Source organism: Thalassophryne amazonica, chromosome 5 (assembly GCF_902500255.1).
Source record: "Thalassophryne amazonica chromosome 5, fThaAma1.1, whole genome shotgun sequence".
In the NCBI taxonomy this organism is placed as follows: Eukaryota; Metazoa; Chordata; class Actinopteri; order Batrachoidiformes; family Batrachoididae; genus Thalassophryne; species Thalassophryne amazonica.
The window spans coordinates 126659786-126803964 of record NC_047107.1 but is presented as its reverse complement, the minus strand read 5'-3'; the positions used below and the strand labels follow the sequence as shown (position 1 = coordinate 126803964).

Below are 144179 nucleotides of genomic sequence, written 5' to 3'. Positions count from 1 at the left end.
TTGAAATTAGGGAACCAACCTAATGAAATCAGATGTTTCTCACCTGTCCATCATATATAACAGTTGCCATCCCGTCCCTGTCCTCTTCCCCAAACAGAAAGACCATCGCTCCCCCCGGAGCTGTCAGCTGACCGGGGCTCCGACCCATATAGGGAGCGCGCAGGCGCATGTACCGAGAATCTCTAACACACACAACAACAACAACAACAACAACAACAAGGAGTCACAGTGTGATGAGCCTCCTTTAACTATAATGTCATGTTATATGAATATTACTTACTGAGCTCCGTCCACTTTGGGCTCATAGAAACCAGGTTTCTGTCGTGTTGAGAAGAAGACGGAGTGATTATCTGCAGCTTCTTTACAGCACCATCAGAGCGTGTTCAGTCATCAGTCCTACCTGAAGCCTCAGTGGTTCAAAACCTCCAAAATCATCGTTGGGAATCACAGAGGAAATGACCTGGAAGGAGAGCATCATGGGTAAATGTGTTACTGAATCCACAATAACAATTTTGTATCTCTCTCTCTCTCTCTCTCTCTCTCTCTCTCTCTCTCTCTCTCTCTCTCTCTCTCTCTCTCTTGTGTTTTTCTCTTCATTCCATTGAAGAACGTCAGGGAGCACGTGTTCGATAAACTGATGCTCACATCCTCTGATCTTTAAGGTATAAATGTAATGTACCGTACGTGTATGATTCAGCCCTCAAACTACACACTTTACCTTGGGTTTTCCCAGGAAGTCTCTTTCCTGAAGCTGCTCCACATCTTCTTTTCTGGGACGGAACACAACACCTTCAGGTACGACCAGCGGACACAGGACCTCCTCTTTCTGGAAAAGTCAGATACTGTCTTTTAAATACAAATGACAGTACTTTAAACTTTGCAGAGGTACATTTTCTGGTCCTCTGTGCAGAAGGTGGCCGCTCTGAGTCCCAGTTGGGATCGACTAGCGCCTGAGGCCTCCCTCCCATCTGAAGGAGCTGCCCAGATGACCTTGTGGTGCCATGGCCTGACACATATACTCCTCTATCAGGAGCATCTCTGATGCTCGGAGTCAAGTCTGGGACTCACCTACTCTGGAAAGAGTACATATGGAGTCAGTATAAACTCTGTCATAGTGTAAATTACAACACATGGTCACTCCCAAGTGGTCACATTTTGACACAAAAGGTCCATTCTGACTGAACGTTGGGCAGCTCCTTCTGAGTCCCTGTGTGACAGGCGGGGAAACACCAGCTTTAATGACCACGATCACAACCCAAACATAGATTAATGCTCCCTGACGACAGTTCTGTCTGTTATCAGAAAGAAAAGACGCTGCTGTGAAAAAATCATCCACGTGCTGTCATTGGTCACCTTTAGCATGCTGTGACCCTGTTTTCTGCTGGTTTTCATTTGCTATTTGTAAATCCAGGCATGAGAATTGGACATCTTGAAAAATCCTGAAACTCTGCAGGAGGTCTGGGGCCTGCTGTTGGAGCTCCTCAGTTTTAGGCCAAATTAGACCCATTTGAAGGCTTATTTTGGCCACCAAGCAGAGGCTTGAAAACAGTCAGGAATAATTCTTGCAGATTGTCCTAGAAAAAAAATCCGGAATTTAGGAAAAATCCTGAAAATTCTCATGCCTGTAAATCCCATTTCATTCATTAAATTTCTCACGGTTCCATTACAAATGTTGACTCCTGCATCCACATTCACATTCTGAGGAACATCGTCTACATGTTTCTGTGGGCTCAAACCTCGAGATACTCACGGTTCTAAAACTAAACTTGAGTTTAGTTTTAGAACTGTTCTTAATGAGCACAGACAAACCAGACGCTACTTAGTTTGGAGATTTGAGTCTCATGACTTTGGAGAACATGTTTCTAAGGTCAAATCGGTGCACTAAGGAGCACAGGACGTTCTGACACTCACCATGATGCTGTCCAAAGCCATTTCAAAGTTGCCTCCTCGACCTGCTCCTTTCTCCTGGATGGCTGATACCAGGACCTCCCTTGCTCGCTCCCACTGGCCCATCCGACAGTAAACAGCTGCTGCGTTGTATAACACCTACCAGGCATCACAGAAACACACATTTATGTCACATTCATTATTTTTAGTTTTGTAAACCTCTTCTGCTGCCTATATGTTCATTACACAATGGAGGAGAGTACGAGCCTGTGCACACGATACAAAATGACATCACCGCTCAATAACTGCAGGATGTCTACGTTGAGAAGTAGACTGTGTAATTCTTATGAACAAATACCTTAAAAAGAGTGTATTGAAAATACAAGGTCCCAAAGATGAATCAGGGGGTAGATACAAGAACATGTGTGATTGACTGTCTCTTGGTTCTCATTTAAAATCAGTGCTTGTTGATTCAAAACATTATTAAGCTGCAGACCAACTTTAAAATCACAGATTTATCATGAAAGGCATCAGAGGGCTGCAAACTGGGATAGATCCAAACCCCATTCATGTTCATGTTACCAATCAATCACAAATATGTTACTGATGAATATAAAAATTACATCATCTCTCTGGCCCTATTGGTTGCAGAGATACAGAAGAAATTATGTTTTTCACCCCATGTCTTTGTTAACCTTGACCTTTGTCCAATCCTTTCAAAAAGTTAATTATCCTGAGACACCTTCCCAAGTAATATTCCCACCATGTTTGACGAAAATCTGTTAAGCTGTTTTTTAGTTATCTTGTTCAGACACACACACACACACACAGGACTGATTATAATCCCCTGCTTTGCTGCTTTGCCAGTGCACAACATAATAATAAGCAAATAAGCAAAGCAGACAAGTGAGGGAAGGTTCCAAGACTTCAGTTCCTATAATTGGGAATGTACTGTTCCTCAAGTGTCTTCTGCAGATTAGAGATATTTATAATCTTTTGGAAAATGCTGCCTTTACCACAGCACGATGTTCTGTTTGCTCTACAGCCTGAGTGTTGTGTGATCAAAGAGCCTTTTGTCTGCAGGGACAATAAAACTCAGACGCGTTAATGCAATAATGACTCTTAATTGTTTCAGACTCTGGGAATGTAAATTTCCAGCACAGATTATGGGGACGAGGACAGGATGTCTCCACTGATCATCTGGGCAGACGCACCGAATGACGGTGGGCCGCCTTGGCAAACTCTCTAACCTCAGTGACATCTGAATTAGACGGAGGGCTGGTCACACGTCTCCACAGATTGTCAATACAGAAATTTAATTGGGCTGATTTGGTGAGTTTGGTGAGTGTAATTAATAAGAATATAGAAGATAAGGTGAATAAGAAGTCTGCGGGTCACAGAGCTTTCTCTTATCATGCCCCTGTTCTGTGGAATGATCTCCCCGCGTCAATAAAACAGTCAGATTCTGTGGAGAATTTCAAGTCAACTTAAGACGCACTTCTTTTCCCTTTCATATGGCTAGCATACTGGTACAGTTTTGTTTTACACTTTTACTCTTTTAATTCATTTATTAGTCATTGGAGCGGGCCGCGGCCTCCACTTTACCTAAATTCTGGGTCTTTTAGTGAAGTTTAGGGCTAGCGGCCGGTGATCACCTTAGTATTTCTTCTGTTTTTGTTGTTGATTAATGCTGACAAATTACAGTGTATTTCTTGTCTTTCTGATGCCTGATTCTGTTTGAACTCTTCCTGTCATCCACAGTTGGTCCTTTAGGTGTTGAAGTCCGAGTGTAAACACAAAGCAAACGTTGGGGTGGTCTCAACTGTACCAGGGGGATGTTTTTGACAGTTAGTGAGGACTGAGAGTTTTTCAAGGTTACCGTTAAACATTCAGTCAGGACTGTTGTCTAAGAATCTGAACTGGGGTTTTGTTCACATTGTACCTAAATGTTTTGGTTTTTGAAAATTCAGAAGAAACTGCAAAGGGCATATTTAATCTGGATTAATTTTCTTCATATAATGGCAAAAGTCTATAAAAAGTAAAAGTTGGAATTTATTTTGTTGCATTACTTGTTTGTTTTTTTTTAATCATTGCTCCAGTTATGAAAATACATTTCTTAAATTTGTCACTTTTATACACGATTGGATAGTTTACATTAGAAGAAGAAAAAAGTTTAGTAAAAAATTTTAAAAAAATCAAGTTTCGCCTGATGAAGATGGGATGCTTTGGTCTACAGTTCAACTGGAGAGAGAGAGAGAGAGAGAGAGAGAGAGAGAGAGAACTTGCCAGGAGACTAATGTTCTTGCCGGCCCCTGCTTTAGGGCATAATGCGAAAGTAAAATTGAGACCTTTTTGATACTATATGGGAGACATTCATACGTAGGAGTGGGACCTGTAGCCAAGCAAAGAACTTGGAAGCACTTTATAATAACTACACTCTATGAAGCATTTGTGAGCCATGAGTTCAGACTTTGTTCATCACTTGTAAACCATTGTTCATACATTAATTCTCTTTCCCCTATGTATTGTTCTCTGCTGTGGGGTCCCCATTCATGCTAAAACCTTTACATGTAGAGCTGCTTCAGAGTTGTATGGGTGTCATGGTCGCTTCCCTAACTCGTCTCCTTGCATGTTCTTTCACTTTTTGTTGACTGCCTACTCCAGTCAGAATGACCATATGGTACCTTACTGTTGGGTGGCACAGTGGATTAGTGGTTAGTGCTCACAGCAAGAAGGTCGTGGGATCGCTTCCTGCCCTATCTGTGAGGAGTTTGCATGTTCTCCCTGTGTCTGTGTGGGTTTCCTCCCACAATCATAAACATGCTTATTTAGGGTCTGCTCCTTTCTCTGCCCCTGACAAAGGCAGCATCTCTACATCTAGACTTGGTCCCCGGACGCCGGACTGTGGCTGTCCACTGCTCCCAGTGGTTGGATTGTGTCTAACTGTACTTATGATGGGTTAAATGTAGAGGACAAACTTTGTTGTATGTCTGTAAGTACAATGACATTAAAGGCCCTTCTTTCTTTGTTTTTGTATTACTGGCATAACAAGTGACTTGAATTTTATTCTATCACCCTTTGGCTTGTGTAAAGACAAAATTGCTGTAAAAGTGATTTCGATGTGTTATATTAAAGGGTATACATACTTGAGTTGACTTTTGCTGCACTGAGTTAGTACTTTGGGGTCTGTATTTTCAACATAGCTTTTTTAAGTACTTTTTTTTTTGGTTGTCTCGAAGATGAAATGACCTTCTTGTCAACTTAGAGCAAATGCAGTTATTTGAAGGTGAAATAATTTTGACCATAAAAAGTGAGTATGTGTCAGTAATTACTTCCCGGAATGTAACTGTTCCATGAACAGGTGCTTCAGTACACTAAAGTGTCAGGATGTGAGTTTTTTCTGCTGTTATTTCTCCACTGTGGTTTGTTTTTGTCTGTTTGGTTGCTGCCTGGTTTGTTTGTTTTTTTCTCTTGTTGGGTTTTTGCCTGCTTGGGTTTTTCTGTCTCTTTCTCTCTTGTCTGTCTCTCTTGGAGCTTGGTGGTGGGTGGGTCTCTCTCTCTCTCTCTCTCTCTCTCTGGCCACACCCTCGTTCTGGTGCTTTCCAAGCTCACCTGTTCTCAGTTTTCATCACCTGACTGTATTTATCCTGCTCTTTTTGCTCTGCTCCTTTGCCAGATCGATGCTCCTCGTGCCGTCCTTCCAGCTCTGTATTTTGTATTCTCGTCCTGCCTGCTTCTTGTGTTTTTCGACTACCTGCCTGTACCCACAACCACACCTTTTGCCTGATGTTCCTGGTTTTGTTACTCTTGTTGGACTGCCTTACTGTGTACCGAACCCCGTTTACTGTTCCAGTAAACTGCTTTACATACAGATCCATGTGTCTGAGTCCTGCATTTGCGTCCTGCGCAAACCATCACCCAGACCTAATATAAAGGATGACGTCCTCAGCAGCCTTATCACTGGGTTCGTCACCAGCTTGATAAAGATGTATCTTAAGACGTCTTTTGAATCTGAGCTTTAAATATCCAGACACGTATCTAGTTTTGCCTTCATGATGAGACAAATATTCTGAGAAATTTCTGAACACACAAAATACTGCACAAACATTTTATCATTTTCATTCAAATATAGTGTTTAACTGTTTTCCCTCATTCATTCATTCATCATTGAACTGCTTATCCATGTCCTGGTCACTGTGGCAGCAGAGCAAGCAGCTCATCCCACACTTCCCTATCCTCAGTTAAGTCCTGTAACTCCTGGGGGATCCCAAGGCATTCCCAAGACAGGTGGGAAATATAATCTCTCCTGTGTGTCCTTCCCAGGGGCCTCCTCCCAATTGGAGGTGTCTGGAAGACCTCCATAAGGAGATGACCAGGGGGCATCCTCACCAGGTACCTGAACCACCTCAACTGGCTTCATTCGATGGGAAGAAGCAGCGGCTCTACTTAGAGTCCCTCCCGGATATTCGAGCTTCTCTCCCTGTCCAGGAGTGTAAGCCCAGATACCCCACAGATGAATCCCATTTCCACCGCTTTCTTTCATTTATTACAAAAGGTTGACTGGTAAATTGAGAGCCTCACCTTCCAGCTCAGTTCCTTCTTCACCATGATGGTCCAGTACAGTTCCCGAAAGATTTCAGATGCTGCCCCAATTGGTCTATCGATGTCACACTCCAGCTTCCTTGATTAATATTTTCTTTATTACTGGGCCAATAGAAAACTACATTTGAAATATCTAAATATTGTTGTTTGCTGCAGCTCAGGATGTAAACAAAGGTTGAGAATCCCTCCTCAGCCACTCCTCCTCAAACCTCCACTCTCCACACTGAGCATGATGAATGACAGTTGGAGCCTTTTAACAGGATTAACAGCTCTCTATATGGGAAATTTCTGGAAAGTGACTCCCATCTACAATCTGGGAACATAAATAAATAAAACTTCAACAGCTGTGTGGTGAGTAGTTAGTACTGCTGCCTTTTTAGAAATGGGGGGGGGGGGCAGTGAACTCACTCACTCATCTTCAATCGCTTTTTCGGGTTTGGGTCGCGGGGCCAACAGCTCCAGCAGGGGACCCCAGATTTCCTATTCCCGTGCCACATTGACCACCTCTGACTGGGGGATCCAGAGGCGTTCCCAGGCCAGTGTGGAGATATAATCTCTCCACCTAGTCCTGGGTCTTCCCCGGGGTCTCCTCCCAGATGAACGTGTCTGGAACACCTCCCTTGGGAGGCGCCCAGGAGGCATCCTTACCAGATGTCTGACCACCTCAGCTGACTCCTTTCAACGCGAAGGAGCAGCAACTATACTCCGAGCTCCACACGGATGACTGAACTTCTTATCCTATCTCTAAGGGAGACAACAGCCACCCTCTTGAAGAAGCCCATTTTGGCCACTTGTACCCGCGATCTAGTTCTTTCGGTCATGACCCAACACTCCTCATGACCATAGGTGAGAGTAGGAATGAAGATCGACCAGTAGATCGAGAGCTTTGCCTTTTGGGTCAGCTCCATTTTCATCCCAACAGTACGGTAGAGCGAGTCCAATACCGCCCCTGCTGAGCCGATTCTCTGGCCAATCTCATGCTCTATCATCCCCTCACTCATGAACAAGACCCCGAGGTACTTGAACTCCTTCATTTGGGGCAAGGCCGTATTCCCGTAGGCAATCCATCGGTTTCCTGCTGAGAACCATGGCCTCAGATTTAGAGGTGGTGATCCTCATCCCAGTTGCTGAAGCCAACAGGACCATATCATCTGCACAAAGCAGTGATGAGACCTTGAGCCCACCAAACCAGAAACCCCCCAACTACGCCTCGTTATCCTGTCCATGAATATCACAAACAGGATTGGTGACAAGGCGCAGTCCTGGCGGAGGCCAACCTCCACCGGAAATAAGTACAACTTACTGTCGAGCACCCGAACACAGCTCTCACTTTGCAGGTACAGAGGTTGGATGGCCCTGAGAAGGAACCCCCTCACTACATACTCCTGCAGCACCTCCCACAGTATATCTCAGGGTACCCGATCATACGCCTTCTCCATTCCACAAAACACATGTAGACTGGGTGGGCATACTCCCAGGCACCCTCCAGGATCCTTGTGAGAGTAAAGAGCTGGTCGGTTGTTCCACGACCAGGACGGAACCCGCATTGTTCCTCGTCAATCAGAGTTTCAACTATTGGCTGAACCCTCCTTTCCTGCACCCTGGAGTAGACTTTACCAGGGAGGCTGAGTAGTGTGATGCCCCTGTGGTTGGCACACACTCTCTGGTCCCCCTTTTTAAATATGGGGACCACCACCCCAGTTTGCCACTCCTTAGGTACTGTCCCAGACCTCAAAGCAATGTTGAAGAGACGTCTCATCCAAGACAATCCCTCCACACCCAGAGCCTTCAGCTTTTCTGGACGGATCTCATCAACCCCCGGGGCCTTGCTACTGTGGAGTTGTTTGACTACCTCAGTGACTTCCACCAGGGAAATTGATGAAAATCCTCCATTAACTTCCAGCTCTGCTCCTACTATAGAGGGCGCTCCGGTCTGATGCAGGAATTCCTCAAAGTGTTCCTTCCAGTGCCGGATTACATCCTCAGTTGAGGTCAACAGAGTCCCATCCTTACTGTAGACTGCTTGGATGGTTCCCCATTTTCCCCTCCCGAGGTGCTTCACGGTCCGTCAGAAGCACCTTGGTGCCGACCAAAAGTCCTTATGCATGGTTGGTCCAAACTCTTCCCACCCGCTGCTTTGCCTCCCCCACAGCAGAGGCTGCTGCCCTTCGGGCCTGTCGGTACCTTGCAACTGCCTCTGGAGTCCTCTGAGATAACATATCCCGGAAGGACTCCTTCTTCAGTTAAACGGCTTCCCCAACCACCGGTGTCCACCATGTTGTTCGAGGGTTGCCACCCCTTGAGGCACCTAAGACCCTCAGGCCACAGCTCCCCACTGCAGCTTCAGCAAGGCAAGCTTTGAGCATCGCCCATTCTGGTTCAGTGCCCCCAACCTCCACAGAGATGCTAGAGAAGCTCTTCCGGAGGTGTGAGTTGAAGATCTGTCAGACAGGGGCTCCTTCAGACATTCCCAGTTCACCCGCACGATCCGTTTGGGCTTACCAGGTCTGTCCAAAGTCCTCCCCCACCCTCTGATCCAACTCAGCACCAGATGATGATCAGTTGACAGCTCTGCCCCTCTCTTCACCTGAGTGTCCAGAACATGCGACCTCAAATCAGATGATACAATCATAAAATCGATCATCGATCTTCGGCCTAGGGTGCTCTGCTACCATGTACACTTATGAGCATCCTTATGTTCGAACATGGTGTTCGTTATGGACAGTCCATGACTAGCACAGAAGTCCAATAACAAACGACCATTCGGGTTTAGATCAGGGAGGCCGTTCCTCCCAATCACGCCTCTCCAGGTGTCTCTGTCATTGCCCATGTGTACGTTGAAGTCCCCCAGCAGAACAATGGAGTCCCCCACCGGAGCCCCATACAGGACTCCATTTGGGGACTCCAAGAAGGCCGAATACTCCAAAATGCTGTTCGGTGCATACGCACAAACAACAGTCAGATGCAGGGAGGCAACCCTCTAGTCTACTGGAGTAAACTCCAACGTAGCGGCACTCAGCCAGGGACTCGTATGTATCCCCACACCCACCCGGCGCCTCACCCCCTGGGCAACGCCAGAGAAGAATAAGGTCCAACCCCTATCAAGGAGAGTGGTTCTGGAGCAAAGGCTGTGCGTGGAGGCAAGGCCCACCAGATCTAACTGGTATCGCTCCACCTTCCACACAAGCTCCGGCTCCTTCCCCCACAGCGAGGTAACGTTCCACACCCCCAGAGCTAGCCCCTGCAGTCTGCGTCTGGTCCGTCGTGGCCCTCGACTTTCACTGCCACCCAAAGAACAGCGCACCCAACACCAACAGTTCCCCCTGCGGGTGGTGAGCCCACAGGGTGAAGATGGAAGGTCCATGTTGCTTTTTCAGGCTGTGCCTGACTGGGCTCCGTGGCAAGCCCAGCCACCAGGCGCTTGCTGACGGGCCCTACATCCAGGCCTGGCTCCAGATGAGGGCCCCAGGCTTCCTCCGGACCGGGTCACATTTCCTCTACCTCGTTCTATCATGGTGTCTTATGAACCATTCTTAGTCTGGCCTCTCGCCTGAGACCAATTTGCCATGGGACACCCTACCAGGACCACAAAGGCTCCAGACAACACAGCTCTCAAGTTCATAGCGGCACACAAACCTCTCCACCACGATAAGGTGATGGTTCCCGGAGAGGGGGGCAACAGTGATGTGATGTGGAAATCTCATACACTCAATGTGCATATGATGCCGGAATATGATCAGGAACAGAAAAGCTCAGAGGATAAAAGGAGTGTTGCTTCATTCTCTGCATCTTTAAGCTACTAAATCTTCACATAGACAATAGTTGTTGGCTGCTATATTCATGTAAAATGTCATTCATAACACTTTTAAAGCTCCAAAGCAAATGGTATTCCATAATCAGTTCAGCTCACAACCTTCCTGAGACAATAAGGTGGCCAACTGGAACTGGAACCGGTCTGATTTGATTTGTGTATCGCTGATGGTCAGCCTGCAGTATGATTTATGAGACCTGACTCTCAGCCTGGAAACACCTTCTCCAAAAACACACCATTGTTTCAGCTGCACTGTGAGAAATATGCAGCATTCCCGTCTTTCACAATCTCCATCAATGAAGCTTTGTTCTTGTGCACCAGGTGTACCGTTTTATCCACATCGTAGGAGGTGATGGCACACTGTTCATTCTCACTGGCTCTGACAGACATCCCGCACTTGCCTTTCTGTCTGTCTGGTGTGGTATTGCCCTGTAGTGGCTGGATCTTTTACGGTAATCAAAGTGTGACATGAAAGAGGTTCAGACCTGCCAGCTGTGCAGTTTAAAGCGCAGTCCGAGCTGTTTGTAGTCGATGACCATGTTTCCTCGCATATGCTTCTGAGCCCAGATACAATCTGACAGAGCCTCCTCCAACCTGGACAGTCAGGCAAAAAACACAGAGAAGGAGAACGCTAATCAGGACCCTCTAGATGAATACAGCCAGGAAGCAGTTATGTATGTGAGTTCAAAGCCTTTGACGATCCTTAAACTGCAGATGGAAGTGGAACAAACTGCTGCTGCTTACCTGTCAATCTGCATCATCATGGCCGCTCGCTGGAAAAAGGCAACAGCAAGACGTTCATCCTTTGCAATGGTGATGTCTAAAGCCTGTTCACAACACAGAGCAAAGAAATCAAATCAGCACGGATGCTCTGTATCCGTGTTTATCAGGCTGGAGGGGAAGAGGAAAGTTGTAATCTGCATGTCTGTCTGTGGTGATATATTCAAAAGACACAGAGCAATTTCAATCATACTGGGTGGATGAACTCGGTGGACCAGACTCTCGCAACACGTCATATCAAGTTCAAAGGTCAAGTCAGACATCATCATTTAAAATACACGAATGACTGCAGGAGACACTTTGGAATGTGAAAATACTCTGCAGATCATCCATACCTTTAACACAGGACATGAGGTTTAATTTATTTGCATATAAAAGCAACAGGTTGGTTGATGTTGGCCGAGTCCCACAGCAGCCTATCCTCAAGGTTCTTGAAATGCAGCAATATCTCCACCTGCTGCACATTTATCATTAATGCAGGTATAATTGAGTTTCATGAAGAGCTCAAGTATACACATGTATAACATATGTATGTATGTTTATATATATATATATATATATATATATATATATACATACATATGTTGTGTGGGCCGCTGAAGAGGAGGTACTGCTGGCCCATCACAACCAGAGGGCGCCCTGTCTGGAGTGCGGGCTCCAGGCACCAGAGGGCGCTGCCGCCTCACAGGAGCAGCCGGGGTGACAGCTGTCACTTATCGCCTACGACAGCTGTCACCAATCATCTGATCAGCAGTGGTATATCAGCAGGACGACATCTCCACCTCTTTGCCGAGATATCGCTCTACCAAGGAGGTAACGTTCTCAGCTGACTGTGTTGACTTCCTGACAGGAATATCTGTTGCTTGTGTGTGTTGGACAGCAGATATTCTGTTTCTTTTTCCGACGAGAGGTGGAGGTGGTTTTCCCACCATACGTGTTGCTGGTGCACACGCACCCACATCTAACTGTTTTTGTTCCTCGCCAGCAGTACCAGATCCGACAAGCGGAGGCAGTGGCCACCTGGGTGTTCGGGACTTGGCGGCTCCAGTATTCCCGGGGTTCGGTGGCGGAGGAAATCGTGTGGTTCCGGTTCTGCTTTGGACGGACGTCTCTTATCTTCGAGCCTGCCCACGTGACACATTTTTTGTAAATTGACTACTTGTCTACAATTGTAATTCGCTGTATTGGTTGTGCTTCTTCACAACAGTAAAGTGTTGTTATTTGACTTCCTCCATTGTCCGTTCATTTGCGCCCCCTGTTGTGGGTCCGTGTTCCTACACTTTCACAACAGGATATCTCGGCCAACGTCATGGACCCCGAGGGGCGTCAACCGGCTGTTGAACAGCCAGTGGAAGAACAGGGCGCACAGGCGTCTGCAGGAGGAATGATCGGTGAGTTGCAGCGAATCCTCACCGCCTTTACGGCTCGGTTGGATCTAATGACCGAGCAGAACGTCCTCCTTAACCGCAGGGTGGAGGCTCTCGCCGCTCAGGTGGAAGCGCGCCCTCAGGGCGCTGCTGTGGCTCTCCCTCCTGTCGATCCTGTGCGCAACAGTGACATTCCACAGGTCGTTCAACGACCCCTCCCACCTTCCCCTGAAGCATACATAAGCCCTCCAGAGCCATACGGGGGTTGTGTGGAAACGTGCGCGGACTTTCTTATGCAGTGTTCGCTTGTCTTCGCACAACGTCCCGTCATGTACGCGACTGATGCTAGCAAGATAGCTTATGTTATAACTCTGCTTCGCGGTGAGGCACGCGCTTGGGCTACAGCGCTCTGGGAGCAAAATTCACGGCTCCTTCAGACATATGATGGGTTTGTGAGGGAGTTCAGAACAGTGTTCGATTACCCAAATAGAGGAGAGACCGCTTCAGCCGTGCTGCTGTCAATGAGACAGGGGCGTCGGAGGGCAGCTGCTTATGCAGTCGACTTCCGCATCGCGGCTGCGAGGTCCGGCTGGAATAGCACTGCCCTCCATGCCGCCTTCGTAAACGGACTGTCGTTGGTCCTGAAGGAGCACCTGGTGGCTAAGGACGAACCGCGGGATTTAGACGGGCTTATTGATCTGGTTATACGATTAGACAATCGGTTAGAAGAACGCCGTCGGGAACGAGACGAAGGCCGTGGCCGGGCACGCGCCGTCCCTCTCCCTTCCGGTTCCAACCGAGCTCCGCCCTCCCCACGCTCCACGGCCTCTACGCTCCGTGTGGTTACAGCTCCCCCTGCTGATGAAGCTATGGACACGAGCAGGGCCACATTTAGGATAGACAGAGGAGGCTGGTCCGCGGAGCGTGCTTTGTTTGTGGCTCGATAGAGCATCAAGTGAGGGACTGCCCCGAGCGGTTAAACACCAACGCCCGCCCCTAGAGACTGGGCTAGGGGTGGGCCAAGACATTCACGTGGGACACACCCATATTGCCACACGACTCCCAGTTACAATCCTTTATGAGGATTTAACCCTTCAGGCCCCAGCACTGGTGGACACGGGCTCTGAAGGGAATTTGCTAGACAGCAAATGGGCCAGGGAGGCAGGGCTCCCTCTGGTGGCACTTACTTCACCTGTGCGAGTACGGGCACTAGATGGCTCCCTTCTCCCTTTAATCACACATAAGACACCTCCAGTAACTCTGGTGGTGTCAGGAAACCACCGGGAGGAGATCGAGAATTTTGTGACTCCTGCCACCTCCCGTGTGATCCTTGGGTTCCCCTGGATGTTGAAACACAATCCCCGGATCGATTGGCCATCCGGGGTAGTGGTACAGTGGAGCGAGACCTGCCATCGGGTATGTTTAGGTTCCTCGGTTCCTCCCGGTTCCCAAGCTAGGGAGGAGGTCAGAGTCCCGCCCAATCTTGGGACGGTGCCGGTGGAGTACCATGACCTTGTGGATGTGTTCCATAAGGATCTGGCACTCACCCTTCCCCCGCACCGCCCGTACGATTGTGCCATTGATTTGGTTCCGGGCGTTGAGTTCCCGTCCAGCAGGCTGTACAACCTCTCACGACCGGAGCGCGAATCAATGGAGACCTACATCCGGGACTCTTTAGCTGCCGGGTTGATCCGGAATTCCACCTCCCCGATGGGTGCAGGTTTCTTTTTTGTGGGGAAGAAAGATGGCGGACTTCGTCCATGCATTGATTACAGGGGGCTGAACGAAATCACGGTTCGTAACCGATACCCATTGCCCTTGTTAGATTCAGTGTTCACGCCCCTGCATGGAGCCCAAATATTCACTAAGCTAGATCTTAGAAATGCGTATCACCTGGTTCGGATGCGGAAGGGAGACGAGTGGAAGACGGCATTTAACACCCCCTTAGGTCACTTTGAGTACCTGGTCATGCCGTTCGGTCTTACAAACGCCCCCGCGACGTTCCAAGCATTGGTTAATGATGTCTTGCGGGACTTCCTGCACCGATTCGTCTTCGTATATCTGGACGATATACTCATCTTTTCTCCGGATCCTGAGACCCATGTCCGGCATGTACGTCAGGTCCTGCAGCGGTTGTTGGAGAACTGGCTGTTTGTGAAGGGCGAGAAGTGTGAGTTTCACCGCACTTCTTTGTCCTTCCTGGGGTTTATCATCTCCCCTAACTCCGTCGCCCCTGATCCGGCCAAGGTTGCGGCGGTGAGAGATTGGCCCCAACCAACTAGCCGTAGGAAGCTGCAACAGTTCCTCGGCTTTGCAAATTTCTACAGGAGGTTCATTAAGGGCTACAGTCAGGTAGTTAGCCCCCTGACAGCCCTGACCTCTCCAAAAGTCCCCTTCACCTGGTCGGATCGGTGCGATGCCGCGTTCAAGGAGTTGAAACGGCGCTTCTCCTCCCCACCTGTTCTGGTGCAGCCCGATCCTAGTCGCCAGTTTGTGGTTGAAGTGGACGCCTCTGACTCAGGGATAGGAGCCGTGCTATCCCAGAGCGGAAAGGCCGATAAGGTCCTTCACCCATGTGCCTATTTTTCCCGCAGGTTGACCCCGGCCGAACGGAACTATGACGTCGGCAATCGAGAACTCCTTGCGGTGAAAGAGGCTCTTGAAGAGTGGAGACATCTGTTGGAGGGAACGTCCGTGCCATTCACGGTTTTCACTGACCACCGGAACCTGGAGTATATCAGGACCGCCAAGCGGCTGAACCCCAGGCAAGCCCGCTGGTCACTGTTCTTCGGCCGTTTTGACTTCCGGATCACCTACCGTCCCGGGACCAAAAACCAGAGATCGGATGCCTTGTCCCGGGTGCATGAAGACGAAGTCAAAACGGAGTTGTCGGATCCACCGGAACCTATCATCCCGGAGTCCGCTATCGTGGCCACCCTCACCTGGGACGTAGAGAAAACCGTCCGGGAGGCCCTGGCACGGAGCCCAGATCCCGGAACTGGGCCGAAGAACAAACTTTACGTCCCACCAGAGGCCAGGGCTGCAGTCCTGGACTTCTGTCACGGCTCCAAGTTCTCCTGTCATCCAGGGGTGCGTAGGACCGTGGCAGTTGTCCGGCAGCGCTTCTGGTGGGCGTCCCTGGAGGCCGACGTCCGGGATTATATCCAGGCCTGCACCACCTGCGCCAGGGGCAAGGCTGACCACCGCAGGGCATCGGGACTGCTCCAGCCACTGCCTGTGCCTCATCGCCCCTGGTCCCACATCGGCCTGGATTTTGTCACGGGCCTCCCACCGTCCCAGGGCAACACCACCATCCTCACGATAGTGGACCGATTCTCCAAGGCGGCCCACTTCGTGGCCCTCCCGAAGCTCCCGACTGCCCAGGAGACAGCGGACCTCCTGGTCCACCACGTCGTCCGGCTGCATGGGATTCCAACAGACATCGTCTCTGATCGCGGTCCCCAGTTCTCCTCGCAAGTCTGGAGGAGCTTCTGCCGGGAACTGGGGGCCACGGTGAGTCTCTCGTCCGGGTATCATCCTCAGACCAACGGGCAAGCAGAACGGGTCAATCAGGAGGTGGAACAGGCCCTGCGCTGCGTGACGGCCGCGCACCCGGCGGCCTGGTGTACCCATTTGGCCTGGATCGAGTATGCCCATAACAGCCAGGTGTCTTCAGCCACCGGCCTCTCCCCTTTTGAGGTGTGTCTGGGGTATCAGCCCCCGTTGTTTCCGGTGGTTGAGGGAGAGGTCGGTGTGCCCTCGGTCCAGGCCCACCTGCGGAAGTGCCGTCGGGTGTGGCGCGCCGCCCGTTCTGCTTTGCTAAAGGCCCGGACGAGGGCAAAAGCCCATGCAGACCGTCGGCGGACCCCGGCCCCTGCGTATCGGCCAGGGCAGGAGGTGTGGTTGTCCACCAAGGACATTCCCCTGAAAGTGGACTCCCCCAAACTACAGGACCGTTACATCGGTCCCTTCAGGATCCTTAAGGTCATCAGTCCAGCCGCAGTGAGGCTTCAGCTTCCGGCCTCACTGCGGATCCATCCTGTTTTCCATGTGTCCCGGATAAAGCCGCATCACACCTCACCCCTCTGTGCTCCGGGTCCGGCGTCGCCTCCTGCCCGGATCATCGATGGCGAGCCGGCTTGGACTGTGCGCCAGCTCTTGGATGTCCGTAGGATGGGCCGGGGCTTCCAGTATTTGGTGGACTGGGAGGGGTACGGACCTGAAGAACGCTCCTGGGTGAAGAGGAGCTTCATCCTGGACCCGGCCCTCCTGGCCGATTTCTACTGCCGCCACCCGGACAAGCCTGGTCGGGCGCCAGGAGGTGCCCGTTGAGGGGGGGGGTCCTGTTGTGTGGGCCGCTGAAGAGGAGGTACTGCTGGCCCATCACAACCAGAGGGCGCCCTGTCTGGAGTGCGGGCTCCAGGCACCAGAGGGCGCTGCCGCCTCACAGGAGCAGCTGGGGTGACAGCTGTCACTTATCGCCTACGACAGCTGTCACCAATCATCTGATCAGCAGTGGTATATCAGCAGGACGACATCTCCACCTCTTTGCCGAGATATCGCTCTACCAAGGAGGTAACGTTCTCAGCTGACTGTGTTGACTTCCTGACAGGAATATCTGTTGCTTGTGTGTGTTGGACAGCAGATATTCTGTTTCTTTTTCCGACGAGAGGTGGAGGTGGTTTTCCCACCATACGTGTTGCTGGTGCACACGCACCCACATCTAACTGTTTTTGTTCCTTGCCAGCAGTACCAGATCCGACAAGCGGAGGCAGTGGCCACCTGGGTGTTCGGGACTTGGCGGCTCCAGTATTCCCAGGGTTCGGTGGCGGAGGAAATCGTGTGGTTCCGGTTCTGCTTTGGACGGACGTCTCTTATCTTCGAGCCTGCCCACGTGACACATTTTTTGTAAATTGACTACTTGTCTACAATTGTAATTCGCCGTATTGGTTGTGCTTCTTCACAACAGTAAAGTGTTGTTATTTGACTTCCTCCATTGTCCATTCATTTGCGCCCCCTGTTGTGGGTCCGTGTTCCTACACTTTCACAACAACATACATACAATGTTGAACTTTAAAACACCAGAAAGAAATGTTTCTGTGAAGGCTCTCAGTTGTCCAGGTGGTTTCCATAGTAGAGAACCTTGACTCTTCGACTCGACTGTGGTTGCTTGACGCGAGGATGTTTTGCTTCAAATTGCAGAAGCTTCCTCAGCTAAAATTCTTGCTCTGGTTAGGATTAGGGTTAGCTGAGGAAGCTTCTGCGATTTGAAGCAAAAAGTCCTCATGTCAAGCAGCCACAGTCCAGTCAAAGATTCAAGCTTCTCTACCAGAAAAAAATAGCTAGCAAGTAGCATGCTAGCTAGCTAGTATTTTGCAGCCAGTGGCAAGACAAGATTGAATAGTACTAATATTTTCTATTCCAGCAATAAACTTATTCAGGTAAAGACCAATCAAGCTAGTGAGCTAGCCAAGTGCAGTTAATCCAATCAACACAAAAACAGGTGATAAAGTTCTTTGTGTGCATATTTGTGTTTCAGATATCAGACACTTCTAATGATATATTTACTTATTTAGTGGTGACAAGAATCATTTTACTTTTACTTTCATTTTTAGAGCTGTTTAGCCCATGACTGTGTTTGCACGTTACTGTACTGTACCCAAACTGGCTCCTGTTATTTAAACTGCCAAACATCCCAGTTAACTGCCTCTTGTACAGCTTCAACACCATGATGTTCTCCTTTATCTTGTGACAATCATGGTAGTTTCTTATTGGATGCCATGCTAGGAAAAGGAATACTGCACTGTATCAATATCCACTTCATTAAAATAAGGCCCAGGTTGAAAAATTCTAGGGCTGTACTCATCAGATAGAAAAGTGAGAGATTTTTTCCAGCCAGTTGCAATGCGTCAAAGTAAGTGAGAGAGGAGAGTGGCCACCAAAGGACCCTGAGGTGAAACAGTGACACAATAAAAGTGTCAGTCTGAGGCTGACAGGGTTTATAGTGACCCTGTTTCACATCCAGTCAAAGCATGCATTCACACACACACACACACACACACACACACACACACACACACACACACACACACACACACAGAGAGAGCGAGAGAGAGAGAGAGAGAGAGAGAGAGAGAGAGAGAGAGAGAGAGAGAGAGAGAGAGACAGAACCTTTTGTGCCTCTTCCAGCTCTCCCAGGGCCAGATGAGCTGAGGCGGAGACAAACAGGGTGCGAGACGTGGGTTCGGTGATCTGTTCAAGTTTAGCCAGAGCTCCTATCCAGTCCTTGGCATCCACAGCACGCACCGCCTCATCCCACAACCTCAGCAAGTCTGTGTAAAGCATTCTGCAGGCAGGACACGCATGCACTGTAAATGCGAACATACAAATTAATTAAGTATGATAAGTGAACTAAACTCAGTTTTCATCAACCTGTTGTGAACACTCATTTCAAATAAGTAAGTAGTAATTTGAGATTGGAAGACATGCTTTACTTGATGTATCCCATTTAACCCAAATTTAAAAAATACGTTTTTGTACCCAGTGTCCTTTGGGTGTTCTTTCAGACATGCGCTGATCTACCTCATTTACTTTGTGCATTCTCGCCCGCACACGTCCACGATGAGCACATGTTTCAACAACAGGTGCTCTCGTCAATCTGTTTTCCACTCATTGTCAGCGCTGTGGGAGTATTTGTGGTTGCCACCCTGATTTAGTAAGTAAATATTTTATTATTTGGTAGACTGCATAGAACACTGCCATCTACTAGGTGGGAGTGTGAATAGTGTCCAACACACGGTCGCTACTCATTGCGCTGAATCACACTTAAACAGAATTTTCAGTTTTGCAAATGCTTTTTTTTTTACAAATAACAAAATGACATATTTATAAATACACATTTATTTGCAAAAACCAACACATATGTTACAGTAACTTGTGTGTTAGATTTTACAAAAAAAAAAATCAACCAGGGATGAGTGGAGGCTCATTTTCCCATAATGCCTTTTGGCATCTGTGTTAAGGCTCAAACATTAAGAATTAGCACATTACTTTAAAACTAAAAAGGGTGCAATATTTTTTACTTTGTAAAAATGACAGCGTTGACGTTAATTCGATAGACTGTCCGGAATTAGTTGGGTTATAAATCAAAACCATAACTCAAAACTGCTTTTCTTTTAATGTCTTCTGCGACACATCTATACTGTTCCATGTTAAAAGTAAATGACTCTTTCTTACAGCAGTGGGCAGGGTGCTCAAATTTCAAATTTTTTTCCAATTTATTTTCATTTATATAGCACCAAATCACAAAGTTGCCTCAAGGCACTTCACAAATCAAATCAAATCAATTTTATTTATATAGCGCCAAATCACAACAAACAGTTGCCCCAAAGTTGCCTCAAGGCACTTCACAAATCAAATCAAATCAATTTTATTTATATAGCGCCAAATCACAATAAACAGTTGCCCCAAGGCGCTTTATATTGTAAGGAAAAAGCCATACAATAATTACAGAAAAACCCTAACAGTCAAAACGACCCTCTGTGAGCAAGCACTTGGCGACAGTGGGAAGGAAAAACTCCCTTTTAACAGGAAGAAACCTCCAGCAGAACCAGGCTCAGGGAGGGGCAGTCTTCTGCTGGGACTGGTTGGGGCTGAGGGGAGAGAATCAGGAACCGTAGCACCGTAGCATGTGGTCTACCAAACACTGCTGCATATTTAAATACAAAGTACCAGACACGTGCTCATGAGACAGGATGATGTCAGAGATGACCTGTGAGTCACTGGGATCTGCACACATCTGCACACACAAGTAAGGTCTAACCTTACCAACCCCCAGAGCAAGAACACAGGCAACAGTGGTAAGGCAAAACTCCCTCTGAGGAAGAAACCTCAAGCACACCAGACTCAAAGGGGTGGACCACTGCTTGGGCCATGCCACCGGCAGAAATTACTAAACAATTCGCAAAATGAATATACAGGAAATGTTGCTGGCACACAGGACAGGAGGGTTTTAGGAACAGATACCACACCCATTTCTGGATGGAGCTGCACCTCAAACAAAGAGAAAAAAACAGAATTAGGTGCCAGAAAGACAACAAATACAGTATAATTTTTCAGAATTAAACAACAAGAAAAACAAAAGAAATACTAAGGTGTTCTGCGGCCACTAGCCCTAAGCTTCACTAAGAGATCATTCCACAGAACAGGAACACGATAAGAGAAAGCTCTGTGACCCGCAGACTTCTTATTCACCCTAGGGACACAAAGTAGTCCTGCACCCTGAGAACGCAAAGCCGGGCTGGTACGTAGGGTTTAATTAGGTCAGCTAGGTAGGGAGGAGCCAGTCCATGAATAATTTTATAGACTAGTAGCAGAACCTTAAAATCTGATCTCACTGTGACAGGAAGCCAGTAAAGAGACGCCAAAATGGGTGTAATGTGGTCAAACTTTCTGCTTCGTTTCAAAAGTCTGGCAGCAGCATTTTGAACCAATTGGAGAGCCCTAATGCTAGACTGCGGTAAACCAGAAAATAGAACATTGCAGTAGTCCAATCTAGAAGAGACAAACACATGGATCAGGGTCTCAGCATCAGCCATAGACAGGATGGGACAAATCTTCGCTATATTTCACAGGTGGAAGAAAGCAGTCCTCATAATATCTCTAATGTGGAGGTCAAAGGACAACCTAGGATCAAAAATTACCCCAAGTTTCCTCACTTTGTCAGTGTGATGTATGACACATGAGCCTTGGCTAAGGGTTAACTGGTCAAATTGATGTTGATGTCTCACTGGACCAAGAACCATCATTTCAGTCTTATCAGAAGTTTCTAGACTTCCAGCTTCTCACTGCTGCAAGGCAATCTTCTAAGGATTTTATGTGGATGAGATTACCAGCAGTTATTGGCATGTATAACTGAGTGTCATCAGTATTGAAAGGTAATCTGTGATCATGTGATCAAAGACAGAAGCTCTGACTTGTTTGTGTTATGTTTGTGATCGCCTTTGTTTGTACTCAGAAGCGTTGGTGGTGGTTACAATTCTTTTACGTCAAGAAAATTAAGTTGACCTGAATATGATGGATGAGCAAAACTAAAGCAAATTAAGCTGTCACTTGAGTACTGGATGCTCACAGTAAATAAATTACTGTAATCTCATTTATTTGAGTACTGCAACCTCAAAATAAACAAGTTACTATAATCTAGTTATTTAAGTTTGCGTACTGTGAAATCAAAATGAACAAGTTACTATAATCCAATTGTTGAAATTAATTTGAGTACTGCACACTCACAATAATTAAGTTAATCAAATCTGATTCATTAAAGTCAACATAAATTACTTTTTAAGGCAGCAAGTTTGTATTTTTTTTTTTTGTAAAGTCAACTTATTATATTTTACAGTGCACGTGAAACACAAATCCTCTCTGACAAACTTCTAATACATTTGAATATTGATTTGTATCCATTTACAAAAGAACAGGTGGAAAACATTCCAGAGGAATTCCACTACCTTTTAATTTCTACTCAAATAAATTGTTCATCTTAATTCAGTTAAATAATAATCATAATAATTTCCAGGAATTCTGCTGTACCTGTTGCTCTGGGATGAGATTCCAGTGAGTGTGGCTCCAGATCAGTCGGCTGCGTGTCAACAGGGAAGTGACACCAGCTGAACCAGACCTCCACGGGAGACTCCACCCTGTTGCAACCAGGAACTCCTCCGTCCACATTCCTCAGGTAGGATGCCGACAGGCCCAACCGGTGGAATTCAACTGACAACTTTCAACACAGCCCCCCCCCCACCACCACCACTTTACGAAACATCATCAGCATGAAGGTGCTTTTTAACAGTATTTCCGGCACTGTGTGGAAATACTCCGCCTAGCCGACTACAGACTGACACACACACACATGTGTTCAGGTGAAAATCTCAGTGTTTGTGTATCAGGTGTGGAGGCCTATTGAATTTCTGTCATTAACTGACTGGGAAATTTTGAAAGAAATCAAATCACACTGACCTTTGACCTGATTTTACAAGGATGTTTTCAGAGAAGGAAGTAAAAAAAAAAACAACAAGGTGCACCACAGAGTTTACAGCATAACATCACATAACACAGTTAGTAAGTAGTAATATAGTAATAGTTATTCATAAATATTCAGCATGACATGGGGTCAGAGTTTAATTTTCACCATAAAAACAGAACCGACGGGCTCACAGGCTGCATCTATACCACGGCCACGGTGGTGTGGAGACATTTAGACATGCTCAGAAAAAAACTTTTAAAAGGTACTTTTGACAGAACAACTTTGGAGTGGAGTCTGGTGACCACCTGCCCTGCATGTTTTAGATGTTTATCTGCTGCAAACACACCTGAATAGTCAGGTCTCATGTTTCCCAGTGATTGATTGGCTGAGCTCACTTGACTCTGTTAATGAGCAGTGGGTGGAGTTACAAAATATGCAGGAGTAAGGTTTGTGGCCGCTGTACTAATACATTAATACATCACTTATGAAAATACATCCACTCTCTTGTACGGTGCATCCAGAAAGTTTTCACAGCACTGAACTTTTATCACATTGTGTTATGTTACAGCTTTATTCCATAATATATGAAATTCATCGTTTTGCTCAAAATTCTTTACACAATACCCCATAATAACAATGGCAAGTTTTTATGAGACTTTTGCAAATTTATGCAAAACTAGAGCACCAACTATGACCTTGAAAATTGAATTAGTTCTTGCCTATGATGATTTGAATCCTCTATAAAAATTTCATACAGATATATGAAAAACTGTGAGTTCCAGGCTGTTCAAAAACAAACAAATAGGGGTGAAAACATTAGCTTCGTCCAACTTTATTGGCAGAAGTAATAAAAAACAAAACAAAAAAAAAAATCACATGTACATAAATATTCACAGCCTTTTCCATGAAGCTCAAAATTGAGCTCAGGTGTCTCCTGTTCCCACTCATCATCCTTGAGATGTTTCTACAGCTTATTTGGAGTTCACCTGCGGTCAGTTCAGTTGATTGGACATGATTTGGAAAGACACACACCTGTCTACATATAAGGTCCCACAGTTGACAGTCAGAGCACAAACCAAGCATGAAGTCAAAGAAATTATCATCTCTACTGGTGTTTGGCTCTCACTGCGGTATTGTATCACTTCCTGTTCCGGAGCACAGCGGTGTTTTTCTGTATCTGTTAGCTGTTTAATCTGCGCAGTTAGATTGATCTAGTTATCTAGATTTCGATTTGTTTCCCAGTGTAATCTTTACGTGCCTTAACTAAAGCACTCCTTCTGCTGAATCACCTCTAAATTATTTACACATTATTCACTTTGCGTGTTTTTAGGAATCCGCTAGCTTAGCGTAGCTACTAGCTCTTAGCCGATTTAGCATGGCGGCTTCTCCTGTCTCTCCCGCACTTTTCTGCTCTGGGTGTGAAATGTTTAGTTATTCCTCGGCCTCCTTTAGCAGTAATGGTACTTGTAATAAGTGTAGCTTATTCGTAGCTTTGGAGGCCAGGCTGGGCGAATTGGAGACTCGGCTCCGCACCGTGGAAAATTCTACAGCTAGCCAGGCCCCTGTAGTCGGTGCGGACCAAGGTAGCTTAGCCGCCGTTAGTTCCCCCCTGGCAGATCCCGAGCAGCCGGGAAAGCAGGCTGACTGGGTGACTGTGAGGAGGAAGCATAGCCCTAAACAGAAGCCCCGTGTACACCGCCAACCCGTTCACATTTCTAACCGTTTTTCCCCACTCGACGACACACCCACCGAGGATCAAACTCTGGTTATTGGCGACTCTGTTTTGAGAAATGTGAAGTTAGCGACACCAGCAACCATAGTCAATTGTCTTCCGGGGGCCAGAGCAGGCGACATTGAAGGAAATTTGAAACTGCTGGTTAAGGCTAAGCGTAAATTTGGTAAGATTGTAATTCACGTCGGCAGTAATGACACCCGGTTACGCCAATCGGAGGTCACTAAAATTAACATTAAATCGGTGTGTAACTTTGCAAAAACAATGTCGGACTCTGTAGTTTTCTCTGGGCCCCTCCCCAATCAGACCGGGAGTGACATGTTTAGCCGCATGTTCTCCTTGAATTGCTGGCTGTCTGAGTGGTGTCCAAAAAATGAGGTGGGCTTCATAGATAATTGGCAAAGCTTCTGGGGAAAACCTGGTCTTGTTAGGAGAGACGGCATCCATCCCACTTTGGATGGAGCAGCTCTCATTTCTAGAAATCTGGCTAATTTTCTTAAATCCTCCAAACCGTGACTATCCAGGGTTGGGACCAGGAAGCAGAGTTGTAGTCTTACACACCTCTCTGCAGCTTCACTCCCCCTGCCATCCCCTCATTACCCCATCCCCGTAGAGACGGTGCCTGCTCCCAGACTACCAATAACCAGCAAAAATCTATTTAAGCATAAAAATTCAAAAAGAAAAAATAATATAGCACCTTCAACTGCACCACAGACTAAAACAGTTAAATGTGGTCTATTAAACATTAGGTCTCTCTCTTCTAAGTCCCTGTTGGTAAATGATATAATAATTGATCAACATATTGATTTATTCTGCCTAACAGAAACCTGGTTACAGCAGGATGAATATGTTAGTTTAAATGAGTCAACACCCCCGAGTCACACTAACTGTCAGAATGCTCGTAGCACGGGCCGGGGCGGTGGATTAGCAGCAATCTTCCATTCCAGCTTATTAATTAATCAAAAACCCAGACAGAGCTTTAATTCATTTGAAAGCTTGTCTCTTAGTCTTGTCCATCCAAATTGGAAGTCCCAAAAACCAGTTTTATTTGTTATTATCTATCGTCCACCTGGTCGTTACTGTGAGTTTCTCTGTGAATTTTCAGACCTTTTGTCTGACTTAGTGCTTAGCTCAGATAAGATAATTATAGTGGGCGATTTTAACATCCACACAGATGCTGAGAATGACAGCCTCAACACTGCATTTAATCTATTATTAGACTCTATTGGCTTTGCTCAAAAAGTAAATGAGTCCACCCACCACTTTAATCATATCTTAGATCTTGTTCTGACTTATGGTATGGAAATAGAAGACTTAACAGTATTCCCTGAAAACTCCCTTCTGTCTGATCATTTTTTAATAACATTTACATTTACTCTGATGGACTACCCAGCAGTAGGGAATAAGTTTCATTACACTAGAAGTCTTTCAGAAAGCGCTGTAACTAGGTTTAAGGATATGATTCCTTCTTTATGTTCTCTAATGCCATATAACAACACAGTGCAGAATAGCTACCTAAACTCTGTAAGGGAGATAGAGTATCTCGTCAATAGTTTTACATCCTCATTGAAGACAGCTTTGGATGCTGTAGCTCCTCTGAAAAAGAGAGCTTTAAATCAGAAGTGTCTGACTCCATGGTATAACTCTCAAACTCGTAGCTTAAAGCAGATAACCCGTAAGTTGGAGAGGAAATGGCGTCTCACTAATTTAGAAGATCTTCACTTAGCCTGGAAAAAGAGTCTGTTGCTCTATAAAAAAGCCCTCCGTAAAGCTAGGACATCTTTCTACTCATCACTAATTGAAGAAAATAAGAACAACCCCAGGTTTCTTTTCAGCACTGTAGCCAGGCTGACAAAGAGTCAGAGCTCTATTGAGCTGAGTATTCCATTAACTTTAACTAGTAATGAGTTCATGACTTTCTTTGCTAACAAAATTTTAACTATTAGAGAAAAAATTACTCATAACCATCCCAAAGACGTATCGTTATCTTTGGCTGCTTTCAGTGATGCCGGTATTTGGTTAGACTCTTTCTCTCCGATTGTTCTGTCTGAGTTATTTTCATTAGTTACTTCATCCAAACCATCAACATGTTTATTAGACCCCATTCCTACCAGGCTGCTCAAGGAAGCCCTACCATTATTTAATGCTTCGATCTTAAATATGATCAGTCTATCTTTGTTAGTTGGCTATGTACCACAGGCTTTTAAGGTGGCAGTAATTAAACCATTACTTAAAAAGCCATCACTTGACCCAGCTATCTTAGCTAATTATAGGCCAATCTCCAACCTTCCTTTTCTCTCAAAAATTCTTGAAAGGGTAGTTGTAAAACAGCTAACTGATCATCTGCAGAGGAATGGTCTATTTGAAGAGTTTCAGTCAGGTTTTAGAATTCATCATAGTACAGAAACAGCATTAGTGAAGGTTACAAATGATCTTCTTATGGCCTCGGACAGTGGACTCATCTCTGTGCTTGTTCTGTTAGACCTCAGTGCTGCTTTTGATACTGTTGACCATAAAATTTTATTACAGAGATTAGAGCATGCCATAGGTATTAAAGGCACTGCGCTGCGGTGGTTTGAATCATATTTGTCTAATAGATTACAATTTGTTCATGTAAATGGGGAATCTTCTTCACAGACTAAAGTTAATTATGGAGTTCCACAAGGTTCTGTGCTAGGACCAATTTTATTCACTTTATATATGCTTCCCTTAGGCAGTATTATTAGACGGTATTGCTTAAATTTTCATTGTTACGCAGATGATACCCAGCTTTATCTATCCATGAAGCCAGACGACACACACCAATTAGCTAAACTGCAGGATTGTCTTACAGACATAAAGACATGGATGACCTCTAATTTCCTGCTTTTAAACTCAGATAAAACTGAAGTTATTGTACTTGGCCCCACAAATCTTAGAAACATGGTGTCTAACCAGATCCTTACTCTGGATGGCATTACCCTGACCTCTAGTAATACTGTGAGAAATCTTGGAGTCATTTTTGATCAGGATATGTCATTCAAAGCGCATATTAAACAAATATGTAGGACTGCTTTTTTGCATTTACGCAATATCTCTAAAATCAGAAAGGTCTTGTCTCAGAGTGATGCTGAAAAACTAATTCCTGCATTTATTTCCTCTAGGCTGGACTATTGTAATTCATTATTATCAGGTTGTCCTAAAAGTTCCCTAAAAAGCCTTCAGTTAATTCAAAATGCTGCAGCTAGAGTGCTGACGGGGACTAGAAGGAGAGAGCATATCTCACCCATATTGGCCTCTCTTCATTGGCTTCCTGTTAATTCTAGAATAGAATTTAAAATTCTTCTTCTTACTTATAAGGTTTTGAATAATCAGGTCCCATCTTATCTTAGGGACCTCGTAGTACCATATCACCCCAATAGAGCGCTTCGCTCTCAGACTGCAGGCTTACTTGTAGTTCCTAGGGTTTGTAAGAGTAGAATGGGAGGCAGAGCCTTCAGCTTTCAGGCTCCTCTCCTGTGGAACCAGCTCCCAATTCAGATCAGGGAGACAGACACCCTCTCTACTTTTAAGATTAGGCTTAAAACTTTCCTTTTTGCTAAAGCTTATAGTTAGGGCTGGATCAGGTGACCCTGAACCATCCCTTAGTTATGCTGCTATAGACGTAGACTGCTGGGGGGTTCCCATGATGCACTGTTTCTTTCTCTTTTTGCTCTGTATGCACCACTCTGCATTTAATCATTAGTGATCGATCTCTGCTCCCCTCCACAGCATGTCTTTTTCCTGGTTCTCTCCCTCAGCCCCAACCAGTCCCAGCAGAAGACTGCCCCTCCCTGAGCCTGGTTCTGCTGGAGGTTTCTTCCTGTTAAAAGGGAGTTTTTCCTTCCCACTGTAGCCAAGTGCTTGCTCACAGGGGGTCGTTTTGACCGTTGGGGTTTTACATAATTATTGTATGGCCTTGCCTTACAATATAAAGCGCCTTGGGGCAACTGTTTGTTGTGATTTGGCGCTATATAAAAAAAAAATTGATTGATTGATTGATCTATAGACCTCTGAGACAGGACTGTCTGGAGGCACAAATCTGGGGAAGGGAACAGAAACATTTCTGCTGCTTTGAAGGTCCCAATGAGCACAGTGGCCTCCATCATCTGTAAATGGAAGAAGTTCAGATCCACCAGGACTCTCGCTGGTCGCCCGTCTAAAGTGAGTGATCGGGGGAGAAGGACCTTAGTCAGGGAGGTGACCAAGAACCCGATGGTCACTCTGTCAGAGCTCCAGCATTCCTCTGTGGAGAGAGGAGAACCTTCCAGAAGGACAACCATCTCTGCAGCAATCCATTAATCAGGGCTGTATGGTAGTGTCCAGATGGAAGCCACTCATTAGTAAAAGGCAGATGGTGTTGTGAGTAGAATTTACTCCATTTTGGAATAAGCCTGTAACATTAAAAAGCAGGATACTGTTATTTCTACCTGGTTCTTTTTATGTAAAATTCTGCCCCTTACCAAAAACCAAACCATTGTATTCCTCATTATGAGTTTATTCAAGGTCACGTTAGAAACCAGGCCTGGGACCCCCACAGACAGTGTCCATCTTGTGAAAGGCCCCTAAAATGAGTCATACAACACTTTTTACACCTTGTGGGTGTTAACATGGGTGTGGTTTAGTCTCATATTTCTAATGTTACTGGCTCTCACCAACAGGGGGAGCTCTCCCTGTATCTGAAACTTGGACAGATGATAGAGTACAATTTAACATATTTCTCAGAACTTCTAAACAAATAACACAAATACTTAATAGCTAACATAAAACAAAGAATTAGCACAGATATTATCTAACAATATCTAAAAAAACGTCTGATCTGATTTTGATTAAACTTCACAGGTACACAGGGCCTGTGGTTGGGTGGAAGTGGGTTGATTTTGTTTAGGATCAGTCAACAATCAACTTAAGAGGACAAGGTCAAATTTCTAGTCCCATATGTGTGCTGGTAAGCTGTAGAGTAGGTAGCTCGGTGGGGGGGTAAGGAGTTGGGCTACCAATAGGGTGACTTGGTTTTAAATCCTGGTCACAGGACAGGTACTTTCCATGTATTGCCCCAGTCCACATGTGTACAGGTGTGTGGGCCTTGGCTGGCAAGGTAACGTGCGATGTTCACGTTATGGAATCTAAGGATAAGCACCAACGAGTCTCAGAGACTTCTTACACTTTTTCACCTCCATTCTTACATTTCTAGAAACAGCAGCATTCACATTTTTTTGTGGGGCGGAAGTTTTGTTTGTTTTGCTTCCTTTTTACCGGCTCACTCGCTCTTCCTCACAGTACCCTAGTTCACATACGGCACGTGAACGCAGCACCGACCACAACATTCGTCATGTGACGAGTCCGCCTCGCGCACGCGCAGTGCACTCAGACAAAGTCCGCCGCCGTCGCTGCTTTTAACTTTGGTTTCTTTGTCTTTTAGTTGCTCTCACGATGATTAAAACATTTGTTTTCACCCTGACGGTTCTGTTCTGTGCTGAGCTGCTGAACGGCCTCCGCCACAGTTATTTTAAGGTAATTATCTTTTAAAAATGTGACGCAATTTCCTTTTTGAATCATCTCATCGTTTAGTGTAAATAATACAAACCTGCCCCCCCACCACACCCTTCAGATACAGTTGGATTTTATCACAGAAATTGTTAGTGCACAGCGAAAAGATCACAAAGATTTCATTGCTGTCCAAATATTTATGGACCTGGGTGTGTATCCCCAAGTGCTGACTTTCTCTTCATAAAAAAAAAATCTTGTATTGTTAACTCTAGTCAAGATATTTAAACATTTTACTTTCTTCACTGATTTTGGTGTTTTGTGGATAGTTGTGCTGCATTTATGTTTAATAACTTTTTTATTGTTAGTATTTTTGCCATAAAAAAAGTCAAGAACTGTGAAACTCTTAAAATCATCATTTTTCTACATTACAAAATTAAATCATGCATTTGTGACATTTGTAAATACCTCTTTTTGCTGAATTTTGGGTATCAAGTAAGAAATATATCAGAAGCCCTAAAATGCTCACATTGCCCATTAGAGGGCGACAAAAGCTGCTCAAATGTGTGGCAAAGTTTCAACTGTTTATTCATTTGAGAAGTTACAAAACAGTAGTGAGACCAGCTATGTTGTATGGTTTAGAGACAGTGGCACTAACAAAGACAGGAGGCAGAGCTGAAGATGTTGAGATTCTCTTTGGGAGTGACAAGAATGGACAAGATTAGGAATGAACATATCAGAGGGACAGCTCAGGTGGGACGGTTTGGAGACAAAGTCAGAGAGGCGAGATTGAGATGGTTTGGACATGTGCAGAGGAGGGACCCAGGGTATATAGGGAGAAGGATGCTGAGGATGGAGCCACCAGGCAGGAGGAGAAGAGGGAGACCAAAGAGAAGGTTCATGGATGTGCTGAGAGAGGACATGCAGGTGGTTGGTGTGACAGAGGAAGATACAGAGGACAGGGTGAGATGGAAACGATTGATCTGCTGTGGTGACCCCTAACGGGAACAGCCGAAAGACAAAGAAGATTCATTTGAGAAGTTAACTTTTGTCAAAACTAAGATGGGCTGACAGCCCAAAAAAATCATCTTACAGTTGTGTCCCTTTATGGGCAATTTACTTGTGAAATTATGAGTCAGTTTTATTTATTTATTGTTTTTTATGTTAATGTACATGCCTTTTTACCATCTGTTTCTTCAAGGACCACAACATAAATAAACATCCTACTTTTGCAAGTTTTCTTGTTTTATCCATGGCAGTAGATTTTATGCTTTTTTGTCATTTTAATGACTAAATAAAAGTCAGTCAATTAAATATTAGCTTTTTTAATGACGTGTACTAACTTTTTCAGTCTAGAGATCATCGCCGTTTAAAAGAGGATCATGAACCCGTATTTACAGAGAAGTACTTCAGTCAGGTGATGGACCACTTCAACTTTAACAGCATGGGGAATGGAACCTTCAGCCAGCGATATCTGATCACAGGTGAACACACGGACGGGGGGGGGGGGGCTGAAATCTGCAGGTACCACAGATGGAGAACCGTGACCGAGCTGTGGTTTTACTCTCACTTTAGACAAGTACTGGAAGAAAGGCTACGGTCCCATTTTTTTCTACACGGGCAACGAGGCAGACATCTGGGATTTTGCCCTAAACTCTGGATTCATCATGGAGTTAGCAGCTCAGCAACAAGCTTTGGTCATATTCGCAGAACACGTAAGAAAACACTGAACACACTTTGTTCTGTGGCACCTAAAGCAGCCTTTCTGTTCATCTGCCTCATCACATGCTCAGCATCCTCCTCCGTCAGACTTAGTGGTTAGCACTGTTGCCGCACAGCAAGAAGGTCATGGGATCGATTCCCACATGTGGCCTTTCTGTGTGGAGTTTGCATGTTTGCGCCGGTTTCCTCCCACATTTAAAGACATGCAGGTTTGGTGAACTGGAAACTTTATAATACTGTCCAGGTCTCGATCTCAGTGGGTCCAACCTGGTTAAATTAAATTAAAATTCACTTTCCTTTTTGGTAAGATGGACGATTTGTGCAGTTAAACAATGAAATCATGATTTATAAGTTTCACTGATCGCTGACTTGTGTGTGTTGCAGGGTTTCTGCTTTTCAAATAAGCTTACTGTAAATTTATTTTAAATAAGAATTGTTTGTATGTTTTTAAGAATCAGTTCCTTTAAATTAATATAACAGATTTAGGGTGGCGTTTTATTTAAACACATTGTGTGCTGGAGGGAAATGATGTGTGAACAGTTAAAGTGTGACTCATACAGTCACCTGATTTCTCCCAGAATGTCATCCTGGAAACAAAATCAGCAGACTGAGTTTATACCATCTCCCATGTGAGCTTTGAAAATGGTCACTGTTGAGCAAAAAAAGACAGCTGATGAAACTAAAACCTCTGCTCAGCTCTATGTTTGATCTGTTTAAAGTCTTTATTATTATTATTATTGTTATTATTCTGTTTATTAGTAATAACAAAATGGTGTCTAATTGGTTCCAGAAAGCGTGCAGCAGGTTTTCACTCCTACCACCAACATCGGCTGCTGGTTTCACTGATTAACTTCCAAATCTGAGTGGGTTTAGAGGTCAGAGAACTTGCCCTTTGGAGTCACGAGCAGTGAAAATGGGGCCGGCCAGCAGCCAGTTTGTGCAAGAAAGCCATGTCTCATTTGTGCACCAAATACGTATGATGTCACTGACTGACTACAACCCCTGGCTGACTAAAGTCATTTCAAATGGCAACTTTCTGGCTTTAAGCAACATTAAGAAATCAAGAAAAAAATTGTGGCAGTCAGTAACGGTTACTTTTTTAGACCAAGCAGAGGGAAAAACTATGGAATCACTCAATTCTGTAAATTTTCATCCCCAAAACTAACACCTGCATCAAATCAGATCTGCTCGTTAGTCTGCATCTAAAAAGGAGTGAACACACCTTGGAGAGCTGTTGCACCAAGTGGACTGACATGAATCATGGCTCCAACACGAGAGATGTCAATTGAAACAAAGGAGAGGATTATCAAACTCTTAAAAGAGGGTAAATCATCACGCAGTGTTGCAAAAGATGTTGGTTGTTCACAGTCAGCTGTGTCTAAACTCTGGACCAAATACAAACAACATGGGAAGGTTGTTAAAGGCAAACATACTGGTAGACCAAGGAAGACATCAAAGCGTCAAGACAGAAAACTTAAAGCAATATGTCTCAAAAATCGAAAATGCACAACAAAACAAATGAGGAACGAATGGGAGGAAACTGGAGTCAACGTCTGTGACCGAACTGTAAGAAACCGCCTAAAGGAAATGGGATTTACATACAGAAAAGCTAAACGAAAGCCATCATTAACACCTAAACAGAAAAAAACAAGGTTACAATGGGCTAAGGAAAAGCAATCGTGGACTGTGGATGACTGGATGAAAGTCATATTCAGTGATGAATCTCGAATCTGCATTGGGTAAGGTGATGATGCTGGAACTTTTGTTTGGTGCCGTTCCAATGAGATTTATAAAGATGACTGCCTGAAGAGAACATGTAAATTTCCACAGTCATTGATGATATGGGGCTGCATGTCAGGTAAAGGCACTGGGGAGATGGCTGTCATTACATCATCAATAAATGCACAAGTTTACGTTGATATTTTGGACACTTTTCTTATCCCATCAATTGAAAGGATGTTTGGGGATGATGAAATCATTTTTCAAGATGATAATGCATCTTGCCATAGAGCAAAAACTGCGAAAACATTCCCTGCAAAAAGACACATAGGGTCAATGTCATGGCCTGCAAATTGTCCGGATCTTAATCCAATTGAAAATCTTTGGTGGAAGTTGAAGAAAATGGTCCATGACAAGGCTCCAACCTGCAAAGCTGATCTGGCAACAGCAATCAGAGAAAGTTGGAGCCGGATTGATGAAGAGTACTGTTTGTCACTCATTAAGTCCATGCCTCAGAGACTGCAAGCTGTTATAAAAGCCAGAGGTGGTGCAACAAAATACTAGTGATGTGTTGAAGCGTTCTTTTGTTTTTCATGATTCCATAATTTTTTCCTCAGAATTGAGTGAGTCCATATTTTTTTCCCTCTGCTTGGTCTAAACAAGTAACCGTTACTGACTGCCACAATTTTTTTCCTGATTTCTCATAGTGTTTCTTAAAGCCAGAAAGTTGCCATTTGAAATGACTTTAGTTTTGTGTCATGTCTGTGATCTGCTTTTTTTCTACAAAATTAAACAACTGAATGAACATCCTCCGAAGCCGGTGATTCCATAATTATTGCCAGGGGTTGTAGATGTTGGCAGGTGGATGTTTGAGTCTGACATTAGTTCAACACCAAATCATCTGTTCACAGAGGAGAGGATGAGGAACTGGGACAGGGGCTGGAAGATCAGCTGCATTATTGTGCCTGTGCATATATTTATTTATTTTCCCTGTCAGGTGCATTTTATCTGGCACATTCAAACACACATATCAAGTGTTCAGATCAATATCAGGTCAGAGTATCAGGAATGTAGAGAAAACCTTACATCAGCTTTTAAACAATCAAATTCACTCACAATAAATTGCCTGAACTAATTTCCATAAAATGAGCCATTTTCCTATATATTAGCAGGGGCCCAGGAATTTGGAATTGACCTTTGACCTTGATTATTGACTGATTGTATCCTAAATCAAATCATTTCTTCCTATCCATCAGCCCAGTATGTCTGCCAGTTTTTTTTTAAATCAGATATGGAATTCTTTCATAATCTTGGTCAATTACACTCATAAACAAGCGAGTTTGCCAACAACAACGTTGCAGTTTTAATATTTAGTCAAAACGGTCATTCCTGCTTCCCCATCGGGGGGCAGTTGCGTCACACCACCTGAGGTGCAACTGTGCTGCTTTTAGCATTCAGAATCTTTCAATCAAATGATTTTTCAGTTGTTCATCTTCAATTTTTTGGCTTCGTCTTTTCCCTAAATATCATGAATTGTTGGGTAAATGGCCATCTGGTATTTGTCACCTTTTGTGTCTGATTGGTGCTGCGTAATTAATTTTTAATTTGGTGGTTCTTAACAGAGGTACTATGGTACGTCCCTCCCATTTGGGCAAGAGTCCTTCACCATCCACAAGATCGGCCTGCTGACGGTGGAGCAGGCGCTCGCTGACTACGCTGTCATGCTAACGGAGCTGAGGCAGCAGCTAGCAGCCACAGCGTGTCCTGTGATCGTGTTTGGCGGGAGGTAAACGCTGTTGTTCTCAGCGGTTACTTATGAAGCTTTTCAGATATGTCAAATCAGCTTCTTCTGATACTCTCAAAAACACTTAAATGTGTAAATGCTCCTGCTTTGTTTTGTGTGTTTGTCACATTGTCTCTGTGCAACTGTCACATGTCGTCCTTGTAGTTATGGCGGAATGCTCTCCGTCTACATGAGACTCAAGTATCCAAACCTGGTGGCCGGTGCGCTGGCTGCTGGCGCCCCTGTACTGTCAGCTGCTGGGATCGGAGACGCCAGGCAGTTTTTCCGAGACATTACAGCCGTAAGTTACCGTTCTTCTCGTTATTGTGACCTCAGCGGTAAATAAAAGAAGCATTTGAACAAAACGAAAAACCAAATCAACCACTTCGTATCCCTCAGTCTCCTGAGTTACTTCTACTAAAACAGTTAAAGGAGTTCTTGGAACTTGCAAAATGCTTAATTTTGCCATATGGAATCGATTTTGTTTTTCCTGCAAGGATTTTGAGAACTACGCCCCAGAATGCAGAGATGCTGTGAGAGCAGCTTTCCAACAACTACAGGAACTTGCAGAACAACAAGGTAAAATATGACTGACTCCGTATTCTTTGGATTTACGATATTCCAAGTTTGACGAACGCAAATCCGGTGTTTTCTTCAACACCTTTTGGTTCTTTTGGTTTACCAGATTACAGTCGGATCCAGTCAGAGTTTGCCCTGTGCGAGTGTCCGTCGTCTGCTGAGGACGTCCATCAGCTGCACGGCCTGTTGAGGAACGCCTTCACTGTCATCGCCATGTTGGATTATCCGTACAGCACTCAGTTCATAGGCAAGCTACCAGCCAATCCTGTTAAGGTACACAAAGTCTGACAGGAGATTTAGAGACATGTCATGTCACATTTACGTGGCTAGCCGGCTCCAGTTTTGATAGTTTGTAGAAGAGAAAATGTGCAGCGAAGAAAATGTATCAGGCAGTTTAAACTACGCAGGTGCAACAAATCAGAACAAATCTTTGAACAGGGCGGAAGAACATTGATACATTTAATATTTTCAGGTGGTTTGCAACACGATGCTGAGTGGATCGGACCTGCTGGCCAACCTCAGGAACTCTGCAGGTAACCGGAATCAAGTTAGCACAAAACCACACACGTGTTACAACATTAGACACATCTCATGTTTTAGACTGGATTCATGAGGGCCGATAAAATTCCGTCTCCTACACAATTATTTCAATAACAAGCAAGATACTCAGATGAATCACGTTTTTCCACATAGTCACCTTCCCTTTCCACACACACTTACACCAATATTGGACAAGTTTTCACATCCCTTCTCTCTGCACCAGCAGCGTACAGCTGGTTGCACCTTGGCATCATTAGAATATAAGTATCTCATCGGGTGTTCTTTCAATTTAGTGTGACTGTAGGACCTTTGTGGCCGGTATGGCGGTGGGATCGAACCCCGGACTGCTCGAACTAAAGACCAGAACTCTACCAGGTCAGGCAAAGGTGAATTCCCCATTAGCCAAGCTAGCGGGAACATCTTTTCATTCCGGACTTCATCCTGCTACATTAGGAAAAGGGGAAAAAGCAAAAAGTCAGAGATCTGGACTGTGCGGAGGGTGTGGTAACATTTGCACCTCTGCAATGCATCCTGTGTTTGTCGAGTCGCGCATGGATGAGAATTGTCATGCTGAAGAACTGTGTATTTTCCAGGACTGACTCGCTTCAAGCATTCGCACAGCTTTTACAAAGTGTCCACATATTGGTGGGAGCTCGTCCGCCCGCACTTGATGCTGTGTATCTGTGGGTTGTTATGGCGTATCCTCTATGGGCATGGTCACACAGACCCGTCATTTATGGATTTTTGTCCTTCAAACTCCTTGTTGCCCTCCTGCCTGTTCTGACTGTGTGGGTGTTGACACTCATTCGTTGATTAATGCTCACGGGTGCACAACCTGTGAGGAACTAAATGTCAGCACGTTGTTTCAAACACGTCCAGTTTTTAATGGACTACTGTGTGCATGTGATAGGTCGAAGGCGATTCTGCGCATGCCTGAAATTGCAGGCAAAAACTCTTTGGTATAATGATGGTCACCAAGTAAAGGCTTATCTCATTCATTTCACTTCAGTATCTTGCTTGTTATTAAGATGATCGCATTGGAGGCAGAACTTTTCAGCCGACCCTTGTAGTGTATAAGAAAATAAGAGTGTAAGAGAGGGGGGGGGTTTTCCCACCGTAGATAGAAATCACCCAGGCCACCTGCCCAGGAGTCAAAAAGTGCAGCTTCTTCTAAACAGTTTGGTGGGTTTCAGTGAAATTTTACACAGTGGTAGTACAACATGTGAAGATCTGTATGAAGGAAAAATATTTCTGGTGTGATATCTTCAAGGAGAGATAATTGGACTTATGTTGGAAATGTCTTGGTATCATGCATGTCATTGGTACCAGATCTCTTTGGATGATCCTTGGATACCGCAGATAAGATCTTTATATCTAACGTTACATTACTCATGAGGAATATCACATTGTACAACATCAGTTATGATATTTTGGCCATGTGACTCAGTTCTTTGGGCATTATCAAGCACAAGGGTAGCTGACTGTTCAAGACCTCAGGGGTTGGAGAAGACCAAAGGGACGCCCATATTTCAGCTCTCTGTAGCAGATACATGATTATTTTTGAGAGGATGGACCTGGTGCCTGAGTGGTTACCAACCAGGACCTGAGGTTCCCAGACTTAATTTGCTCCTTTGTCATACAGTTCCACAAAACACACACACAAAAAAATAAGATCTTACCATCACACGGCTTCCGTGCGGATCCAGTTTGAACATCGGAATATACAACTGAGTGCATGCACATACATGCATGTTACAAGTAAAATTACGTTACTGTTGGGAAGCTTAATGGACATTTTCTTTCCAGTTTAACTCTCAACCATTCCTGACACAAAGTGAAACCTAAGTCAACTCTCTAAGTTCACATCTTGTGTGGCATCCATCAGTTCTCTGACTGCACACAGAAGTACTCACTGAACCATGAGGCTGGTCACACCTGTTAACCTGTTCTGATCGTTTTATCCTGCAGGAATTCTGTACAACGGCACGGGGCAGCTGAGCTGCTTTGATCTGTACCGCCTGTACGTGGCATGTGCTGATCCCACCGGCTGTGGACTCGGGAATGATGGCTTGGCCTGGGACTACCAGGTAGTCCACCTGTTCATGTCATGTTTACATAACTCACTGTGCTGTACACAGACCATTGAATCAACCTGAACTATCACAAATTGTGTGAGTATGATCCAGGATTCAAGTCAAGGTAGAAATTCTGTGACAGGTGTTGGTCATGTGCTCAACTACACCCCCTACAGGTGTCTGGGAGCAGTAGAACAGACTGCAGCTGTACTTGTGCCCCATTTCGTCTTTTTATCAGGACTGATTTAGGAAACTGAGCAGAAATATTTGATTTTGTTGCGTCACATGTCGTAGGTTCATGGTGCAGATAAAATAGGAGCCAGAAGCTAATTTTGACTGTGCTGAAAGTAACAGTCAACAAGTTCTACGCCTGTTGGATACTTAAAACCTGATTAGCTCAAAAAATTTGCATCACTTTATACCAGAATTGGAGCAACTTGAACTTTTGACTTGTAGAACCTGAAATTGGGTTTTATCATCATCATTTTTTTAACCCCATAATATTCACTCATGGATAAATCCAAAATATACTTTTTGGAGTTTTTGTGATCAGACGACTAATATGGTAAAGGCTTAAATATGATTGGAGCTTCTTTGTTTTTAAATGTTGACCCTTGTGCAATCCTTCATTGACCGTTTGGCTCCAGGTGCCACCCGGAGATGGTCACCTAACATTTTGTGTATGTCACAGTATGCTGAGGCTGGATTGTAGGTGTTGTTTAATCCCTTTAAATGATTCCAAAAAACCTGCTAAGATGGACTAGTATACAACAAAACTGCTCAAATCCAGGCTCAGGTCTCTCAGGGGCTTTCTGGGAAAACTGTAGGTGAAATTTCACGTCTCCTCTGTTCCACCATGAAGCTGTAAAACTGGTGATCCAACACACAAAAGCTGCAGTATAACCATTTTGTTTCATTTCTGAACAGTTAATGTGATATTTGTGTAAAACCCTGTGAATTTGAGCTGAAAGTTGACGTTACAAGCGCACCTTTAATAGTTTCATCTTATACCCATTTACAGGGACAGAATTAGAAAAGCTCACTGTCCAAATATTTATGGGTCTGATGACCTTTAAACTACGCGTCCAACTCATGCACTTTCCACTTGTGCAGGCGTGCACAGAGATCAATCTTTGCTATGAGAGCAACAACGTGACAGACATGTTCCCCCCAATGGCATTCACCGAGAGAGATCGTGAGCTTTACTGTGCCAAACGTTGGGCTGTGATCCCAAGACCAGATTGGCTCAAAACCCAGTACTGGGGAGACGGTGAGTTCTCCGTCTTACTGTACAAGAATATGTGATGTGGATGTTGGAACAGTCTGTTTCTTCATCTAATTTATTTATGCACTTTTCTTCAGCGCTCTCCACAACCAGCAACATTATCTTCTCCAACGGAGATCTGGACCCGTGGGCGAACGGAGGGGTAAGAGATTAAAGTGAGCGATGAGACAACGAGTCGCTTGTTTGGCATAATCGCTAATGAGATCTTTGTTGCTCAGGTGCGGAGGTCCTTGAGTTCATCGCTGATAGCGGTAAACATTGCTGGAGCAGCTCACCACCTCGATTTGAGGTAAAGAACGTGTCACGTTAGCTCCGTTTATGGCTCATAGTAAATCTGACGTGGCTGTTTTTTCTTATATGCAGAGGAGCTAATGCTGCTGATCCAAAGTCAGTCATAATTGCCAGGAAGACAGAAGCAGATCTCATTGCACAGTGGGTGAAGATGGAGAGGATGAAATTACAGCCTTAAAGTTCCAGAACTGGAATGGAAACAAAGTCTGTTGTGGTTTTTATGCACTCACAACTTTCAAGAACATGGTTCTGGTGGGCGGTCAGAAAAAGCTGAGCTGTTAGCAGAAATGGCTCTGGGTACTTCTGAAAGAACAAATTCATAAACCACAGTGGGGAAACATTTTGCTGACCCAGCAAGTTTACAAAGTCTGCATTTGATGATTTGTTTTAATTTTTGTTTATGGCTTGTGTTCAGCTCTTAAAACTGTATTTTCCAAATATTAGTGCAGAGAACATCTAGACCACAGCTCAAGTCTAAGAAAAAACTGAAGTTAACATACATATAAACACAGTTCAAATCTCGTCCAGCGTTTGATACATTCACGGGTGCAAAACGCCCGTTTATATACAGATTTCCACCAAAATGCCTTTCCCTTGTTCCGTTTATTCAGTCATGTAAAAGCACAGGGTTCTCTCCAGACAATGGCACGTGGCTGCTGAATGGCATCATCTTGCAACATTTTAGCGTGACACTTGGTGGGAATCTGGCCGTGCGCAAACTTTTTGCAGGGTAAATTCACGCAAACAACTTCAGCTTTTAATTTATTCAGTTTCCATCCAGATGACACAAACCATGACAAAATGCAAGCGTTACACAAAGCCCGATGATTAGAGGACGATCTCTGCATTTTTTGTTTCGTCTTGGTGGCGACCACAGCCCGTGTAGCCGCTGAGGATTTTTGAGGCTAACAACAAAGCTGCAGCCACTGAAAATTCTTCAGGTACAGAGACACACTTTTATTCTTTGAAGTTTTGCTGCATTGTTTGCATTCTTCTATGTTTTAAAGGACGTGTCATACTGAAGTCATAACATTTCTGAGTGTTTCCGACAGCGTTTCTTTGAGGAAAACGTCCCAGCACGCTTGAATAGCACGTAGCTGCTAAAGAAACAGAGCCGCAGATTAATTACAAAGTTTCTATAAGTGTGATGTTGTGTTATGACTACTCATTTTAAGTGATAACTGTGAGCAAACGTGGTAGCGTGCACGTCCATTAATCATGAACGCAGCGTGATAAAAACAAAGTTTGCTCGAGGCTCAGCTTTGTGCACACTTATAAGTGTTATCGATATAACTGTGAAAAATCTAAAATATATGTGTGATCTCACAGCCTGCAAAACAGCTGAGAGGTCCGTGTGTACAGAACGTGAGCAAATTGTAAATCATGCGGTGGGGAATGATATGTAAAAAATGTCTGGAATCTCTGCTGGGCTCTCTCAAACTGTTCTCTGTCTTACTGTTCTAGAATATGTGAGATGGATGTTCCTGGATGCTGGACCAGTCAATTTCTTCATCTAATCTCTGGCTGGGCCACTCAAGGACATTCATATAGTTGTCCTGAAGCCACTCCTTTGATATCTTGGCTGTGTGTTTAGGGTCATTGTCCTGCTGAAAGATGAACCGTCACCCCAGTCTAAGGTCAAGAGCGCTCTGGAGCAGGTTTTCATCCAGGATGTCTCTGTACATTGCTACATTCATCTTTCCCTCAATCCTGACTAATCTCCCAGTTCCTGCTGCTGAAAAACATCCCCAAGGCATGATGCTGCCACCACCATGCTTCACTGTAGGCAGTGGTGGGCACAGCTAACCAAAAAGTTAGCTTCAGTAACAGTTAATCCACTAACTTAGAGCACGCTTGTAAGTTCACTTCCGGTTTCAATGCGGGAGGGGAAAAAAGGTGGATATTTTCTTGCCGGCTGCGGGAGGGTTCGCAGCCCGCGGAGGAGCTGTGATCTAAAGCGGTTCTGTTTGGCTCATCACACCCAGGGAACTGTGTCAAACTAACACCATCTTACAGTCAACAAGCAGCATTTTATTCAAAAACTGTTTCGTCGTCGTTAACAGGCTTCCATTCAAAATGCTTATGAAGTTTGTCTGCTTTCATCCATTGCGGTGTTTTCGCAGTAATTAAAGATGGCGGTGTTAAATGTGTCAAACATACGGCGCAATAGAACCTTAAAAAGTGGTGTAAAAAACGTAGTTTAGATGCACAAAACGGGTCAAATACACGTTCACTGTTGGGCGAATAAAATAAGAGATTGTATTTATCTGCCCAACAGTTGGGCAAATAGCCTTTGCCTTAATTTAATGTCATGTCTGGGTTTTATAAAGTGAAAATATCAGCTATATGTTTTAGTTTTAAAGTAATGCACTAATTTTGAAAGTTTTAGTGTTTGGACACATATGCTGCAGTGCATTATGGGTAAAAGTTTCACGACAGGACAAACGCAGAGATGCTCTGATGAGGCTGCACTTTAACCGATGCACACGGATAACAGTATTAAACTCTTTGTACATTGTGCCTAACACTGCCCCCTACTGGCCAGTAGAGACCCTGAAACCTTGTAATAAAGTTGAGCTTCTGGCATGTTTACATAAAACAAACAATAACAACGTCTATAAACCCAGAGAATATATTCATGTGCGCAGCAGGAGCCGGTGCTGACCAAGTCCTCAGGACGACAATCTGTCATCTGATTAACAAAAAGAAAAAACAAATTGTCCTGTGATCGTTTGTCTGCAAAACGGAGCGAGAGATGGTGTGCGTACGAGCGACGTGCGCACTCATCACATTTAGGAGCGCGTCTTAAAGAGCTTCCGTCTTCATTCACGTTCACTGCGCTGCTCTGAACTTGTTGAACACTGATAAAGCATCAGAGGGTACAATGAGGACTGTCAGGATGCAAATGTAAGTTTTTGTTTTTTTCCCTTTTACTTTTCAAGTTGACTTTTGAACTTTCGATGCTCTGAGCTGTGACGTAGCTTCGCGCTGTCCAATAGGAACGACGCGTTGGGCCAAAACACAGAAAACTAGTGGCAGAAACCACTGATCTGTACAAATGGTAAATGGACTGCATTTATAAAGCGCTTTTCCATCTCCATCAGACACTCAAAGCGCTTTACAATTATGCCTCACATTCACCCCGATGTCAGGGTGCTGCCATACAAGGCGCTCATTACACACCGGGAGCAACTAGGGGATTAAAGACCTTGCCCAAGGGCCCTTAATTATTTTCCAGTCAGGCTGGGATTTGAACCACAGATCAGTGCAGAATCCACATCTGAAGAAAAATCCTTGGAAATGTTTTTTTGTTGTTTTTGTTCCCTCAAAATTTCTGATTACTGTTTAAAAAAGTTTAGAACACTTGTAATTAAAATAGCTAAATCAATAAATGGTTCTTTAGAAAGCTTTCATCTCTAAGTTAAAACCACCTGTTATTTCATATTAGATAATTTTTTGTTTAACATAAGGAACCTTTGACATTTATTTTTAGACAAAAAAATAACATGGAAATTTGTACATTTTTTAAGTCTGGTAGATTATTACTTGATTGTTCAAGCTACCTCAAGGAGAAGTGCACTGTTAAGTGATAAATAATAAAATAAGGTGATTAAAATGAAATTATTATACGTATATTTAGCATTTGTTCATTGTTCATTCAGTTTTTTTAAAGTATCGGATCGGAACTCGGTATCGGCAGATACTCAAAATCAGATGGCTCGGAATCGGATCGGGGCCAAAAAAACCTGATCGGGACATCCCTAGTGTTCATGGCAGTATTGGCCATATCCCATAATCCTTTGCGCGCCAGAGAGTTGCTGCAGCCTCTTATTAATGTGATGTAAAGCATAAAAATGTACATTTTGGTTGTATAATGTTCATTTACAATTGTAGTCATGTGGATTCTCTGTGCTGTTTAGACTGCAGCAACTGGCCAGTAGATGGCAGTACTGAACTGATTTTATTTTATTATTATTTTATTTTTTTCTTTTGGATTTTTGCAAATTTAAAAAAACGAAAAACAACCCAAAAACTAAGAAATTACATGTACATAAGTATTCACAGCCTTTGCAATAAAGCTCAGAACTGAGCTCAGGTGCCTCCTGTTTCCACTGATCATCTGTAGACGTTTGAGGGAAAAAAAATGAATTTTCTCTCTGTCTTCATACTGTCAACACGTGACTGGTGTAAAGAGCAAATAAAACACTTCATGACATCACACAGTCCACTATGGGCAGTGGAACCACTGAACTGGAAGATCTGAAACAGCCCATCAAAGTTACCGGTGTGGAGTTCAGGCCGCACCAAACACAAAGTGGAACTACTAATTCCAGTACTTGACATTTATAGCTGGATAGCTATGTATGTATGTATGTATGTATGGAGAATAGCTGAATAAAAGAATTAGGTTAAAAATGTAAATTACTGATTCAGTCAGGACATCAACGCCACATCTCTCCTCAACAAATTCTTTAATCTCTCCAGTTTATACAGAATGAATATCGATCCAGCTTTTGACACAAATCAGCTCACATCAACGATATGAAAAATAAAACTGTATTAATCTTGAAAAGCAATGAACAAATCCGCTGCCCAAACTACGAACAAAAACATTCCTATCACAGACCTGACCAGAGGATGGCGCTGTTTTCCTGCACCTGGTTGTGTTGCCTGTTAATTTGTTATTGGACAGATGATTTTCCTGGATTCCTCGTTTCTTTTTGTGTGTGTTTGTTTTTTTTCTTCTTCATTTTTCTTTAAATGTTTGCCATATGGCTTAATCTTTAGGTTAAGAGCAAGAAATGTCAGTTTTTAAAGTGTCTCACATGTTTATGTTGACAGTACCAGTAAATATGATATGTGAAATGTAGGCAACCCTACAGGCAAATCATAGGGTTAACTAACTAATTAACAGGAACCCCACAGGCCTGAAAGCATTTTTTTCCTTTTTGGCCGTAGTTAGCCATTACATAGGTTTCTTTGCCTTTTAGTCACATGATTCCAGAATAATCACTAAGGTTAATGTTGTGTGTCCTGCTGCAGCTTGTGCAGAAAGTAGTGACTGGAAACATGACCTCCACCAACAAAAAAAACATCAAAATTATGTCACATTTCCAGTCTAGAGCAGAGACTAACACACCACCTTTTTTGGACCAGCGGTTAGGCCAACAAATGTCAGAATTGACTTATTTGGTGACCCAAAAGCAAGTTTCACAATGTTGCCACAGTCATGTTTTAGCCATCAACACACACAGTAGTGTTCAGAATAATAGTAGTGCTATGTGACTAAAAAGATATATTTCTTATTGTTACATGGGAAACAAGGTACCAGTAGATTCAGTAGATTCTCACAAATCCAACAAGACCAAGCATTCATGATATGCACACTCTTAAGGCTATGAAATTGGGCTATTAGTAAAACAAAGTAGAAAAGGGGGTGTTCACAATAATAGTAGCATCTGCTGTTGACGCTACAAACTCAAAACTATTATGTTCAAACTGCTTTTTTAGCAATCCTGTGAATCACTAAACTGGTATTTAGTTGTGTAACCACAGTTTTTCATGATTTCTTCACATCTACGGGGCATTAATTTTGTTGGTCTGGAACCAATATTTTGCTCGTTTACTAGTGTGCTTGGGGTCATTGTCTTGTTGAAACACCCATTTCAAGGGCATGTCCTCTTCGGCATAAGGCAACATGACCTCTTAAAGCATTTTGACATATCCAAACTGATCCATGATACCTGGTATGTGATATATAGGCCCAACACCATAGTAGGAGAAACATGCCCATATCATGATGCTTGCACCACCATGCTTCACTGTCTTCACTGTGAACTGTGGCTTGAATTCAGAGTTTGGGGGTCGTCTCACAAACTGCCTGCGGCCCTTGGACCCAAAAAGAACAATTTTACTCTCATCAGTCCACAAAATATTCCTCCATTTCTCTTTAGGCCAGTTGATGTGTTCTTTGGCAAATTGTAACCTCTTCTGCACGTCTTTTATTTAACAGAGGGACTTTGCGGGGGATTCTTGCTAATAAATTAGTTTCACACAGGCATCTTCTAACTGTCACAGCACTTACAGGTAACTCCAGACTGTCTTTGATCATCCTGGAGCTGATCAATGGGTGAGCCTTTGCCATTCTGGTTATTCTTCTATCCATTTTGATGGTTGTTTTCCATTTTCTTCCACGCGTCTCTGGTTTTTATGTCCATTTTAAAGCATTGGAGATCATTGTAGATGAACAGCCTATAATTTTTTGCACCTGTGTATAAGTTTTCCCCTCTCCAATCAACTTTTTAATCAAACTACACTGTTCTTCTGAACAATGTCTTGAACATCCCATTTTCCTCAGGCTTTCAAAGAGAAAAGCATGTTCAACAGGTGCTGGCTTCATCCTTAAATAGGGGACACCTGATTCACACCTGTTTGTTCCACAAAATTGACGAACTCACTGACTGAAACTGATCATCTGCAGAGGAATGGTCTATTTGAAGAGTTTCAGTATTCATCATTGTACAGAAACAGCATTAGTGAAGGTTACAAATGATCTTCTTATGGCCTCAGTGGACTCATCTCTGTGCTTGTTCTGTTACACCTCAGTGCTGCTTTTGATACTGTTGACCATAAAATTTTATTACAGAGATTAGAGCATGCCATAGGTATTAAAGGCACTGCGCTGCGGTGGTTTGAATCATATTTATCTAATAGATTACAATTTGTTCATGTAAATGGGGAATATTCTTCACAGACTAAAGTTAATTATGGAGTTCCACAAGGTTCTGTGCTAGGACCAATTTTATTCACTTTATACATGCTTCCCTTAGGCAGTATTATTAGACGGTATTGCTTAAATTTTCATTGTTACGCAGATGATACCCAGCTTTATCTATCCATGAAGCCAGAGGACACACACCAATTAGCTAAACTGCAGGATTGTCTTACAGACATAAAGACATGGATGACCTCTAATTTCCTGCTTTTAAACTCAGATAAAACTGAAGTTATTGTACTTGGCCCCACAAATCTTAGAAACATGGTGTCTAACCAGATCCTTACTCTGGATGGCATTACCCTGACCTCTAGTAATACTGTGAGAAATCTTGGAGTCATTTTTGATCAGGATATGTCATTCAAAGCGCATATTAAACAAATATGTAGGACTGCTTTTTTGCATTTACGCAATATCTCTAAAATTAGAAAGGTCTTGTCTCAGAGTGATGCTGAAAAACTAATTCATGCATTTATTTCCTCTAGGCTGGACTATTGTAATTCATTATTATCAGGTTGTCCTAAAAGTTCCCTGAAAAGCCTTCAGTTAATTCAAAATGCTGCAGCTAGAGTACTGACAGGGACTAGAAGGAGAGAGCATATCTCACCCATATTGGCCTCTCTTCATTGGCTTCCTGTTAATTCTAGAATATAATTTAAAATTCTTCTTCTTACTTATAAGGTTTTGAATAATCAGGTCCCATCTTATCTTAGGGACCTCATACTACCATATCACCCCAATAGAGCGCTTCGCTCTCAGACTGCAGGCTTACTTGTAGTTCCTAGGGTTTTTAAGAGTAGAATGGGAGGCAGAGCCTTCAGCTTTCAGGCTCCTCTCCTGTGGAACCAGCTCCCAATTCAGATCAGGGAGACAGACACCCTCTCTACTTTTAAGATTAGGCTTAAAACTTTCCTTTTTGCTAAAGCTTATAGTTAGAGCTGGATCAGGTGACCCTGAACCATCCCTTAGTTATGCTGCTATAGACTTAGACTGCTGGGGGGTTCCCATGATGCTCTGTTTCTTTCTCTTTTTGCTCTGTATGCACCACTCTGCATTTAATCATTAGTGATTGATCTCTGCTCCCCTCCACAGCATGTCTTTTTCCTGGTTCTCTCCCTCAGCCCCAACCAGTCCCAGCAGAAGACTGCCCCTCCCTGAGCCTGGTTCTGCTGGAGGTTTCTTCCTGTTAAAAGGGAGTTTTTCCTTCCCACTGTCGCCAAGTGCTTGCTCACAGGGGGTCGTTTTGACCGTTGGGGTTTTTACGTAATTATTGTATGGCCTTGCCTTACAATATAAAGCGCCTTGGGGCAACTGTTTGTTGTGATTTGGCACTATATAAATAAAACTGATTGATTGATTGACTGATTCAAAATAGAAATTCCAGGTACACAGTTAAGTCAAAGTTCGATCAAAATATACATTATTTTTATAAAATAATTGCTTGTGAGCCATGTTTACTAACTTGATATTAAAAAGTGGAGCTTTGTTATTTTTTTCCAGTTTTATTTGATGAAAGTAATAAATATTTTCAAAATTTGGCACATACTTTGTGGTGGTTTGAATAATTTGGGAAATATAAAAGGTCAAAAATTGACCAGAGGCTAATTTTCACCATCATGTTGACGTAATGGACAGACATTTACATTCAAGCCTGACTCAGCAGGAATAATAATAACAATAATACACAGCTTTAACTTTTTTGCTGTAGTTCTAGGTCTTTGGTAATAGAAAAGATGATTTAATACTACTAAGGTTTTCTTTAAAAATGCTCAGAAAAACTGATGTTGACGTAATGGACAGACACTGGGTCATCCACCTTTGGATGCATGGCTTTGCAAAACTTTCAATTTTTCTCCATTTTTTTTAATGTAGTATATTTCAAAACTAGTACTAAACTTATTTTTTGCAGCAAAATTGATAAAAATAAAGACAAATTTGCATATTTACCAGGCTTTTGAAGCAGCATCTACTGCAAAATCCAAAAAGTGGTTACAAAACAGCAAGTTTCAAGCCACAATGGCTGCTCCAAGGGCATGCTGGGAAGTCTGTAGTGGTCAGTTCAGGAAGACTAGCAAACAACAGCTGCCATCTGGCAGCTGTCTGACTTATTATTACCATCATGGCAATCAACCAATTTTGTCATAAGAGCAAAAGGGCCACTGGTTACATGATAAAATGGACCAAATATGCTACATTCAGAGAGCCGTAATTTTCTTATTATTTGTAGTAGAACTCTAAAAGTTTCACAGATTACAGAATATGATCAGTGCATTATATTTAATCAATTAGAATGAGAATACAACCCCTGGCAAAAATTATGGAATCACAGGCCTCGGAGGATGTTCATTCAGTTGTTTAATTTTGTAGAAAAAAGCAGATCACAGACATGACACAAAACTAAAGTCATTTCAAATGGCAACTTTCTGGCTTTAAGAAACACTATAAGAAATCAGGAAAAAAAAATTGTGGCAGTCAGTAACGGTTACTTTTTTAGACCAAGCAGAGGAAAAAAATATGGACTCACTCAATTCTGAGGAAAAAATTATGGAATCATGAAAAACAAAAGGACGCTCCAACACATCACTAGTATTTTGTTGCACCACCTCTGACTTTTATAACAGCTTGCAGTCTCTGAGGCATGCACTTAATGAGTGACAAACAGTACTCTTCATCAATCTGGCTCCAACTTTCTCTGATTGCTGTTGCCAGATCAGCTTTGCAGGTTGGAGCCTTGTCATGGACCATTTTCTTCAACTTCCACCAAAGATTTTCAATTGGATTAAGATCCGGACTATTTGCAGGCCATGACATTGACCCTATGTGTCTTTTTGCAAGGAATGTTTTCACAGTTTTTGCTCTATGGCAAGATGCATTATCATCTTGAAAAATGATTTCATCATCCCCAAACATCCTTTCAATTGATGGGATAAGAAAAGTGTCCAAAATATCAACGTAAACTTGTGCATTTATTGATGATGTAATGACAGGCATCTCCCCAGTGCCTTTACCTGACATGCAGCCCCATATCATCAATGACTGTGGAAATTTACATGTTCTCTTCAGGCAGTCATCTTTATAAATCTCATTGGAACGGCACCAAACAAAGGTTCCAGCATCATCACCTTGCCCAATGCAGATTCGAGATTCATCACTGAATATGATTTTCATCCAGTCATCCACAGTCAAATCAAATCAAAATCAAATCAATTTTATTTATATAGCGCCAAATCACAACAAACAGTTGCCCCAAGGCGCCTTATATTGTAAGGCAAAGCCATACAATAATTACGGAAAAACCCCAACGGTCAAAACGACCCTCTGTGAGCAAGCACTTGGCGACAGTGGGAAGGAAAAACTCCCTTTTCACAGGAAGAAACCTCCAGCAGAACCAGGCTCAGGGAGGGGCAGTCTTCTGCTGGGACTGGTTGGGGCTGAGGGAGAGAACCAGGAAAAAGACATGCTGTGGAGGGGAGCAGAGATCAATCACTAATGATTAAATGCAGAGTGGTGCATACAGAGCAAAAAGAGAAAGAAACACTCAGTGCATCATGGGAACCCCCCAGGCAGTCTAAGTCTATAGCAGCATAAATAAGGGATGGTTCAGGGTCACCTGATCCAGCCCTAACTATAAGCTTTAGCAAAAAGGAAAGTTTTAAGCCTAATCTTAAAAGTAGAGAGGGTGTCTGTCTCCCTGATCCGAATTGGGAGCTGGTTCCACAGGAGAGGAGCCTGAAAGCTGAAGGCTCTGCCTCCCATTCTACTCTTATAAACCCTAGGAACTACAAGTAAGCCTGCAGTCTGAGAGCGAAGCGCTCTATTGGGGTGATATGGTACAATGAGGTCCCTAAGATAAGATGGGACCTGATTATTCAAAACCTTATAAGTAAGAAGAAGAATTTTAAATTCTATTCTAGAATTAACAGGAAGCCAATGAAGAGAGGCCAATATGGGTGAGATATGCTCTCTCCTTCTAGTCCCCGTTAGTACTCTAGCTGCAGCATTTTGAATTAACTGAAGGCTTTTTAGGGAACTTTTAGGACAACCTGATAATAGTGAATTACAATAGTCCAGCCTAGAGGAAATAAATGCATGAATTAGTTTTTCAGCATCACTCTGAGACAAGACCTTTCTAATTTTAGAGATATTGCGCAAATGCAAAAAAGCAGTCCTACATATTTGTTTAATATGCGCATTGAATGACATATCCTGATCAAAAATGACTCCAAGATTTCTCACAGTATTACTAGAGGTCAGGGTAATGCCATCCAGAGTAAGGATCTGGTTAGACACCATGTTTCTAAGATTTGTGGGGCCAAGTACAATAACTTCAATTTTATCTGAGTTTAAAAGCAGGAAATTAGAGGTCATCCATGTCTTTATATCTGTAAGACAATCCTGCAGTTTAGATAATTGGTGTGTCCCCTCTGGCTTTATGGATAGATAAAGCTGGGTATCATCTGCGTAACAATGAAAATTTAAGCAATGCTGTCTAATAATACTGCCTAAGGGAAGCATGTATAAAGTGAATAAAATTGGTCCTAGCGCAGAACCTTGTGGAACTCCATAATTAACCTTAGTCTGTGAAGAAGATTCCCCATTTACATGAACAAATTGTAATCTATTAGATAAATATGATTCAAACCACCGCAGCGCAGTGCCTTTAATACCTATGGCATGCTCTAATCTCTGTAATAAAATTTTATGGTCAGCAGTATCAAAAGCAGCACTGAGGTCTAACAGAACAAGCACAGAGATGAGTCCACTGTCTGAGGCCATAAGAAGATCATTTGTAACCTTCACTAATGCTGTTTCTGTACTATGATGAATTCTAAACCCTGACTGAAACTCTTCAAATAGACCATTCCTCTGCAGATGATCAGTTAGCTGTTTTACAACTACCCTTTCAAGAATTTTTGAGAGAAAAGGAAAGTTGGAGATTGGCCTATAATTAGCTAAGATAGCTGGGTCAAGTGATGGCTTTTTAAGTAATGGTTTAATTACTGCCACCTTAAAAGCCTGTGGTACATAGCCAACTAATAAAGATAGATTGATCATATTTAAGATCGAAGCATTAATTAATGGTAGGGCTTCCTTGAGCAGCCTGGTTGGAATGGGGTCTAATAGACATGTTGATGGTTTGGATGAAGTAACTAATGAAAATAACTCAGAACAATCGGAGAGAGAGTCTAACCAAATACCGGCATCACTGAAAGCAGCCAAAGATAACGATATGTCTTTGGGATGGTTATGAGTCATTTTTTCTCTAATAGTTAAAATTTTATTAGCAAAGAAAGTCATGAAGTCATTACTAGTTAAAGTTAAAGGAATACTCGGCTCAATAGAGCTCTGACTCTGTCAGCCTGGTTACAGTGCTGAAAAGAAACCTGGGGTTGTTCTTATTTTCTTCAATTAGTGATGAGTAGTAAGATGTCCTAGCTTTACGGAGGGCTTTTTTATAGAGCAACAGACTCTTTTTCCAGGCTAAGATCTTCTAAATTAGTGAGACGCCATTTCCTCTCCAACTTATGGGTTATCTGCTTTAAGCTGCGAGTTTGTGAGTTATACCACGGAGTCAGGCACTTCTGATTTAAGGCTCTCTTTTTCAGAGGAGCTACGGCATCCAAAGTTGTCCTCAATGAGGATATAAAACTACTGACGAGATAATCTCTCTCACTCACAGAATTTAGGTAGCTACTCTGCCCTGTGTTGGTATATGGCATTGGAGAACATAAAGAAGGAATCATATCCTTAAACCTAGTTACAGCGCTTTCTGAAAGACTTCTACTGTAATCAAACCTATTCCCCACTGCTGGGTAGTCCATCAGAGTAAATGTAAATGTTATTAAGAAATGATCAGACAGAAGGGGGTTTTCAGGGAATACTGTTAAGTCTTCTATTTCCATACCATAAGTCAGAACAAGATCTAAGGTATGATTAAAGTGGTGGGTGGACTCATTTACATTTTGAGCAAAGCCAATCGAGTTTAACAACAGATTAAATGCAGTGTTGAGGCTGTCATTCTCAGCATCTGTGTGGATGTTAAAATCGCCCACTATAATTATCTTATCTGAGCTAAGCACTAAGTCAGACAAAAGGTCGAAAATTCACAGAGAAACTCACAGTAACGACCAGGTGGACGATAGATAACAAATAAAACTGGTTTTTGGGACTTCCAATTTGGATGGACAAGACTAAGAGTCAAGCTTTCAAATGAATTAAAGCTCTGTCTGGGTTTTTGATTAATTAATAAGCTGGAGTGGAAGATTGCAGCTAATCCTCCGCCTCGGCCCGTGCTACGAGTGTTCTGGCAGTTAGTGTGACTCGGGGGTGTTGACTCATTTAAACTAACATATTCATCCTGCTGTAACCAGGTTTCTGTAAGGCAGAACAAATCAATATGTTGATCAATTATTATATCATTTACTAACAGGGACTTAGAAGAGAGAGATCTAATGTTTAATAGACCACATTTAACTGTTTTAGTCTGTGGTGCAGTTGAAGGTGCTATATTATTTTTTCTTTTTGAATTTTTATGCTTAAATAGATTTTCGCTGGTTATTGGTGGTCTGGGAGCAGGCACCCACTCTACGGGGATGGGGTAATGAGGGGATGGCAGGGGGAGAGAAGCTGCAGAGAGATGTGTAAGACTACAACTCTGCTTCCTGGTCCCAACCCTGGATAGTCACGGTTTGGAGGATTTATGAAAATTGGCCAGATTTCTAGAAATGAGAGCTGCTCCATCCAAAGTGGGATGGATGCCGTCTCTCCTAACAAGACCAGGTTTTCCCCAGAAGCTTTGCCAATTATCTATGAAGCCCACCTCATTTTTTGGACACCACTCAGACAGCCAGCAATTCAAGGAGAACATGTGGCTAAACATGTCACTCCCGGTCCGATTGGGGAGGGGCCCAGAGAAAACTACAGAGTCCAACATTGTTTTTGCAAAGTTACACACCAATTCAATGTTAATTTTAGTGACCTCCGATTGGCGTAACCGGGTGTCATTACTGCCGACGTGAATTACAATCTTACCAAATTTACGCTTAGCCTTAGCCAGCAGTTTCAAATTTCCTTCAATGTCGCCTGCTCTGGCCCCCGGAAGACAATTGACTATGGTTGCTGGTGTCGCTAACTTCACATTTCTCAAAACAGAGTCGCCAATAACCAGAGTTTGTTCCTCGGCGGGTGTGTCGCCGAGTGGGGAAAAACGGTTAGAGACGTGAACGGGTTGGCGGTGTACACGGGGCTTCTGTTTAGGACTACGCTTCCTCCTCACAGTCACCCAGTCGGCCTGCTATCCCGGCTGCTCGGGATCTGCCGGAGGGAAACTAACGGCGGCTAAGCTACCTTGGTCCGACGACTACAGTGAGAGCCAACCACCAGTAGAGGCCTAGCAGTCCACGATTGCTTTTCCTTAGCCCATTGTAACCTTGTTTTTTTCTGTTTAGGTGTTAATGATGGCTTTCGTTTAGCTTTTCTGTATGTAAATCCCATTTCCTTTAGGCGGTTTCTTACAGTTCGGTCACAGACGTTGACTCCAGTTTCCTCCCATTCGTTCCTCATTTGTTTTGTTGTGCATTTTCGATTTTTGAGACATATTGCTTTAGGTTTTCTGTCTTGATGCTTTGATGTCTTCCTTGGTCTACCAATATGTTTGCCTTTAACAACCTTCCCATGTTGTTTGTATTTGGTCCAGAGTTTAGACAGCTGACTGTGAACACCCAACATCTTTTGCAACATTGCATGATGATTTACCCTCTTTTAAGAGTTTGATAATCCTCTCCTTTGTTTCAATTGACATCTCTCGTGTTGGAGCCATGATTCATGTCAGTCCACTTGGTGCAACAGCTCTCCAAGGTGTAATCACTCCTTTTTAGATGCAGACTAACGAGCAGATCTGATTTGATGCAGGTGTTAGTTTTGGGGATGAAAATTTACAGAGTGATTCCATAATTTATTCCTCAGAATTGAGCGAGTCCATAGTTTTTTCCCTCTGCTTGGTCTAAAAAACTAACCATTACTGACTGCCACAATTATTTTTTCCTGATTTCTTATAGTGTTTCTTAAAGCCAGAAAGTTGCCATTTGAAATGACTTTAGTTTTGTGTCATGTCTGTGATCTGCTTTTTTTCTACAAAATTAAACAACTGAATGAACATCCTCCGAGGCCGGTGATTCCATAATTATTGCCAGGGGTTATATATACCTCCATAAGTAAATGCAAAGGGCTTAAATTTACTTTCACCCTTCAAAAATCAATTGGGGCGTTCACTGTGCTTTCACCCTGAATCAATCTCACAACTTCTAAAAATAAAGTTCAGGCTGTAAAATGTCAAACTTCCCTTTTAATGTTTGTCAAACCCCCAAACATACATATAAAACTGCACAAGCATCAAACCAAAGATTGATTTGACCCTAACATGGTGGACTCAAAAATGTATGATCAATGTGTGAATATGTTGTTTCAGAAAGCACAAAAGTAAGTTGAGTACATTTTATATGATGGTCTAAATGTAGGTTTGACGGGGGGGGGGTACGGTGGATGGGGATTGTCACAAGTTTCTATCTACACTGAAATGTTTTTGCTGTCTGCCTGTTTACAGCTTCCTGTTGGTACAACTACAGTAAATAGACATGAGTCAGTTCTTCAGTCTAAAACTATTCATTTTCAAACAGGGTATTGCTCAAAGGCTCTGAAAATATCCTCCGTGTTATTCTGAGCTTTGAAGAAATGGCTTTTCAAAGTTAAAAGCAGCTCAAACAAAAGAATCCCTCAACGGCAACTTTTTTTTTCCAGCTCAGAAATTCTACTTAACAATAAACCAAGAGAGCAAAGAGCCCTTGTAGTTAAAATGCACAATGTCGTCGTCGTCGTCTAAACCAAATTTCTGCTGTAAAAATGTCAACATATTAGCAGATATAAACAGCAAGTCCACAGCTTGAATGGACAGAAGTGGATTCTGACAGTAAACAAGTGGAATGTTGTGTGGAACAACATTAAAAGGCACATTTTTTAAATTACATACATATCTGGGATTTTGGTTTCAACATAAATTCATCAACACCAACACCTTCAAATAAGATTCATTATTAAGGAGTTGTATTTACAGGAATGAATACAAGTTACTTTGTAGCCACGACTATAAAAAACATCCACAACGGCCCTGGCAAAGCTGTAATTAATAAATATACAGTTTAAGGAAAAATACCATTTAACCATCCCATAAAAAACACAGAACATTCAGTAACAGCTGCTGAGCAAAAAAAAAAACAAAACCCCAAAAAGGTCCTTACGCTCATCAAACTCCATAAAGCTTCACAGTACAGAAATTAACCTTGCTGGTCCACAACTGGATTAAGACCACAAACGTCCAAGTCAGGCGCCCTCCGTGCTGCATGCAGGTCATACGGGAATTCTCAGAAACATAAAAATAATCACATCTGAATGATTGTAATTATGGTGTGACACCCCCCTCCCCCCCCCCGGTATCACTGACTCTAAGACCACTACACCTGCTCCTAATTTCCACAATTGTATGATGTTTTGATAACATTACATACACATCCAGCAGGTGGCAGACAGGTCTATGGCATATTAGATAAGATATTGATTTGTTGCATCAAAGTTAACCAATGTTTAAATTGGTTCATCCTCATTATAAGCCCTTTTAATTTGCTGATTTATAAGATCGTAGTATTTATTGTTTTGGAGTTTCAGTGGAAATTATTAAATTGTTGGGGATGTCTCATTTATCAATTCACTCAAATTGTATAAGGTACATGCCTCGATCTACGTAATCAAAATACATTTTCTCTTGATGTTCAAACCAATTCAAAAGTAGTGTTTCTACACCGCCATAGACCCAGAAGGAGGTCAGCATCTACCCACAAATCTGTCTTCATACTGTCAACATGTGACTGGTGTAAGTCCAGATATTTTCCTGACAGCTGGGACAGGTAAGATCTGGTGGCTGGTTTCCACAAAGGAACAGTTAACAGTAACTTTGTATCTCACAGACCATTACACTTGATGTTGCATTTATTTCTGTGGATACTACCCTACTGGCATCAGGAATCTGCTTGTGACAAATGTCAGAATTGATAATATGTGTGATTTAAGTAATTTTAAAAATAGCTCCATCCATCCATCCATGGATGGATAATTTTAAAAACAGCTCTATACTGTAAATTTCCACATGAAGTCATAGTACAAAACTGACCAGTCGTTTCCCCCAAATGGCGTGAATGCAGCACGGGAACACAGAGCTGAGAGTGCATTTGTGATGTTGGGAAGTTTCATACTGCAGAGGATGTTAGAATGTTGAAACCAGAGGACTAAATGACTACTACACACAGTGTCATGAAGAATCATCTTTTCCTCACATTCCTGCATATGATTAGCAGAGATGGAGGAAGAACAGACGAGGTTAATTGTAGACAGGTGAGCTGCTTGTCGGGGATTAGACAAGCTTTGGTACAGTGTTAGAACAGGTACTATTATAAAAGGCATCTGCCTCCACTTCTGAAATGGTACAGTTTGATGTGGACATACTGGTTATTATGAGGTTGATTAACACGTCAGAAGAAACATTTCTATTAAGATCAAGTTAATGATTTTGTTGTAGTTAAATACCATATTGTTCTGAATAAAAGATGGTTGGTGTGTGTGTGTGTGTGTGTGTGCGTGCACGCAAGCGCGCCTTGGCAACTTCTGAAAAATGTTTTAAAATCAGGGTCTAGAACATTACATGTCAAACACATCTGCAACAGTAGGTGACACCATATGCCAGTGAAATGAGTGTGCTCCCCCTTTTCCCCCCAAGATTGAAGCAACCCACTCCTCTAACTAGCTTAGAGTTGAGTGCAACAGAGAGACAGAGATTGTCCCAGAAACAGTGTGGCCCAAAAGGCTGGCAAGTTAGCCAGCAACTAAGGAGCAGTTATGAGGAAATATTTTAGCTCATGGTGACAAATACAGCAGTAATGAAGCAACTCTCAAGCAGCCAAGAAATACATTGAGCATAATGTTATGAGAATGGAAGCCAAAGAAATAATCTTAAAAATAATGTCAGTAAAGCTTCCAGTGGATTCTAAAAGCAGCAGTTAAGCACATGACTGAAAAACTAATAAGAGACTATCCATAGAATGTGCTTTTATTAGCATTATTTTCAAATAAAAGCATTTTCTTTATAAGAAAGAAGTTTTGGTCTTTGGAAAGTAATTTGCCAAAAATAGAAAATACCTATTTTTATTATCACCATTAGTGTCATCTTACTCAGAATCGAATTCCCATACCGGATCGGTCGCGGCCCGGGTTAAGAACATCCGCCACCGGTGCTATTGCCCAACAGGGTGCCGGTGGAAATTGGGCTACTGCTGGGCGAAGACGACGAAGAAGAGGAGGAAAACATTGCCACGACCAGCGGGAGAAGAAGAAAACTAGAAGGGTGGAAATGAGAGTGGGGACTTTGAATGTTGGTAGTATGACTGGTAAAGGGAGAGAGCTGGCTGATATGATGGAGAGGAGAAAGGTAGACATATTGTGTGTGCAAGAGACCAAGTGGAAGGGAAATAAGAGCAGGAGCATCGGCGGTGGGTACAAGTTGTTGTACCATGGTGAGGACAGGAAGAGAAATGGTGTTGGGGTCATTTTAAAGGAAGAGTATGTTAAAAGTGTGTTGGAGGTTAAGCGAGTGTCTGACAGGGTGATGAGTGTGAAGTTGGAAATTGAAGGGGTGATGATGAATATCATCAGTGCATATGCCCAACAGGTAGGTTGTGAGATGAAGGAGAAAGAAGATTTCTGGAGTGTGTTAGATGAGGTGGTGGAGAGTGTGCCCAAGCATGAAAGAGTGGTGATAGGAGCAGACTTCAATGGGCATGTTGGTGAAGGGAACAGAGGTGATGAGGAAGTAATGGGTAGATATGGTATCAAGGACAGGAATGGGGAAGGACAGATGGTAGTTGATTTTGCAAAAAGGATGGAAATGGCTGTGGTGAATACCTACTTTAAGAAAAGGGAGGAGCACAGGGTAACATATAAGAGTGGAGGAAGGTGCACACAGGTGGACTACATTCTTTATAGGAGATGCAAGCTAAAAGAAATCACAGACTGTAAGGTGGTAGCAGGAGAGAGTGTCACTAGACAGCATAGGATGGTTGTTTGTAGGATGACTTTAGAGGTAAAGAAGAAGAAGAGAGTGAGAGCTCAACAAAGGATCAGATGGTGGAAGCTGAAGGAGGAAGACTGTTGTGTGAAATTTAGCGAGCAGGTGAGAGAAGCACTAGTTGGAGAGGAAGCAGTTTTGGACAACTGGAAAAGTACTGCAGATGTGGTGAGGGAGACTGCTAGGGCAGTACTGGGTATGACATCTGGACAGTGGAAGGAAGACAAGGAGACTTGGTGGTGGAATGAAGAGGTCCAGGAAAGCATAAGGAGAAAGAGGTTGGCGAAAAAGTTTTGGGATAGTCAGAGAGATGAAGAAAGTAGACAGGAGTACAAGGAGATGCGGCATAAGGCAAGAAGAGAAGTGGCAAAAGCAAAGGAAAAGGCATATTGCGAGCTGTACAAGAAGTTGAATAGTAAGGAAGGAGAAAAGGACTTGTACCGATTGGCCAGACAAAGAGACAGAGCTGGAAAGGATGTGCAGCAGGTTAGGGTGGTAAAAGATGCACAGGGTAATGTGCTGACAAGTGAGGAGTGTGTGCTGAGAAGGTGGAGGGAATATTTTGAAGAGTTGATGAATAAAGAAAATGAGCGAGAGAAAAGGCTGGATGATGTGGTGAGAGTAAATCAGGAAGTAAAAGAGATTAGCAAGGAAGAAGTGAGGGCTGCTATGAAGAGGATGAAGAGTGGAAAAGCAGTTGGTCCAGATGACATTCCAATGGAGGCATGGAAATGTCTAGGAGACATGGCAGTAGAGTTTCTAACCAGACTGTTTAATAAAATCTTGGAAAGTGAGAGGATGCCTGAGGAGTGGAGACGAAGTGTGCTGGTTCCTATTTTCAAGAACAAGGGTGATGTGCAGAGCTGCAGCAACTACAGAGGCATAAAGCTGATCAGCCACAGCATGAAGTTACGGGAAAGAGTAGTAGAAGCTAGGCTTAGAAAACAGGTTAAGATCTGTGAGCAGCAATATGGTTTCATGCCGAGAAAGAGCACTACAGATGCAATGTTTGCTCTGAGAATACTGTTGGAAAAGTACAGAGAAGGACAGAAAGAGTTACATTGTGTGTTTGTGGACTTAGAAAAAGCTTATGATAGGGTGCCAAGAGAAGAGTTGTGGCATTGTATGAGGAAGTCTGGAGTGGCAGAGAAGTATGTTAGGGTAGTGCAGGACATGTACAAAAATAGTGTGACAGCGGTGAGATGCACAGTCGGAATGACAGACTCATTCAAGGTGGATGTGGAATTACACCAAGGATCAGCTCTGAGTCCTTTCTTGTTTGCAGTGGTGATGGACAGGTTGACAGATGAGATCAGACAGGAGTCCCCATGGACTATGATGTTTGCAGATGACATTGTGATCTGTAGTGAGAGTAGAGAGCAAGTTGAGTTTAGTCTGGAGAAGTGGAGATATGCTTTGGAGAGAAGGGGAATGAAAGTCAGTAGAACCAAGACTGAGTACATGTGTGTGAATGAGAGGGAGCCCAGTGGAATAGTGCAGTTACAAGGAGTAGAAGTGGTGAAAGTAGATGAGTTTAAATATTTGGGGTCAACTGTTCAAAGTAATGGAGAGTGTGGTAGAGAGGTGAAGAAGAGAGTGCAGGCAGGGTGGAGTGGGTGGAGAAAGGTGGCAGGAGTGATTTGTGACCGAAGAATATCAGCAAGAATGAAGGGGAAAGTTTACAAAACAGTAGTGAGACCAGCTATGTTGTATGGTTTAGAGACAGTGGCACTAACAAAAAGACAGGAGGCAGAGCTGGAGGTGGCAGAGCTGAAGATGTTGAGATTCTCTTTGGGAGTGACAAGAATGGACAAGATTAGGAATGAACATATCAGAGGGACAGCTCAGGTGGGACAGTTTGGAGACAAAGTCAGAGAGGCGAGATTGAGATGGTTTGGACATGTGCAGAGGAGGGACCCAGGGTATATAGGGAAAAGGATGCTGAGGATGGAGCCACCAGGCAGGAGGAGAAGAGGGAGACCAAAGAGGAGGTTCATGGATGTGCTGAGAGAGGACATGCAGGTGGTTGGTGTGACAGAGGAAGATACAGAGGACAGGGTGAGATGGAAACGACTGATCTTCTGTGGCGACCCCTAACGGGAACAGCCGAAAGACAAAGAAGAAGAAGTGTCATCTTACATTCAGAACAATACGGTACAAGTTTGCATATTTAAGAATTTGATGGTGTTTCAGTAGCTTGTAAAGGGGTAGTTCACAAAATGTAATAATGGATGAAAACTTTTAAAAATATAGATTTTTTATTTTTTTCACCGACTGGGCAATATTTATTTCAGCTACTTGCTGCTTTATAAAAATATCACTATCAACTTAAAAACAAAAACAAAAAAAACGTTTCTTGGAAAAACCTCACTTGTGTCATCATTCACATGAATAAGATGGCTTAGATTCAAGTCACAGTCAGGTTTGTATTATCAGGGCAGACATTCGGTTGTTTCTTCAGTCCACAAAACTGGTCCAGTCTTAAATCATCGAGGCTTCACAACAATCACAGCATGAATCATCATGTTTTGAGCGGCTTGTTCCATTGAGGGATTTTTGTTGTTGAGAGTAAGAAGGAATTATCATGTACGAAGATGGTCGGCAAACCCTGAGACGCTTGCTGCGGTTGCATGTGCACGTGCACGTGTCACTTAAGAGGCGGGCCATATTGGCAGAGGATGAGCTTCAGTGTTGAACACATACTGGTCAAGGCTGATGAGGTCGGGGTCATCAGAGAAAAGCAGGAACAAGTATTTCAGGGTCTCCCCCAGGAAAAAACTCTCCATCTTGTCTCTGGGGCTTGGGTAGTCGGGATCACGCACATTGTTGATGGATGTGTATCCTCCCGTGGAAACCTGGGGGCAAACACAGTTACTGAGCTGGGTTAACTCTTCATTAGTTTTTAGCAACACTGCAAGTTGGAACATCAGCGACAAAATGTAATGTACCAAGACAAAATTTTAATTATGAATGAGGGTCATCAAAACAGATCAAAAGATTCATTCTCAGGAAATCTGTTGATTATGGAAAAATCCATTTTGTAGATACGATGATCTTCACCGATCCCCTTCAGGATCCAAGCTACAGTGGCCTTGATGGTCGCCGGACCTAGACTTTGGACATGGAGGGGGAAAACTTTATAAACAAGCCTGTTAGGTGGCATGGCAAATTTTTTTGGATGGTGGGTGATCGTATTAGAACGCTACCCTGTGGCATAAGGGTGTAACTTCAAAAGAGAGAGAAAGGGAGTGAAATAATAAATATAACGTAGGTCTACAGGCATACAAAATTCATGTGACCATGTTATTCAAGCTTTAGAACATAATAAGAAAATTGATTTCTCTAACTTAATACATTTCTGTGTGGAAACCATTTGTCTGTCACTGACCCCATACCTTACTCAAACACCTTTGCTTTCTCTCTCATGGGTAAATTCATACAAAATCCTTCCTGCAGGAATGTGTGGAGTCATGGCCATGCATTTGAGCTTTAGAACATAATTTGTGAAACAATCAGAAAGCAATTTTGGTTCTCTAATTTAGTACATTTCTTTGCAAAAACTGTCTCTCTAAGCCCACCACAGAAAGTCATGGAACATTTTGGGCGGCACCTTTACATGTCTCTTTACAGCAAGGACCACCCCTGAAAGATAATATGGGGGGCTTTTCCCGGGATGAGGCAAGTCCTTGTTCCAGTGTAGATACTTCTGAGCGGCCCTGATACAACGTGTGACTGGGTTCAACACTCACTGGATGGATGGATGGATGGATGAGATTTATTGTCATTGTCACTACAAGTTCAACAACAATGAGATTACGTCCACACTCACATTTCCACAGACAAACAGCAATTTATCCACAATTATTACTTGTTTACCATAATAATGGCACACATCAGAATTAAGACAACACATATACATTTGACATCGTTTATGTGCACTAAACTTGAAACAGTCCGTTATTCAAATTGAGGTGATGTGAGAGTGTGGTAGCCACTGCAACTGGAGTCGCGCCGCCGCCAGCTCGGGGGGAACGGGGACCTGTCGCAGCTAAAACCGTGTAGCCACTACAGGGGACAGGGGTGGCGTGAGCGGTGGCCGGGATCGGGTGTATGATGGGGGACTGGAGGTGAGGTAAAAGGGAAAAGTGGAGCATGCTTCAGTCTTGTCCATGTGTGAGTCTATCTGTCCATGTGTACTGGAGTAAGAAAGATAAGGAGGCAGCCAATCTTCCCAAGGCCGTAGAGATTCTTCTGGAGGATAAACAATGGGCATTTTATCCTTGACAGGCTGATAAGACTGTCGTGTTTGTGGTTGAGCAGTGAAAACACTTTTCTAGCTTCACATGAACAAACCAAAACCAATTATGAAAAATTCCCCGGCCTCTGAAATCTTCTCCTGCAAGGCATGCATTTGCTCCGAGATGTTGTCCAATTTGCGTCTGAGTTCAAGGGTTAATGCAGTCTGAGAATGCATCGCCTTGCCCCATTCATTAATTCATGACGAACAAGTGAGGGGTCGTGGTTTTGGCGGCAGCTGTTTTGCCAATCTTCCGGTAGGTCACAGCAGCACATAAGCCAATAAGTACCAGCCCTCCTACTATGAATCCAAATCTGAATAAATCCTCGACGTCCTCCACAGAGAAAGGCGGAAAGCATGTGACCTGCCAAGTCTCCCAGGCATCCAGAACATAGCCCGCAGGGTAAGTTCCATCCGGGCATGCAGGGTCCCCCGGCCCTGATCATCTTGTTAAAAAAAAAAAAAAAAAAAAAAAAAAAAAAATGGTGTCAATAGCGTTCAGAGACCAACTGATCAATTCCATGATTAATCCAATGTAGTTTGAAGAATTCACAGCCTGGTGAAGTAGGGACTTTGAAGGTTGGAGCAGAGATAGAGGAGAGAGGAGGAGATGTGACTGCCCTCGTAGGAGTCCCAAGCTGACTTCACTGAGAGGTGAAGACAACACTGCTTTCAGGTGTGAATGGAATTTACACTGAACAAAAATATAAACACACTTGTTTTTGCTCCCATTTTTCATGAGTTGAACTCAAAAATCTAAAACTTTTACTATATACACAAAAGACCCATTTCTCTCAAATACTGTTCACAAATCTGTGTTAGTGAGCACTTCTTTGCCGAGATAATCCATCCATACTCACAGGTGTGGCACATCAAGATGCTGATTAGACAGCATGATTATTGCACAGGTGTGCCTTAGGCTGGCCACAATAAAAGGCCGCTCTGAAATGTTCAGTTTTATCACACAGCACAACACCACAGATGTTGGAAGTTTTGAGGGAGTTGGCATGCTGACTGCAGGAATGTCCACCAGAGCTGTTGCTCATGCATTAAATGTTAATTTCTCTACCATAAACCATCTCCACAGGTGTTTCAGAGAATTTTTCAGTACATCCAACCAGCCTCCCAACCGCAGACCATGTATAACCACCAGCCCAGGACCTCCACATCCAGCATGTTCACCTCCAAGATGGTCTGAGACCAGCTTCCCGGACAGCTGCTGCAACAATCGGTTTGCAGAACCAAAGAATCTCTGCACAAACTGTCAGAAACCGTCTCAGGGATGGTCATCTGCACACCCTTCGTCCTCATCAGGGTCTCGACTTGACTGCAGTAACTGACTTGAGTGGTCACACGATACTGACTGGTTTTCTGACCCCCCCACCCCAACCAATAAAGCATAAGTGCATTTTCAGAGCGGCCTTTTATTGTGGCCAGCCTAAGGCACACCTGTGCACTAATCATGCTGTCTAATCAGCATCCTGATGTGCCACACCTGTGAGGGGGGATGGAGTATCTCGCCAAAGGAGTGCTCACAAACACAGATTTAGACAGATCTGTGAGCATATTTGAGAGAAATAGGTATTTTCTGTATATAGAAAATGTTTTAGATCTTTGAGTTTAGCTCATGAGAAATGGGAGCAAAAGTGTTGCGTTTAAGCTTTTTTTTTTTTCCCAGTGTACTGGCCGTCAAGTATCTTCAAATTATTACATCACTGCATATGGAGCTGCATGATCTCAATGGTTCTTGGAGACACAATGGCTGAAAAGGATCAATTTCAGAGCTGTTCCTGGACACGTTCCCAATGTGTGGGAAGCAGGTAGAGCTCCAGGGGTGAAAATGCACCTTCTGTCACTGACAACCACACCTGCTCCTAATATTTTATAATCCAACTAGTATCTGCTAACCATGCAGCAGGTTTAGTCTTCAGCGGGTAACAGACACATTTATGGGTTACTACATAAGAAAAGGTTCTTATTTCGATTCACCTAATGCAACACAGATCACCATTTTTATGTTATTTTAACAAATTTGTGAGAAAAATGTTAGGAACAAAACTGCATAAAAAGTCTTGAATCTTTTATTCATAAAAATTAGGAGTAAAAAACCCAAAGTGCTGCATGTGTGTTTTTGTTAAGTTGTGACACTTCAGAAAGACCAACTGCACAGTCTAATTCGATCAACACAAACAGCCGAAGTTTCCACTCTGCATTGATCAACATCGTTTTCATTGCTTGAAAACACTGTGTTGTGCTCTTATTAGACACGGTGAGCAGAAAATGTATTTCTTGCATGCTAACAAAAAGACTGACCACTTAATCTGCTTAATCTTGGGGCACCAACATCATAATTTTGAGAACCAAGTAATAAGGTATTTTGTCATGCACACTGCAGTCCAGACACAATCCAGATAGATCTTTGTAGGGATCCACAATTTACTAACCTTGGTGTACTTGTTAAAGTTCTGGAGAATCTCCCAGCCCCAGTCACGGTACTTCTGGTCCTTGGTAAACCTGTACAGGTAGAAGAGGCTCTCCACAGTCTCTGGTCGGAGGAGGTTGTGCCTGTCTGCAAGCTACCACAAGAAATAGCAGGAAGTTACAAACCATCAGCGATGACGTTTTGATGGTGACCTGTTAAGAGGTCCTAAAGGTCACAGAGCACAAAAGGTTAAAGTCTTTAAGGTACCGTTACTTCCAGTCTTACTGTATGGTTGTGAAACCTGAATGCCAACCAGTGAACTAACACAATGTCTAGAAGTCTCTGGCACTCCGTCTCTTCAGAGGATCGTTGGAGTACCATTGGAATGGCTTTATGTCAAACAGTTACTCTGAGAGACTCAAATGAGGAGCACTAACTGCATCATGAGGAAACGGCAGCTAATGCAGATCATTGTGATTTAGGGGGAGGTGACCGCGTAGTGGTTGAAGAGGTGGGATGGAGACGGATGATCCTCAATTCAATTTCAATTTCAATTTAATAGATAGATTGCTCATAACCAATTCCATGGTATGGAGCACAAACAAAAACAAATTCATACTTTGGCAAAAGGAAAACACTAGAAATCAAAATTCAATACAAATCCAGAACCCCTTTCAAATAGGCACCAAGTTTACAAATTATTTTCCTGTTTTCAGATTGAAACAGTAACACAAACATGTTTAGACGGACACACTCTATAAAAAGCAGGAATACATTTTTCTCTTAGTCTCTTGACCTCATGATGTGTACAAACAAACAAGACATGGAATTCATCTCCCACAGAACCGCTATTACAAAGGTTACAAGTCCTCAGTAATCTGTCCAGGCCTTTGTATCTGCCAGTGACCTTGGGGATCCTAGTGTTATTAGTTCTCAGGTTACAAATGGCATGCCTATATTTGAGGTTTTCACACAATAGGTACTTTTCTAATTTGAATTATTTTTTTAGTTCAACGTAAACGTCACACGATGTCATTTCCCGTAATTGGCTTTTCCATTTTTGTACATACTGGTCCTTTAAAATCCGTTCCAGTTAACTTAAGCCACTGAACACTACTAAAAGACTGTGAGGACCACACGTAGGACAGACCACATTCATCCAGGGTGTTCTTAACCTCCTGCAGCCACGGGGACATAAAAACACCCTCACAGAACTGTTGGTACAAATATTGATACATATGTTGCACTAGTTTGTTGTCATTATTTACTATCAATCTCCCCCAATACCCAATAATTCTCTTTTTTACAGCTATGTGGATGGGGAATCTGCCGAGTTCACCATAAACCAAGTTGTTGCATGAAGATATTCTAACTTTCAGAATGTATTTAAGAAATCGAATGTGCATTTTTTCTAAAATATCAAATTTTCCATAACCCCAAACTTCACATGCGTATAACTGGCATTACTAACTTGTCAAATAAATCAAGGTTGACATCTAGTGGCAATTTGAGGTTTCTACATTTCGTAAGCAAAGCAAACATTGCCCTTGAGGCAGTGTCAGTCAAATCACATCAGACCGGAAAAATCCGTAAGCTGCTCGCGGTGTTCAGTTGAGCCCCTCGTATGGCAGCACGCTGGCATCGGTGTGCATGTTTGAATGTGAGGCAACATTGTAGACCACTGCGAGCTTCTGATTCAGGTGGAATAGCACTAGGATTACATTAATTAATTAATTTTCAGCATGTATCCAACCTAAGCAGGAGTAGCACATGGTCTTGGACAGTCTGTACCCAGTAGTACAACCAAGGTTCCAGCCACAGTGGGCAGCGTCGGGCGGCCCGGCTCCCGGGTTCAAATTGGCTGTGCTGCCCAGCACAGAATTTCTGAAAAATAAACTGAAATGTTGCTGAAAATGCATCAATTCGTTTGGATTTCAAGCTTATAGCGTCAGTTTTGCAATTTTAAACCAGTAATTAACGTAATAAGAAATACATTTCTCATTTTCTTTGTATCAAATTGCAAACAGCAGAGATCAGAGAGTCAGCGCATTCTGTGGCCACAGAGTTGTGAACGGGAGCAGCTGGAAACAGCGTCTCTGCTCCGCTCTGAGCTGAAGGAAAAAATTATCCCCATCGTGAAAGTCCTCCAGAAGTCTTTCTGTATCTATATCTGAAGATACATTCAGAAATTTAGGTTATTTTACAGTTGAAAAGCTTCATGTTTCCAAAAAGCTCCAAAAAGTTTGAAAACAGCAGGTGTGTGTGTGTGAGAGAGAGAGAGAGAGAGAGAGACAGAGAGCGAGAGAGAGAGAGCGAGGAAAGTGAAAAACTGACTCAGTTTTTCATTTAAAACAGCAGGTTTGACAATTAGGTGTTATATTGTTTAAAAAGAAAAAGTAATGCAATCCCACTCAAACTGTTGAAGAGAAAAAAAAAAACTTAAGATGACAGAAAAACTGCCTGCTTCACTGGATTAAAATCTAATGTGTGTCATTTTTGAAGACAGCTAATGATATGTCCATTAAATATTAATGTGTTTTTAACATTTTCAATGTTATTTAATGTATTAACTTGGACTTTGACAGAAACATGCAAAAAAAGAACTTTAATCTCACAAATATTACAACATAATTTTTTGTTTATTATTCTTGCGTTCAATGTGTCTAAAACCACCCAAAATTGGTTAAAATAAGGCTTACCAAGAATGTTTTAGTGGTATAAAACCCTATAGCTTCAGGGGGCCGCAGATCCAGGGGTCTATGGCCCCTGAAGCTATGAGCCGTAATCACATAATTTAGCCGCCACTAAAATGGTCCTACCTAGAACCCTGACTACAACATGTCTTCTACACACCTTTACGTCTATATCCTGGGTGCTGCCATGGTGCATGTTGAAGTGGACGATCTCTGGACTAAGGCCTGTCTCCATCTGGACATACATCTGGTAACACGTCTCCATGAGCTGTTTGGCCAAAACCATGTGGTCCACAGGTAGGCCACTATGAGCACCAAGGGCCAGAGTCCCTGGCAGGAAACACACGAGATGGTCCTGCAACCAGTTAACACAATGGGCATGAATATTTTGTCCTGAATATTTACCTCTGCCAACAAAGCTGTAGGTTATCACCTGTTTGTCTGTGAACAGCCTGGAGCTCACAATTTTTCAGATATTATGAAATTTTACTGAAGGTTCATATCCTGATAGGCAAGAACGGATTCAATTTTCAAGGTCAAAATCGGGAAAACTCCCCATCTTTCACATTGAATGAATTTTCAAAAATTCATAACAGTGTCACAAAAGATCAAATTCCTTTCATATTTGAGAGCTTTATGTAGAATGGTACCATTTATCGGACTGACAAAGATGATCAGGATCTGACCCAGATTACAGATTTTGTGGCCATTTAAATTTAACATTCAAAACCCCATTTTATATATATTTTACATTCTATCTCAATCAAATGTTCCCCAATCACTCTCATATATGACAGTGAGATGCAGACTGGCACTCACTATCACCTGACAAAGTTTGATCCAGTGTCGTCGACTGAATGGTCCCCCTAAAAATCAGTCCACCCCAATGACTCACTGATTATCACCTCATTTTTGCTTCAAACTGCCTCCAGTCATCATCTCTCAGCGACAGATATAACCTCAGCATTATTTCATCATAACAGGCGGCGGAAGTGATCAGAGCGCCGCGGCTAAACAAGCTGCTAGCTGATGCGTTCACTGCGCGTTGGTCATTTCAAAGAATCACGAATTTCATTGAGTTTGTGCTTAAAACAGCCTCGTTTCTGCTTAAAACTGACTTTAGAACGATTTAAGAGGTTTTACCTTTTTCATCTGATTGTTAATAATCCCATTAATCCATTTGATTGCTTTAGGTAAAGAGACTGTCTCAGATGTGCTGCTGTGGTCCAAAATGATGCATGCGCAGATGTAAAAGGCGGACTGATTTTTAGGGGCGGACCCTTCAGTCTGCAACACCGAATCTGAATCAGATTGTGGATTTTGTGGACATTTGAATTTATTATTGAAAAGCCCCCATTTGACGTACATTTTGCATTATATCTCAATCAAAGGTGCCTCAGTCACTCATTTATGACAGTGAGGTGCAAACTGGCACTCCCAATGAATAGACTAAATAAATGGTAAATGGACTGCATTTATATAGCGCTTTTCCATCTGTATCAGATGCTCAAAGCACTTTACAAATTATGCTTCACATTCACCCTGATGTGAGGCTGCTGCCATACAAGGTGCCCACTACACACCGGGAGCAACTAGGAGATTAAGGACCTTGCTCAAGTGATTGTTAGTGATTTTAATTTAGTTAGTTAGTTAGTGATTTTCCGGTCAGGTTTGATCCATATTGCAGATTTATTTTTTTTCACAAATGTTTTGAGTTTTCAACAGAAAATTACAACCCTTTTTCATTTCAATTTTGATTGAATATATTTACAGAAATGCACACAAACAAATAGAAAGAAAAGTAAACCAAAAAAAGGAACAGCAGCAACCATTAAAGTATTATAGCATTTTACATATTGCGGATTTAACAGATATTTGGTTCTGTTTAACATTGAAAAGCCCTTTAGAGCTATATGTTGTATTATATTTTAGCTCATGAAAAGCTGCTTCTAACAGGACTTTGACCTTGAAATTTTTTTCGAAGGTAAAAATTTGTGGAATTGTAAACTAATGCAGGTGGAAGTATGTGCTCTATGAGTGTGGTGCTCTAGTGACTTTATAAAGTGATGAGACCACAGTATTTTCAAGTGCAATTGCAGTTCAATTCATGAAATGGAACATCTCCAGGGTATTCTATGGGACGGCCCACCAACAAACAACATGATGGTGACAACAGGCATTTGTGCATGACAGTTCACACACAGACACGGTAACCCAGCATAAAGTGGAGGTCCTACAGGGAGGTGCACAAATACCCCCCCAAATGTGTCCAAAGTCATTCCAGAAAGGGCCACAAGGGTGCAGGTTTTCTTTACAGCTGCTGACTCCAGCAGGTGATTTCACTGATTACCATCACGCTGAGCAGATGGAATGACTTTATTCGGACTTTAGACACCACTGTCATAGCACATATGGAAGGGGCACAATAAATTCACAGTGCACCAACAATCTTGCTCAAGCACTGCAACATGACTGCTGCATTACCTCAAGTCTTCTGTAGTCATCTGCACTCACATACACCATGTCTCTTGCACAACACGCAGTTTTTGTAGCTGCAGAATTGGTTCCAAATTGGGGTAGGTGATGGTCTAGTGGTTAAGGTGTTGGGCTTGAGACCAGAAGATCTTCAGTTCAAATCCCAGCCTGACTGGAAAATCACTAAGGGCCCTTGGGCAAGGTCTTTAATCCCCTATTGCTCCCAGTGTGTAGTGAGCGCCTTGTGTGGCAGCACCCTGACATAGGGGTGAATGTGAGGCATAATTGTAAAGGTATAATTGTGAGGTATATTTGTTAAGTGCTTTGAGCGTCTGATGCAGATGGAAAAGCGTGATATAAATGCAGCCCATTTACCATTGTATTTAAATATCTATAATTATTTACAAAACATTAATTAGGAAATGTTGGTCACAAAAAAAACTTCTTTTAGAAATTCCATTTTCAGTGGTAATCAGTAAATAAAATTTGAAATGAACATCTTGGATGTGATTTTCTCCACCACCCCACAGAGAAGATCCACTGGATCTTTGTGAAATAACAAAGCAAGAAGACTTGTTAAAGAGGATTTCTTTAACATAATGCACAATATTAATGCAAATAAAGACAGGGAAAAATTATTTTCAATATAGTGCCAAATCACAACAAAGTTGCCTCAAGGCGCTTCACACAGGTAAGGTCTAACCTTACCAACCCCCAGAGCAACACTCGTAAAGAAAAACTCCCTCTGAGGAAGAAACCTCAAGGAGACCAGACGCAAGCAGTCCAAAAAAAGAACAATCAGTGAGGAAAGTTGACCAAACTTTTGCCTCAGACTAAGACGGGTGTGATAACATAACCTCCACCCCTCCTCTGTTGAATGGCAGCAATTAGGAAGGACACACAAACATTTTTACATCTTGCGGCACATTTTAAAATGGTACTGACCATTTTAGGGCTGAAGTGTCCATGTGACAGCTCCCCGACAAAAGTCAGCCCGTTAGGTGACGACTTCTGCAAAAGGTTCTTTTTCACGCCCTCTACTGCCTGCAGATAGTCCTCCAGGAACCTAAAACAATCACACAAACAAAACATCAACTGATGATGTGCAGTGTGTTGGACCCAATCTACATCACAAATCCACTTTACGACCAAATATATAGAATAACACACAGCAAGCAACATGAGCAATGATCTGAAGTGCCTGAAGCTGGGATATCAATTCTGTTCCCTCCAGGGAAGAAAAAAAAAAAAAAAAAAAAGAATGTGTTCTATAATTATATCCTTATAACAACAATAATGGTTGTGATAAAACACTTGAATTAAAACTGGTCGACCTCTGTACATGTACAGGTAACACACAAATATATGAAAAACAAACAAAAGTCCAGTTATCTCCCGTTGAGCGCATCCCACCAGAATTATTTTCCGTCATGTTCATCTTCCTTTACATGGTGTTCTACAACTGTGTGAGTTTTCATTGAAATCCATGAAGCAATTCAGGATGATTGAAGACAGCTAATGCTATGTCCATTAAATATTAATGTGTTTTTAACATTTTCAGTGTTATTTAATGTATTAACTTAGAGTTTGACAGAAACATGCAAAAAAGAACTTTGATCTTACAAATATAACAACATAAATCTTTTTTTTTTTTATTCTTGTGTTCAATGCATTGAAAACCACTCAAAATTAATTAAAATAAGGCTTGCCAAGAATGTTTTAGTGCTTAAGAAGTCAACATCATGCAGTAGAATGTATCGATTAAACACTAAATTTAACTGTCTCTAACCATCAAAATGGTTTTGTTCTACTTCACAAACATCTTCCAATGTGTGAAGTTTCATTGAACTCTACCAATATGATGCAGTGAATAAGGTAAATATCATGTGATACGTTAATTAAACATAAACATCATCTCCCCTTGAAGATGTCTCACCATTATGATTTTTACACGAGGCAAGCTTCAATAAAATCCACCCATCGGTTTAGGGGGGGTTATGTTTAAACGTTTTATGGACAGACAGACCGTGATTTCCAAGCTTTTCTTTGCTGAGGGTATAAATACACAATTCTGTCCCTTGTATTTCTTTAACTCCAAACTGACTGTTTAGACCACAAACTCAGTTCAACACACCAGCTAAAGTATTGCAAGGAGCTTTTTATAAAATGCTGAATGCTATTATCTTGTAATTATCAAGGCTCCCATCCTTGCCACCTTTGTGCTTTATGAGTGGCACTAAAATGACAAAAAATAATCTTGTAGTAATCAAGAACAATATAAAAATAAAATAAAAAAAATGTTATAGCAGCTTAGAGTGGAATCCTTCCACTCTTACCACCGGATTAAAAGATCGAGAGAACTTACCCCCAGTAAGCTGTGGCAAACCTGATTCCAGGTGAAAGCTGGCTTTGCATGCTGTTTTAATGTGAAACATTTGCTTCAGCTGAGGTCAGATGTAAAATAATGAGGTCATGAGGTCAAGGCCAAGGACCCCAGCAAAGGAAATGACTAACCATGATAGGGAAGATGTAAAATGACAGTAAATCTACTTATCCAGAAGAAAACACCAAGTGAAATAACATCTGCAACATGAACGGGATACAAAGTGAATATTGAATAACTTTAGTCCAACTCACTGGTTCTCTTTCTTGCCTCCCTGGATCCACTGTTTCAGCAGGTATTCATAGTAGCTGTCGGCCCGAGCGCCCAGGGTGTAGACGCCCTGGTGGGTGAACTGGCCGCTGTTAGTGTTGATAAACATGGGCACCAGCCCATCCTGCTTCCCCCCCACCATGTGAACCTGTCTCATGATCTCAGCCACAGCAGCCTGAAAAACCAAAAACCAGAGGCCGAGGTCAGACGCAACACAAACATGAAGCCCTTTGTCATGTACACTGCAGCCAGTAAATGAACGGGCCCTCAAAGATGGAGAAAAGTTAAAGTCAGCCCTTGTCACACCCTGGAAATATTTACACCACCCAAATGGAATTTGAACCATGTCACAGTGCTGAATTCATCACAGGGGATTAAAGCATTTTCTGTGCTGTAACTATGGTAACAGCATCTGGTCCACACATGCTGCATCATCTTGGTGAGAGCATTTTGCTCACTTGTGCATGCCTGAAGTCTAACACCTCTCTAATTTGTAGTACTACACTGTCAGATTTTGCAACTAATTATAGTCTGTCCAAGTCGGGATCACCGCAAGTGAAACGAGTCAAACACAGCTTTGTAATGTTTTAGTTACTGGTGAGAAAACCAGCAAGTAAACTGAATGAGACACCATGACAAAGTGGACAAAAGTATTTGTCAGCAGGATGATTCTTCTCACACAGATTACTTGAGGACATCACATACAGCCATCGATATTGTGAAGACTCTGCATCCGGCTGTCCATCTGTGTTCAGCATAAGTCCAGTCCTCTTACTGCCAGTCTTCAAATTCACAGGGAACATTCTTGGGACACAGACCTTGGACAAGTTCAAAGATGGCTAACCTGGACCTATTCTAAGAGGGATTTTAAGAGGTTAAAAAGTCACATTTTGTTTCATTCTGTTCCGTGTTTAGTTTTGAGGGGCAGAGCTGACACCCAATCAGAGTAGAGCAGCACCATGACATCAGTGGTGGGTCTGTCTACAAACGCTTCATTTATGTGTTTATATAACATGTTTCTCATATATTACGGAAACTCTAACGAGAAATAAACACTTCTAAAACTGAAAATGCTGATTTTGTAACCTAATAACATCTATGAAGTCATTTACAAGACATTCAACGGACGGTAGCGTAATAACATCATAGGCTGGTAGCTAACTGCAAACTGTTTTGTTTGTGTGTACAGTAGTGTTCAGAATAATAGTAGTGCTATGTGACTAAAAAGATTAATCCAGGTTTTGAGTATACAACCCCTGGCAAAAATTATGGAATCACCGGCCTCGGACGATGTTCATTCAGTTGTTTAATTTTGTAGAAAAAAAGCAGATCACAGACATGACACAAAACTAAAGTCATTTCAAATGGTAACTTTCTGGCTTTAAGAAACATTATAAGAAATCAGGAAAAAAAAATTGTGGCAGTCAGTAACGGTTACTTTTTTAGACCAAGCAGAGGGAAAAAAATATGGAATCACTCAATTCTGAGGAAAAAATTATGGAATCATGAAAAACAAAAGAACATTCCAACACATCACTAGTATTTTGTTGCACCACCTCTGGCTTTTATAACAGCTTGCAGTCTCTGAGGCATGGACTTAATGAGTGACAAACAGTACTCTTCATCAATCTGGCTCCAGCTTTCTCTGATTGCTGTTGCCAGATCAGCTTTGCAGGTTGGAGCCTTGTCATGGACCATTTACTTCAACTTCCACCAAAGATTTTCAACTGGATTAAGATCCGGACTATTTGCAGGCCATGTGTCAAGGCTTTTATACAGTTCATGCTTATATTATCATTTATTTTATATAGTTCATGCTTATATTATCATTTATTTTATATAATTCATGCTTATATTAACATTTATTTCCTTTTATGACTACGTGTACTTTTCCTCTTTGTGAGAAGAGGAGGTTTTAAAAAGAAAGACTTGTTGTCTGCATTCTTCATGATTGAGCAAACTATTTTTCATTTTGCATAAGTGCCTTATCCTGCTTTGACGAGCCACAAGGCTCATGTTGCAGGAATGGAAGGTTCCAGCCACCTTGCTTTGCTATCTCCCTCATGGAGACATGACTCATGTGCAACCTCTCCCTGACTGTCCTTGTTTGTTTTTTCTCATGTTGGTGAACTAAATAAAAAGCTAAGCCAGAGGAGGGGATTTTAGGAGAGCTTTGGAGCTGAGCACTTACAAGCTGCTTCTTCTCCTCCTCCTCTGCGCAGAGCATAAAATATATATATTTGTCTCTCTCTGACACTCTCTCTCACTCTTACTCTTGCTTGCCTCTACTGGTGGTTGGCTCTCACTGCGGTATTGTATCACTTCCTGTTCCGGAGCACAGCGGTGTTTTGCTGTATCTGTTAGCTGTTTAATCTGCGCAGTTAGATTGATCTAGATAACGATTTGTTTCACAGTGTAATCTTCACGTGCCTTAATTAAAGCACTCCCTCTGCTGAATCACCTCTAAATTATTTACACATTATTCACTTTGTGTGTTTTTAGGAATTCGCTAGCTTAGCGCAGCTACTAGCGCTTAGCCGATTTAGCATGGCAGCTTCTCCTGTCTCTCCCGCACTTTTCTGCTCTGGGTGTGAAATGTTTAGTTATTCCTCGACCTACTTTAGCAGTAATGGTACTTGTAATAAGTGTAACTTATTCGTAGCTTTGGAGGCCAGGCTGGGTGAATTGGAGACTCGGCTCCGCACCGTGGAAAATTCTACAGCTAGCCAGGCCCCTGTAGTCGGTGCGGACCAAGGTAGCTTAGCCGCCGTTAGTTCCCTTCCAGCAGATCCCGAGCAGCTGGGAAAGCAGGCCGACTGGGTGACTGTGAGGAAGAAGTGTAGTTCTAAACAGAAGCCCCGTGTACACCGCCAACCAGTTCACATTTCTAACCGTTTTTCCCCACTCGGCGACACACCCACCGAGGATCAAACTCTGGTTATTGGCGACTCTGTTTTGAGAAATGTGAAGTTAGCGACACCAGCAACCATAGTCAATTGTCTTCCGGGGGCCAGAGCAGGCGACACTGAAGGAAATTTGAAACTGCTGGCTAAGGCTAAGCGTAAATTTGGTAAGATTGTAATTCACGTCGGCAGTAATGATACCCGGTTACGCCAATCGGAGGTCACTAAAATCAACATTGAATCGGTGTGTAACTTTGCAAAAACAATGTTGGACTCTGTAGTTTTCTCTGGGCCCCTCCCCAATCGGACTGGGAGTGACATGTTTAGCCGCATGTTCTCCCTGAATTGCTGGCTGTCTGAGTGGTGTTCAAAAAATGAGGTGGGCTTCACAGATAATTGGCAAAGCTTCTGGGGAAAACGTGGTCTTGTTAGGAGAGACGGCATCCATCCCACTTTGGATGGAGCAGCTCTCATTTCTAGAAATCTGTCCAATTTTCTAAAATCCTCCAAACCGTGACTATCCAGGGTTGGGACCAGGAAGCAGAGTTGTAGTCTTAAGGCGCTTAAGGGAGCGTGCAATTGGCATGCTGACAGCAGGAATGTCAACCAGAGCTGTTGCTCGTGTATTGAATGTTCATTTCTCTACCATAAGCCGTCTCCAAAGGCGTTTCAGAGAATTTGGCAGTACATCCAACCAGCCTCACAACCGTAGACCACATGTAACCACACCAGCCCAGGACCTCCACATCATGCATGTTCACCTCCAAGATCGTCTGAGACCAGCCACTCGGACAGCTGCTGAAACAATTGGTTTGCATAACCAAAGAATTTCTGCACAAACTGTCAGAAACCGTCTCAGGGAAGCTCATCTGCATGCTCGTCGTCCTCATCGGGGTCTCGACCTGACTCCAGTTCGTCGTCGTAACCGACTTGAGTGGGCAAATGCTCACATTCGCTGGTGTTTGGCACGTTGGAGAGGTGTTCTCTTCACGGATGAATCCCGGTTCACACTGTCCAGGGCAGATGGCAGACAGCGTGTGTGGCATCGTGTGGGTGAGCGGTTTTCTGATGTCAATGTTGTGGATCGAGTGGCCCATGGTGGCGGTGGGGTTATGGTGTGGGCAGGCGTCTGTTATGGACGAAGAACACAGGTGCACTTTATTGATGGCATTTTGAATGCACAGAGATACCGTGACGAGATCCTGAGGCCCATTGTTGTGCCATACATCCAAGAACATCACCTCATGTTGCAGCAGGATAATGCACAGCCCCATGTTGCAAGGATCTGTACACAATTCTTGTAAGCTGAAAATGTCCCAGTTCTTGCATGGCCGGCATACTCACCGGACATGTCACCCATTGAGCATGTTTGGGATGCTCTGGACCAGCGTATACGACAGCGTGTACCAGTTCCTGCCAATATCCAGCAACTTCGCACAGCCATTGAAGAGGAGTGGACCAACATTCCACAGGCCACAATTGACAACCTGATCAACTCTATGCGAAGGAGATGTGTTGCACTGCATGAGGCAAATGGTGGTCACACCAGATACTGACTGGTATCCCCCCCCCCCCAATAAAACAAAACTGCACCTTTCAGAGTGGCCTTTTATTGTGGGCAGTCTAAGGCACACCTGTGCACTAATCATGGTTTCTAATCAGCATCTTGATATGGCACACCTGTGAGGTGGGATGGATTATCTCAGCAAAGGAGAAGTGCTCACTATCACAGATTTAGACTGGTTTGTGAACAATATTTGAGGGAAATGGTGATATTGTGTATGTGGAAAAAGTTTTAGATCTTTGAGTTCATCTCATACAAAATGGGAGCAAAACCAAAAGTGTTGTGTTTATATGTTTGTTGAGTGTACTTGTCAAGTGAGTACCTGATACTGTGGATCCTGGGTGAGGCGGCTGAGCTCTCTGAACTCCAGCTGGATGCTTGTAACCTCGGCCACAGTGCTGTCGGAGGTCCAGTGAGGGGGGTGAGCTGTACCTTTCCCAATGTTCACGTCAGAGTACGGGATCTTAGACGGAGTGTTGAAGGCTGGCATCAGTCTGGAGCCAATATCCTTCTGCAAAGGAAAAGGCACACAACACACACAGATATTTGCAGGTGGAGAACAATGAACACCAAAATGTGAAAGTGTCATCCATAAGTGGCAAATCAGAATCAGGAAATACCAAACAGTGTGCAGGTTTCTTGTATATGCTCAGCTGACAAACTGTATGCAAAAAGGGACAAAACTAGTACAGTGCAAAAAAGAAGCAGCTAAATATGAGCTCAAAGGCTCTCGGCTTAAATTTGAGAGTGATTAAACTTTATATAACAGCTGAGTGGGTCCTTGTCATTTGATTGGTGCTTTGACACTGCTAATTCTTGTAACACACACACACACACACACACAAAATCCACTCCGCTGTAAACCATCTGGATGCTTGAATAGCTGTTCATCTGAAAAGCTGACGTGATTTTTGGCAAATATTTGCTCATTTTTTTAAATGGATGCCTGCAACAAATTTTAAAAAAGATGAGACAGGGGCAACAAAAGACTGGGAAAGTTGATGAATGCTCAAAGACCTGTTTGGAACATTCCACAGGTGAACAGGTTAATTGGAAACAGGTGAGTGTCATGATTGGGTATAAAAGGAATCACCACTTTGTGAACAACTGCATGAAAAGACAGTCCAACAGTCAAGGTTGGGTAGGATTACTTTGAAATGTAATCCAAAAGTAATCAGATTACAAGTAATCCAAATGTATGTACATACATACATGTAATCCACATGTATTCTTTCAAAGTAATCCTACCCAACCTTGCCAACAGTTTAAGAACAACATTTCTCAACGTTCAATTGCAAGGAATTTAGGGATTCCATCATCTACAGTCCATAATATAATCAGAAGATTCAGAGAATCTGGAGAACTTTCTACATGTAGGCCCCAAGGCCGAAAACCAACAATGAATGCCTGTGACCTTCGATCCCTCAGGCAGCACTGCATTAAAAACGAAGATCAATGTGTAAAGGATCTTATCGCGTGGGCTCAGGAACACTTCAGAAAACCATTGTCAGTTAACAGTTCATTGCTACATCTACAAGTGCAAGTTAAAACTCTACCATGCAAAGTGAAAGCCATACATCAACAACATCAAGAAACACCGCAGCCTTCTCTGGGCCCGAGCTCATTTGAAATGAACAGACACAAAGTGGAAAAGTGTACTGTGGTCTGATAAGTCCACATTTCAAATTGTTTTTGGAAATTATGGACGTCGTGTCCTCTGGACAAAAGAGGAAAAAGACCATCCAGAATGTTACCAACGCAACGTCCAAAAGCCAGCGTCTATGACGGTATGGGGTGTGTTAGTGCCCATGACATGGATAACTTAACACATCTGTGATGGCACCATCAATACTGAAAGGTACATCCAGGTTTTGGAGCAACACATGCTGCCATCCAAGCAACATCTTTTTCAAGGACGTCCCTGCTTATTTCAGCAAGACAATGCCAAGCTACATTCTGCACGTGTTACAACAGCGTGGCTTCGTAGTAAAAGAGTGCGGGTTCTAGACTGGCCTGCCTGCAGTCCCGACCTGTCGCCCATTAAAAATGTGCGGCGAATTATGAAGCGCAAAATACGAGAACGGAGACCCCGGACTGTTGAACAACTGAAGTCGTACATCAAGCAAGAATGGGAAAGAATTCCACCTACAATGCTTCAACAATTCAATTAGTGTCCTCAGTTCCAAATGCTTATTGAGTGTTGTTAGAAGGAAAGGTGATGTAACACAGTGGTAAACATACCACTGTCCAATTTTTTTTTAAACGTGTTACAGGCATCCATTTCAAAATGAGCAAATATTTGCACAAAAACAAAGTTTATCAGTTTGAACATTAAATATCTAGTCTTTGTGGTGTATTCAACTGAATATAGATTGAAGAGGCTTTGCAAATCATTGTATTCTGTTTTTATTTACATTTTACACAATGTCTCAATTTCATTGGAATTGGGGTTGTAATAAACATAATAACAGAAGGTCCAGTAAAACCATATGAGTACATATACTGTACCATACTGTGGAAAAAAAACAGAGTAAGATCCTACAAAAGCTAAAAGCAACACAGTAAAATACTGTGCATAATTAGGGGTGTGGCTGATTTGAAAGACTACGAGGTGCAAGTGTGTGCCAAGCCCAGGTGGACACTCCTAGCGGGCCGTTATCTGTGTTCCAGACTCTGTTTGACCTTTATCCTAAGCATTTTAATACAATATCTGAGGTAACACAGCTTGCTGCAGTATTTTCAGTGAGTTCAGTGAATTTTAGTATTTATTTGTATGTTAACACTGTTAAGTGGTGTTAGGTGCAGTGGATCCAGAAAGCATTCACAGCACTTAATATTGTATGTTACAGCCTTATTCCAACAAAGAGTAAATTAATTTGTTTCCTCAAAATTCTACACACAACACCCCATAATGACAATTTTACAAACTGATTCAAAATTTTAAAAAAAATTAAGAAATCACGTGTACGTAAGTATTCACACACTTTGCTCAATACTTTGTTGATGCACCTTTAGCAGAAGTTACGGCCTCAAGTCTTCTGGAATATGATGCCACAAGCTTGGTGCACCTATCTTTGGGCAGTTTTGTCCATTCTTCTTTGCAGCAGCTCTCAAACGCCATCAGGTTGGATGGGGAGCATCAGTGCACAGCCATTTTCAAGACCTTTACAGAGGTCAGAGATTTTCAATCAGATTCAGGTCTGGGCTCTGGCTAGGCCAATTAAGGACTTTCACAGAGTTGTCCTGAAGCCACTCCTTTGATATCTTGGCTGTGTGCTTAGGGTCATTGTCCTGCTGAAAGATGAACCGTCATCCCAGTCTGAGGTCAAGAGCGCTCTGGAGCAGGTTTTCATCCAGGATGTCTCTGTACATTGCTGCATTCATCTTTCCCTCAATCCTGACTAGTCTCCCAGTTCCTGCTGCTGAAAAACATCCCACAGCATGATGCTGCCACCACCATGCTTCACTGTAGGGATGGTGCCTGGTTTCCTCCAGACATGGTGCCTGGCATTCACACCAAAGAGTTCAATCTTTGTCTCATCAAACCAGAGAATTTTGTTTCTCATGGTCTGAGAGTCCTTCAGGAGTCTTTTCGCAAACTCTAGGTGAGCTGCCATGTGCCTTTTACTAAGGAGTGGCTTCCATCTGGCCACTCTACCATACAGGCCTGATTGGTGGATTGCTGCAGAGTTGGTTGTCCTACTGGAAGGTTCTCCTCTCTCCACAGAGGAATGCTGGAGCTCTGACAGAGTGACCATTAGGTTCTTGGTCACCTCCCTGACTAAGGCCCTTCTCCCCCGATTGCTCAGTTTAGACAGGTGGCCAGCTCTAGGAAGAGTCCTGGTGGATCTGAACTTCCATTTACAGATGATGGAGGCCACTGTGCTCACTGGGACCTTCAAAGCAGCAGAAATGGTTCTGTACCCTTCCCCAGATTTGTGCCTTGAGACAATCCTGTCTTTGAGGTCTACAAACAATTCTTTTGACTTCATGCTTGGTTTGTGCTCGGACTGTCAACTGTGGGACCTTATATGTAGACAGACGTGTGTCTTTCCAAATCATGTCCAATCAACTGAATTCACCCCAGGCGGACTACAGTTAAGCTGTAGAAACATCTCAAGGATGATCAATGGAAACAGGAGGCACCTGAGCTCAATTTTGAGTTCCATGGCAAACGCTGTGAATACTTACGTACGTGTGATTACCTTGGTTTTTATTTTTAATAAACTCACAAAAATTTCAATCTTTGTTCATGTTGTCATTATGGGGTGTTGTGAGGAGAATTTTAGGGGAAAAAAATAAATTTACTCCATAAGGCTGTAACATAAGAAAATGTGGAAACCGTGAGGTGCTGTGAACACTTACTGGATACACTGTACATTGATGGTGCTATGGTTAGTGAGGCAATCATCGGCATCAATTTGACTAGTTAGCGCTTAGCCTCGGCTCGTGTGTCATACATCACACTGACAAAGTGTGGAACCTTGGGGTAATTTTTAATCCTACATTGTCCTTTGTCCTCCACATTAGAAATATTCCGAGGACTGCTTTCATCCACCTGCGAAATATAGCTTAGATTCATCCCATCCTGTCTATGGCTGATGCTGAGACCCTGATCTCTTCTAGACTGGACTACTGCAATGTTCTATTTTCTGGTTTACTGCAGTCCAACTTTAGGGCTCTCCAATTGGTTCAAAATGCTGCTGCCAGACTTTTGACACGAAGCAGAAATTTTGACCACATTACACCCTTTTTGGCATCCCTTTACTGGCTTCCTGTCACAGTGAGATCAGATTTTAAGGTTCTGCTACTAGTCTATAAAATTGTTCACCGACTGGCACCTCCCTACGTAGCTGACCTAATTAAACCTTATGTACCGGCCTGGGCTTTGCGTTCTCAAGGTGCAGGACTACTTTGTGTCCCTAGGGTGAATAAGAAGACTGTAGGTCATAGAGCTTTGTCTCATTGTGCCCCGTTCTGTGGAATGATATCCCTGCATCAATAAAACAGATTCTGTAGAGACTTTCAAGTCCAGACTTAAAACGCACTTATTTTCCCTTTCGTATAGCTAGCATACTGGTATAGTATAGTTCTACGGTTTTTACTCTTAATACATTTTATTAGGAAACGGAGCGCGCCGCGGCCTCAACTTTATCTAAATTCTGAGTCTTTTAGTGAAGTTTAGGGCTAGTGGCCGGCGATCACCTTAGTATTTCCTGTTTATCTTGTTGTTTAATGCTGACAAATTATACTGTATTTCTTGTCTTTCTGATGCCTGATTCTGTTTTTTCTCTGTTTAAGATGCAACTCCATCCAGAGATGGGTGTGGTAGTTGTGCTGGAGACCCTCCTGTCCTATGTACCAGAAACATTTCCTGTATATTCGTTTTGTGAATTGTTCTGTAATTTATGTTTTGTAGCATGGCCCAAGCAGAGGGTTACCCCTTTGAGTCTGATCTGCTTGAGGTTTCTTCCTCAGAGGGAGTTTTTCTTTACCACTGTTGCTCTGGGGGTTAGTAAGATTAGACCTTATTTGTGTGAAGCGCCTTGAGGCAACTTTGTTGTGGTTTGGCGCTATATAAATCAAAATAAATTGAAGATTGAATTCAAATTGCAATACGCCAGTCGCAGTAGTTTTCAATACAAACACCCATGACACCTCCAAAGCAACTTGGTACCAAAGACTGGATCCTTGCGTACCACTAGAATGACCATGTCAAACGAGCGTTTACTTAGGGATACTCAGATGACGCATCGCTTGCTTTGAGAGGGAGAGGCAGCTTTGACATTTTTGCCATGTGGCGGGTTTCTCTATGCATGATCCAGCACATATGAGTCTGACTGTTGAAGACCCAATGGCTGGAGAAGGACAAGGGGATGCAGATAGATGGTTACTTTCGAGAGGTGGGGATGGACCAGTTGGCTGTCTGGGTGGTTGCCATCCAGGACCCAAGGCATGAACATGGCGACGCGTGACACCAGCACATGCTGCCAGACTTCACTTGACCTAAGCCACCACGTATTCAAGTCACCGCCCAGTCTGCAAAAATATGTGTTAAAAATCACTTGGCTACCTGACTACCTAGCTTCTTAGCCTTAGCTAGTTTGGTAGCTTAAACATAGGACAGTACATTCAATTCATCAGAACAGATCACACTGGTCTTGCCCACATTTTACCCCTTTATGAGTTGGCTCAGAGTCGAGCACTGTCAATATGGCGACACCCACAGCCACAACCAGATGAGCCTCAAACCCGCATTTCAGAAAACCTACGGGTGACATTGACTATGTGCACGCAATCGATGGTAGTGACTCACAGCCTTTTCCAGGAACAGACCGTCTCCAGTCAGGTGGTAGGTACTGAGCAGGCCTCCCAAGATGCGGATGGTGCTTTCAAACAAGTTGACGTCAACATTCTTGTTGAAGCTGAGTTCTGTGGCGACCCACGCCTTTGCTTCTTCAAATTCTGGCAGACAGCATGACAAATCTTTAGAAGCCTTGAAAATGTTAAAGTATACAAAGCATTTCATGACTGTGGTTTTGACTGTGTGCAGAAAAGAAAACAGTGACATTTGCTTTTGTAAGGTGCCAGTTTCATTTGAAGCACAAAACTGGCCCATATCCTCCAACTAATAGCAAACTGTGCAATACAGTGCTGCACTGATTAGAAATGTTCTTATATAAAAAGTTGGAAAATGTGTTTTCATCAACTGCCTGTAGTTAAAGCCAAAGTTAATATACAGTTGTAAAGGACACACTTTGGGCAGTGTCGGAATTAAAAGAATACCTGCAACTGTTTGTTTGCTTTGTTTTGTTTTTTTGTTGTTTTTTTTTTTAGGTGGAAGGAATATAACATTCTCATCATAAACAGACAAGGCACATCGCAAGCCCCTCAACCCCCCACACCCTCTACAAAACACCAATTAGTGTTAGTAGAATTAGTTTTATTGTTAAATTTTAAAATGTAACTAATTTGGGTCACTTTCACTGCTGAAAATTACAGCAAATTTAAAAATATGAATTTTTCCATAGATTTTATGTCATCAAACTTTTCTTAAAAAAAAAAAAAAAAAAACATCCATCCATCCATCTTCTACCGCTTAGTCCAATTAAGGGTCGCGGGGGGCTGGAGCCTATCCCAACTTTTCTTTAATACTTCCTATTACATTTCATAAAACATGTAGGTTTCTTGTACAAGCTAGTATATGATATTACCTGCTTTCAGCCCAAGAATCCACATGGTATCCAGGGCATCAATCAGGGTCAAACCAAGGCCAAACCACTCACTGTAGGACTTGGAGATGGGCCTTAGCTCATCATGACCCCAAGCAAAGTCTTTATAGCCCTTCCACGCATGTCTGAAAGCATCACGCACGGCTTCCAGCCGGCTAGTGTCTGCAAAACACAACACACAAAATACTACTATAATAATTCACCTGTATGACACTTTGCAGAAGATTTTTACAAAGTGCTTTACAACATCATTATAATAAAAACAACTGATGTTAAAACACACACACTCAAAATAACGACTATGAACCACAGTAATAAAAGAAATAAAAATGTACACACTCAAGAATAAAATACAAACTTTAACCCTCACACATTTGATTGGTCCACACATGCAGGAACGCCACAAAAACTAAATTATATAATAAGGCCACAGGTAACCAATTATTAACATCTGAGATGTGTTTTAGTTCTTAATTTATAAAGAACAGAAGATGACTAATGTCAACAGGCAGATTAATCTGTACGGAAAGTTACATAATATGAGAAAGACCTTAAGCCTGCTGAGATACCAGTTTACTATCTCACCCAAGTCAATAGACCAATACAAAAACCTGATGTCAGAGAATGAAAAGTTTCCACTTAAAATGATTTCAAGGAGTCAGATTCTGCAAAACCATCTTTTATTCATCTTGTACACTAATGTACAAATCAGGTTTTGTGTTAAAAATTCCCCCAATGTCCCATAATTCTGTGACTGTGTATGTAAAAACTGCCCCAATATAAGTTAAATTCAAGCCACATTAGACTTCTGTAGCATATGCATGGAACTGTATTTCTGGACTCCTGCTAGCTCTGTGAGACATGCCCACTGACCGGTGTTTGCTCCATGGGACACACCCACACACGCTCTGTGGGAGAGAGAGAGAGACACGCCCACTCTGTGAAGGAAGAGGGGGCATGGTCGGCAGCAGCTCCTTTGCATTTAAAGGTGTCATAGTTTACACATTTTCAGCCAATACAATACAAGCCAACACGTGTCTTAAAAAGTAAACTCACTTTATATCCCTCAGCTGAAATTGAAATCAAAAGTTGAAAATAAACTGAAACGTTTGACCAAATTTCTGAACACACCCTCCATTAACCCTCTGCGGTCCATGGATGTGCCAACAAGTTCAAGTCTGCTTTTCATCATATTTGTATTCATAGATCAGTGACTGAATGTCAGAGACTTCATTAGACCACTTCCCGAAACTACAAAGTCTCATCTGTAGTTTCCACCTTCCCTCCAGACAATCTTTGACTCACAGCCAATCCTAGAGGCCTGAGAAGATCACATGGGTCCCTTATAAAATGCAAAAGAAGACTACATCAATCTGAAAACATTTTTAAATTACTTTTAGAAAGAAAATATTGTGGAAAAACATGAGTGGAGGGATGGAGCAATCATGAGAATAGTGCAAATTGGATGTAATGGTTTTCATCACTAAAGGACTTTATTCATTCAAAAAAGAGTGACTGCAGACATTAGGTTTCAAGCTGGAACCCATGAGTGAGTTTATTTTACAAATGTTCTATTGGAAGGTAACAGGTCTCTGCTTTGTGGTTCCCAGTGGACAGCGCTGCTGCAACATAAAATCTTTTTCACATGTTCCACTAACTATTGTGACTGAAAGACTTTGGTAAACATATCAAGGCCATGGGCCAAAACGTTGATTAATAAAGTATAAAAGAGATTGGAGTGTGCATTTAGTTTATTTTCCTATCCAGCACTGCTATCTGGGTATGCATTTTTTCCCTATTTAATTACAAACCCATTTCTAACACCGAAACAGTTAATAAGGTGTATATTCACTAAAGATCTGAACAATTTCTAAAAATGTATTTCAGATTTAGATCAAAATTATATGTATAAACATTGGTCTAGAAAAATATCTGTTTCACATTCAGAAAGTTGAAATTCTTCTGAACATTTTTATGTGTAACACATGGGCATTCAACGGGAAATTACTGAAGGTAAGGTATAATTGAGAAAATGCCCTTGGACCCCAGAGGGTTAAAGAAACAAAATAAAAATTTGCAGCCTGACCCCCCCCAAAACTTCAGGGTTATTTTTCACTACAAACTTTAATATCTGTTTTTAAGCCAGCTGATGACCAAAATTAGCTTCCTTAAAAGGTACCTTTAAGTTACAGTTGTGCTTAACAGATGTCAGATTTTAAAATCAGCATCAGAATAAACCTCTTCTCACTTCACTTAAAGTGCACAGCAAAAATAAATAAAATAATTTCTGACAAATAATGGTAATGAAATAAGGATTCAAAGGAATTTTATTGTCATATGCACAGAAGAACATGTTCCCTGCACAATGAAATGTGTCTACTGCATTTAACCCATCCTAATTGCCAGCAGGAGCAGAAGTCGCCATTAGGCGCCCGGGGACCAGCTCCAGATGTACATCCCTGCCTTGGTCAACAGCAGGGCTGAGCAAACCAAGACCGACCCATAACACACGACACACACATAACACACAACACACATAGGCCGGCCCGGTACATAAACATATAAAAAAGCACACACAAGGTAAGGAAGAGAAAAAAAAAAACCCTCAAGGTTGCTGCCTTTGAGAAGCCACAACAATGAGGAAAAAACTCTTATCAGCACAGAGAACAGTAAACACACACACAAACAAGAACACAGGACAACAGCCAAGATTTGAAACTCCAGTTTATCAGAACACTCCAGTAGCAGCCCTTTTTGTCGCTAAACAACGGCCATGACTGAATCCTGGAAGGGAGGGGGGGTTCAGCTCTCAGCAGTCACTGTTCACAGTCAACGTCAGAGCTGGAGAAGTTGAGGGAGGGGGAGACCGGGGAAGCGAGGCTTGAGTGTTTAATCTTCTTGGAGGTTTTTTAATCGCAGCAGCCTTGAAGTGCAGCTGTCTTGGGGAAGCCAAATGAATGTCTGAAAGACGCCTGAAAGATTCCACAGTTCTGAGAACAAAGTGGCTCTCAATGCATCTGAATGTAGAAAGGATGTGGTCATTACTGACGGTCAAGGCGGTTTTCCAGCGCTGCAATCCTCCCAGAGATGGTTTCCAACATGCGGTTAATACCCGCCGACTGAGCAGTCACTGTCCTTCCAATCGAATCAATCAAGTGGGGCAATCTGGACGGCCCAATCAAAACAACCTCCACTTTTTTAATTTTCCAGTAAACCAGCGCTATGCCCGCACCACACAACAGAAAGCCGGTCACTCCCAAGCCAAATAGATACATATCTTCGACGTCCTCCACAGACAGCGTGTAAAGGCACATGACCTGCCATCTCCTCCACGAGTCCATCACGTAGCCCATCACATGCGTCCCGGCAGGACAGGTCGGGTCCTCCGCCCCCGAATGTCTTGTAGAAAAAACAGTGTCAATTGTGTTCAGGGACCACTTTAACAAATCCATTTTTGTCGCTTTTCAGAAGAGCAAAAACTGGAGCCTCACAGACAACACGCCACAGAAGCAGGAAAGATAAGGAGGGTGGGAGAGAAGAGAAAATGCGTCCGTCTCGGCCGAGTGCAAGCTGGCAAAAAAAATAAAAAAATAAAAAACAATAAAAAAAATAACCTGCGTCTTTGGGTAATTTGGCTCGTTGATTAGTAGGTGAATCCTTATTTTCCCCATCTTTGACATCCTCTACAGCTCGGTTTGCGTCTATTACTGTCCCACGCCACCTGAGAGTGAGCAGAGAAAAAAAAAAAAAAAAACAGTAAGATCACAGGACTATCATGCAAACATCACTCCAAGTCCAGTACTCACTTACAACCGCATGGACTGGGACAATGTTGATTAATGCTATGTTCACATTTGGCAGTTGAAAAACAGTCATCCCGGTGTCGCTGCCCAAACAGCCCCCCCCCCCCCCCCCCCAAAAAAAAAACAAAAAAAAACAGCCCCCCCTGCCTTCCATGCACATGCATCATTTCTGTGTGTCAGCCGTGGTTCACCTATTATCACCTCGTTTCTGCTTCAAACTTCCTCCAGTCATCATCTATCTCAGCGACAGATATCTGAAGCTTTTGTACAACGATCATTTCTACATAAATTCAGCATTATTTCATCAGAAAAGATGGAGGAAGTGATCAGAGTGCCGTAGCCACTGTTGCTGCGCCTCTGTCATTTTAAAGCGTCAGTAGCAACTTTCTGCTTAAAAGTGACTTTAAAATGATTTAAGAGGTTTTATCTTGTCATCTGATGATTAATGATCACATTATTCCCTTTAATCTCTTTGGGTGTAGAGAGTCCGTGTCAGACGAGCTGCTGTGTGCTGCTAGAGAAAGCTTTGGAGTAGAGTTCACTGTGAAAGCGTGATGTTATATTTCTTCACTGATTGTGCACGTCCTGGCAGAGTGAGAAACTGTACAACAGAACATATTTTCACCCTCAGCACCCTAAATGACAACCAAATAAACAAAAACAAGGGCAAACTATTCTCCTGTTTTGCAGGTTTCAAAAAAAGCATTTGACTCAATTTGGCACAACGGTCTGCTGTACAAACTGTTGGAAAGTGGGATTGGAGCAAAAACATATATCATAAAGTCAAAGTACACAAACAGGTGTGCCATGAACTTGGCAAAAAAAAAAAAAAAAAAACAGACTTCTTTCTCCAAAGCAGGGGGGTCAGAAAGGGATGCAGTTTGAGCCCAACCCTCTTCAACATATACATCTATGAATGGGCCAAATCATTAGAACAGTCGGCAGCACCGGTGTCACAGAAATCAAATGTTTTTGGGAAATGACCTGGTGTTGCTGTCTCCAACCAAAGAAGGGCTACAACAACTTGACCTTCTACACAATTTCTCCCAAATCTGGGCCTTGACAGTGAATCTAACCAAGAAAAAAAATTATGATATTCCAAAAAGGACCCAGCCTCCAGTCACACAAATGTAATTTCTACCTGGATAAGATGGTCCTAAAACAAACAAAAAACTACACCTACCTCAAAATAAACATCAGCACCACAGGCAATTTCAACAAAGCTCTAAATAACCTGAGAGACGAGACAAGAAGGGCTTTTTATACCATCAAAAAGAACATCAAAGTAGACATCCCAATTCAAATCTGGCTCACAATATTGGATTCTGTCACAGAACCTATTTCTCTTTAAAACTGAAGGCTGGGCCCACTTGCCAATCAGGATTTTGTAAAATGGGATAAACACCAAATTGAGACTCTGCATGCAGAATTCTGTAAATCCATCCTCCATGTCCAATGGAAAACACCAATATAACACATTTTATAGTATATTTTTACACAGAAAGCACAATTTTTACTATTATTTAAAATCCTATATCTCCTGTTAACATATTTATTTACTGTAGACTATTAACTGTATCTGTATCTTGTTAATTTTTTATTTTTTGCTCTATGTAACACTTGTGTTGACAATGTAAACATGTTCCTCATATCAATAAAGCTCCACTGAAATGAGAAATGAAACTGAGAAACAAGCAGGGTAGAGGGGCAGAGCGAGAGAGACAGGAACAGAGAGAGCAATCACATATGTGAGACAGGCAGAGAGAGAGAGAGAGAGAGAGAGAGAGAGAGAGAGAGAGAGAGAGAGAGAGAGAGAGAGAGAGAGAGAGAGAGAGAGAGAGAGAGAGAGAGCGATCTGAGATAAACTCGGTTCATTTCTGGATTGTCGCTTTCTTGACATGGATTCACGGATTGCATAAGAACAAATCCACAGAGAGCCACGGGGAAGGAGGTGCCAACAATGAGTTATTTTTACAACAGTTTTGTGACATAAGCACTCCCAAGCTGTAGGGAGAGTGCCGTAGAGAAGAGTGCGACCAAAAAGAGAAAAAAAAAACAAAAAAAAAAAAAACAGATGAAACAGCAGAAAAACTGACCAAACGTACATAGTTTTCCTTTAAATAAATAATCTCTTTCCTACTTGTTGAAGATAAACAACATCCAGTTTGTACTTCTTGTTGTGGCAAGCTGCACAAGTTGAAAATTTGTAACTTTTGACACTTAGTGTCATTGCAGTACATGGTTCCCACTTTCACAGCCAGAGGTGGTGAAATTTTTCTGTCAACGTCTCATTGAAAACATTCAGTTTACAGTCCAATGCTTAAAGCCAGCATGTGACTGCAGCATAAGTGACTTGTGCAAGGACAGAATCAAACCCAGGTCTACATACTGGTAGCCCTTGTTCACGTGCCATTGTTGACCTTTGAGAGAGCACTCGATCACCATGATCTGAATCGCTGTTGATGATGGAGGAACAATGTCTGCACACTAACCAGTTGAATGTGGAACATTAGCACTGATTAAACAATTTCTCAATAAAACGTTCGCCTCCACAACTTCTACCTGGGTTACTCCTTGTGCTACTTATCACTTAAGCTGCAGTGGAATCACACAAGACCCACCTGATGGCGCCCTCATCTCTGTCTTCTTTTTTGCCGTCAGCCACATCGTCCATCAGCGTATCTGAAGCATTTCCTCTCTTCTGAAGGCGATTCTGCAGGACAGGTGGTCCTCTCTTATTAGGTAATCGCCTCTGTGACAAACAGTTACACGCACAGGAAACCTCTGTAACCACTCAAATCCTCATTTTCACCAAATGTTAACTTAGAATAAAGCCAGAATGATCTTTGGTACTCAAGTTCATGCTATGACAAACTCAATCAATCAATCAATTTTTTTTTTATATAGCGCCAAATCACAACAAACAGTTGCCCCAAGGCGCTTTATATTGTAAGGCAAGGCCATACAATAATTATGTAAAACCCCAACGGTCAAAACGACCCCCTGTGAGCAAGCACTTGGCTACAGTGGGAAGGAAAAACTCCCTTTTAACAGGAAGAAACCTCCAGCAGAACCAGGCTCAGGGAGGGGCAGTCTTCTGCTGGGACTGGTTAGGGCTGAGGGAGAGAACCAGGAAAAAGACATGCTGTGGAGGGGAGCAGAGATCGATCACTAATGATTAAATGCAGAGTGGTGCATACAGAGCAAAAAGAGAAAGAAACAGTGCATCATGGGAACCCCCCAGCAGTCTACGTCTATAGCAGCATAACTAAGGGATGGTTCAGGGTCACCTGATCCAGCCCTAACTATAAGCTTTAGCAAAAAGGAAAGTTTTAAGCCTAATCTTAAAAGTAGAGAGGGTGTCTGTCTCCCTGATCTGAATTGGGAGCTGGTTCCACAGGAGAGGAGCCTGAAAGCTGAAGGCTCTGCCTCCCATTCTACTCTTACAAACCCTAGGAACTACAAGTAAGCCTGCAGTCTGAGAGCGAAGCGCTCTATTGGGGTGATATGGTACTACGAGGTCCCTAAGATAAGATGGGACCTGATTATTCAAAACCTTATAAGTAAGAAGAAGAATTTTAAATTCTATTCTAGAATTAACAGGAAGCCAATGAAGAGAGGCCAATATGGGTGAGATATGCTCTCTCCTTCTAGTCCCCGTTAGTACTCTAGCTGCAGCATTTTGAATTAACTGAAGGCTTTTTAGGGAACTTTTAGGACAACCTGATAATAATGAATTACAATAGTCCAGCCTAGAGGAAATAAATGCATGAATTAGTTTTTCAGCATCACTCTGAGACAAGACCTTTCTAATTTTAGAGATATTGCGTAAATGCAAAAAAGCAGTCCTACATATTTGTTTAATATACGCTTTGAATGACATATCCTGATAAAAATGACTCCAAGATTTCTCACAGTATTACTAGAGGTCAGGGTAATGCCATCCAGAGTAAGGATCTGGTTAGACACCATGTTTCTAAGATTTGTGGGGCCAAGTACAATAACTTCAGTTTTATCTGAGTTTAAAAGCAGGAAATTAGAGGTCATCCATGTCTTTATGTCTGTAAGACAATCCTGCAGTTTAGCTAATTGGTGTGTGTCCTCTGGCTTCATGGATAGATAAAGCTGGGTATCATCTGCGTAACAATGAAAATTTAAGCAATGCTGTCTAATAATACTGCCTAAGGGAAGCATGTATAAAGTGAATAAAACTGGTCCTAGCACAGAACCTTGTGGAACTCCATAACTGAGATGTGAATCAATTTGACAATGGACCATGTCAGCTGATCTCTACACAGTTTACATTTCAGCCAACTAATGATTTACCAACAGGGTTTAGTGCACAATCTGTTTCACCCATTTACATTTGGCACAAGTAGTTCAAAATACTCACTGCTGCACAAAAGACACTGCCATCTTGAAGCAGGCAATGTTTACTGACTAGTTAAAAGTTAGTCATAAAATCATTTTGGATTAATCGAGGAAGGTACAGTGCATCTGGAAAGTATTCACAGCACATATACAAAACTTAGAAATCACATGTACATAAATATTCAGTTTTGCCATGAAGCACTAAATTGAGTTCAGGTGACTCCTGTTTCCACTGATCATCACTGAGATGTTTCTACAAGTTAACTGGAGTCCACCTGAGGTAAATTCAGTTGACTGGACATGATTTGAAAAGACACACACCTGTCTACATATAAGGTCCCACAGTGGACAGTCAGAGCACAAACCAAGCATGAAGTCAAAGGAATTGTCTGTAGACTACGCATGTGAATCTCATCACTGACAATGATTCGATATGCATCTCGATTCACAACCAGCAATACGATCCCGTTCCCCATTCGATTTGATATGTAGTATTTGATGGCGATTCAATTCCTCACGATGCGATTCAACATGATGCAAAGAAATTATACCTAAAATGTAAATAGAAAAGAAGCTGCAATTCAGTATGGTACTATGATATTCTTCTTCCGATTCTACTAGAGGCAGAGGATTTGTTTTACTCCTTATAAGCAGAAAATTTACCAGATTCAACATTAAGGCACAGGAATCAGTTCCCTTGATACACTCACATTGCGCACATTTGTATCTAGATACCGATTCATCTCAATTAATCTCCACATGCCTACTGTAGGCCTCTGAGAAAAGGACTGTCTCAGGGCACAAATCTGGAGAGGGGAACGGAAACATTTCTGCTGACTTTGAAAGTCCCAATGAGAACAGTGGCCTCCATCATCCATAAACAGAAGTTCAGATCCACCAGGACACTTCCTAAAGCTGGCCGCCCGTCTAAATTGAGCAATCAGGGGAGACGGGCCTTAGTCAGGTGATGTAGGTAAATCCATAACAGAAACACGAATGTGATTGAGGCACTTTTAATTGAGCTATAATGCAAAATGTGCAGCAAATAAGTGATTTGGGCACATTTGATCAAGATATAATTGTGTCTGATGATTTGCGGATGTTCATGATGGATTTTACGGTCGCAAATTGAGTTTTACCGGCTCAGCTAACGTGTCACCGGTAAAACTCAATTTGTGACATTAAAATCCAGCATGAACGTCTGCAAATCATCAGACACAACAGAGTTATTCCCATTCTAATCCAATTCCATTATTTGCATGGTTTATTTTTCTGTAAGTAATTCGGTTGGTGAATTGTTGTGAAAGGGTGTGGGCGGCTCATCAAAGCTTACCGTATCAAGAGCGTCATCATACCAAACAGGAAATTCTGTGAGCAGACCCACAGATTTCTCCATCTTATCAACTGCGTTCAGTTAAATCCACAGTAAATCCATCAATCAATCCAGTTAAATAAATTATATCCACTCATTTCGGCATCGTCGTTGCTGCACTAGCTTCTGTCACTCTCAGCTGATGACACCATTATTGATACCTGCAAAACACTGTCATGGCGCAGAGTTCTACATCAAATGTGAAACAGTCGAATATTCTGCCACAGTCTACTCGATACTTTATGGTCTGAAATCTCACATGATTAACCAATCAGATTTGTGGAACAAATGTAATTGGATTAGAATGCATACATTAAATGGGGTTTTCAATATCAAATTAAATGAACACAAAATCTGTAATATGGATCAGATCCGGATCAAACTTTGTCAGTCAACAAAGGTTGCCATCCTACATAACACTCTAAAATACGAAAGAAATTGAATCTTTGACAGTTGTGAATTTTTGAAAATTCTTTCAATGTTAAAATAGGGATTTTTCCAATTTCCCAAGATTAATTAATTTAATAATTAATTTATTTCCTATCTTTGACTTTTGACCCTGAAAATTGAAAATGAGTTTTTTCCTATTAGGATATGAATCCTCTGTGAAAATTTTAATCACAATATATGAACAATTGTGGGTTACAGGCTGTTCACAAACAGACAAACAGGGGTGAAAACATATTATAGGCACCAAAAATGATGCCGAGGGGTTTTGTTTGTTTTTAAGCATTACATTAACATACAGCCTTTCCTAATGACAGCATTTCTACTGTATGATGACCTTGAACTGCGACGAAATAAAGAAAACTGAGGAGTTTGATGTTAACACCAAACATCAAGAAACGCAGATTAATGTTGGCACATGAAAACAAAAATCCCACACTGTGTTAACAGGTTATAAATTCCAAGCTTCTTCAAAACTGCCCTTTCTGGTACTGTATGTGGTACCACCCCCAGTGGTAAAAAATAAATAAATAAAAAATACAAGGAGACACACAGCTGTTCGTGCATGTCAGTCAAGGCTGTGCACACGTGCAAATTAACAACCTGAAGAAACAACAGTTGTAAAAATAAATAATTAAAATATATCGACACACCAAAGCACTGGAATTTATGTTTGGCACACCAGCTTTCCCTTAAATCAATTATAGGATTTTGCATAGCAAATACTTCCACAATTTTTTAAAAATCTCATCCTGTTCATTTAAGTTTGATGTCAGCTGTGCTCATAGGTTTGGCCCTATAGCATATAATCAGAACCTTGTATAGAATTAGAAACCCAGTGAGCGTTTATGTAACAGAACCTGTAATATCAAAACCTGGGAAAGTGTTTCTGTCAGCGCTGGTTGAATCTGTTTAATAGGCTCAGGTAGCAAATGAGGAACCACAGGCCTCTGGATACTGGTACTTCCTCCTTCTGTCTCCTGGTCTCCACTCGTAAGGCCTAAATGCACACATAAATAACAATAAGGAATTGATAAGGTGGTATAAAAATACTTTCAACATTGTACGAAGGTCGGCTTCATCCAGTTACACAGACACATGAACTAACATTGTGCTTCAAATCGCTTTTCTTCCCAAATTAATGCTGATTCATTGAAGAGTTCTTCCTGTTAGGCAAACTATGTTAACTTATGAGCCTGTCACGCTCTGACAATTTAGCCTGCGTATGCCGCCATATTAAAAATTTGGCGAATACACTGGCTATGTCAAATACGGTGCATCTGGAAAGTATTCATAGCGCTTCACTTTTTCCACAGTTATGTTACTGCCTTATTCCAAAATACACTCAACAAAAATATAAATGCAACACTTTTGGTTTTGCTCCCATTTTGTATGAGATCCGTCTAAGATCCCGTACTCTGACGTGAACATTTGGAAAGGTACAGCTCACCCCCCTCACTGGACCTCCGACAGCACTGTGGCCGAGGTTACAAGCATCCAGCTGGAGTTCAGAGAGCTCAGCCGCCTCACCCAGGATCCACAGTATCAGGTACTCACTTGACAAGTACACTCAACAAACATATAAACGCAACATCTGGAAAGTATTCATAGCGCTTCACTTTTTCCACATTGTTATGTTACTGCCTTATTCCAAAATACACTCAACAAAAATATAAATGCAACACTTTTGGTTTTGCTCCCATTTTGTATGAGATGAACTCAAAGATCTAAAACTTTTTCCACATACACAATATCACCATTTCCCTCAAATATTGTTCACAAACCAGTCTAAATCTGTGATAGTGAGCACTTCTCCTTTGCTGAGATAATCCATCCCACCTCCCAGGTGTGCCATATCAAGATGCTGATTAGACACCATGATTAGTGCACAAGTGTGCCTTAGACTGCCCACAATAAAAGGCCACTCTGAAAGGTGCAGTTTTATCACACAGCACAATGCCACAGATGTCGCAAGATTTGAGGGAGCGTGCAATTGGCATGCTGACAGCAGGAATGTCAACCAGAGCTGTTGCTCGTGTATTGAATGTCCATTTCTCTACCATAAGCCGTCTCCAAAGGCGTTTCAGAGAATTTGGCAGTACATCCAACCAGCCTCACAACCGCAGACCACGTGTAACCACACCAGCCCAGGACCTCCACATCCAGCATGTTCACCTCCAAGATCGTCTGAGACCAGCCACTCGGACAGCTTCTGAAACAATCGGTTTGCATAACCAAAGAATTTCTGCACAAACTGTCAGAAACCGTCTCAGGGAAGCTCATCTGCATGCTCGTCGTCCTCATCAGGGTCTCGACCTGACTCCAGTTCGTCATCGTAACCGACTTGAGTGGGCAAATGCTCACATTCGCTGGTGTTTGGCACGTTGGAGAGGTGTTCTCTTCACGGATGAATCCCGGTTCACACTGTTCAGGGCAGATGGCAGACAGCGTGTGTGGCGTCGTGTGAGTGAGCGGTTTTCTGATGTCAATGTTGTGGATCGAGTGGCCCATGGTGGCGGTGGGGTTATGGTATGGGCAGGTGTCTGTTATGGACGAAGAACACAGGTGCATTTTATTGATGGCATTTTGAATGCACAGAGATACCGTGACGAGATCCTGAGGCCCATTGTTGTGCCATACATCCAAGAACATCACCTCATGTTGCAGCAGGATAATGCACGGCCCCATGTTGCAAGGATCTGTACACAATTCTTGGAAGCTGAAAATGTCCCAGTTCTTGCATGGCCGGCATACTCACCGGACATGTCACCCACTGAGCATGTTTTGGATGCTCTGGACCGGCGTATACGACAGCGTGTACCAGTTCCTGCCAATATCCAGCAACTTCGCACAGCCATTGAAGAGGAGTGGACCAACATTCCACAGGCCACAATTGACAACCTGATCAACTCTATGCGAAGGAGATGTGTTGCACTGCATGAAGCAAATGGTGGTCACACCAGATACTGACTGGTATCCCCCCCTCCCCCAATAAAACAAAACTGCACCTTTCAGAGTGGCCTTTTATTGTGGACAGTCTAAGGCACACGTGCACTAATCATGGTGTCTAATCAGCATCTTGATATGGCACACCTGTGAGGTGGGATGGATTATCTCAGCAAAGGAGAAGTGCTCACTATCACAGATTTAGACTGGTTTGTGAACAATATTTGAGGGAAATGGTGATATTGTGTATGTGGAAAAAGTTTTAGATCTTTGAGTTCATCTCATACAAAATGGGAGCAAGTGTAGATTAAATTCAAGGTTTTTCCCCATCACAATTCTACACACGATACCCCATAATGACAACATGGAAAAGGTTTTTTGTTTTGTTTTTTTAGATTTTTTTATTTATTTAATTAATTTAATTTAAATTTATAAAAATAAAAAAAAATTTAAAAAAACTACGAAGTCACATGTACATAAGACTATGAAAAACAAAATTCTCTGGTCTGATGAGACAAAGATTGAACTCTTGGGCGTAAATGCCAGGAATCATGTCTGGAGGAAACCAGGCACCATCCCTACAGTGAAGCATGGTGGTGGCAACATCATGCTGTGGGGATGTTTTTCAGCAGCAGGAACTGGGAGAATAGTCAGGATTGATGGAAAGGTGAATGCAGCAATGTACAGAGACATCCTGGATGAAAACACAGCCAAGATATCAAAGGTGTGGCTTCAAGACAACTCTGTGAATTTTTCACTTTAATTCAATTTATTTCATTTATATAGCACCAAATCACAAAGCTGCCTCAAGATGCTTCACACAAGTAGGGTCCAACCTTACCAACTCCTAGAGCAAGCACACAGGTGACAGTATTAAGAAAAAACTCCCTCTGATGATGTCAAGGAAGAAACCTCAAGCAGACCAGACTCCGAGGGGTGATCCACTGCTTATGCCATTCTAACAGTTAGAAGGCTTTCACAAAGTTTTCACCAAGGTGAAGAAACAGGAAACAGAAAAACCAGAGTAGCATCACAAACAAAGTGTATAATTGAAATGAGTGCGCAGTCATTGGTGCCGCAGGCAGGGGTCATCCAGCACCCTGAGGTGTAGGGCCAGTACCCATCATCACGTTATCAGTGGACCTGTCCTCGTGGTAGAATAGATATTCCAAAAGCAGACTGCAGTGTGCTGCGTCAGCTTCAGCCATGGCATCTTGTGGTCAGCCCAGCCCCATGTGGAGTGCAGCTGTTCGCCTTGTGCGATGTGCCTCAAACAGAGAGAAAAAGGGCCGAAACAGTCAGCTGAAAAATCTGCACCTAAGGTATAGTTCACCAGCTGTAAATTGACAGGGAAGCAGAGAGAATATTAAAGGTAATTGCCAGCCGTTAGCCCTAAGCTTCACTAACAAACCAGGAATGTAGACTGGTTTGTGAACAATATTTGAGGGAAATGGTGTTTAGTTGCTAATAAGATGAACAAAAGGGAAAGAAGCATAGTTCTATATTATGCCAGCCATACGAAAGGGAAAATAAGTGTGTCTTAAGTCTGGACTTGAATGTCTCTACAGAATCTGACTGTTTTATTGATGCAGGGAGATCATTCCACAGAACAGGGACACAATAAGACAAAACTCTATGACCCGCAGACTTCTTATTCACCCTGGGGACATAAAGTAGTCCTACACCCTGAGAACACAAAGCCCAGGCCGGTACATAAAGTTTAATTAGGTCAGCTAGGTAGGGAGGTGCCACTCCATGAATAATTTTATAGACTAGTAGCAGACCCTTAAAATCTGATCTCACAGGGACAGGAAGCCAGTGAAGAGACACCTGTCAGGATTCTGGCAGCAGCATTTTGAACCAATTGGAGACCCCTAATGCTGGACCGTGGTAAACTAGAAAATAGAACATTGCAGTAGTCCAATCTAGAAGAAACAAATGCATGATGAATCAGGGTATCAGCAACAGCCATAGACAGGATGGGACGAATCTTCACTATATTTTGTAGGTGGAAGAAAGCAGTCCTCGTGATGTCTCTAATGTGGAGGTCAAAGGACAACGTATGATCAAAGAAAAGAAAAAGAAAAAAAAAAAAAATCACCCCAAGGTTCCTCACGCTGTCAGTGTGATGTATGACACATGAGCCTACAACCCCTGGCAATAATTATGGAATCACCGGCCTCGAAGGATGTTCATTCAGTTGTTTAATTTTGTAGAAAAAAAGCAGATCACAGACATGACACAAAACTAAAGTCATTTCAAATGGCAACTTTCTGCCTTTAAGAAACACTATAAGAAATCAGGAAAAATAATTGTGGCAGTCAGTAATGGTTACTTTTTTAGACCAAGCAGAGGGAAATAAATATGTAATCACTCAATTCTGAGGAATAAATTATGGAATCACCCTGTACATTTTCATCCCCAAAACTAACACCTGCATCAAATCAGATCTGCTCATTAGTCTGCATCTAAAAAGGAGTGATCACACCTTAGAGAGCTGTTGCACCAAGTGGACTGACATGAATCATGGCTCCAACACAAGAGATGTCAATTGAAATAAAGGAGAGGATTATCAAACTCTTAAAAGAGAGTAAATCATCACGCAGTGTTGCAAAAGATGTTGGTTGTTCACAGTCAGCTGTGTCTAAACTCTGGACCAAATACAAACAACATGGGAAGGTTGTTAAAGGCAAACATACTGGTAGACCAAGGAAGACATCAAAGTGTCAAGACAGAAAACTTAAAGCAATATGTCTCAAAAATCGAAAATACACAACAGAACAAATGAGGAACGAATGGGAGGAAACTGGAGTCAACGTCTGTGACCGAACTGTAAGAAACCGCCTAAAGGAAATGGGGTTTACATACAGAAAAGCTAAACGAAAGCCATCATTAACACCTAAACAGAAAAAAACAAGGTTACAATGGGCTAAGGAAAAGCAATCGTGGACTGCGGATGACTGGATGAAAGTCATATTCAGTGATGAATCTCGAATCTGCATTGGGCAAGGTGATGATGCTGGAACTTTTGTTTGGTGCTGTTCCAATGAGATTTATAAAGATGACTGCCTGAAGAGAACATGTAAATTTCCACAGTCATTGATGATATGGGGCTGCATGTCAGGTAAAGGCACTGGGGAGATGGCTGTCATTACATCATCAATAAATGCACAAGTTTACGTTGATATTTTGGACACTTTTCTTATCCCATCAATTGAAAGGATTGTTTGGGGATGATGAAATCATTTTTCAAGATGATAATGCATCTTGCCATAGAGCAAAAACTGTGAAAACATTCCTTGCAAAAAGACACATAGGGTCAACGTCATGGCCTGTAAATAGTCCGGATCTTAATCCAATTGAAAGTCTTTGGTGGAAGTTGAAGAAAATGGTCCATGACAAGGCTCCAACCTGCAAAGCTGATCTGGCAACAGCAATCAGAGAAAGCTGGAGCCAGATTGATGAAGAGTACTGTTTGTCACTCATTAAGTCCATGCCTCAGAGACTGCAAGCTGTTATAAAAGCCAGATGTGGTGCAACAAACTACTAGTGATGTGTTGGAGCGTTCTTTTGTTTTTCATGATTCCATAATTTTTTCCTCAGAATTGAGTGATTCCGTATTTGTTTCCCTCTGCTTGGTCTAAAAAAGTAACCGTTACTGACTGCCACAATTTGTTTCCTGATTTCTTATAGTGTTTCTTAAAGCCAGAAAGTTGCCATTTGAAATTACTTTAGTTTTGTGTCATGTCTGTGATCTGCTTTTTTTCTACAAAATTAAACAACTGAATGAACATCCTCCGATGTTCGGAGGATGTCCGCCGGTGATTCCATAATTTTTGCCAGGGGTTGTAGGTTAAGCGTTAGCTAGTCAAACTGATCTTGATGTCTCACTGGACCAAGAACCATCATTTCAGTCTTGTCTGAGTTTAAAAGTAAGAAATTGCTAGACATCCAGCTTTTCACTGATGCAAGGCAATCTTCTAAGGATTTTATGTGGATGACATTACCAGCAGTTATCGCCACGTACAACTGAGTATCATCAGTATAACAATGAAAAGTAATCCCATAACGCCACAGTATGTGCCCAAGAGGTGCTATATAAAGGGAGAAAAGCAGAGGGCTTAAGACAGACCCCTGTGGAGCCCCATATTTCATGTCATTGAGGTTAGAGGTAGTATTATTGTACAAAACACAATGAAAACGACTGGTCAGGTATGTCAACCATGCAAGGGCATTCCTAGTAATCCCAAAATGATTCTCCAGCCTATCAAGTGGAATACGGTGATTCACCGTATCAAATACAGCACTAAGATCTAACAGCACCAGAACCATAGTGGTGTCTGAATCTATTGCAAGCAGAAGATCCTTCACCACTTTAGTGAGAGCTGTCTCTGTGGAATGATATGTTCTAAAAGTAGACTGCAGTGACTCAAAAAGATTAATTTTAGAGCAAAATGATAGATCTGATATCGGCCTATAGTTTTTCTATACACTAGGCCCTAGGGTCAAGATTAGATTTCTTAGGTATTGGATTAATCACTGCAGATTTGAAACATTTCGGAACAGATCCAGAGGTTAGTGACAGATTAATAATTTCCAACACAACAGGCCCAAGAGTGGGCAACAGGTCCTTAAACAGTTTGTCGGTATAGAATTGAATAAGCAGGTTGTGCTTTAAGCAGAAGATGCAAGTTCCATCAGCACGCCCAGTGAAATGACATCAAATTCGGTAAATCTAAGTGATGTATCAGTGATGGCACCCACCTCGATAACAGGGTGTAGTGACACCTGATGTTATGTATTTTCTTCTCTATGTAATAACCGCAATAGAATTGCTATAAATTGTGTTGAACTTCAAACTGAATCTTCACTTAAAAAAAAAAAAAACAATTATTTGAAATGTCTTTAATTTTTAACAGCTAGCACCCAAGAGGTTCTAACAGTGTGACAAAGGCCAAGACTGACAGGATATCATGGGAGGCATTTCCCATACAAGGGACCTTACCTTTGAGGTGTTTGGTAAGAGAAGGATAGGATGCAAGTCCACAAATCACTAGGAGGACTACAATGAAGAGCAACAGGCAACGCTGCAACCTGGACAACTGCTTCCATTTCTGCAGACAGTAAAACACAAAGACAGAGAAATGCTTCCATCACAGGGTTCCCCCTACCATTATATAGGCCAACAGGCTACTGGTGCAACACTGGAGGGCACCTGGCCTGAAATTTTCATACACTATTAATAAAGAGAGTCATGGAATAGCTGCTAGGAACAATTCTGCTCATATTTGTTGCTGTGAGTACATGTTTGTCCTTTGTCTTCTGCCATTTTCTCAGTCAGGATCTAGTATGTATTTGCATCTTGATTTGGCAAAAACGTTTACGATGAGTGACTTTCCAGCATCTATAACAATGTGAATCTAGGACCTTCTGGCTGTGAGGCAAGAGTTCCAACAACTGTGCCAATGTGTTGCTCATCTGTGATGCTGCAAGTAGTAAAGTTAAATGTGTAAAGCTGATGGGTGATTCTCACGAAATCCAGATTTAAAAGGACTCCAACTTCAAAATTTTCAAAAGACATTTGAAGACAAATTTCCAATTAAGCATCTAAGATTAATGTCTGAACTTATATTATTTGACATTGTTTTGGGAATTTTGTATAAAATTACAGGTATTTTAGATATTGAGTGCAGAGAAAAATATCATTACCGCAACATCAAATCACATTAAATATATTGTTACATACTTTTATTTTTGGTTATTTTTAAAGTGGGTTATTAAACACTTATGTCAAGATGTATATACTATGCCTCAGGAAAGATTACTTTGTTATATTTCTAAATTAAAAAAAAAAAAAAAAAAAAATTTCTCATTACCGCAAGATACCTAATGATTTATAGCATTTTTTTTTTGGATATTTGACAACTGACAAATATAATGTTTTTTGTTAAAGAGATTAAATAAGTAATCCTATAAATTGTATAAACAGAATTACAAACTAAAAACAATTTTATAATTATTAAATAATTTGCAAATAAACACATATTGCGGTAATGACAACAGTGTTTCGGAAATGAAATTCACTGTTTCGGAAATGAGACTCAGTGCAACACATTCATAGATCAGCAATGATTCATATTTAACACAGAATGGCACTATTTATAGAATATATTTTTATAAACAAAAACATTTCCATTCAATTAATTTCATTCATTCAATTCATTTAGTTGTATATTCAATTATGAATCAGTTGTATAACATACAATGAGTCAGTCACACAACGTACAACAATTAAGCAAAAACAGCAAGTAAACAAGTAATTTCAGTGTATCACAATCATACAAACACACAACATTCAGTGTAAAATAGAACAGTAATGAATCTTAACCCATTTTTTATTTAGAACTATAGATTTAATGGAATAGTAGGCCAATTCATTTATGTACACCTTTTGTGTTTTGCCCACATATCAGGCAAAACACAGAAATGGCGGGCAGAGGAGGTGACAGGAAGTGGTTCCGGAATTATGTCCCTAATGTAGTACCAGACCCTTTCTCCCGGAAATCTTATGCTTGGGACAAAGAACCGGTTTTCCTCAGCACAGCTCATGGTGTCAACTTCATATTGGCCAACAGTGACCTGTTTTTATAAGTAAAACAAAAACATCTTTAAAAGAGTGGCTTGATCGAGCATTTGCAGCACAATATTAGAACTGGACTGACTAAGCAAGTCTAACAAGAATTAAGATGTATTTTTCCATTGATATAGAAATCTTGAAAGGAAATTCACCTGTGTAACTATACCAGGGAACAACTCTGCATCATATTCAACTCGGAGCTACTGTCCAACCTCTATGGTAGCCTTGGCAAAGATGGTTTTGTGAGAATGTCCTAAAAGTGAAATTAACTTATTTATTAACTTATCAAACTTATTTATTTATTGTAATATTTAATTTACCTTATCAACCTTTGACTTACTCAATGTATTTTCATGGTTTTTTTTTTTTTTATAATTATTGTATGGCCTTGCCTTACAATATGGAGCGCCTTGGGGCAACTGTCTGGAGGAACCAATTCAATGCTCTCCTTAATTTTTTCCTCTGACACCTTGTAGAGAGTCACAGATGAATTATTTTGTAGTCGGTCAAATAGAGAATCAGCATCTGGAATGCTGGTTTCATGAGTTTCATATCTGCCGAGTTTTTTAAGGCCCCACGAATGCCGTCTGGTGCACCTTTTCCATGTGATGCCTCTGTGAAATTCCATGTTATCCACTGAAACCCATGCATGAACGGCACAGTGTAGGCCAGATAGAACGAAGTCTTGTTTCTATAATGAGAGGTTGGGCCATCTGATATAATGTAATGTAATATATATTCAATTCCTGATACTACATTACATGTAATGCAAGTGCTACATAAAAAGGGAGCACTAGTGACCACTGCTGGAGAGTTTGTAAAAACTATATATATATATATATATATATATATATATATATATATATATATATATATATATATATATATATATATATATAGCAGTTACAAACTCTCCCGCAGTGGTCACTAGTGTTCCCTTTTACTTTTTTATTAAGAGTTTTAGACAAATATCATGTTATATCAGAAACACACACAGGTTTATACATGTATACATCTATTTCTCACTACCGCAACCTGTCCTCAAGTGTTGCAGTGTATGATAATGCTGTTGTGGAGTATGAATGACCTTGAACTTTCCTGCGCTCTTTCAAGGCACTATGAGGCCTAGCTAAACTTTACCCAGCTGTTTATATTTAGACCATGATGAGGTAAATATTAATAAGAATTTTTAAAAATTTAAAATGTTAAATGTTAAAAATGTTGCGTATCGGTAATGAGACATGAAAAGTCATGTAGGCACTCAAACAAATGAACTTTCAAATTTTATTTGGAGAGAAATAAAATGAGGTGCTTACCTGGTGGCCATCTTGGGTGTCACTGGAAATTATGTCCCCCCCCCCCCATTCAGAATTTCTTGATTATAAAAGTTCCTTGTGGACTTAAATGATGTTTAAAAATTGTTGCGGAGGATGAGAAAATTGGTGGTGGACAAAGTTCTTTTCCTTAAAATTTTCACTTTTTTTTTTTTTTTTTTTTACAAATCAATCAATCAATCAATCAATCAATTTTTTTATATAGCGCCAAATCACAACAAACAGTTGCCCCAAGGCGCTTTATATTGTAAGGCAAGGCCATACAATAATTACGTAAAACCCCCAATGGTCAAAACAACCCCCTGTGAGCAAGCACTTGGCGACAGTGGGAAGGAAAAACTTCCTTTTAACAGGAAGAAACCTCCAGCAGAACCAGGCTCAGGGAGGGGCAGTCTTCTGCTGGGACTGGTTGGGGCTGAGGGAGAGAACCAGGAAAAAGACATGCTGTGGAGGGGAGCAGAGATCAATCACTAATGATTAAATGCAGAGTGGTGCATACAGAGCAAAAAGAGAAAGAAACACTCAGTGCATTATGGGAACCCCCCAGCAGTCTAAGTCTATAGCAGCATAACTAAGGGATGGTTCAGGGTCACCTGATCCAGCCCTAACTATAAGCTTTAGCAAAAAGGAAAGTTTTAAGCCTAATCTTAAAAGTAGAGACATGTTTATTTACTGTAACTATTTGTAGTATAACATGCACTGAAAGTTTATCATGTTTATTTTTATTAAGTATTAAAATTAGTATTTCGAAGAACCTAAATTCAGTAATGGACTCGTTGCGGTAATGAGAATTATACTATTAAATGTGAAAAAACAACAAAAAATATTTTAATGATGGTCACTTTAAATCATGTGCAGCATAGCCTGTAATGATATGTTTGTAACTGTATCCTTATAATTGTGATCGCATTTACTTTGATTGTCAAAATGCTTCATGCCACCAAGTAAATCTGATTTCATGAGAATCACCCTGATACTGCCAACTCACTTTTGTGGATGTCCTTCACAAAAAAAGCACTTCAATGTAAACACAGCAACACAGCAGACTTTTACTAGTAAAACTACAGCATCATTGCAGCACAGGATGTCTGATTTAACAACACTTACCAGACATCAGCTAAAGTCCAACATTACTGAAGGTTTTCCTAAAAACAGATGAACTTTTGAACAAGTATGTTTTCTCAGGAAGCAGTTTAAGAAACATGCATATCCAGAGTAGTTTCTATCACTTGTCACCATGATGGCAACTTTTGTCATGAATCCTGGCAAATGACCACCATCAAGGATATCCTGAAGGAAACACCATATTATGCAATAGTTCCTGCAAGATCCAGCCATCAGAAAAGGTGGAGCCTCTTCTATATCATAACTATTGGGGAAGCCATGGGGATGAATACACCTCAGTAGTTAGAAAAAGCGACCTAAAGATCAGCAGGTTCCATCCCAAATTGTGGCCGGGAGTCAAACTGTGTTTGATCAAGACATTAAAGCCCCAAAAACTGCTTGACCTTTGGATAAATTGCTCCTAACAACACAAATGTGGGGAAAAAAAACCTGTCAAAGTAGTGTTGGGGAAGCTACTCTGCACAGTGAGTTGCTTCAAACCTGCAGATTTGTAGTTATAACAAATTTATATTTCAGGTTTCCCCAAATCGACAGCTATTAAAACACTGAATTTTGTGTGGTGAGTTGTAAATATCAGTAGCATTAAGAAGGAACTTTCCTTTTTTTATTATATATATTTTCCATGGCATATGTACCTATTGTATCACTTGTGCATTAAAGCACCTGTAAGACAAACTTTACCTCTAAAAGAAATAGTGGAACTTGAATTCCCCTCAGGTGTCAGAGTAGCAGCACCACTATGTCGTACACTGTGTCACTACATCAGTACCTACCAGGACTCCACTGAAAGACTGAAACATGAGACACGTTTTGTTGTTTAGAAACCGCATGTCACAAATATAGTGTTACACGTGTGATAAAGAAGGATAAAGAAAAAAGGTTCGAAATGAGGACACCTGACTGTAGCTGTAGCCTGAAGCTGCAGTCTGCTCATTCTACAGGAAAAACCAGAACCACAGCAGTGCTGCCACTTTCCAGAGTTTCAACAGGCCTTCTGTAAGTACTGATGCTGATAAACTCGCCATCTCTCTCTTAGCGTTCTCCATGTTAGGAGTGTTTAGCTGACTGAGCGCTGCCATTACAGTATTCAGGGGCCTAACTAGAGGGACATATTTGGTGGTTAAATTGTTGTTGGATTACTGAATACTTTCAACCAAAATTCAAACTTCTTCAATTTCCAGCAGCAGAGCTGAGAACTCCTCTGTTTCCACGTCTGTGCCACCTCACCATGAAGCTGTGACTGGTGATAAAACAAACAAACAAACAAACATGGCTGAGTGATATGAGAGAGCCTGTAAGGAGGACACGAGTGAGGGAAGTCACCAAAGATACCTATGACAACTCTGAAGGAATTACAGGTTTCTGTGACAATATTTGGACTGCACATTCTCTCTACTGACAGCCACAAAAAGCCTTTCAGGACTGTCGTTTGCATTGGTGGCTTCCCTCCCTAGTAGTAGAGAAGCGTGAATCTTCGACTGGACTGAGTCCAGTCGAAGATTCAAGCTTCTCTACTATGAAATCCACCTGGACAACTGAGAACCTTCACAGAAACTTCCCTCCCTAGTCTTGTTTTTGTGCACTCAATTTTTGAGACCTGGTTAGACAGATAGTTTACTCAATATAAGTACAGGAGCAAGAACACCAGGTCTGCATCTGTTTTACACACTTCTTTTTCTTTCAGCTCTCACTATTCCAAGAAAGCCAGATCAAAGGGGGGTATGTAATGTTGCAGTGCCGTAAAGCAGTATGCGATTCTTTCAAGGCTCTCATTCAAAGGACACAGAGTCAATGTCCCTGAAGTTGCAAGGCTGGTTTTGTGCTACGAGATGCTTGGTGGCGAGCCTCCACTCTCTTCAAAACAAGTAATTTAAGCCCACTTTACACAGGATGGCAACAGTTGTGTGTCTGTTGTGAGGTTTTAAACATGCATGTTCCATAGAGGTGACGCAAAACTGACATGGAGTTTGTGCGCTACAGATGACATCACATTTCCACGGAGATCTGCAGCTTTTTTGGCATACGAGGTCTGTTAGAAAAGTATCGGGCCTTTTTATTTTTTTCAAACACCTGATGGATTTGAATCACGTGTGCTTGCATGAGCAAACCTTGAACCTTCGTGCACATGCATGAACTTTTTCACGCCTGTCGATTGCATCATTTTCTGGTAAGCAGCCTTTGTGTGGGACGTGAGCAGCGGGCTCGGCGGATTTTCATTTCAAGAAAAAAGACGGAACGACTGGAGCAGCGCCGCATCAAATTTTGCCAGAAACTGGGCGACAGCCAGGTGGAAACCATTCGGATGATTCAGATGGCTTTCGGTGACTTTTCAGTCGTGTGACTATCCGAGAAATTGTGGAAGAGGTGGGCATGTCACAGCATGTCCTGTGAGACTTCAACATGAAGGTGCTTTTGCGCCGCCGTCAGCAGCAGCATAAATTTCACCGCCACTCTTTTCATGGCCAAATCTTCTGTCACACTGGAATGTGCTGAAAAAGTGCTGATGTCCACCTCTTCCACAATTTCTCAGATAGTCACATGACGGTCCTGCATCAATCAACTCAATCAACTTTTTTCTTATATAGCGCCAAATCACAACAAACAGTTGCCCCAAGGCGCTCCATATTGTAAGGCAAGGCCATACAATAATTATAAAAAACCCCAACGGTCAAAACGACCCCCTGTGAGCAAGCACTTGGCAACAGTGGGAAGGAAAAACTCCCTTTTAACAGGAAGAAACCTCCAGCAGAACCAGGCTCAGGGAGGGGCAGTCTTCTGCTGAGACTGGTTGGGGCTGAGGGAAAAAACATGCCGTGAAGGGGGGCAGAGATCGATCACTAATGATTAAATGCAGAGTGATGCATACGGAGCAAAAAGAGAAAGAAACAGTGCATCATGGGAACCCCCCCACAATCTACGTCTAAAGCAGCATAACCAAGGGATGGTCCAGGGTCACCTGATCCAGCCCTAACTATAAGCCTTAGCGAAAAGGAAAGTTTTAAGCCTAATCTTAAAAGTAGAGAGGGTATCTGTCTCCCTGATCTGAATTGGGAGCTGGTTCCACAGGAGAGGAGCCTGAAAGCTGAAGGCTCTGCCTCCCATTCTACTCTTACAAACCCTAGGAACTACAAGTAAGCCCGCAGTCTGAGAGCGAAGCGCTCTAATGGGGTAATATGGTACTATGAGGTCCCTAAGATAAGATGGGACCTGATTATTCAATCAATCAATCAATCAATTTTTTTTATATAGCGCCAAATCACAACAAACAGTTGCCCCAAGGCGCTTTATATTGTAAAACCTTATATTCAAAACCTTATAAGTAAGAAGAAGAATTTTAAATTCTATTCTAGAATTAACAGGAAGCCAATGAAGAGAGGCCAACACGGGTGAGATATGCTCTCTCCTGCTAGTCCCCGTCAGTACTCTAGCTGCAGCATTCTGAATCAACTGAAGGCTTTTTAGGGAACTTTTAGGACAACCTGATAATAATGAATTACAATAGTCCAGCCTAGAGGAAATAAATGCATGAATTAGTTTTTCAGCATCACTCTGAGACAAGACCTTTCTGATTTTAGAGATATTGCGTAAATGCAAAAAGGCAGTCCTACATATTTGTTTAATATGCGCTTTGAATGACATATCCTGATCAAAAATGAGTCCAAGATTTCTCACAGTATTACTAGAGATCAGGGAAATGCCATCCAGAGTAACGATCTGGTTAGACACCATGCTTCTAAGATTTGTGGGGCCAAGTACAATAACTTCAGTTTTATCTGAGTTTAAAAGCAGGAAATTAGAGGTCATCCATGTCTTTATGTCTGTAAGACAATCCTGCAGTTTAGCTAATTGGTGTGTATCCTCTGGCTTCATGGATAGATAAAGCCGGGTATCATCTGCGTAACAATGAAAATTTAAGCAATACCGTCTAATAATACTGCCTAGGGAAGCATGTATAAAGTGAATAAAATTGGTCCTAGCACAGAACCTTGTGGAACTCCATAATTAACTTTAGTCCGTGAAGAAGATTCCCCATTTACATGAACAAACTGTAATCTATTAGACAAATATGATTCAAACCACCGCAGCACAGTGCCTTTAATACCTATGACATGCTCTAATCTCTGTAATAAAATTTTATGGTCAACAGTATCAAAAGCAGCACTGAGGTCCAACAGAACAAGCACAGAGATAAGTCCACTGTCCGAAGCCATAAGAAGATCATTTCTAACCTTCACTAATGCTGTTTCTGTACTATGATGAATTCTAAAACCTGACTGAAACTCTTCAAATAGACCATTCCTCTGCAGGTGATCAGTTAGCTGTTTTACAACTACCCTCTCAAGAATCTTTGAGAGAAAAGGAAGGTTGGAAATTGGCCTATAATTAGCTAAGATAGCTGGGTCAAGTGATGGCTTTTTAAGTAATGGTTTAATTACTGCCACCTTAAAGGCCTGTGGTACATAACCAACTAACAAAGATAGATTGATCATATTTAAGATTGAAGCATTAAATAATGGTAGGACTTCCTTGAGCAGCCTGGCAGGAATGGGGTCCAATAAACATGCCGATGGTTTGGACGAAGCAACCAATGAAAATAACTCAGACAGAACAACCGGAGAGAAAGAGTCTAACCAAATACCGGCATCACTGAAAGCAGCCAAAGATAACGATACATCTTTGGGATGGTTATGAGTAATTTTTTCTCTAATAGTCAAAATTTTGTTAGCAAAGAAAGTCATGAAGTCATTACTAGTTAAAGTTAATGGAATACTCAGCTCAATAGAGCTCTGACTTTTTGTCAGCTTAGCTACAGTGCTGAAAAGAAACCTGAGGTTATTCTTATTTTCTTCAATTAGTGATGAGTAGAAAGATGTCCTAGCTTTACGGAGGGCTTTTTTATAGAGCAACAAACTCTTTTTCCAGGCTAAGTGAGGATCTTCTAAATTAGTGAGACACCATTTCCTCTCCAACTTACGGGTTATCTGCTTTAAGCTACGAGTTTGTGAGTTATACCATGGAGTCAGACACTTCTGATTTAAAGCTCTCTTTTTCAGAGGAGCTACAGCATCCAAAGTTGTCTTCAAAGAGGATGTAAAACTATTGACGAGATACTCTATCTCCCTTACAGAGTTTAGGTAGCTACTCTGCTCTGTGTTGGTATATGACATTAGAGAACATAACGAAGGAATCATATCCTTAAACCTAGTTACAGCGCTTTCTGAAAGACTTCTAGTGTAATGAAACTTATTCCCCACTGCAGGGTAGTCCATCAGGGTAAATGTAAATGTTATTAAAAAATGATCAGACAGAAGGGAGTTTTCAGGGAATACTGTTAAGTCTTCTATTTCCATACCATAAGTCAGAACAAGATCTAAGATATGATTAAAGTGGTGGGTGGACTCATTTACTTTTTGAGCAAAGCCGATAGAGTCTAATAATAGATTAAATGCAGTGTTGAGGCTGTCATTCTCAGCATCTGTGTGGATATTAAAATCGCCCACTATAATTATCTTATCTGAGCTAAGCACTAAGTCAGACAAAAGGTCTGAAAATTCACAGAGAAACTCACAGTAACGACCAGGTGGACGATAGATAATAACAAATAAAACTGGTTTTTGGGACTTCCAATTTGGATGGACAAGACTAAGAGACAAGCTTTCAAATGAATTAAAGCTCTGTCTAGGTTTTTGATTAATTAATAAGCTGGAATGAAGGATTGCTGCTAATCCTCCGCCACGGCCCGTGCTACGAGCATTCTAACAGTTAGTGTGACTCGGGGGTGTTGACTCATTTAAACTAACATATTCATCCTGCTGTAACCAGGTTTCTGTTAGGCAGAATAAATCAATATGTTGATCAATTATTATATCATTTACCAACAGGGACTTAGAAGAGAGAGACCTAATGTTTAATAGACCACATTTAACTGTTTTAGTCTGTGGTGCAATTGAAGGTGCTATATTATTTTTTCTTTTTGAATTTTTATGCTTAAATAGATTTTTGCTGGTTATTGGTGGTCTGGGAGCAGGCACCGTCTCTACGGGGATGGGGCAACGAGGGGATGGCAGGGGGAGAGAAGCTGCAGAGAGGTGTATAAGACCACAGCTCTGCCTCCTGGTCCCAACGCTGGACAGTCACAGTTTGGAGGATCCAAGAAAATTGGCCAGATTTCTAGAAATGAGAGCTGCTCCATCTAAAGTGGGATGGATGCCGTCTCTCCTAACAAGACCAGGTTTTCCCCAGAAGCTTTGCCAATTATCAATGAAGCCCACCTCATTTTTTGGACACCACTCAGACAGCCAGCAGTTCAAGGAGAACATGCGGCTAAACATGTCACTTCCGGTCTGATTGGGGAGGGGCCCAGAGAAAACAACAGAGTCCGACATTGTTTTTGCAAAGTTACACACCGATTTAATGTTAATTTTAGTGATCTCCGATTGGCGTAACCGAGTGTCATTACTGCCGACGTGAATTACAATCTTACCAAATTTACGCTTAGCCTTAGCCAGCAATTTCAAATGTCCTTCGATGTCGCCTGCTCTGGCCCCCGGAAGACAATTGACAATGGTTGCTGGTGTCGCTAACTTCACATTTCTCAAAGCAGAGTCGCCAATAACCAGAGTTTGATCCTCGGCGAGTGTATCGTCGAGTGGGGAAAAACGGTTAGAGATGTGAACGGGTTGACGGTGTACACGGGGCTTCTGTTTAGGGCTACGCTTCCTCCTCACAGTCACCCAGTCAGCCTGCTTTCCCGACTGCCCGGGATCTGCCAGGGGGGAACTAGCGGCGGCTAAGCTACCTTGGTCCGCACCGACTACAGGGGCCTGGCTAGCTGTAGAATTTTCCACGGTGCGGAGCCGAGTCTCCAATTCGCCCAGCCTGGCCTCCAAAGCTACGAATAAGCTGCACTTATTACAAGTACCGTTACTGCTAAAGGAGGCCGAGGAATAACTAAACATTTCACACCCAGAGCAGAAAAGTGCGGGTGAGACAGGAGAAGCCGCCATGCTAAATCGGCTAAGAGCTAGTAGCTACGCAACCTAGCGGATTCCTAAAGACACACGAAGTGAATAATGTGTAAATAATTTAAAGGTGATTCAGCAGAAGGAGTGCCCCAATCAAGGCACCAAACAGGCCATGAAGCAGCACAGGCAACGCACGACAACGGTGCTAAAATAAAATAAAAATCAACTAAACACGCTGTGGAGCAGCACAGATAACGCACGACAACAGTGCTAAAAGAGAAAAAAAAATAAATAAAAAAAAAATAAAAACGAAAGCGTTAGCAAGCTAGTTAGCTTGCCAACGCTGATGAAAGTTAGCTGATAAAAGTGCTCCGTCGCGATGTTTCGACCGTTAGAGGTCTTCCTTAGGCGTTGGAGCACAGTAAAAAAGTAAAAAAAAAAGCAAAAAGGTAAAAAAAAGTCTTGAAAAAGACTGTTAATTCAAGTCCAAAGCAGCAGGTAGCAGTCTCTGTGTAAACAGTCCCAACAGAGAGCCAAAATTCTGATCACCACAGCGTTCACTTTGGAAATGGTCATTTCAGCATGTTGATGGCCGACCGGAGCGTGGCTCGCTCTCCACCGTTGTGCGGACGTCTTTAAACCGGTTGTACCGCTCCTTAATCTGTGTGACGCCCATAGGATCGTCACCGAAAGCCGTCTGAATCATCCGAATGGTTTCCACCTGGCTGTCGCCCAGTTTCTGGCAAAATTTGATGCAGTGCAGCTCCAGTCGTTCCGTCTTTTTCCTTGAAATGAAAATCCGCCGAGCGCACAGCACATGTCCCACACAAAGGCCGCTGGATCAGGTGACCCTGAACCATCCCTTAGTTATGCTGCTATAGACGTAGACTGCTGGGAGGTTCCCATGATGCACTGTTTCTTTCTCTTTTTGCTCTGTATGCACCACTCTGCATTTAATCATTAGTGATCGATCTCTGCTCCCCTCCACAGCATGTCTTTTTCCTGGTTCTCTCCCTCAGCCCCAACCAGTCCCAGCAGAAGACTGCCCCTCCCTGAGCCTGGTTCTGCTGGAAGTTTCTTCCTGTTAAAAGGGAGTTTTTTCTTCCCACTGTAGCCAAGTGCTTGCTCACAGGGGGTCGTTTTGACCGTTGGGGTTTTACATAATTATTGTATGGCCTTGCCTTACAATATAAAGCGCCTTGGGGCAACTGTTTGTTGTGATTTGGCGCTATATAAAAAAATTGATTGATTGATTGATATTTCCTGACTGGTCTCACACACACACACACACACACACACACACACACACACACACACACACACACACACACACACACAGAGAGAGAGACAGAGAGAGAGAAACACTACGGCTGTAAAACAACTGACATGAAAAATAAAAAGAAAAAAGAAAGTAAGTTCTTAACCAGCTGTGAACTGAAAATAAGCCTTTTACTGGTAAAGCTACAGTCATCATTAAAGTATGACGATTAGTGATTCTGGATATATTTACATAATCTTTTTCTCCCTCAAATTATTGCCAATATACACTGAGAAGGGCAATTTTGAAGTCAGAAATTAGAAAAAAAAAAATTAGCACCACGAGGTTGTATCATTTTAGAAATGTTAATATAACAACTAACGTTGTTATACTAACTAACTAATGCCCAAACGTTTCATTCCAGTGTACATACATAATATTTTCTGGAGTATAATTTACTTTTTTTTTTTTTACTAGTTTGGGAGGTCCTGCCCTTTATACGCCAGAGTGAAAATGAAAAATCATGTGTTCGTTATAATTAATCATCGTCATGTCTATTACATAGAGGGCTTTCCAGAAATCAATGTACTAAACAAAATAAACTCCATGAATAAAGTAATAAACACCTATAATAAAAGGTCACAACAGCAATGCTCACAAATCCCATATTAAAGAGTTGATAATACAGAAAAAGATGAGATTTCTACTTTGGTGTGACATACTGTATTTTGTTTTTTTTTTTTGGGGGGGGGGGGGGGGGTCCTTTTTCATGGGGATTTTTTTTTTTTCTGACACCTGCAGTGATTTATACTCTGGTGAACACACAGATCGATCTCACTGTCTGTGCACCAACCGTCAAACACACGCTTATCCTGTTTGAGAGTGATAAGGGGCTGGAGCCTACCTAAACATTCTTTTTTTTTTTAAACAATGCCCTTGTTCCAGGAGTGCAGGAAAAGGGAGCATAAGCAGGAAAATCTCTTTCTTAGAAGCAGGGTGACAGCCACTTACCCTCCAACAAGATTGCCTCCTCCACTGCTTGCTGTTGTTGTAACTGCTGCTTCCTTGCCCGTCAAAGCTTATAGATACAAAGTCTTGTCTCGATGAACCATGCATGTCTCCAACCCAGGTCTGGGAAAGTCATATCAAAGTAAGTGACACCATGGAAACAAAGAAAAACTGCAAGTGTGGCTGCAGTCACATTAAACCAGCCTTAAGCAACAAAGACCTCAAATATTGATTTAAGTCAAACATGGAACAAAATTTCTTATGTAAATATGTTCTTTCAGCTTCTCTTTTTTCACTCGGGATAAGCACAGTAGATCCAAGATGGACCTGCATGCTGATTTGTCAGGTTTTACGCCAGGTTATATGGACAACAGGCACAGATGGTCATGAACCAGGAACCTTTAACTTTGGAAGGAATTGCACTAACAACTTGCCCACCACAAAATTTTGTATGTACTGTATTAAAATTTGAAACAAGCAGCCAGTCTGCTCTGTGTCAGCCTGATCCCGTTGGATCTCAGAAGCTAAGCAGCGTGGGGCCTGGCTAGTATTTGGATGGAAGACCTCTCCGGAACACCAGGGGCTGTGCTCCGGGTAAAACTGGAGTTGCGTCAGGAAGGGCATCTGGCGTAAATCTTGTGCTAAATACCAATGTGGATCTGGCTGTATCCGCTGTGGCGACCCCGAACAATGAAGGGAGCAGCTGAAAAGACAACAACAATTAAAATTTGAAACAAGAAAACATCAACCTATTTACTGCTTGACCTCACCCAAATCCTAATTTGAATAGTTTTAAAAAGCACTCTTAGAAATCAGTTTCCCCCGATGTGATCAAAGTGACTGGTATCACCCACAATGATCAAGGTATTTTTTAACAAGCTGATTTATTAAACATGAGTCACTTTCTGCATTCTGACAGCCACTGCCTGAACAGTTCTTGCTGCTAGTTCAACAGCACATTTGCAATACATATTTACACTGTGCCTCACTTCAAATAAGCACCAAGTCTGTTTCTGATGGATTGCACATGTGATATTCTTAAGCCTGGTTCACACGGCAAGATATTAAAATTACCTGTAGGTTTCCAAAACCTGAGAGACCACAGACGTGAAGATAAAAAAAAAAAAAAAAAAAAAAAAAAAATCATAGATCTAACAGTGTTGTTCGTACAGGGTGTGGTGTGCAGCCACACTGTAAAAACAACATCACACACAAACAGATTTCACATACAAACCTTCTCAGGTCAGACAGGAAATCTCGCTAAATCTCTCGAGATTGAACATGATTTCAGAGTAAACAAAGGGAGACAGTTTGTGAATGACTTACAACAGAGGAAAAAAAACAATACAAAAAGAAAAAGAAAATGCGTTCTTTAAAGGAGTGGAGACAGCACGACCACCAGACTTTCCGGTAAGCCATAAGAGCTGTTTTGATTTTAGATTCGGCTCTGTGCGTCCGTCACTTCATTTTCTGATTGGCTACACGTCACATTCAGCAGGCCGTGTGCTCATTTGTGGTTGGAGGTCACCACACGCTGCAATATCAGGCCAAGACAATCCAACATGTTGAATATCACCGATTTGTGATTGGCGTGCCCCTGGCGTCCTTCCGAGCAGATCAGAGTGCTCTGAATCAAATCAAATCAATTTTATTTATATAGCGCCAAATCACAACAAACAGTTGCCCCAAGGCGCTTTATATTGTAAGGCAAAGCCATACAATAATTACGTAAAAACCCCAACGGTCAAAACGACCCCCTGTGAGCAAGCACTTGGCTACAGTGGGAAGGAAAAACTCCCTTTTAACAGGAAGAAACCTCCAGCAGAACCAGGCTCAGGGAGGGGCAGTCTTCTGCTGGGACTGGTTGGGGCTGAGGGAGAGAACCAGGAAAAAGACATGCTGTGGAAGAGAGCAGAGATCAATCACTAATGATTAAATGCAGAGTGGTGCATACAGAGCAAAAAGAGAAAGAAACACTCAGTGCATCATGGGAACCCCCCAGCAGTCTAAGTCTATAGCAGCATAACTAAGGGATGGTTCAGGGTCACCTGATCCAGCCCTAACTATAAGCTTTAGCAAAAAGGAAAGTTTTAAGCCTAATCTTAAAAGTAGAGAGGGTGTCTGTCTCCCTGATCTGAATTGGGAGCTGGTTCCACAGGAGAGGAGCCTGAAAGCTGAAGGCTCTGCCTCCCATTCTACTCTTACAAACCCTAGGAACTACAAGTAAGCCTGCAGTCTGAGAGCGAAGCGCTCTATTGGGGGGATATGGTACTATGAGGTCCCTAAGATAAGATGGGACCTGATTATTCAAAACCTTATAACCTTATAAGTAAGAAGAACTGAACACGCCACACACGGCAGGAATATCTGATAGGATTATCTTTAGCGTCATCACGATTGCCGAGACATCCTTAAGATTGTCGGAAGGGGAACATCGGGTCCGATATCGGCCTAATCATCTTGCTGTGTGAACCAGGCCTTACCAACCAATCAGGTAACACATTCCATAGGAACACCAGAGATATTCTCATCATCTTTTCTGTGATTTCCTTCTACTAATTGACACTGTACAGGCCCACAGCCAGAAGGGCAAGGGGTTGGCAAACACTCCCCCCCGCCCTGATGAAGGTACACTTTTGAAGGCATATTTTCATGACATTTTTCCATGTTATAAAAAAAATAAATTTTAACAACTAAAACACAGCCAAAAGTCTTTTGATTTTGTTCAAGCAATATTACTCTGTTTTCCAGTTTTATGACTCCATTACTGCATTATGTGGCACTGATGAGCCACATTTAAAAAAGTGTTTGTTTACTTTATCATTTGGTAATTTAAAAAAATAATTCAAACATTCAGACCAGCTTGGATTAGAGGTAGGTTTTTCCCCTTAAAGCACTGCATCGCTGCTCAGTTGTCAACCATTTCCATTGTACTGACTTCATATGACTGCAGTGTGCACTGTGCAAGTGTAATATCTAGAAAAGACAAACGTTGTATCAGGACTCAGGATAGGTCACTAATACAACCCCTGGCAAAAATTATGGATCACCGGCCTCGGAGGATGTTCATTCAGTTGTTTAATTTTGTAGAAAAAAAGCAGATCACAGACATGACACAAAACTAAAGTCATTTCAAATGGCAACTTTCGGGCTTTAAGAAACACTATAAGAAATCAGGAAAAATAATTGTGGCAGTCAGTAACGGTTACTTTTTTAGACCAAGCAGAGGAAAAAAAATATGGACTCACTTAATTCTGAGGAATAAATTATGGAATCACCCTGTAAATTTTCATCCCCAAAACTAACACCTGCATCAAATCAGATCTGCTAGTTAGTCTGCATCTAAAAAGGAGTGAACACACCTTGGAGAGCTGTTGCACCAAGTGGACTGACATGAATCATGGCTCCAACACGAGAGATGTCAATTGAAACAAAGGAGAGGATTATCAAACTCTTAAAAGAGGGTAAATCATCACGCAATATTGCAAAAGATGTTGGTTGTTCACAGTCAGCTGTGTCTAAACTCTGGACCAAATACAAACAACATGGGAAGGATGTTAAAGCGTTCTTTCGTTTTTCATGATTCCATAATTTTTTCCTAAGAATTGAATGAGTCCATATTTTTTCCCCTCTGCTTGGTCTAAAAAAAGTAACCGTTACTGACTGCCACAATTTTTTTCCTGAATTCTTATAATGTTTCTTAAAGCCAGAAAGTTGCCATTTGAAATGACTTTAGTTTTATGTCATGTCTGTGATCTGCTTTTTTTCTACAAAATTAAACAACTGAATGAACATCCTCCGAGGCCGGTGATTCCATAATTTTTGCCAGGGGTTGTATTAAATGGCTCAGATTGGGAGTGGGACCATCCTTCATAACTGAACAGTTCATTCCCAGCTGATGTTTGCCACCAGTTATTTTGATTATACTGCCCTATACTTCAAAGTTTTGACACATTTCTGCTTGCAGTGATACAAGCAGGCGTTTCGTGTAGTCAAATCAACTGACCCATAGATGAATATTATCATTCAACTCATCCCACCTCTCAAGGTACCTTTAATTGAGACCAACCCCGGAAGACACGTAACCTATCTGCAGCATTTCTCCTCACACCACAAACGTTCTGTACAGCTACATGGAAATGTCAGCTGGTGAATGTGAGTTCATAAAAAGACAACATGGTGGCGCAGTGGTTTGTAATCTTTCCTCACAGAAGATTGAGAGAGTGGCTTCAGTGTGGAGTTTGCATGTTTACATGGGCTTCCTCTGCACACTTTGCTTTCCTCTCACGGTCAAAACATGCATACTTGATTCATTTTCCCAAAGGAATTCATGGGCAAGAAAACAAAATACTCTCACAGTCTGAAGCCACAAGGATGGGGGGAGTGCTGAGGTGTCGGCCCCACTGGGATACAGTAACACACAACCCTTCTGTTTTGTTTTCAGCAGGTGAAATACATGCACAACAAGATTCATTTGGTCAAAGCAACAAATTCCATGTATTTATCGTCATGTCATTGTCTATCTGCAATTTGAAAAACTGCTCCACAGCACAACTCACCCTGACCCAACTCCATGTGGTAGCAGGGCCACAATATAAACTGCCAATACGAAGCTGGTCTATTAGACATTTTTTATTCTTTTACAACATCAATTCAGGCTTCTTTATAAATATACTCTTAAGATGTAATTATTAAGTAATTGTATTTTAAAATGATATAATTACATCACTTATTAAAATTTATTTTTAAATTTTTTAAATTATTAATGTAATTATGCAAGATTCAATTCAGTTTAATTTCAAATTACTTATACAATGCCAAATCACAACACGAGTAACAACAAAGTGCTCCACGCAAGTTCTTGAGCTTACCCACTCCATGTGTACAGTCTGCATAAAACAGGTGCTCTTAAACATTAACGTCACTGAAAGGAAAAATGATAGAAATATGACACCGTGGTAAGCCTGTATTGTGCAGGCCATCCTCAAAAACTGAGTTACTTTTCATGAGGGAGACAAGTGAAGGAAGCCACCAAGACATCATGACAACTCTAAAGCAGTGACAAATTTCACAGGCTATGCTTACAGAAACAACCAAATACAACTTTGTGATGCTGTACGTGGCAAACGACTGGATCTGTGGGCAATGAAAAGATGGCAGCTCCATCAGGATAATGCACCTACCCATTCTGCTCAGCTGATCTAGGCTTTCCTGGCCAAACACAACACTCATATAATTCATCAGGCTCCATACTGTCCTGACATGGCTCCCACTGATTTTTGGTTGTTCACCAAGATCAAAACAACACTAAAAGGGACACAATTTGAGTCACGAGAAGACATCATGTGGAACATGACTGCTCAGCTGGACTCCACTTCAAAAGACACCTTCCAGAAATGCTTCCAACAATGGCAGAACCACAGGGAGAAGTGTGTGCAGTCCCAATGTAACTACTTCCAAGTTGATTAGGATTTCAGATCATCAGGTCAGTAATTGTATTTTTTGTGGCCAAAGCTTGGATACTTTTTGAATGCACCTTGTATTCTCTCAAATCATGGTATTTGTCTAAACAATAACTTGCTATTTAAGAGGCCATCTTAAATTATGATAACCTATAGCCATTTTTGCTATATCTGTAGGACTGGTTGTTTCTGCTATGTAGAATCCATAACGCCACAAACCATGGTTACTAAATTCATAATGCTGTAAAAAATTTTATCTGATGAGGATACTTAATTAAATTTTGAACAAATATCCATAAATGACTGTGTTTTACATTGAAAATAAGTTGATCAACATAGGACAAAAGTGAAAGATTGTCTTCTTTGCAAAATTCATGACCATTTAATTGTGGCTGACCCGCCTGCAAAAAGCCGTGACACACAGGTGGCATATTAAATTAGCAAAACAAACTTACTTTTTCTATCAACCAGAGGAATCAAAGCGAACCAAACTTTAGTTTGTCCTCATAATATGTCATTTTTATTGACGACAGCATGCATTTATTGTTTTGGACTTCAAACTGCCGGGGATAAACTTAATTTATCATTCACTCACATTTTACAGGGCCACAACTAGTAAAAAGTACCAATACTCTGTGAATAACAGCTAAAGTAATAAAAATTAGACGTGTCCAAATATTTGTGTAACCCATTTTGTTGTCATCTCAAACAATTTCAAAACGATCACATGAGGCAGGAATAAATAAAACTACTAAAACCGAACCGTTATTTCATGACATAACTGTTTCTGTCTGACATTCAAACGCAGTCGAGCGTTAATGTTTCAGATTCAACTATAAATTCACAAGTATAATGACATAATTTATTACCTTTTACGGATCCGGAGGAAGTCCGCTAAAGCGGCAGCTTTGCCGACAAGTAACCCAGCCAAAGTCACGTGTGCACGGACTCACAGCCACACTGTGGACCGAGGCATGGCTTCAGGCCTACAACAGGGACGCGTCACAAATAGGTAAATTTAAAAAAATTAATTTAAATAAATTTAAAAATAAAGTTTCGTGCGCGCTCCCACAACTAACAAACGTTAGCTGACGTGAATTCATAAAACATCTGGGATTACCTGTTAATCAGAGTTGTTTGCAGCGCCAGAGATGGCTGGAACAGTCACCTCGACGTTTACAAAAGTCCCTCCTGGCGTTTTCATTTTCATACGCAAATAACACAAAATAATGGGGGGGAACTTAATAATAAAAAAGCGACTTTAATGACTGACGTGACGCTTCTCACATCAGAAATAACACTGTCAGCGTGATAGTTATGCTGCATTCAAAGGTTCCCTCAGACCTCGTAAATACGAGCACTATTTGGAACAATTATTATTATTAAGGTCTCCTTTTTACAGCTTGTTACATCCTGTAACACCGAGTCTAATCCATGTTCCCCATGATGATACACAACATATCTTCCTCTCGATAGATAGATAGATAGATAGATAGATAGATAGATAGATAGATAGATAGATAGATAGATAGATAGATAGATAGATAGATAGATAGATAGATAGATAAAAAAAAGTTTTTTGTTTTGTGTTTTGCAAATTTATTAAAAATTGAAATAAAACTAAGAAATCACTCGTACGTAAGTATTGACACCCTTTGCTCAATACTTTGCCTCAAGTTCTTGAATATGATGCAACAAGCTTGATGCACCTATCTTTGGGCAGTTTGGTCCATTTCTCTTTGCAGCATCTCTCAAGCTCCATCAGGTTGAATGGGGAGCGTCGGTGCACAGACATTTTCAGATCTCTCCACAGATGTTCAGTCAGATTCAGGTCTGGGCTCTGGCTGGACCACTCAAGGACATTCACAGAGTTGTCCTGAAGCCATTCCTTTGATATCTTGACTGTGTGCTTAGGGTCATTGTCCTGCTGAAAGATGAACCGTCATCCCAGTCTGACGTCAAGAGCGCTCTGGAGCAGGAAAAACATCCCCACAGCATGATACTGCCACCACCATGCTTCACTGTAGGGATGATGTCTGGTTTCCTCCAAACATGGTGCCTGGCATTCACACCAAAGAGTTCAATCTTTGTCTCATCAGACCACAGAATTTTGTTTCTCCTGGTCTGAGAGTCCTTCAGGTGCCTTTTGTCAAACTCCAGGTGGGCTGCCATGTGCCTTTTACTAATGAGTGGCTTCCATCTGGCCACTCTACCACACAGCCCTGATTGGTGGATGTTGCAGAGATGGCTGTCCTTCTGCCAGGTTCTCCTCTCTTCACAGAGGAATGCTGGAGCTCTGACAGAAAGAGACCTTCGTGTTCTTGGTCACCTCCCTGACTAAGGTCCTTCTCCCCTGATCACTCAGTTTAGATGGGCAGCCAGCTCTATGAAGAGTCCTGGTGGATCTGAACTTCTTCCATTTACAGATGATGGAGGTCACTGTGCTCATTGGGACCTTCAAAGCAGCAGAAATGTTTCTGTTCCCGTCCCAAGAATTGTGCCTTGAGACAATCGTGTCTCTGAGGTCTGTTTGTGTTCTGACTGTCAACTGTGGGACCTTATATGTAGATAGGTGTGTCCCAGTAACTGAATTTGCCCCAGGTGGACTCCAATTATGCTGTAGAAACTAGTGATGTCATGCTAAGTGCAGACGGCTTGACACAAAATTGCTTCATATTATTCAGTGGTTTAAAAAGCTTGGTTTCTCCATCACTAGTAGAAATATCTGAAGGATATTCACTTTAAACAGGAGGCACCTGAGCTCAATTTTGAGCTTCATGGAAAAGACTATGAATACTTATGTACGAGGTCTGTCCGTAAAGTATCGTACCTTTTTATTTTTTTCAAAAACTATATGGATTTCATTCATATGTTTTTACGTCAGACATGCTTGAACCCTCGTGCGCATGCGTGAGTTTTTCCACGCCTGTCGGTGACGTCATTCGCCTGTGAGCACGCCTTGTGGAAGGAGTGGTCCCGCCCCCTCGTCGGATTTTCATTGTCTGGAAATGGCGGAATGAAAAGGACTTTTTTTCCATCAGAATTTTTTCAGAAGCTGTTAGAGACTGGCACCTGGAAACCATTCGAAAAATTTATCTGGCTTTCAGTGAAAATTTTACGGGCTTCACAGAGAATAAGGACTTTAACTACAGGTTTAAGGACCCCTTTAAAGGACGGTCGGTGCGCCGCGCTGCGAGCTGCGACGATGCGGCACAAACCACTGGATCATTTCTAAGCTGATGGCTCTGTGGATACGAGACCGTCGTGTGCTCTTTCTCTGGTTATCACAAGACCTGGACATCAGCCATTTTCCGGCAGATTTCACTTTTAACAAGAGATTTTGTCATGGAAAGCCGCGCGGAGGCTTCACGCGTCACGACCGATTCGCTGATGAAGCGAGACAAAGGAACACCTCCGTTTCGGAGTGTTAGAGGACAAGTTGGGACATGTCTATCTCGGCTTTCAGTGCTTACCAGTCGAGTGAGTATAAAAGAACTTGTGGAGAGCTGGACATGTGATTTCTTGTTTTCATTTTTAAGAAATTTGCAAAAATCCCCCCCAAAACAACATTTTTTTTCACATGGTCATTATGGGGTGTTGTGTGTAGAATTTTGAGGGAAAAAATGAATTTCATCCATTTTGGAATAAGGCTGTAACATAAAATGTGCATCAATCTATCCATCTACACACACACACATATATATATGTGTGTGTGTGTGAGAGAGATTAAATCACAAATCAGATTCAATTAGAAATTAATACATAATTCATAATTCTTCATATAAACCACCGCAGCTTTGTGCTTCATGGTAAAAAGCTTTTCTGCACTCACAGTGGAGAAAAATCTGTTGTTTCTACCAAGATGATGAGGAATTATTCTGTCAATGACACAGAATTTCAAATCTGAAACAAAGTGTAGCCATCTGCAAAGTCATCTGCAAAATTGTCTTGCAGTCAATTAAATTCTCAGGACAATTCAGTGTCTAAAATCTTATGATAACGTGACAAAAACTAAAATAAATCAGTGACTAAATTAATGACATTTTGTTCAAATCAGCACTGGTTTGGAACATTTTAAAAAGCCTGTAGAAGTACTGACCTTTGTGCAGTTGGAACATGCAGCAAACTTGCAGCAAAGATAAAAAATAACTTGTCCAAACTATCCTTGGCAGATAAAATGTGTGTGTGTGTGTGTGTGTGTGTCCTTTGTGTGTCAGTATGTTCCAGATATTCTTTGCTCTGGAAGAGGACAAAGTTGAACAGAGCTGAATGTGCCAGTGTTTTGGGTTTCTTGTTTGTTTGTTTGTTTTTGACATCATGACATGCATGTCTTTTGCTCAAGTGGTGAAAACGTAACAGAAAATACACAAGACCGAGTATTTTGCTTTTTGGGTTTTCTTTGATAAATAAATAATTTTTATTACTCTCATATGATGAACAGGTAACTGTTTGGTAAAAGTACCTAAGGGTCTGATGAAGAGATCCAGTACCAAAGATATCCTGTCGTCCCATTAGGTCACTGATTAGTGTTCAACTCCCACACAGCAAGACAAGAAGCACCAGGACCCTCAAGACTCGGACCTTCATTCTCCCACAAAGACAGCAGCATCATCAAATACCTCTGTCCAGCAGCCTCATGACTCCAGAAGCTCTACCCTGGTGTCGCTTGACCTCAAAAGCTGAGGACCCAGAGACATCAATGTCACCACTGAGACAAGTGAATATCTCTGCAAGTTCAGCAGTTTCACCGTGTACACATACACACCTGATGGTCCAGGGAGCCACTAAGAATGGATTTGGGGATTCTGGTAATGATAACTGCTGGAGTAATTGTTTTGTATGATAGAAAGAAAAAAATGTACGAGGTCTAACGGACCGTTTTATTTTTTGCAAAAACTATATGGATTTGAATCACGTGTGATTGCATCAGCCAAGCTTGAACCTTCGTGCGCATGCGTGAGTTTTTTCACGGCTGTCGGTTGCGTCATTCGCCTGTGAGCATGGTTTGTGGGATGAGTGGTCCAGCCCCCTCGGCAGATTTTCATTATCAGGAAAATGGCTGAGCGACTGCCGCTTTGCTGCATCAAAATTTTTCCAGAAACTGTGAGAGACAGCCAGGTGGAAACCATTCGGAAACTTCAGATGGCTTTCAGTGAAGATTCAATGGGCATCACACAGATTAAGGAGCATTACAACTGGATTAAAGACGGCCCACAGTGGCTGAGGGCGCGCCGCACTCCAAGCGGCCATCGACAGGCTGAAACGACCGGATCATTTCCAAAGTGAAGGCTGTGTTGATCCGGGACGTCGTCTGACTACCAGAGAAATAGCAAGGCAGGTGGACAAAGCCCTTTTCAGCACATTACACTGTTACAGGAGATTTTGTAATGAAAGACGTGCGGAGGAATTCACGCGTCAGGACGGAGCTGCGTAATGGTGCAGAACAAAAAGCACCTCTGTGTTGGAAGTCTCATGGGACATGCCCAGCTCTTCCACCATTCGGAAGATTCAGACGGCTTTGGGTGGCTTTTCAGTCGAGTGAGTATCCGAGAAATTGTCATAGAGCTGAACATGTCACAACATGTCCTGTGAGACCAACACGGAGGTGCTTTCGTTCCGCGCCATTAGCGGCTCCGTGGCGAATTCCTCCGCTCCTGTTTTCATGACAAAATCTCCTTTAACAGTGGAATGTGCCGGAAAAGTGCTATGTCCACCTTTTCTGCCATTTCTCTGGTAGTCAGACGACGTCCCGGATCAACACAGCATTCAGTTTGGAAATGATCCGGTCGTTTCAGTCTGTCGATGGCCGCTCGAAGCGCGGCGCGCCCTCAGCCGCTGTGGGCCATCTTTAATCCGGTTGTGATGCTCCTTAATCTCTGTGAAGCCCATAAGATCTTCACCGAAAGCCATCTGAATTTTCCGAATGGTGTCCACCTGGCTGTCTCTCACAGTTTCTGGAAAAATTTTGATGCAGCGCTGCTCCAGCCGTTCAGACATTTTCCTCACAATGAAAATCCGATGAGGGGGGAGGACCAGTGCTCACTCAAAGCGTGCTCACAGGTGAATGACGCAACCGACAGGCATGAAAAAGCTCACGCATGCACATGAAGGTTCAAGCTTGGCTGATGCAATCACACGTGATTTAAATCCATAAGGTTATTGCAAAAAATAAAAAGGTCCATTACTTTTCTAACAGACCTCATATTCAGTAATTTCTAATACCGTGGAAAATGAAAGGTGTCAGAGGACTGATGCATACCCTGTGCACTCCACACACCGCAATATAAAGGTGCAAGTAAACATGTCTGTAACGGTGTGTATGACTTCACTGTGATGCTATTCATACCATTCAATCACAAATATTATGCTGATCAATATATGCTTTAGATCTCGACTTCTTGGTTATTGAGATGTACAAAATGCATTTTTTGGACCATGTTTTCCTTGACCTTTGATCTTTGACCAAACTTCTTCAAAATCAAATCACCTCTAGATATCTATTCAATCAATCAATTTGACCAGTTAACACTCAGCCTCGGCTCATGTGTCATAAATACATCACACTGACAAAGTGAGGAACCTTGGGGTAATTTTTGATCCTTCATTGTCCTTTGGCCTCCACATTAGAAATATTACTTGGACTGCTTTCTTCCACCTGCGAAATATAGTGAAGATTCGTCCCATCCTGTCTATGGCTGATGCTGAGACCCTGATCCATGCATTTATCTCTTCTAGATTGGACTACTGCAATGTTCTATTTTCTGGTTTACCGCAGTCTAGCAATAGGGTTCTCCAATTGGTTCAAAATGCTGCAGCCAGACTGTTGACACAAAGCAGAAAGTTCGACCACATTACACCCATTATGGCATCTCTTCACTGGCTTCCTGTCCCAGTGAGGTCAGATTTTAAGGTTTTGCTACTAACCTATAAAATTATTCATGGACTGGCACCTCCCTACCTAGCTGACCTAATTAAACCCTACGTACCGGCCCGGGCTTTACGTTCTCAGGGTGCAGGACTACTTTGTGTCCCTAAGGTGAATAAGAAGTCTGCGGGTCACAGAGCTTTCTCTTATCGTGCCCCTGTTCTGTGGAATGATCTCCCTGCTTCAATAAAACAGTCAGATTCTGTGGAGATTTTCAAGTCCAGACTTAAGATGCACTTCTTTTCCCTTTCATATGGCTAGCATACTGGTACAGTTTTGTTTTACGCTTTTTACTCTTAATTCATTTATTAGTAATTGGAGCGGGCCGCGGCCTCAACTTTACCTAAATTTTGGGTCTTTTAGTGAAGTTTAGGGCTAGTGGCCAGTGATCACCTTAGTATTTCTTCTGTTTTTGTTGTTGTTTAATGCTGGCAAATTATACAGTATTTTTGTCTTTCTGATGTCTGATTCTGTTTTTTTCTCTCTGTTTAAGGTGCAGCTCCATCCAGAGATGGGAGTTGTATTCGTGTTGGCGATCCTCCTGTCCTGTGCGCCAATAGCATTTCTTGTATATTCGTGTGTGAATTGTTCTGTAATTTATGTTTGTATCATGGCCCAAGCAGAGGGTCACCCCTTTGAGTCTGGTCTGCTTTAGGTTTCTTCCTCAGAGGGAGGTTTTCCTTACCACTGTTGCTCTGGGGGTTAGTAAGGTTAGACCTTACCTGTGTGAAGCGCTTTGAGGCAACTCTGTTGTGATTTGGCGCTATATAAATGAAAATAAATTGAAAAAAAATTGAAATTATTCAAGTAATATTCCCACCACATTTGACCCATCTAGGCATCTTGGTTTTTAAGATATACCAAAAACATAATTGTTAGGAACTCAGACAATTTGATTCCTCACTCAGCTTGTCAAGTGCTGCAGTGAGAAAGTATCCATTGATTCCATAAAGATCACAGCATTGTCTACGAAGTCAAGGTCAGAAAACATTTCCTCACCAATAAAAGCACTTGAGTCACTGGCTTCTACATGTTTATCCAAGTAATATTCTCACCAAGTTTTGAGTTATCTTGTCCACAGACAAACAGACAGACACATGTCAGTGAAACAATATCCTGCTTTTGCCACTTCACTGATGAACAGTGTAAAACTGGGTCTTAATAAAGTATTTTGATTCTGATTGAGCAAATACTTAAAGTGTCTGTAGATGTTGGTGATAAAGTTCATTAATTTGGGGACTCATTAATGAATATAACTGAAACATATAGAGCCAGTATGACAAAATGGAAACGTGTCATTGTTTGCCTGGTTCTTGTATGTTATTTTTCTCTCCAATCTATCTAAAATATACAAATTTTTCTTCCCTTGTAACCACTTATCTGACACCATTCCTCACTGATACAATGCAATCCAAAATAACCACAACAATAAGGCCAACAAATACACACCCAGCGGGATTATGCTACATTAAACAATGCAGGAAATATGAACGAAAGAAAGAAAGAAAGAAAAAGTTACTTACAGAGCTGACCACAAAGAAGAGTTTAACAACACCACTTCCGTGGTATATAGTATCTCTGGCCCACTCCGGAGTCCTAGGGGGCGCTAATGCGCTCTGTTTTGCATGCCAGCCTCCACTAAAACACAAGAAGAAAAAGCGGAAGCGATGACTAAGATATTACTAGCCGCCATGAGTGCCCTGGACACGTGACATATTTGAGATACAAGTGATTGACATTTAAATTAAACCAATGGAAACGGGCATCTGAAATTTGATTGGTCTGTAATTGCGCCTGTGAAGAAAGTAAAGCCAATAGACCGAGGCGAACGTGGGTAAAAGGCGGGTCTTATATTCGTATAAAATTGAGGATCGCAGCGTCATAAGCTTAGTGCTTAAAGGATCAAACATTTTGAGTGGTTGTATTTCATATCAAGCGGAAACAAAAAAAAATGAGAGAAATCGTTCACCTTCAGGCTGGCCAATGCGGCAACCAGATTGGTGCTAAGGTAAACCTGTCCTGTGTTTGAATAATTATTTTAAACCGTTATCGTCGTGTTCTGTGCGGGAAGCCGCTAGCGGCGTTTGTGAAGCCACATCCTACAAAGCTCCGGCCAAATTTAAGAAAAATACTTCTAGAATCAGAGTTTAATATTCTCAAGCTATATATTACGTCGTCGAATACATTAATGTGGGATGTATTCCTGAGGACATTCCAATGTTTTTTTTTTTTTTTTTTTTTAATTAATGGATCTGAAACACGAGTAACGCGTTCTGGCAGATTTTTTGGGGAGGTGGGGCGCGTTTCAATAATCAACTAAGTTTTGAAATATATATGTAATTATTTAAACCTCTTTTTACAGCTAGGCTGAGTCGGTTGATGACATCATCAAAAATATTCAAACCCGGGAACTGCAGCCAATAAGAAACAAGCTCACGAGCGGTTCGAAGAGGAGCGGCGGAAAACTGCGTCTGAATGGGTTGCCGCGGACTTTACCCGAGCGCCCTCTGGTGGCCGTTCTTGGCCGATGAAAACGTCGCCGCATGCAATACAAATACATGTAATTTGGTCACTTTTCAAGTGAGTCAGACTCGTCAGTAAAGTTAATTTAATGTACAGTGGCTCAGTTCAGCTCAGTTTGGTGTATAAATCATCGTTCCAGGCAATGAGAGCCATCAGCTGGCTGATAGAAGCAAGTTACAGACAAAACAAAATCCGCTGATTTCAATAGACAATGCAGCCAGAGCGTGTTTTCATCGTGCAGCCAGTCACGGAAGCCTTCGACTTTGCCGGAAGTGACGTGTCTCCACAGCAATCCATTGTGTATCGCCTTTTAGAGATGCCATTTATCTTGAAAGTGAGGCAAAATGTATTGTCCTCAATTAAAAAAAAAAAGTTAAAGTTGAGTCTTCAAAATTTTGTGTCCCCCCCCCCCCCCCCCCCTCTGCTGGACACCCTGAATAAATAAATTTGGTAGATGTCTAGTGGTTAAGCTGCGGACTTGAGATCAGTGTGTCCTCAGTTTGAACCTGTGCCAGACTCAGAAATTACTAGGGGTCTTTGGGCAAGTTCCTTAATCCTCGAGTGGAGCGCCTTGCGTGTCAGCACCCTGACATTTTTGTTGTGAATACGTGTCAATATTGTAAAGAAGTTGCGCTTCTGATTTGTATGGGGAAAATTGGTGTAAATGCAGTTCTACTTACTGTATAATCTTACTAATATTTTCCTACTTGATGCAGTTTTGGGAGGTCATCAGTGACGAGCATGGGATTGATCCGACTGGCACTTACCATGGTGACAGTGACCTGCAGCTGGAAAGGATCAATGTGTACTACAACGAAGCATCAGGTAAGTCACTCAGCTGTGACTTTATTTGTACAGGATTTTCAGTTTCTTCTTTCCTCACTCATTTCACTTTCCATAGGTGGTAAATATGTTCCTCGTGCTGTGCTGGTTGACTTGGAGCCGGGAACTATGGACTCTGTGAGGTCTGGAGCTTTTGGTCAAGTTTTCAGACCAGACAACTTTGTCTTTGGTAACTATTATACAAGATTAAACAGGATGTTTTTGTCATGTTTCCTGCTTCTTATTTGGAGCTCAATATTGACTTATTGTAATGCAGGTCAGAGTGGAGCTGGCAACAACTGGGCTAAGGGCCATTATACAGAAGGTGCAGAGTTGGTGGACTCTGTCTTGGATGTGGTGAGGAAGGAAGCAGAGAGCTGTGATTGCCTCCAGGGTTTTCAGCTGACCCACTCTCTAGGTGGCGGTACTGGCTCCGGCATGGGAACACTGCTCATCAGCAAGATCCGTGAAGAGTACCCCGACCGTATCATGAATACTTTCAGTGTTGTGCCATCTCCAAAAGTATCAGACACGGTTGTGGAGCCGTACAATGCCACTTTGTCGGTCCACCAGCTGGTAGAAAACACAGATGAAACTTACTGTATTGATAATGAGGCTTTGTATGATATCTGCTTCCGTACGCTCAAGCTTACAACCCCCTCATATGGTGACCTCAACCACTTGGTCTCTGCTACCATGAGTGGCGTCACCACCTGTCTCAGGTTCCCTGGGCAGCTCAACGCTGACCTGCGTAAGCTAGCAGTGAATATGGTGCCATTCCCCCGTCTGCACTTCTTCATGCCAGGCTTCGCTCCCCTCACCAGCAGAGGTAGTCAACAGTACAGATCCCTGACAGTACCTGAGCTGACCCAGCAGATGTTTGATGCCAAGAACATGATGGCCGCCTGTGACCCACGCCATGGCCGCTACCTGACAGTGGCTGCCATCTTCCGTGGCCGCATGTCCATGAAGGAAGTGGATGAGCAGATGCTGAATGTGCAGAATAAGAACAGCAGCTATTTCGTAGAGTGGATTCCAAACAACGTCAAGACCGCTGTGTGCGATATTCCTCCCCGTGGTCTCAAGATGGCTGCCACCTTCATTGGAAATAGTACCGCCATCCAGGAGCTCTTCAAGCGCATCTCTGAGCAGTTCACGGCTATGTTCAGGCGCAAAGCTTTCCTCCACTGGTACACCGGTGAGGGCATGGATGAGATGGAGTTCACTGAAGCGGAGAGCAACATGAACGACCTGGTCTCAGAGTACCAGCAGTATCAGGATGCCACTGCTGAGGAGGAGGGTGAGTTTGATGAACATGAGGAGGATGTCCTGGAGTAAATGGGACAGCCAACCCCTTATAGTGACTAGATCACTTCAGATCACACACCTCTGCCCAAAAATTTACTTACTCTTACAATCTGCTGTTTGAACTGTTCCTTCAAAAAAAAAATTCCTTGCAGCTGTTGTTGGTCTGGTTTGAGTGAAATGTTCCCTTAATTTAAAGGAAGAAGAAAATGTTTGCCTCAATTGTTCAGTTTGGTTACATGTTAAAGCAATCACTTTTTCAGTGTACATCTTTTGTTAAGATGGCGGCTTTGCTTGAGCTGCTGCCCCCGTGACCCGACTCCAGATAGTGGAAGAAGATGGATGGATCTTTTGTTAATAAATGTTCATATTGCTGTCTGACTCCTTACTATGTTTGCTCCACTTCATGAAATGAAGTTTCATACTTGAAGATCCTAAAAGCTTGTTTCATGTCTCCTTGTGCTGGTTTCTAGATATGCCCCAAGCTCCTGATGTAAACATGCAGGAATCCAAACCAGATCAAAGTCTAACAAGTGGGTTGTTTTAATCAGTTTATAAAATGTCAGCACAAAAGTAACAAGCTAACTCTGAAACCTCTAATGGCACAGTACCGTCAACTTGTAGTTATCAGGAACAGTAAAATGGCTGTTCAGTAGAATGTCTGGTCACTAGGTGGCAGTGTTGGCTGTTCTTTTCCATAAGCAATAAGTGAGGATGCTGATGGTCAACAGTAGCAACGTCCAGCAGCACACATTCTTCAGGTGGGTCTCAAAGTTGGGTTTCTTTCCAAAGCGTGACACAAATCCAGCCTGCCAAACAGGGGAGAGTAGCTTATTCTGAGTTCAGATGGTAAAATGCCACTAAGGTCCATCAGCTCTGAGTGCATGCTCCACCTCTGGACAGTAACCATCTTTTAGCTGTAGCTGTGGTCCTCTACTCTGGTACCTGCGTGCTGGATTATGCCCAGAGAACAACTACATGACAGACATCAGGCAACCCCCTTTAGAAAGTGATACTTGTAGTCTTGTATATTTTAGGTTTCTCAGTCATGTTTGTCATTGGGGTATAAAGGCAATGGGGCTTAAGATCAGAGTTTCTGCAGCCTATTGAGTTGCTAGAACTTTGGGAGATGTTGAGCTCGCTGGTTGTCAGACCTTAAGGTTCTTTATGTAGACTGTCATTTAGCTTTAGTCCAGCGGATAAATGGAAAAAAAAATTCACTTTGTGAAACAAGCATGAAATTTGGCACAGATACTCTCCTGGGGCCACTGTTTTTGGAAAATGGTCCATGCCACGCAGAAATGCAGCATGGTGGCCATTTTTCAAGATGGCAACCAATAAATAGACTGGCCCCAAGAAAGTCAAATTTCATGCTTGTTTCACAATGAACTGTTTTTTTTTTTTTCTTTTATCCACTGGCAGCCGACATGCACACTTACCCACCCTCCTTTGTCCTGAATCTCGGGGCAGATGACCTTCTCTACGTAGGCCCCGACACACTCCTTCAGCTGGGGCAGGACCGTCGTCATGCCTCTCTCATGGCAGTGCACGGCCATCTGGCCACCCAGCACATACACTGATAGCACCGCGCTCCAGGCCAGGTCCCTGCGGCGGCCTGCAGGGGTGGCGGGGAAGAAGTGCTCATCCAGGATGTTTAGGAGTGTAGGACAGGCCGTGTTCTCCGTCACATTCTGGAAGACACGAGGCCAGCGCCTGAAGAAGATGGGGAACTTGGTGAGGAGCTCGTTGCTGGCGTGGCGGAGAGCTGCAGTGCAGGCTGTGGGGGCTGAACCCATGGGGCCCTCTGGCCCCCTGGTGGTAACATAGTCTAAGTAATCATAGGCCATCAGGAAAGCTTCTCTCACCAGTGGGTCAGGGCTGTTCAGGCCCCTCCTGGAGCCCGGCTCCTCCTGGGGTTGACACATGGTCACTAATCAGACCGGATGTGAGCTGCACTGGGCAGCAGCAGCACAGTCATCCACTGAGTCACATCGGTCAACTGAAGCAGCTCTGAGACGCTCGAAAGAATCACGTTTAAATTGTGGAAAAGAAGCGCACGCTGCTATGAGAGTGTTAACTCACCTCAACTTGAAAAGCAAAAAGCAGGTGACTATTCCAGTGACTCATCTCAAGCTAATTATAGGCCTCCAAACAGACACTGATCTCTGACCTTGCCACAGCCCACCTGACGCACACATTCCTCCACCAGCAGCGCTAAATAAAGAGCTGCTGCAGACTGAGGGCCAAGCGTTTGGCACAGAGGGGGAGAGCGGCGGCAGATAACCACGGTGCACACTGTTTGTCCCTTAACTCCAGCACTAAAGGTTAAAAAAAAAAAACATTAAAGCTACAATGTGCAGGATTTAGCATCACCTAGTGGTGAGGTTGCAGATTGCAGTCTTATCACGATTTTGTTCTCCTTCACATCTGCTCCTGTAGCCGTGGAGATTCATGCTCCCTCACCTTCTCAAAAACAAGAAAAAAAAAATATATAGTCCTTGTAACACTAACATAAAACTGAAATCCCTATCTATCTATTCATTCCAGTGGCAGTGCGCAGTTATGTCATATGGTCAATTTTGTACATCGTTTTGTAAATATTAAATTGTTGATTAAAAAAAATTGTACCAACTACATCTGACATAGGTTATGTGGGTTAAGAAACGATGATCACTTCAAGTTACATTTCACTTGTTGGAACCTGGTTAGACTGAATTATTTGGTTATTATTGTTATAAATATGTAAGTGGCATGTGCTTGTGATTTCTACTAAATTATTGCCTAGGTATTTATTTTTTATCATTCAGTAGACATGAATACTGTCTTCCCATTGGCTAAAAGCCATTTTAGAGCAAAGGATGATATTTTTGAATTTACTCATCTAATTTGGTGACTATTTAAATCAAATCAAATCAATTTCATTTATATAGCGCCAAATCACAACAAACAGTTGCCCCAAGGTGCTTTATATTGTAAGGCAAGGCCATACAATAATTATAGAAAAACCCCAACGGTCAAAATGACCCCCTGTGAGCAAGCACTTGGTGACAGTGGGAAGGAAAAACTCCCTTTTATTAGGAAGAAACCTCCAGCAGAACCAGGCTCAGGGAGGGGCAGTCTTCTGCTGGGACTGGTTGGGGCTGAGGGAGAGTCAGGAAAAAGACATGCTGTGGAAGAGAGCAGAGATCAATCACTAATGATTAAATGCAGAGTGGTGCATACAGAGCAAAAAGAGAAAGAAATACTCAGTCCATCATGGGAACCCCCCAGCAGTCTACGTCTATAGCAGCATAACTAAGGGATGGTTCAGGGTCACCTGATCCAGCCCTAACTATAAGCTTTAGCAAAAAGGAAAGTTTTAAGCCTAATCTTAAAAGTAGAGAGGGTGTCTGTCTCCCTGATCTGAATTGGGAGCTGGTTCCACAGGAGAGGAACCTGAAAGCTGAAGGCTCTGCCTCCCATTCTACTCTTAAAAACCCTAGGAACTACAAGTAAGCCTGCAGTCTGAGAGTGAAGCACTCTATTGGGGTGATATGGTACTATGAGGTCCCTAAGATAAGAAGGGACCTGATTATTCAAAACCTTATAAGTAAGAAGAAGAATTTTAAATTCTATTCTAGAATTAACAGGAAGCCAATGAAGAGAGGCCAATATGGGTGAGATATGCTCTCTCCTTCTAGTCCCCGTCAGTACTCTAGCTGCAGCATTTTGAATTAACTGAAGGCTTTTCAGGGAACTTTTAGGACAACCTGATAATAATGAATTACAATAGTCCAGCCTAGAGGAAATAAATGCATGAATTAGTTTTTCAGCATCACTCTGAGACAAGACCTTTCTAATTTTAGAGATATTGCGTAAATGCAAAAAAGCAGTCCTACATATTTGTTTAATATGCGCTTTGAATGACATATCCTGATCAAAAATGACTCCAAGATTTCTCACAGTATTACTAGAGGTCAGGGTAATGCCATCCAGAGTAAGGATCTGGTTAGACACCATGTTTCTAAGATTTGTGGGGCCAAGTACAATAACTTCAGTTTTATCTGAGTTTAAAAGCAGGAAATTAGAGGTCATCCATGTCTTTATGTCTGTAAGACAATCCTGCAGTATTTACTGGTACAGTATACATTATGTACATGGTTTGACATCCAGCCAACTATCCCTTATTATTATTATTATTATTATTATTATTATTACTAGTATTTTTAATCGTATTTTATTTTGTTATTGTCAAATTAAACTTGTCCACTTGAGGCCAGCAACAATCCCTCTCCCATATTACCTGTGTCATCGCATGTAATGTAGACAGATGTATTTTAATTGAAATGCTAGATTCATGATGTACAATACATGTAAAACAATTACACATAAATGCCTATAGAAACTAGAAAATAATTGGCCCGGATGGGTAGCATGTTTATGCAGAAATGTTTTACATATATTGCAGAATCATGTTCTCCCTGGGATCTCATTCAGTCCCATCCCTGGGGTTCTGGGTTGTCATACTGTTCCTGGGGTCCTGTGTAAACCTGTATAAACAGAAAAGTCAAGTGGTCGTATGAAATAAGCAAAATAAAGGTAAATGATGGTGAAATGTTTTTCCTCACGGAACCTTAATTTGAACTCTTGTTACCACTTGAGGTATATGATGCCCCCCCATCCTGAATTTGCATGCAAGATGAGAAAGATTAAATTGATAAGACGTGTATGTTTGTGTCTCAATTAGTTATTTACATTGCATTTTCATCAAATACACGTTACAAATGAATGAGATTCCCCCTCCCAGTATAATTAAGAAATAAGAAAACAGTTTGAAATAACAAGGAGAACATTTTCTTATAACAAGTGTACATTAATGGCAAGGAAAGGCAAACATTTAACCATCATAACGAGCGAACTTGTCCAGTCCTAGCATAAACAATGCATTTGATTACTCACATGAATTTCTTTCACCGCTAATTATTTCTTTATAGCAAATGATCGAGCTTCATGGGCGACTGCACGGAAAAATCTAGCAGAGAAGTATATTGGACGAGACAAAAAAAGATGACTTGGGAGTGGGCGAGTTGGTAGAATGGCGAGTTGAATTGCGGGTCATTTGATCGTCTGTAGTTTCTCAACTCGGTGTTGTAAGGTTGGTCATATTTACGGGCATTTCTCCCAAACATTTCTCTATTTTATCCATGACCGAAACATAACATAATCAACATGCGCACTGCACAAACTTTTAAACCTGACGGGAGAGGAATAGTGCAGCAAATAAGAGAATATTTACAGAGGTATCCTTCAAATGGTGAGACAAGCACCACATTTGGCACAAATACTCCTTTGACATTAAAAAACAATTGGCCACTTGAATTTTCAATCGGCAGCCAGGTAGGGGTCAATTGAAGAATTACACAGGGGTCAAAATTTAAAAATGCTCCAATCATATAGAAATGTACACCACATTATTTGTCTGATCATAAAGATTCCAAAAAGGTATAGTTTGGACTATCTATGACTGAATGTTCTGGAGTTATGAGATAAAAACAGCAAGAATGGTGACAAAGGTCAGTTTCAGTTTGTACAGGGGTCAAAAGTTAAAGTTGCTCCAATTTTGGTAAAAAAAAAAAAAAGTGATGCAAATTATTGGTTGAGCTAATAGGATTAATAAATGGAACAGTTTTGACTGTGTTGAATGCTTGGTCTGCAAGGTAAAGGTAGAGCAATGTCGATGTCCATTGGATTCTATGACGTGACATATGTTACCCTGTAATGTGACAACTAAAAATTAATATTTAATAAAACCTTAATATTTAAATATCACTTATATACATGATCTCTATTTTCTTATGATATATTATTATGATATGTCCATATTCTTGAGTCTCTTAGGTGGGTAGGGAGAGTTCCCATGGGATAAAAAACCTTTTCAACCTACCATCCCTGGTTCTCAAGACCAGGCACCTAAGTGGCTCTACTCTACTCTGTTCTACTCTACTCTGTTCTACTCGACTCTATTCTACTCTACTCTATTTTACCATACTCTGTTCTACTCTACTCTATTCTACTCTACTGTACTCTGTTCTACTCTACTCTATTCTACTCTTCTATTCTACTTTAGTCTATTCTACTCTACTCTGTTCTACTCTACTCTATTCTACTCTTCTATTCTACTTTACTCTGTTCTACTCTACTCTATTCTACTCTTCTATTCTACTTTACTCTGTTCTACTCTACTCTGTTCTACTCTACTCTGTTCTACTCGACTCTATTCTACTCTATTTTACCATACTCTGTTCTACTCTACTCTATTCTACTCTACTGTACTCTGTTCTACTCTACTCTATTCTACTCTTCTATTCTACTTTAGTCTATTCTACTCTACTCTGTTCTACTCTACTCTATTCTACTCTTCTATTCTACTTTACTCTGTTCTACTCTACTCTATTCTACTCTTCTATTCTACTTTACTCTGTTCTACTCTATTCTACTCTATTCTGCTCTACTATATTCTACTCTACTCTATTGTACTCTATTCTACTCTTCTATTCTACTCTACTCTATTCTACTTAATTCTACTCTTCTATTCTACTCTACTCTATTCTACTTAGTTCTACTCTTCTATTCTACTTTGTTCTACTCTTCTATTCTACTCTTCCTTTTTTAGATATTTAGATATACCTCATACTTTAGACACCAAACATTCAGCACTGTCAACACTATTCCATTTATTAATCCTATTAGCTCAACCAATAATTTGCAGAACTTTTTTTTAAACCAAAATTGGAGCAACTTTAACTTTTGACCCCTGTACAAACTGAAACTGACCTTTGTCACCATTCTTGCTGTTTTTACCTCATAACTCCAGAACATTCAGTCATGGATAGTCCAAACTCTACCTTGGAATCTTTATGATCAGACAAATAATATGGAATACCTTTCTATATGATTGGAGCATTTTAAAATTTTGACCCTGTGTAATTCTTCAATTGACCCCTACCTGGCTGCCTATTGAAATTTCAAGTGCCCAATCAGTTTTTTTTAAAGAGTTAATGTCTATGGAGTAGTTGTGCCAAATTTGGTGCCTGCATCACCATTTGAATGATTTTTTTTTTTTCAGTTATCAGCTGCATTAGAAGGAGTGAAACTGGAAAAGTGACCAATCACATCTCTCATGGTCTCCATCGTTTTGACGTACAGTTTCAGTTTTTTGTGAGGTTAACGTTTTAATCTGAAATAGTGTAACATTATTTATCTAAACAGAAGTCATCATAGGAGACATATTTTTACTGATCTTAAACATAAATAATTTGGAGCTCGGCATTTGATAAAATAGGAGTGTTTAGGAAAGTTTTGACATCAAAGTGTGGTTTTTAACATGCAGCATTTTAACATTTCACCACATGAGGGCAGTGGTTTGCTACCATTTTAAGTGTGTGTGTGTGTGTGTGTGTGTGTGTGTGTGTGTGTGTGTGTGTGTGTGTGTGTGTGTGTGTGTGTGTGTGTGTGTGTGTGTGTGTGTGTGTGTGTGTGTGTGTGATTATTGTATTATATAATTATTAATCCTCTCCCTGTGACACTGTCTGGATGTACAAAATTCAGATTTTGTGGAGAGTCTGATTGTTAAGAAGATCCTCCTCTGTGTCACTGCACCACGGAGCTGTGCAACTGAAACACACCTCTGAAAGTTTGCATTACACGTATGACATGTCTTGCTTGTTTGTCAGTGCTGGTGCACGGAAGTAAAAATCACAAAATCTGCGCCACTGTCCCAATACTTGTGGACCTGGCTCTATATAAATCCAAACCATGCATGAGCTGAAATGATTTACCAAACAGGAATATTTAACAAAATGATTTACTGACACTTAAGCACACATTTGGCTACAAGACATCAGACCATACATTAAGAAGAACACTAAACAAAGGGGTGTATACTGGTCCTAGGGTCCACTGGTCTTAGGGTCCATTAGTCCTCGGGTTCACTCATCCTAGAGTCCACTTGTCCTAGAGTTCACTGGTCATAGGGTCCACTAGTCCTACCGTCCAATGGTCCTAGAGTCCAGTGGTCCTAGGTCAACTAGTCCTAGGGTCCACTAATCCTACGGCCCATTGGTCCTAGAGTCCACTGGTCCTAGGTTCACTGCTTCTAGGGTCCACTTGTCCTAGGGTTCACTGGTCCTAGGGTCCACTGGTCCTAGGTCTACTGGTCCTAGGGTCCACTAATCCTACAGTCTATTGGTCCTAGAGTCCACTGGTCCTAAGTTCACTGATCCTAGGGTCCACTTGTCCTAGGGTTCACTGGTCCTAGGGTCCTCTAATCCTACAGTCATTGGTCCTAGAGTCCACTGGTCCTAGGTCCACTGGTCCTAGAATCCACTGGTCCTAGGGTTCACTAGTCCTAGGGTCCACTGGATCTAGGGTTCACTAGTCCTTGGGTTCACTGATCCTAGGGGCCACTAGTCCTAGGGTCCTGATTTTAAAGTTCACAAATAAATCCAATACTTTCGCTTAGCTGACAGACTAGATCCAGTTTTGTTTAATTTATAAAAACAGCACACATGATTCTGTTGACATACATCATTAATCACTTTTAATTGTACTGTTGTCTATGAATCTGTTGAATTGAAAATCACCAAATAATGGTAAATCACAATAATTAAATGTTATTTTTTTTATTGCCACACTTTTGTAACCCACTAATGTAAAAACAGCTTCAACAAGCTCTTCTTAATACGAGGACTAAGACTAGTGGACCCAAGGACTAGTGGGAAGTTCCCCAAAAACAAAGGAGGCTTTCAAATCCAAACACTTTGTTGAACTTGACTCTCTGCACTTTATCAACACAACAATGAAGAAAAACAACAATCAGTGAACAACATGCAAAGTGTGTGAATGGATACAAATCAAATCAGTAATTTTGTGTTCTGGGTTCGAGGGCTGTCTGTAATCTCCTCCTAGCCTCCAGATAACCATTTATTGGGGGTCGTTGGCAGGATCAGCCCCGTAAAACACTTTGTAGTGTTCTGTCTCCGGGGTGGCACATTTTAGAAAAGACTACTGGGTCTGAGGCTGATGCTGCCCCTCTGCAAGGAGCGTCATCTGGCGCTGCCATCCTGACACACACACGAGCCAGTAAAGACTGTTCTCTTTTCTGATGGGGGAAGGAACAACCAACAGTGCAGAGAGCGGGGCGTCCCTCTTTACTTTCAAGAAGCCCTTCAAAAACCCAGCTCTTCAGAGAGTACTTTCTCTCCTAACATCTCCAACCTTATCAAAAAGTTTACTTAAGTAAATAAACTTAAGTAAAACTCAAAGTTACTTATGAAGTATATGTTATAAAGTACGTATACTTGTAAGTGTGCCATGTCAGTACTTCTTGAGGCTAAACTGACCCACTTTTTGGTTTATAGAAGTATACTATTAAAGTCTAACAGTAGTAAAGTTTGAGTATGCAACTAGTTTAATTTTACAGTGCAAGTCAACTTACAGGTAGTAGTTGTATACTTGAGCACTTTTTAAGCTTCTGAAGTACACTACCCAAGGTATTTTAGTGTTCAGGATTTGAACCAAGGACCCTCTGGTTACAAGCTCACCCCATAACCTTGAGATGATGAAGATCAATTTTGCAGCTAGTAATTTATGTATTATCTGAAGGCACATGCTTCTTAGCAGGTTCATTGTCATGTCCCACAGCAGCCCGTACTCAAGGTTCTTGAAATGGAGCAATATCTCCACCTGGTGGACATTTACCATTAATGCAGGCACAATAGAGTTTCACCAAGAGCTCTAGTAGTTAACAAACATAAGCCATTGCAAGGACTGGCCATTTTACCCAAGTATACTTACACTTTTTTGTATAGTGTCACTATAATCCCAGTATACTGAGCCTTTCCACTATACTCCTCCATTTACACCAAATGTCCTTGGCGTTTTCTACTTATTTGTCAGTATGTGCCAAGTGTACTTAGGTTTTTCTGCATACTTGTCAGTAGCTATAAGCTCAGTTGACTTTAAGTACAATCTGTCAAGTATATATACATATCAGTACATAACAAACAGAATGTATACTGACTTATTTTGAGTTTAAAGGAGGTGTACTGCCAGCTAACTTTAACAAAACTCTTTTTTGTAAGGATAACAATCGTAACGTGCCTAAACTCACACGTGCCGTGCACTTCCTTTCTCTCTCTCTCTGCCTTATCAAAAGTCACCATCTGGTATCAACTTTTTGCACTTGGTGGTTTATGTACATGTAGAGACGGCGTTAAAGTCACAACTGTACGTTGATTGTGATTCCTCACTTCTAAGTCACTTTGTATAAATGTGTCAGCTAATGTATTTTATAATAACTAGATTTCTACATGAAGTCAACTTTGTCACTTCAGTGGAAAATCAAAAGGGGTCACTGATAACATCATCATCATCGAAGATTGTTGCAAGACGAAGAGGTCTGTTATTGTTGATTATGGTGATTTAAACTCATGACTCACTGAGTGTTGACTCCTGTGGACACTTGTTGGTAATCTTACTTTTCGCCAAAGTAAAAATTGATGCAAAATCAGACATGAAGATGAAATTTAGGATGATGCGTTTAAAATGGTTGATATCCCGTTGAGATGGCTTCCATCGCTGCTGCAGGACGAGCTAAATCTGCATCTTGTGTGAAGTGTTTTCATTTCCTTTCCAAAATGACTTCATGATATTTATGTCTGTTTGTTAGTGTTCTGATTTATAGCCGAGCAAAGACATGATCAAGTGGAGCCATTAGCGACTCTGTGTTAGCTGGCCATCTTGTTGTGTGGGCCGCTGAAGAGGAGGTACTGCTGGCCCACCACCACCAGTGGGCGCCCTGCCTGGAGTGCGGGCTCCAGGCACCAGAGGGCGCCGCCGCCTCACAGGAGCAGCCAAGGTGACAGCTGTCACCCATCACCTGAGACAGCTGACAGCAATCATCAGTGGGGTATATCAGCAGGACGGCATCTCCACCTCATTGCCGAGATATCGTGAGT

General features: G+C 42.1%; 5 protein-coding genes across 8 annotated transcripts in view; 2 read left to right on the top strand and 3 right to left on the bottom strand.

Annotated features, from left to right (window-relative positions):
• The window catches only part of noxa1 (NADPH oxidase activator 1), a 68271-nt gene extending 46092 nt beyond the window's left edge, over positions 1-22179 (bottom strand). Inside the window, exons 1-9 of one of the 2 annotated variants that reach the window (XM_034171325.1) lie at positions 22036-22179; positions 18619-18815; positions 11045-11127; positions 10786-10894; positions 1912-2046; positions 719-826; positions 401-460; positions 281-318; positions 44-182 (exon numbers count right to left, since the gene is read on the bottom strand). In XM_034171325.1, coding sequence (XP_034027216.1) covers positions 44-182; positions 281-318; positions 401-460; positions 719-826; positions 1912-2046; positions 10786-10894; positions 11045-11127; positions 18619-18792 — 846 coding nt within the window. In that variant the 5' untranslated portion in view covers positions 18793-18815; positions 22036-22179. Of the gene's footprint in view, positions 1-43; positions 183-280; positions 319-400; positions 461-718; positions 827-1911; positions 2047-10785; positions 10895-11044; positions 11128-18618; positions 18816-22035 lie in introns of those variants that run through there. The other variant, XM_034171326.1, reaches the window with a different exon arrangement.
• A 7401-nt stretch (positions 22180-29580) lies between these two features.
• On the top strand, positions 29581-41109 carry dpp7 (dipeptidyl-peptidase 7). The gene is made up of 13 exons (XM_034171324.1): positions 29581-29732; positions 31057-31189; positions 31281-31420; positions 34769-34932; positions 35095-35230; positions 35427-35508; positions 35615-35781; positions 35981-36041; positions 38017-38135; positions 39237-39393; positions 39486-39550; positions 39627-39697; positions 39772-41109. The coding sequence occupies exons 1-13, from the start codon at positions 29652-29654 to the stop codon at positions 39875-39877; spliced, it is 1482 nt and encodes a 493-aa protein (XP_034027215.1). The 5' UTR covers positions 29581-29651; the 3' UTR covers positions 39878-41109.
• A 19792-nt stretch (positions 41110-60901) lies between these two features.
• On the bottom strand, positions 60902-130156 carry LOC117511297 (endoplasmic reticulum mannosyl-oligosaccharide 1,2-alpha-mannosidase-like). Of its 2 annotated transcripts, XM_034171321.1 has the most exons (15): positions 122728-122935; positions 122477-122593; positions 116149-116268; positions 102824-102932; positions 95748-95872; positions 91304-91434; positions 88494-88600; positions 84862-85041; positions 83964-84112; positions 77970-78158; positions 73165-73355; positions 71473-71593; positions 68213-68407; positions 65382-65513; positions 60902-61495 (listed from the first exon to the last, which is right to left on the bottom strand). In XM_034171321.1, the coding sequence occupies exons 3-15, from the start codon at positions 116251-116253 to the stop codon at positions 61292-61294; spliced, it is 1938 nt and encodes a 645-aa protein (XP_034027212.1). In that variant the 5' UTR covers positions 116254-116268; positions 122477-122593; positions 122728-122935; the 3' UTR covers positions 60902-61291. The 2 variants fall into 2 exon arrangements, with proteins under 2 accessions (XP_034027212.1, XP_034027214.1); XM_034171323.1 differs by lacking the exons at positions 122477-122593; positions 122728-122935 and adding an exon at positions 130056-130156.
• Positions 130157-130379: 223 nt separating this feature from the next.
• On the top strand, positions 130380-133234 carry tubb2b (tubulin, beta 2b). The gene is made up of 4 exons (XM_034171318.1): positions 130380-130540; positions 131772-131880; positions 131957-132067; positions 132155-133234. The coding sequence occupies exons 1-4, from the start codon at positions 130484-130486 to the stop codon at positions 133213-133215; spliced, it is 1338 nt and encodes a 445-aa protein (XP_034027209.1). The 5' UTR covers positions 130380-130483; the 3' UTR covers positions 133216-133234.
• bcl2l16 (BCL2 like 16) lies at positions 133077-135962 on the bottom strand. Of its 2 annotated transcripts, none has more exons than XM_034171319.1 (2): positions 134622-135962; positions 133077-133991 (listed from the first exon to the last, which is right to left on the bottom strand). In XM_034171319.1, exons 1-2 carry the CDS (start codon positions 135105-135107, stop codon positions 133851-133853), a joined length of 627 nt encoding a protein of 208 aa, XP_034027210.1. In that variant the 5' UTR covers positions 135108-135962; the 3' UTR covers positions 133077-133850. The 2 variants fall into 2 exon arrangements, with proteins under 2 accessions (XP_034027210.1, XP_034027211.1); XM_034171320.1 differs by having other exon boundaries at positions 133906-133991; positions 134626-135962.
• Between the last annotated feature and the right edge of the window lie 8217 nt (positions 135963-144179).

Bases quoted from the DNA above. Each gene is read 5' to 3' on its own strand.
- dpp7 (XM_034171324.1), top strand. From the start codon at position 29,652: ATGATTAAAACATTTGTTTTCACCCTGACGGTTCTGTTCTGTGCTGAG. The intron at 31,190-31,280 runs GTGAACACACGG...CTCTCACTTTAG, and splicing joins CCAGCGATATCTGATCACAG to ACAAGTACTGGAAGAAAGGC. The intron at 39,698-39,771 runs GTAAAGAACGTG...TCTTATATGCAG, and splicing joins GCTCACCACCTCGATTTGAG to AGGAGCTAATGCTGCTGATC.
- LOC117511297 (XM_034171323.1), bottom strand. From the start codon at position 116,253: ATGCATGGTTCATCGAGACAAGACTTTGTATCTATAAGCTTTGACGGG. The intron at 95,873-102,823 runs GTAAGGTCCCTT...GTGTGCATTTAG, and splicing joins TCTTACCAAACACCTCAAAG to GCCTTACGAGTGGAGACCAG. The intron at 61,496-65,381 runs GTTAGTAAATTG...GTTTGCCCCCAG, and splicing joins ACTTTAACAAGTACACCAAG to GTTTCCACGGGAGGATACAC.
- tubb2b (XM_034171318.1), top strand. From the start codon at position 130,484: ATGAGAGAAATCGTTCACCTTCAGGCTGGCCAATGCGGCAACCAGATT. The intron at 130,541-131,771 runs GTAAACCTGTCC...TACTTGATGCAG, and splicing joins GCAACCAGATTGGTGCTAAG to TTTTGGGAGGTCATCAGTGA. The intron at 131,881-131,956 runs GTAAGTCACTCA...CACTTTCCATAG, and splicing joins GTACTACAACGAAGCATCAG to GTGGTAAATATGTTCCTCGT.
- bcl2l16 (XM_034171319.1), bottom strand. From the start codon at position 135,107: ATGTGTCAACCCCAGGAGGAGCCGGGCTCCAGGAGGGGCCTGAACAGC. The intron at 133,992-134,621 runs GTAAGTGTGCAT...CCTGTTTGGCAG, and splicing joins TTCAGGACAAAGGAGGGTGG to GCTGGATTTGTGTCACGCTT.